This window comes from Cupressus sempervirens, chromosome 7, assembly GCF_028749045.1.
Source record: "Cupressus sempervirens isolate cs-2001-9-10 chromosome 7, ASM2874904v1, whole genome shotgun sequence".
NCBI classification, from domain to species: Eukaryota; Viridiplantae; Streptophyta; class Pinopsida; order Cupressales; family Cupressaceae; genus Cupressus; species Cupressus sempervirens.
In genome coordinates, this window is record NC_143124.1 from 861,446,690 (window position 1) to 861,590,868 (window position 144,179).

General features: G+C 36.6%; 2 protein-coding genes across 5 annotated transcripts; one reads left to right on the forward strand and one right to left on the reverse strand.

The window, feature by feature from the left end:
- Positions 1 to 6,744: 6,744 nt before the first annotated feature.
- Positions 6,745 to 111,263, forward strand: LOC149550188 (deoxyhypusine synthase-like). 4 transcript variants are annotated; one of them, XM_089793295.1, is made up of 10 exons: positions 6,776 to 6,905; positions 7,048 to 7,124; positions 7,368 to 7,844; positions 8,086 to 8,304; positions 50,914 to 51,000; positions 59,213 to 59,263; positions 74,400 to 74,419; positions 98,048 to 98,060; positions 110,270 to 110,518; positions 110,734 to 111,263. In XM_089793295.1, exons 3-10 carry the CDS (start codon positions 7,455 to 7,457, stop codon positions 110,821 to 110,823), a joined length of 1,119 nt encoding a protein of 372 aa, XP_089649421.1. In that variant the 5' UTR covers positions 6,776 to 6,905; positions 7,048 to 7,124; positions 7,368 to 7,454; the 3' UTR covers positions 110,824 to 111,263. The 4 variants fall into 4 exon arrangements, with proteins under 4 accessions (XP_089649419.1, XP_089649418.1, XP_089649421.1 ...); XM_089793292.1 differs by lacking the exons at positions 59,213 to 59,263; positions 74,400 to 74,419; positions 98,048 to 98,060 and adding an exon at positions 51,098 to 51,209 and having other exon boundaries at positions 6,747 to 6,905; positions 110,428 to 110,518; XM_089793293.1 differs by lacking the exons at positions 7,048 to 7,124; positions 59,213 to 59,263; positions 74,400 to 74,419; positions 98,048 to 98,060 and adding an exon at positions 51,098 to 51,209 and having other exon boundaries at positions 6,745 to 6,905; positions 110,428 to 110,518.
- On the reverse strand, positions 14,266 to 16,830 carry LOC149550189 (uncharacterized). Its single transcript, XM_089793682.1, has 3 exons — positions 15,691 to 16,830; positions 14,852 to 15,550; positions 14,266 to 14,737 (listed from the first exon to the last, which is right to left on the reverse strand). Exons 1-3 carry the CDS (start codon positions 16,828 to 16,830, stop codon positions 14,390 to 14,392), a joined length of 2,187 nt encoding a protein of 728 aa, XP_089649808.1. The 3' UTR covers positions 14,266 to 14,389.
- Positions 111,264 to 144,179: the final 32,916 nt, after the last annotated feature.

The following is a 144,179-nucleotide window of genomic DNA, read 5'->3' on the forward strand; positions in this document are numbered from 1 at the left end:
AAGTATATTTTATTAACAAACACACCTATTGTTGTCCTTGTCATGCGCGCACGCGCGCGCGCGCACACACACACACACACACTAGTGTAAGAGTTATAAAAATATTACATTTTTTTAGATTAGTATCAACATTTAATTTTATTAATGTCTTAAAGGAGATTACGTAACAATAAAGTAGAAACCGATTACATCATACTTGAATTATATTACACTGCCCCAAATTAGTTTATAACATTCTCCAATTTTCCCTTACTAACACCTAACTTCATACTTTTTTACATACAAATTCATAATTATTAATTGTTTACATACATTGTGAGAAATACTTAGCCATTAATTAGTTGCTTTGTTGATGTAGACCATCTTTTCAAGACCTTTGTCTGGAGAACTCTTGCAACCACCCTAGTTTGAAACTCCAAAAACCACTTTAATTTCTTGTTTTAGTAATCCTTAGAATGTCATCATCAATGTTCTATAGAAAACCAACATCCTCCTTTGGGTTCACAACCACAATTAGCCATCTCAAAATTGAAAGCCATTTGCTTATCATTCAACTTTTCCACTCAATTTCACTCAACCTTGTGACAAAATTTCCAAAACCACCATTTTTTAATTTCAAGCATCCAACCATGGTCTTTGTTGGACATGTGACCTTGCATGATACAATCCCTCCATATTTAGAATACTTTCCTCAACTACCCACTCCCATTTGAACATCATTATTTCCCACTTCATTGTTATCCACGAAACTGTAATTTTGTCCTTATATTCTGCCTTATCAACCTTCCCCCACCTACGTAAGAAGGGCACTGAGTGAAATCTATGCATGTATTCTTCATCTTAAAAACAATCACCAATGTCCAACCCCCATCCCAACACAAATCACTCCAAGATTGAATCCAACCCCTCTAACAATTCTACATCAAGAAAAGCATTAGCAATTCTTTCCACCTTTGTTGTGATTTCCCCTAGTTCTAAGCCCTAAATAATCACCATTGAAATAACACTGAGATTTACTTGCTATTTTTGCTTCTTTCTCTTGAATTGGGGTTGCAACACACCTAATATTATCATACTTAACACTTTACTCTTCATCTTCAACAACCCTTTTATTCTTTCCTTCTTCGTAGGGTCTTTGAAGGCTTTATGTTGCTTTTCTATGTCTACTAAAAATGTAGCCTCCATTAGCACCAACCTCACAACTTTTTGAGGTAGAGATCTCTACTTAGTACTCTAACCTCAATTGCTAAAAGAGAGTTTCACATAAGATGCCTCATAGCCTATATTTAATCCAACACTTTACTCATCTTTGTAGGCTTAACCTTGATTTTACATGATGTGCTAATCTCCCAAAATCCCACAATTCTCCGTTCTTTTTAATTATTACTTGATCCATACTCATTTAAAAAGTGGCAACCATTTAAAGTAATAACACTACTACCAAATGCTCTAATGGGGTGTGTTATAAATTTTCATGTTGTTGACTTGCACTATTAATTTTAAATAATAATTATCTAGTCATTGACACCCATCAATAAAAATCTGAAACCCCTTTCACATAAATAATCAATATATAAATTAAAATTTATTAAATAGCTCCACCAACTACTTGTTTTTTAAATCTAAAGAAAGCCCCCACTTGGATAACATTTCAACCTCTACATTTCCACCCCTTAGAGTGTGACTATTTTTCACATTAGAAAAGTATTTTTCATCATTGACCACTGGGATAATACCATATAGATGCCACACCTTATAAGACCCTGACTAAATTACCTCCATGATCACTTTTGAATCTCTGCCACATTATTAGTCCCATCCAATAATCTTTTTGTTGTCATGGCTATGATGTTGCCTTGAGAATATCTTGTTATTTCCCTAATGCATGATGCTCAAGGGTTCCCTCTTGAAGCATCATCAAAATTCACTTCAAGTCATCCTTCACATAGTTTGGTCCATATATTTTCCTCTTTTCTTTGCAATTGACTATGCATTTGTCTTTTCATAAGATTTTTATTCAATCCTTATGCTCAACCATACGTATTGAATTAAGCTATCTCTCCTTGTGAAAGTGGGGGATGACCATATATGCTTTGTAGTAGTGCCTGCTCACTTGTAACTTCTTTAATAAATAAGTTGGTCCTCTTGATCCTCTCCACTAACTCTATTTTATCCAAAGAGATCTACATATTCCTTTCCTTCTAGATTTCTCGAATAAAATTTGAGAGGGCCACGATCCATACTTTTGAAAGCATTGATTTACCATCCATGATTGGCCATCCCTTGAAAATTCCTAGATTATAGTTTTGTAAGGGACCTATGTAACCAAGTTAAGATAGGACTCATTCCCAACAATCTTTGGCAAAAGTATAATTTGCCAAAATATGATCAACATCCTCACATGAACTATTGCACAAGACACATTTTGTTGGTCCTACAAACCCAAACTTGTTTCTTCTTTCAGCCATTAGAATCCTCTCATAGATTACTAACCATGAAAAAGAGCCAACCTTAGGTAAGAAATCACGGTCCCAACACAACTTATATGGCCATCTAATATCCCCTTGTTTATGAGATAAAATATGGTCACTTAACTTAATTGAATAGTCTCCACTCTTCGCAACACACCACACCAAACTATCCTTTCTATCTATTATCAACACATTTCTCTCTGAAAAGATCTATTGCATTTGAACCGCTTCTTGATTAAAGAAGCCTAAGGACGTTATATCCTTTCATCTTTATTGAAGTCCCAACCATGTCTCTGTCAAGTGCAAATAATCAACTAGATTCTCAGCTCACATATTAGTGAAGAGCCTTTCTAGCTCATCAAGCTCACCCCTATCATTTAAATTGGTTTTCCATCCCCAAAGCCGCTCTAGAATTTGATGGATCTTCCATTTTTTACTTTCCAAGAGGAATGGTCAGAGATCACAACTTTGCAATCTAGAATAAAGTTCTATGTCATTGATCCTCTTGGGGGGTCTGTCGCCATGAAAGTTATGTTATTCTCATTTGTGTCCTAATTTTTGGCCTTGAGGACTTGAACCCATAGTCTATCTAGGTAAGAATAGATATTCCAAACTAACTTGGCTCCTAGGGAAAGATTCATTTTCTGCTAATTCAATGAGTCGACACCACCTTTTTTTTGGTTTACATAACTTATCCCAAGCAACTAGAGGAATCTTATAATACTCTCTCATGTAATTCCAAAAAAAAACCTGTTAAATGTATCTAATAATCTTGATTAGATTATTTAAAAAACTCACTGAGCAGATGGGGATGAAAAAGATGACCGGTTGTAGCACTAGGATTCATCTTGCATGGGTTAGCCATTTGCCTTTCCAACTATCCAAAATCTCAACACAATTAATATACAAGATCTTTCCAAAAAAATTCTCTACAAGCCTCTTCAAAAAGTGGCACTCCAAGATATTTCCTTGGTAACTTTCCCACTCTCGTGCCTAAGATGATGCATATCTATCTCTAGAGGTCCATTTGAGTGTTGAAAAAAAAGATTTATGACTTTCTCCAATTAAATTTTCACCCTTAGGCTTCTTCATAGCCATCCAAAATTTTCTTTATCAATCTATCTTCTCTGTGAATTGCCTCCCCCATGAGATAGGTATCATCAACAAATTAAAGCTGAGATATTGGATCTATCTCATCATTCACCTTAATATCTTTCCACACCCCTTTCATCCTAGCTTTTGAAACAAATTTTCCAAGTACTATTACAAAAAGAAAGGGGGAGATGAGGTCACCTTGTTGAATCCCCATAGTTGTTTCAAAAAATCCCTATAGATTTTCATTGATCAAAATAGATAGCCTTGGGGTGCATATGCAACTGCTTAGCCATCTCAACAATTCACCACTAAAGCCAACCTTTCAAGAAATGCCAATAGAAAGCACCTGTCTACACTATCATAAGCTTTCTCACATCGAATTTAATCATCGATCTACTCTTTTTAACCTTTCTGACTACATGCATAGCTTCATGAGTTACTATAATTACCCCTTCATAGATAGATCTATCTGGAGCAAACCCACTTTGCTCATAGGAGATGATTGAGTTGAGTACAAGATTCAATCTATTTGCAATCACTTTAGCAATGATTTTATAGAAAGTGTTGCATTAGGAAATTTATCTATAATCATCAAATGAAAGCCTTTCAACTTTCTTCAGGACAAGACTATAAGGATGTTGTTAAAATCTTCTAAAATGAAGTCGTCTTCCCAAGACTCATCAACAACCTCCAAAAATTCATCCCCCACTATGTCCTATGCCTTTTGAGAGAATAGGTCAGAAAGCCATTTAACTGTAGGGCTTTATCCCACTCATACTAAACATCGATTTCCTAACTTCATCCTTTAACACTAGCCTCAACAACATTTTATTTTGCTTCTTTGAAATACATTTTAGAATGACATCTAAAATATGACCAAAATTAACCTTAAGTCGAGGCTCATCTGTAAAAATAGCTGAGTAGAATCTAACTGCCTCTCTATTAATATATTCAATATCTGTCAGAACATTTCCACTCTGATCTTCAATCTTATAGATACAATTTTGCTATCTCCTAACTTTGACATAGTTATGAAAATATTTGGTGTTTCTATCTCCATCATTTAACCATGTTTCCTTGGATTTTTGTCTCTAGAAGATTTCCTCCCTTACCAATATTTTCGAGTAGGAGTCGTTCAGGCTATTTACTTTTAGGAGGTCCTCTTCTTCCTTCCCACTCCTTATTATTCCAAAGTTTAAGTTTTCTAGTTCAACTTCTAAATTAAACTTTTCCACAAAATATTCTTGAACACCTCTGTATTCCAAATTTTCAACTTCTCTTTCAAGAAATCTAGCTTTTTAAAGAAGATGAAAACTTTATTACCCTACTTGGAAGGAGCCTCAACTCACCAACCCTTAATGGAATCCAAAATGTACCAGGAGCTCTGAACCACATACCTTCAAATCTAAACGCAGCTCGAGTAGGAGTTGTATCTTCATAAATGTTGAATCTAATCGAGTAGTGATCCGAGCTAGAGAAAGGGAGAATTTTAACAACATAAAGCCATTCCTTATTGCCCCGTTCTCCTTCCAATAGGAACCTATCTAACTTCTCAACAATATTTGCAAAGCCACCTCTTTGATTGGTCAAAATAAAATCTCCATTCCCAAGTTCCACTTCCGCTAAGCCATTATAAGCAACAAAGTCTAAGAAATCTTTTTGACTTTGCCCCAACCATACTTTCCCTGCCCTCTTCTCTATTGAGGATAGAATGGCATTGAAATCACCACCTAACAAATATATCTTCTCTTGATTGATGTCCATAATGGAAAATAACTCTTCGCATAATCTCTCTTCAAGTGAAGGACTATTAGGAGTGTAGACATAAATAACATAAAAGACATCTTAAAGCTTTATCGTTGTTACCTCCATAAGCTGCCAGTGCACACCTTTTGAGACAATTCTTACCTTTGTTGTGCTACCATTCTACATAACATTGTAACCACCTGAAGTGCCTTCCGAGCCTTCAAACGCACCATCCCATCTACATAATTTTCTTTTGAGACCTTCCACATCCTTGTGTTTGGTCTTGGTTTCTTGTAGGAAAACAAATTTCACTTGATCAAAACACCTTTTGATCAAACAAATCTTGTCAGGGGCATTATAACCCCTGACATTTTGTAGTAGGAACTTCATTGTTGTTGAGAAAGGGCACACCCCTTTTCCGATCTCTATAGTTTTGTTTGGTCTGCTGCACTTCTAGCCAATTGTAACTTCATTCTTGTAGTTCGAGAACCTCTGATTTCCTTTCCTCCAACTTTTAGTTTTGAAATCAAAGAAGGTGTTTGAAAGATGGACCTATCCTCCACTATATCGTATTGGTCATAGATGCTTAAGATATTATGATCGCCAAAGAATCAAATTCCATCTCAACATAAATATTCAATATTTTAAATTCAAATTTATAACAACTAGAACACATTGAAAAGTTGAGTGAACTTATGATTAAGTTACACAAGGAAAAATGATTTAGTGTCTTGGATAGAATGTCAGCCGATATTAAATATACCTCTTCTTCACACTTTTCCCGCTATTAGAGGGAGTGGCCCTTCCGAAGAGAATCAACTTGAATGCCCACTAGAAAATTCATGTCAAAATACGCTACTTCGGGAAACTTTTGGGAACAAGAGGAAGAAAACTATAGTTTTCAGAAGTTGATAGATAATGTCAACTTTCAACAAGAGGAAGAAATATAACCACATTTTTCTAACATCGCCCTTAGAATTGGAAAAGAACAATTAGGGCCCGTTTGGTGAGTGGAATAGGAATACGTATTCTGGAATACATATTCCGAAATATGTATTATGGAATAGAACGTATTCCTGTTCTCCGTTTGGTTCAGCGAATATTTGATAGGAATTCGTGGACCCGAAAATTTATGTTTTCTAAAATAAAAAAAAATAGAATAGGAATACGTATTCCAATACCACCTATTTTGGTGGAATTGCAAAACCCCATTTTTGGGCCAAAAATGGAATACGTATTCCTTTTTTGCTTTGTATTCCAATCCCGTTTCGGTGCATCCAAACAAGGAATTCACAATTTTTGGAATACGTATTCCAGAATACGTATTCCTATTCCTCTCACCAAAGGGGCCCTTAGTTTTCAAAATATGATAGATAATGTCAACTTTCTACTCGAATCATCATATAGAATCGCCTTTTACAAAACAATTTTGTTATTATTAAATATAGTATTTCGCGTTCCGTACGGTTTTCCGGCTAAGAGTTTCGCAGCCCGTTTCTGCCCATGTTTGTGTTGACGGTCTTCTCTAGCCCTGTGCCTATCGTCCGTAACTATGTGTTGTTTTTCACGAGCCGTCTATGGAGATAAAAACAGGTGGCTTGAATTCGGATTTTACGATTTCCTAAAAAATAAATATGTTGTATTCGCAGTTTCAATTTTTAGATGAATTTTGTCTGGGTCAAGAAAGTCTTAATTATTATTTTTAATTAGATTAAATCGGTTTCATCCTTTTTAGGAAAATTTTAATATGCAACTGGGTTAAAGGACATAGTGCAATTCACATTTGAATGATTCATTTCAGCGGTTCTGCAGGTGAGCTTTGTGGAACTTAGTCATTACTGTCGTCATATCTGTATAGTATATTTCTCAATGTTCTATTTACTGTTCATAATAAAAAAACATTTATTGAATGTTTATCTGAATTTATATGCATAAATATTTGAGATCATTAGATTTTCACAATTTACAATCGTCATTGTGGCCGAAATTTTTGAAGTAAATTGTGGGAATAATTACATTCAGAAATACAATTACGTTAGTGGTGTTTTTCTCCAGCTAATTATCAATTGCCAAGCTTGTTACGAACTTTATTTTTGCCGTAGCACGAACCTTGTCAGTTAGAGCTCAACACACCAGAATAGAATGGGTTCAGAAGCAGCTAAGAGTGTCATTCAGGAAATAGAAGAATTCCCGAGCTCTGCGTATGCTTCAGCACTGAAATCATCAGAAACTTTGAATGGAAAAAACATGGAAGTGAGAGGATATGACTTCAACAAAGGCCTTAACTATGAAGAACTATTGCAATCAATGCTCACAACAGGCTTTCAGGCTTCTCATCTCGGCCAAGCAATCGACCTTGTCAATACTATGCTTGACTGGGACCTCACTCACGAACCTGTTGGTGAAGAAGAAGAAGGCAGCGGGGAAGCTTTCAGACGAAGTGTCAAATGTAAAATATTTCTGGGGTTTACTTCCAACCTCGTATCATCTGGCGTGCGGGACACAATTCGCTTCTTGGTACAGCATCGCATGGTAAGACGAAGATCCCCAAAATGCTCCTTACGTGAGAATTCCTTGGTTTTCTAATGGTAATTATGCATTGTTTATTTTCTACACGCCCTGGAAAATAAAAATTTACAGAAATAAAATGATTTCTGATTTTTTTTGTAACTGCAAAATTATATATTTATCCACTGATGTTGCCTGTCTAGAGGTTTGACCCCAGGGTCTAGTAATAGGGGTTGGATTCATGATGACAGAGGAATGTGTACAGGTCCATGTTGTGGTCACCACAGCGGGAGGAGTTGAAGAGGACCTCATCAAATGCCTAGCACCCACCTATACTGGTGATTTTTCCCTACCTGGAGCTCAGCTTAGATCAAAAGGATTAAATCGAATAGGCAATCTGTTGGTGCCAAATGATAATTATTGCAAATTCGAAGATTGGATTATCCCTATCTTTGACGAGCTTTTAAAAGAACAAAAAGAACAGGTACTTAAGGAAGCACTTTTTAAAATCTTTATTTGTACGACTATCCCAGATATTTGATTGCATTTTCATTGTACGCCATACTTAGTATGTAAAACGGTTAGAAGTTTTTTAAAGAACTAAACAGAGTGTCTGAATCACGTTAACAAAGATCGAAAGACATATTTAAGCTGAAGGCTTGATTGACAAACGTATAGATATATTGGGTGTTGTCATAAAAACCAACCATGAAATTACATTGTATGATGCAGCTATATATAAGATGGGAGCCTTTTAACACCAAAAAAAAACCACGTGACAAAATAGTAACAAGATTCTGATTTAGGTATAATGTTCTGCCTATCATCAAGCAAACCGAAATAGAACCTAGCTATCTATTATCTCATGAGGTCTAAACTAGATACGGTTCCAAGGTCCCAAGTTTATCCCGAAATTTTTCATATTTACTTTCTGAAGAGGTTTAGTCATTATGTTAGCGATTTGCTGCCTTGCAACACAATAATAAAGACTAATGCCTTCATTATTGACCAGCAGGAAGATGTAATTTGAGAGTTTAAAACTTGTATCACATCTTCTATGGGTGCAGATAAGGGATTACACTCACTAATCCTAACAGCTGCTTTGTCACACTTTCTTTGTGATACAAAAATAACATGATTAATATGGTAAAATTCTAAACCTAAACAAGAAAGTAGAAGGCCAAGATCGTTTTGGTAAAAAACGAAAGGAATACAAGACTTTTCCCCTTGTATAACAGCTACCCATCTGCGTGCCCTGCATTAGGTGATGGCAAGATCATTGATATAGACCATTGGGATTACTATGCTAGTGCAACTAATTATTAATTTATAGAAAAGGATCAAATTTTTTTTTTCTTTAGCCTAAATCTGCAAGATGCTGATCAGTTTTACAATACCAAGTTTGAGGAGCCTGCTTATGTTCATACAAGGATTTAACCAGACTTGCAAGGAAATGATTCATTTCTAAGAACCTACAATCACTGTGGCTGCTCCATATCTACCTCTTCTACTGTGTCTTCATTTACGAAGGAACTTCTAGCTTCCATTTGATATATTCTCCATCCATATTGAGTAGTAATGGAAGTAATGAGTTGGAAAGTTTACTATTACCATCTTTGTAGTGGGGCCAAAGATCTCTTTATGGTCTACTTTTTCCTACTCTTTATATCCTTTAGTGACAGGCTAAGCTTTCTTCTCGTCCAAAGAACCATCTTGTGTATATGATTGTGATGTGATGAGAGGCTCAGGTTCATGACTCAACAGCTTTGAAATATTTCAATGCTCTTTAGGCATATTTCACAAGAATGGGCTCAATGCCCTTCCCCAAATTCAATACAAGGCTTCTATCACAAAACTTTTTGGTATCCAAACATCTCCGGTACATAAGGTCTCATCAAATAATCAGTTTCTAAACAACATCCATACCATACTCCACAAACCCTCTTCACAATGACTCCTTTTAGTCCACTCAGGTAACTTCAAGGACTTCCTGTAGCAACTTCAACACACCAAAAACTTGGTTCAAAACTTCAAAATCTACAAACCACATCTTGAACATCTTTGGAATGATCAAAATGTCATGAAAAAACCACACATGGTCAGCAAAACATAGACATTGCATATAACAGATCTCAACAAACTTCCTTTATTTGCAGTGACAGGAACTCATACAGAAGATATGTGTGCATATATATTTATGTATATATACATATACATACATATGCATACATATTTTACAAGTGGCATTGGATCACTTTGAAGATATGTGTGCATATATATATATATATATAAAGGAACATATACGTATACGTATACATATACATATAATAATAACAGTTTAATCATATGTATATATGTATATATAATAGTGAAGTCAGATATATATATATATATATATATATATATATATATATGCATGCTATATATAATGTATATATAAAAGATTTTCCTCCCTTTTCTCTTTTCTTTGGGGTCCACTAAGATAGTTATACTTACTATGTGGGTAATACTATTTATTATAAGTAGACTTAGTTAATAATATCTCCTATATATTTTAATTATCAGTAACAAAGGTGTTTTCTAGCCTCAGTGGGGCCCCCATTCCTGATGCTTCAGTGAGCACCCTTTTGCCTTTTGGAGGTAGGTATAGAGGCTGATTGAACCTTACAACAAGAAAGTGAGACCTCCTAACAATTTGAATTGAGGGAGCTCCTCGTTGAAGGCACCTATGGGGAAAAGCCCCTACTCTCAACTATAGAAATGGGTGGGGTTGGCAATGAAATTGCTAGATTTGTGATCGGAACACCCATACTCAACTACAATAGGGTGTATCGCAAGGAGCATTTTCACAAAAGAAAGATTCAGCAATATGATGAATTTTGAAGCCACATCACTGGGAGCAAGACCCCATTGGCATTGCTGACCTAAGCATGAGAGGGTTGCTGACCTAAACATGGTCATAATCATATATGTCCATGTTTAGATTCATTACTATTTAGTACCTGCAGGGGAAGGGACTAAAGTGTTTCCAAGGAGAGGCCTGTTTAAATCCAGCCAATGGGTTCATCCCCAAGATAGGGTAGGGATCAACGTGCCTTTAATACCTTGAGGGCATAGTCCCAAGACAGGATAAGGTCTTAGATTTGTCAACTTCAAGGGAATCTATTGTGACTGGTATCCAAGCAACTTGGTTACATCCTAATCTTCTTCTTCTCAAACTAAGGAGGTAATGAAGGTACTATGCACATTATGGATCATAAATAGTAAGATTACATAATATGTTCAATGAATTTATAACTTTTTTTAACATTAAAGTAGTTTGTAAACTGTATACATCATCATCAAGTCGGCTTCGTAGTAATAGCATCAAAAAAGCTATTCTCGAGACAGTTCTACATATTGTAAATTCATAATCCTATGCACCTAATCACCACTATACAAAAACTTTGTCCATCAAAGGATATACATAGCAAGTTTTATACAGATATCAAAAAAGAGATAGAAAATATAATAAACTATTCATTCATTAATCCCACTGGCGAATTAGGTTGTTGCTGTATTCCACCTTGTCATAAAAGGCACCAATAGGAGGATCCGCTGCAGGGGGTATGTTTGCAGCATCTTCCCGATTCAGTTCACTGCTTTCCCGCGTTTCCTTAATTTGAGCATTCTCTTTGTTTTTGTCAGTCTTTCTTTCTTTGGTGAATTTTTTCAGGTTCTCTAGTTCCTCCTGGTTCAATATATCATAATAGGCATCAAAATGGTGTGCTGACTGGATATCTTCTTTGTACAGGATCATGGCGCCTTCATGTAGAAGTATCATGAATATGTCTTTAGGAACCTCCTAAACAACAGAAACCTGAGACATGATGTGAAAATGCGCGAGTTTATAGTTAAATTCAGTAAGATCTCTCATCCTGTTTTGAAAAACTTTATAACTCCTCCGCTTTCATAGGGACCACAACATTTCAACCGAAATACACACCAATTTTTTGAGGGCAAATGCATCAATAAAACCAGCTAAAATCTCATGCTATGACAATCCAGGTTTACTATTGCACAAAACTGGGTCTCCAAAGAAAAGAGATTAAATTTTAGTGGCAGCTTTGCATTCAAAGAAAAGATGCTCAAAAGTTTCAAGACAATTACAAACTGAACGTTAAAATGTTTCAATGCCAACAGAGGAGAGAACATACCCAACAAGAAGTTTTTTCAACAGTAACATGCATCTGAAACAATCTTTTTAAGGTTCAAGAGTGGAGTGCCAAAACCATTAAAAAAGAAAGTGCCAACTAGAGTGCAACCAACAGAGGCTTCAACATTCATTTATCCATCTGAATATAGAAGAGTCATCTTTTAACATGTTATAGATTTGCTTAGTTGATGCATCAGACAATATAGTGCCATCGGACCATTTCAACTGCAAAAGAAATTGATTACTGTCATAAATTTTACTAGGAAAGAAGTTATCAGTAGCTTTAACAATTTAAGTATGTCTTTTTTTGTGAAATAGGTACACAAACTTTCCACTGATCTCTTCCGAAGTGCCCATTCGGTTATTAATCAAAATGTCTCCAACAAGTGAAATGCCCTTAGTATTCTCGCAGAACAACTTTGAGTCAATGTTAGCGGTTTATGATTAAGGTAGATTCCCCACAAATGGATCCATCACTAACAGCATATGTTGGAGGTCCCCTAACAACATTTGTGGAAGAAAGCAACTGTCTCACCTGTAACTGCACTCCCCATAAAGACACAAACACATTAGACCCAAAAATATTCCCATCAAATTCTCCAAAAATGATATCACAAAGAGGAACATTCGTCCATTGTTTGCATTTTTAGTGGTAGATCTACAGATATTATTTGTAACAAGGATTTTCCAAGGTTCATTGTCATGCAGAGCTTTGATAATCCATTTTGAAGCCAAGGCAATCCCATGGGCTTTTAGGTCCCTATGAGCCAGCCCCCCCCATTTTCCTTGGTTTGCAACACTAATCCCATTTGACATGATGTCTCTTATTATTGCCCATACCATCCAACCAAAGGAAGTCTCTCAAAATTTTATCCAGTTTTTTGGTTTGATATTTGGCAAAGAGCCAAGATGAAGCATTATAGATAGTGTGGAATGGCAACACCTTTTGAACAACTTGAACTCTCTCTGCCAAGGATAACATATGGGTTTGCCATTTGATGTACTTCCTTTCAATCTTTGAATAAACCCATTGCTACATTTCTTTAATTGAGGGAATGATTGCATATGGAATTCCTCGGTACCTAATAATGCTGTTTGGACCAACCCATCACAATATCCATAAGAATTTTGTCTTTGTCATGCTAAAGTGCGAAGTGTGAATTTAGAATTGCGAAGTGCGAACTCCAGGAGACAACGAATTACTTCTAAGGCAGCGACATACTTTTCCAGTTTTTTCCATTTTCGAATAGCATTAAGTTCTCTATTTGTCCTCTACACGTATCAGAATCAGACCCTAATTCCCTGGTTCAGATCATAGTTAACGATATTTGTTAACAATCGATTAACAATATTTGGAGAAAAAGCCTTTGATATTATCTGAATATCAAAATAGGCAGCAAACATCGCTAGGTTGCTCGCAAGAAGGAATGCCAAAGTGCAGAGAAAATCTTTTCTTCTCTGTTCCAAAAAACACGAAAGATATTTACAAAATAGATAGATCGAAAATTGTCAGGACGATCATATAATATTTTTATTATTCAGATTCAAAGCAGAAGTTTTTTCGAAGCAAATTCTGTTCAAATTGCTTATGTAAAAGTCTTTGAAGAACTGAACAATAATCAATTCATGTGGATCTTGCGAGCTCCTCTTCAAGAAAGGGACCATGCTCAATATAGGTGCGAAATTCAAATTAAGGCAGATCTCAAGCAAAATCAAGTTAAGGTAGATTTAAGAAGAAGTCAAAGGCTTATCAAAATACTGAGGACTTTTGCAAGCGTCCAACTGAGCGAATTCAAAAACATCAGATGCCAAAGAATCTGCAAAAACCTTCAAATCAAGCCAGAAAAAATTGGTGCGATCCGGGATATTAAGAGCATTAAGGAAACAGATTCAGAAATAAATAAGCAGCGATCCTATCAGTTAACAAAGAGAGCAATTGTATTCATTGAACCATAATAAGAGTTACTGAAAATCTAAGTAGCCGAATCGGGAACGGGAACGGGTACGGGTACGTGGGTACAAAACGTTGGTACGGCAGAATTCTTTTTAGGTGTTGGGTACGGGTACCGGTACGTCCACATATATATACAAAAAATCTATATATATATATAGATAAAATATATGTATGTGTGCTGCTAGAAAACATACCAATATCAAAAACAAATTAAATTTAGAATTTAAATACCAACACATATGCTAGCAGCTAAACAAAACCATTATAAATTTCAGACTTTGAAACATAAGTACTAATTAGCATAAGTAATTAATCTGAAATTCAGTTTTCGATATCAAAAAAGATCGAGCTAGTGTCATGAAATATAGTTATTGTTTGCAATAGAAATAATACTAGAAATCAGTATCACTGATCAGCTCACTAATCAGAACCATATGGGTCATCATCAATAGAAAGATTGTCATTAACATTGACATTAGATGATTGAATCCCACTGGTATTTGCACTAAAAATATGCTGGCTACTTAAATCCTCCATTGGTAAAGCTGGTGCACCAATAGGAAGATCAAAGTCAGTAGACTCCGGTTCTACATCCCATAATTTTGCTGCCCCTTCCTTGTACTCATCAGATTTGTGAGTAAGAAGGCGCAAGTTTGAATGCACATAGACTAAATCCTCAGCTTTGCTTGATGCCAACCGATTGCGCTTCACTGAATGGATGAAGGAGTATGTACTCCAATTTCGTTCAGCTGAAGATGAACTAGCAACCTAATGAAGCAAAGGAAGATCTCATTGGAGTCTCTAAAATTTAAGTAAATCAAATGAGTTTGTTAATTTCAAAATGACAACCAGATTTAGAGTTTATAGTATATACAAACTTACCTGTGATAGAACTTTGATTGCTAGAATTTGGAGGTTTGGCGATTTGTGGCCATTGAGGTACCACCAAGAGTGAGCATCCTTCCTATACTTGTCACAAATAGCAGCAAGAGTATGACCAGTGGATGATACAAAATCAGCAAATTCACTTGTAACTGCATCCTCCATTTCAATATCAGGGAAGAGTTTAGAAATAGCTTTCCTAGCCCCTTCACCTACTTCTGCATCACGATATGGTGGCACCCTTGTTGGCAAAGCAAGAATCTCTTCACTATAATATTTGGGACTCAATGAGAAGGCAAGAAGATGGAGTGGGGTGGTCATTTTGTTCCATCGCTCAACACATATTAATTGCACCTCCTTGAAGAAGGTTTCTTCAGGGTCTTGCTCTTTTGCATTTATGACAGATCTCATATTCTCAATCATTGAGTCTATTCCATCATAAACCTCCCCCAAGCATGGCTTATCCATGTCAGTAAAGCGTATCATACCTAGGATGGGCTCTGTGAAACTAAGAAGGTATTCTGCACGACTCCACCAAGTTTCATCCAAAATCCTTCTCCTAATATCAATTGCCCTCTCATTATTGGATTGCCTCCATGTGTTCCATTGGTGGCTGATCACCATACTAGAAAGTGCCTCTTGAACCTTCACAAGCCGTCTCAAGACAATTGTATTTGATGCAAATCTAGTCTCAGCAACCTATTTGAAAATTTAAAAAACAAGTAATTAAAAATAAAGAATATGTACATATATAGTTTTGCTGAAATAAATAAGATAATAAGTTATAAACTTATAACTAACGTAAAACATAAAATTGTAGTATTTGAATTTTGGATTACCTTCAATAGCTCCAGGCGCGAGAATGATCTAAAAATGGCTTGGGAGAAGTGGTGGTTCGTTATGAACATTTGGATATCTTGAGCTTCATCATAAACTTGTTTGATCCAAGCTATTTTAGTACCCAACTTCTGTAGCATGAGGTTGAGTGAATGCACGGCACAAGGTGTCCAAAATATATGTGGGAATTGTTTCTCAACTAACATACCAGCTGCTCTACAGTTCTTTGCATTGTCTGTTACAACTTGGACAACATTTTGAGAGCCTACTTCATTAATGCATTCTATGAGAATGTTCGCAATGAATTGTGCATCCTTTACTTCACCCTCACAATCAACAGCTTTTAGAAACATTGCCCCTTTAGGGGACATTGCAATCACATTAATTAAGGGTCTGTTTTTTGCATCCTTCCACCCATCAGAAATAATGGACACCCCTGTTTCTTTCCATGAGGCTTTAATAGGAGCCAATGAAGTTTTTATATGCTTGACCTCCTTTGTCAATAAAGTGGTACGAACCTTCTCATAACCTGGGCTTGTGTACCCCTTTGGAGCTTCATTTATTTTTCTTATCATGTCTTGCCAATAGGGTGATCTGACAACATTGAATGATAAACCGTTTGCATAGAGGCACCTAGCAATCGCTTCATCAGCAATATCTCTATAATCATTACTAAATGCCATCTCCAATGGTCCTCTTGCTCTCTTCAGATTACTTGTCTCATCTTCATTTCTCGTCATAAATGGATGGCTTTCTACAACAATATCAGGAGCAGCACTAGGTGTATAGCTTTGAGATGATGAAGCACGTGACTTCCGTGAGCCCCTTCCTTTGGTCTTCAACAATGGATGCCCATACCTACTTTCAATTCTTGCATCCGCTTCCTCTTGTTCCTTAATATATGCTGCTATTTTAGAAACCGGTATGGGTACCTTATTTTTTCCTGGACAAGCTTTGATTCCCTTTCCAGGAATCGCACACAAATGCCCTTTCACTCGGCTGTATGAACTTGTATACTGCACATCACATCCGGGACATATCCAAATACATGTCCCTCCACCAGGAACATGTTCTAATATGTTCACATGCCTCCATAATGGTGAAGTTGGGTCGACAGTAAATGCAGGAGTAGTGTCTGCCATGTTAAATTTGAATAACTGCTAGCACCCTGCAATTCATACAAGAATAACTTTTAAAACAGATAATTTAATTTCAATAGTAAAATAATAAAATTTGAAATAAATAATATTTAATATACTTATTTAGCATTTAGTATTTACTAATAGTAATAGTCTAATAATATATATATATATATATATATATATATATATATATATATATATATATATGTTTATAAAAATATGATTATTTTAGTGTTTATAAACTTGTATATGATATACTATAAACTCTATCATATTTATAAACTCACTAAATGATATACTCTAAACTATATATAGTATATCCTTTTTAAATAAACTATATGATATACTATAAACTCAAGTTTATAAATTATAAACCTTATCATATTTCTAATGATAAATATATAATTTAATAAACATGTATTTTTGAACCCGAAAATGAAATAATAATTTTGAAACTATGGTAGTAAAAATTAAAACTATCCTTGAAAACGAATGAAACTGTGGCAGTAAAAATTTTAAAAAATCCATGGTCGAAAATGGAGTCGGAAAAACCAGATGAAGGTCGCCGACTTGCCTGGATAATGGTCGCGTCACGTTGTTGAAGGTCGCAGTCTGCAAACACAGGTCGTGGTTGAAGATCGCAGACACAGGTCGAGTTAGAGGTCGCATTAATGGAGGTCGTCCGCGCAAATGCAAGAGAGTTGCAAACCCTAGACTCGGCAAACACAAACGCACATAGGAGAAAATAAAATGCGGCCGCGCGAAGTGAAAATAACCCAAAAAAAAGTCGCGCCGCGTTATGTTTACGAAGATATTTTAGGGTTTTACGTGCGGTCAAAGTCAAGGAGTCGACTTGGAGTCGACGTGGAATCACCACGTCAGCACAGAATCGCTTTGAAACGAAACGAAATGAAAATCCGATTCCTGTTCGTGCCCACAGTCGATTCCCCTCGGTTTCTAATTCCGAATCGACTCGTACCCGGAAACGATGGGCTGGGGGGAGCGATTCGGCTACTTAGCTGAAAATAAATCACCCTCAATCCAGAAAAGGAAAATGGTGCAGCAATCTGAAAGTGCGAATTCGGTGCAAAATCCTCTGGATACTTTAATAAAACGAAATATGCTAAACTACTCACCTTATCAAACAAATTCAAAGTTCTCCAAGCAATTGATGATGCCGACGAGAACATTAAAACTAACAGACTTCTTCAACCGTGCACTTGTAAAACTGCCCTAGCACAAAAGGAAGTGGGAGAAAATGCAGTAAAGAAGCAAATCGATTTCTTCACAAAAATCAAATATTCAAAGCAAGACTAGTGCAAGAATCCGAAAGATAATTCTCCAAGACCTCCAATCGGGCAAAATAAAAGACCAGAATCACGTCACAAAAACAAGAAATTCAATGAGAATCTCCTAATTATCAACAATATGCACAATGAAGAACGCTGGTTCGAGTGCGAGGATCAGAGCATTTTTGCATTCTGGAATAGGCCTCAAATGAAGGATCCTAAACTCAAAAAATGGTTGGAAAGCTTCTAGGGGCAATAGGTAAGTATATCCTCCATGTCTAATCATCTGGCTTATCTGTATTGAAACAATAACGATATCAAAGACAAATTTCTTTCAGGTCCTCTTTGCTTTTTATAAAGGGTTTAGCATTAATTTTATAAAATGGTCCCCTAACTTTGATGAGGATTCTGTCAAAAACCTTAACCTACCAACTTGGGTGGTAATTAAATCCATACCAATAGAACTACTAAAATTCCAAATTCTTAAACATATAGGATCTGCAATCGGAGAACTCTGTGGCATTGATGCTAATTATAAAAAAGCAAATGATGTTAATATTTTAGTTTATATTAAACCAGATACTCATGATTATAAACCCATAAAAATAATTGCTAACATAACCATATATAACATTCAAATAATGAAGAAGATCGAATAAGCGACTATGTAGCAGGAACCTCCGTAGGGTTTTACTAAGATTTGGAACAGAAGCAGGAGAAGATTGTAGGAAGCGAGATATGATCCAAATTCTTGCACAACGATTCTGGGCTTTCTGAATCCCAAGTTGTAGCGATTGCTCGGAGAGGGGAACAATTGTTCAAGGCTAAAACCATCGACAGAGCACAACAGACATTCCAACTCTTCAAGGATTCCGGTTTCACCGAAGATCAGAATTTATCTCCCACTCAGTTTTGCAATGGACTGTTTCCCCTGCTTTGATCGTGCAAAAAGGATGTGAACTCCGCCGCGGGTAAGAGTGAGGGCATGGGAGAGGAGGATAACTTTGCGTTGTCCACTATGTCCACTATTGTCCACTATTATTGTGTCTGCTTTCAAGAAAAGTTTTGCTCTGAAACATGGTGAGAATTACAGAAGTAGCGAATCAATCAGTATTTCCCGGAGTCATAAATTATTCCTTTTACGGACAATACCGACATCAACAATCAGTGGCAAATAAATTTTGGCCTAATAAGGGTTTGGCTTTTTCCCAGTCAACATATAAGCAACAAGGAGATAGGCTGAAGGGAAAATAGTCAATCCCCTGTATTCTGATCAACAACAAATTTGAAGCTTTAAACAATGATCATTCAAAGTTGAACACATTTAGTAACTAGTTAAAGAGCATGAAGCCAGGGATAGGAAGATGATAAAGCTAAATAAAGATCCATGCGAAAATAGCAATGGGTGGCAAGTTGTAATTTCAAACAGAAATCGAAGAAGAAACACATCGCAACCAAAAAAAAGGCCAATGATGGAGGAAAATAAAAATCATCAGAAATAGTCTACCCAAATTATCAAACCTGTAGAGGAAGAAAAGCAAATGGCAAAATTGGTTACTTTTCCAGCAAAAGCGGACAAAAATTGTAAGCAAATGATACATAAACCTGCCAAAATTTTTGAAGCTAACTGTATTCCGATAGGGCAGAAAAAACAACAAGCAAACTCAGAAAAAGTACTTAGGGTTTCTGAGAAAAATCAGAAAATCTATATACCACCACATAAAAGGGAGAAAGGTATTTTAGATAATGCAAAGCTGCCAACACCTAAAAGTAGTATGACAACTCCGCCACCAGACAAGGTAAAGGAAACTAATTGCTATAATTGTTCTGATATATTAATCATTAGTGACAAGTTCATAGAAGAATAGTGGAAGGAATGTTCAGAGCTAGGAGTATATGTTCACTGGAGTGGACTAGACAAGCATTTATCAAAATTGACAAAGAAATTAGAGAAGATCTGCAAACAACAGGTAAGTATTAGTACTTCCTCAAAACAATCAATTTATCTTCATTGCAAAAATAAAGAAATTAGAAATAAAATACTTTCTATATCAAAATGCTATTATAAAGGTCATGTAGTTAAATTTCAAACTTGGATACCTAATTGGAATGATGAAAAAGAGCATATGATACCAACATGGTATGAATGTAGTAATCTTCCAGTAGAAATTAAACATTTATATACATTATTCAGAATAGGTAAATCAATTGGTAAACTTATAGGTATGGACTCAGAGTATGACAAAACCAGTAATGTTAAATTTCTAATAGATGAGGAACCAAATCAAAAAATGATTAGGAGAATAAAGATTATAACAAATAGATCCATTTATGAGATTGAATTTAAGAAATATGAAGGGGAAATTAAAGGCATTATTAAAAGAAATCGAGAAATTGATCATAATATTTCAACTATAGAGGAATCCTTCAAAAATATTAGAATAAAGAAGAGGGAATAGAAGATTAAGGCAATTAATAAGGACAAAAATAAGAAGATAGAAAAATTAGATGAAAGGAAAAACTTTGAGCAGAGTACACAAATAGAAAATACACCTATAGTAAAAAAGAGTAAAGAACAAAGTCAACTGGAATGTTCAGAAGTACCAGAATAGAGAACCGAAGGTATACACAAGGAAATGACAACAGTAACAGTGTTGAAAGAATGCAATATTTGTCACAAGGAGAATGATAATTTGAAAGATATAGAAAGAAGCATTAAAGAATGGTATAAAATGACACATGAGATTAAATTATTATAGGCGGACATTGAAGATCAGGCTATGTTAGGAGAACAATTTCATCATGAACATGAGGTAAGACAACAACTTATAGATCAAAGAAAAGAGAAGGAGAATCTGAATTATAATACTAAGACAAAAATAGGGATCAATATGGACAATAGGATGGTAAACAGATCAGATATAAACTATTTTGAGGAAGACACTAGTTAGATGCATTGGGATGGTGAAGATATGACGATTAATAAGGATATGAACCAGCAAGCAGACTTGGCAAAGGTAAACACAGAAGAAGAAAATTTAAAGCCAATAGAGTATACAAAAGATCAGGAAGAAGAATATATAATTCCAGCAGCAGATTGTAATGAACCCCGAATAGATGCATTTGTATCTAAGATTATTCTTGTTATTCCTTGAAATAAATAATAAGTAAATGATAATTGAAATAAATATATATTGAAAAAATAACTATTCAATATTCTTGTTATAATAATTAAATTGGAAAAATAACGATTCAATGCTCATCATAATAATATAATTCAAATTATTTCACCAAATAAAATATATAATATGCATTAAACAAGACCAATGTACCTCAAACCGGCGCAGAGAAAAGTTATGTTTGGTGAGTCACGTCCCTTGACTAGGAACGGTGACTGTATATATGTAGGAGTCTCGGTCAAAAGAGAGGAACATGGTGGACAGAGTAAAAGGAAGGGCAGATAACAGTCCAACAACCCATCAATGAAAGCAGACCAGCATCGGGTTGGTTAAAACTCACCACAAACCTAAGACGAGATCCAAACAGGAGTGTTTGATATTGCAGGTCAGGACACAGATCAGACCATCGCAGGTGAGGCTTAGGCATCAGAATTATAATTTATACAATATATATATATATATATATATAAAATCTAAAGTTAATAATCACATGAAAGAAGGAATTCATGTACTAATTCATGATGTTACTGAAAGGAAATTTAATATATTTAAACGAAATGAATAATTAGATTAATTCTATTTGAATTCCACAAAGAGAACAAGTATTCGTTATTTACAGGTACTAGAGTTCCATAAGAGAATGAGTAAAATATTCATTAAGAGATGGATCTCGTTATTTACAAGTATTAGAGTTCCATAAGAGAATGAGTAATATACTCATTAAGAGATGGATCTCGTTATTTACATGTACTAGAGTTCCATAAGAGAATGAGTGATATACTCATTAAGAGATGAATCTCTTTATTTACAGGATGAGGCTATTTGGAGATTGTCATGATCTCCTTAGTCTCCGGATATATATCCCAAAATGAATAGATAAGGATGCCATATATGAATTCAATATTCGTTAAGAGATGGATTCCTATCTAAGGGCAAACCTAGGGACAAATTTCCCCACTAACTTAGAATAAATTTTTATATCACTAATATTTGATGAATTGTTGTACTAATACTGGTTTTGTAGGATATTTGACAGGAGAATAATTAGGGACATTACACAGATTCAGAACAATGGAGTAATATAACAATTAGAAAAAATTCAAAATAGAGAAGTTATAAATTTTGGCAAACACCAATAGATGGGAAAGATTTCTTTGGAAGTAAATTTACAGAGGTGAAGGATAAAACAGAGGAATATAGTATCCCTCCAGAAGTTGAAGCTTTCTTAAAGGAGTTTGAAATGTATAATTAGGAAGATTCTATCACAGAGATTGAACTTATTGAAATGTCACAGAATTGGGAGGAATTTGGGGTACTAAAAGAGACCCCAAAAACATCGGAAAAGAAAAATTTAGAAAAGGATACAAATACAGATGTAGAAGAAAATGAAATAACAGAACATATATTAGAAGTGAGAGCAATGTTTCTGGATTAGATTGTGTGAGGTTTTTTTAGCATCAACGTTTCGGATCATACTACATGATCCATCATCAGGATGAGAGAACATCAGAATATGAAATGTGTTGTGTATTAGAAGATTTAATAAATGAGGAAGAAGATAAAGAAGGAACTACAAAAGAAAACAATAACCATATAAGTATAGATAATTTGGGTATTTCAATCAACCAAGAAGGATTTAGAACTCCAAAATGTGGTAAATCAAAATTAAAAAGAGGAAGAAAATCACTTAAGGAATTAAGAGAAGTAGATGGTCAAGCCAAGGAGCAAAAAAAGATATTTGAGTTTTTTAACTTTGGGAAGGGGAAGTGCCTTCTCGAAGAGCAATGAGGATCATAACATGGAATACTAGGGACCTAAATGCTCTTAGTTAACAAAGAGTGTTAAAACGTAACCTAACACTCTTTGAATCAGATATAATTATGATACAAGAAACTAAGCTTAACAAAGAAGAAGGGGAAAAACTAAAAAAAAGACTAGGTAGATGGAATGCAGAAATGAAGGAATCAGATGGAGCATTAGGTGGAATGGGAATAATTTGGAATACCAGGACAGCAAACATTAAAATTATAACATCAAATAGCAATTGGATGGGGAGTATGGTTTCAAGTAATAAGCATAATCTACAATTCATTCTAATTATACAAACTTCAGACAAACGGAAAGTTTGGGATGATATATCTGCCATTATGGAGTTATATCCTGAGACAAACATGATCATAGGTGGTGACTTCAATGTCATACTTGACCTCAAAGAAAAACTTGGAGGTTCTCAAATTTTAACAAGAAAGATAGTAGAATTCAGAGAATGGGTCAGAGTTAATAAATTGATAGAAATACCAACTAGCAACGGAGTATTCACATGGAATAATAAAAGAAAAGATTTCAGTTATATTGCAGAAAAATTGGATAGATTCTTTTTCAAAGAGAACTAGCAGAATTGGATTTCTCAATCACAGCCTCCATTCAGCCTATTGCAGGATTAGATCATTATCCTGTCAAAATTGAGTTAACAGAACCTATAAAACCTAATAGGAATCCTTTCAAATGTGAAAAGATGTGGTTCTTAGATAAAACATTCATGGAGAATATTAAACAATGGTGGGATGAAGGCAAGTTTAAAGGATCAAAGATGTATTGTTTTGTATCAAAATATAAAATGCTCAAAGAAAACATACAGAAATTGAATAAATCACATTTCAATAATATATTCCAAGTCAAACTGAATAATGAAGATCTTAAAAAATTTAAATAATGAAATCATTAAAAATGGTATGGACAATGAAAAATTCATTGAAGAAAAAGAATATTAATTATACAAGAAGACATTTTAGCAAAATAAGAAGTCTTTTGGAGACAAAAGTCAAGGGAAAAATGGTTAGCAGAAGGAGACAGAAACACAAAATTCTTTCACAACAGAGCTCTTAAAACTATTACTCAAATTAAAGATAATAATGGTAGTACTATTGATAATCCAACAGAAATTTCCCAAACTTTCGTCACATACTATGAGAATCTATTAAACAATTATGATTCATCCAATTTAATCAAACAAAAAATATTGCGTAATAATATACCTAAAGTTATCATAGAATTTGACAACATGGAGCTCAACAAACCTTATACAAAAGAAGAAATCAAATTAGCCCTTTTAAAGCTTAGCCCTGATAAAACTCCAGGGCCTGATGGTTTCCAAGCTTTTTTCTTCCAAAAATGCTGAAAAATTTTAGGGGAAGAATTATGGAAAGCAATAGAGGCAGCTAGAAATGGGGGATCAATCTTAACTGAAATTAATCATACCTTTTTAGCATTAATACCAAAAAAAGCTGCAATAGAGTCACCCTCAGGTTTTTGCCCCATAGCATTATGTAATACAATATATAAAATTTATTCTAAAGCAATAGCAAATAGGATTAAAACTTTGCTTCCAAAAATTATCTTAGAAGAACAAACTGGGTTTGTACTTGGTAGATCAATACTCGATGAAATATCCATCATTCAGGAAACTATACATTCAATAGTTAAAAACAAAGAAGCTTGTATGTTTGTGAAGTTAGATATAAAAAAAGCATATGACGCAGTAGATTGGAGGTTTTTATGTAAATTCCTATAAAAGTTTGGATTTTCCAAACAATGGATAAATATAATTTTTAACTGTATATCTACTCCAAAAATCTCACTACTTATTAATGGTACTCCTGAAGGTTTCTTCAAGATTTCAAAGGGTATCCGACAAGGAGACCCTATGTCACCTTTTCTTTTTATAATTATGACAGAAGCATTTGGTAGAGCTATTCAAAACGCACAAGGTGTAGGATTAATTAAAGGAATTACTGTCATTGAGAATGTTCCAAACATTACCCATCAGCAGTTTGCCGATGATACCATTCTTCAAGGAAGTAGTATGAAGGAAGAAATCAAAGCTTTTAAACAAATTATATTGGATTATTCAGTAGCATTGGAACAAAAGGTTAATGAAGAAAATTTTGGAAAATTTCTTTTTAAACACACCAAGGAACATGGAGGAATATATATGCAATTATATGAGATACAAAAAGAGTAACTTTCCATGCAAATATTTAGGGATATTCTTAGAAAAAGGAGTTAGGAGTAAAAAAGGTTGGGACAATATCTTAGAAAGAGTAGAAAAACAAAGAGAATCATGGAAAAGAAAATGGTTAACTAAAGCTGGGAGAGTAACAAAAGTTAAATTTGTTCTGTCATCTATTCCTACTTATCCTCTATCTTACCTTCCGCTACCGAATAATGTTAATAAAAAATTGGAAGGAAAACTTAGAAATTTGTTCTGGAGTGGAACAGAAGAGAAAAAGAAATAAGCACTAATAAAATGGGATAAGATATGTTGTTCTAAGAATAAAGGAGGATTGGGCATAAAAAATTTCAGTTGGCAAAATGAGGCATTAGGAGAAAAGGTAGTATGGTGTTTATACAAGGAAAAGATAAAAAATGGGCAAAAATACTATAATAAATATCTTAATCCATTAGATCCTTCCTCTCTCTTTGGAATTAGAAATCTACCAAGTGGTTCAGAAAACTGGAATTTTATGATGAAGTGTAGGCCTCTGGTTAGCAAATATCTTACTTGGGATTTAGGTAGAGGTGATGAGGCATTATTCTGTGATGATTCATGGGATGGTCAACCCCTGATTATTAATTCCGGAATAACTAGAAACAACATCAATGTCATTATTAGTATTTGGGTACCCAAGGTTTCAGATGCCAAAACACTTATCAGGATTGATGAGACTGAGACTTGGGTATGGAAATCTTTGGATAATATTAATATTCCAAGTATAGATAAAACTACTCTTGAAAATATCCTTAAGGGTAGATCTGTGAATCACAATAATCGAGCAGATAAACTCATCTGGGGAGCATCTAATGATTGAGTGTACAAAGTTAAGCTAGGATATGATCTTATAATTAACTCACAAAGATGGGATAATATTGATATACCCTTGGATCTATGCTAGGATTCAACATGCCTATCTATGGCTGGTATCTTTCTTTGGATGGCAATTTAGAATCGGATTCTTATAGCTAATAGATTCTCTAAAATGGGATTTGAAGAACCATCCAGATGCAGTCTATGCAAAAATGAATCTGAAAATATGGAGCATATTTTGTTTAAGTGCCCCTTCGTACAAGATTGTTGGTATTGAGTTAAGAATAAATTGAATTGGACATCCTCTATACCTCAGGATATCGAGGGATTTCTTAGGGTTGGCCAGTTAAGAATAGGATTAGCATCTATGAGAAATTATGGAATATTACACTTGCAATCACTATGTGGGAAATATGGAAGGAAATAAATAGACGAATATTTCAAAATTTGGAACTTAGTAAGATAACTTTCTTCAATAAAATCGAGGTAGCCATCACAGAAGTAATGAATTGCCATCTTAGGAACACACCCAAGGCGGAAGGTACATTCTTAGCATGGGATGAGAATATGAGGAAAAATGGCTACATTTGATTAATCCTCCCTTAGTTTATCTTAAAAAGGATACTATAGTCAGGAAATAATGTAAATGGGTTGCACCTCCGATAAGATAGAAGAAATTAAACTTTGATGAAGCTTCTAGAGGGAATCATGGGAAAGCAGGATTGGGCTATATAGTTAGATCATAAAACGGAGATTGGATATTAAAACGAGCTAAACCATTAGGTAATGTAACTAATAATATAGCTGAATTGGAAGCATTAAAATTAAGCATAAAAAAGAATATTAAAAAGGTAATTATTGAAGGTGATTCACAAATTATCCTAAATGTAATTAGACAGTGACAAACACCGAATTGGATATTAAATGCTAAACTAGAAAGTGTACTTAATCTTATAGACCAATTTGAGGAGATATTTATCGTGAAGGGAATTTAGAAGCTAATAAATTGGCAAATAGAGGAGTGGAGGGAGAAGACTATATATTTAGCAAAATGGAATTAAGTAGAATACTAAGATTAGAGCTTTAAGCAGAGCAAGGTGTTTTTCCCTGTTACTGATTATTTTACAATCTTAGTTAGGAAATAGGAATGAATTGAAGTTGGCTACTGATTTAAACGTCTCCTCTTAAACTCATTAGTATACGATAAGAATAAGTAGAATCAATGAACATCTAAAATTATTGAATTTAGTTAATATAATCTTGATTGATCTATTCATTTGAACTAGATAAAGACCCTGAAAATCTAATCCACTATAAATTGTAAACTGAATAGGTAATGGGATGAGATTCTAGATAAAGATTCACATAAAGCATATTATAAAACTCTTTTGATTAAGTCCATTGGTACAATCTAGGATTCTTATTGAATGAAGAGTCTCTCAATATGTTGATTGGTCTTTTTACTCCTCCCATTTTTTATGATCACATTGATTTGGTACTAATCCCATATAGAGGATAGCTGTATTATGTCATGCAGATGGTTGGTGGATCAATTCTTCATGGCAGGATCCTTGCTGAATTTTGTTCAGCACCTTGCCTCTCTTTAGATTTATGTCCCCTTTTCAAAGGAAGTCTATTTATTATTAATTGCTTCATCAAATTTTATATAAACATGTATGAACTTGTATATAAACTGGGGCCTTTTAAGTTGTATAATATAGGACTTCGGTCTCAGGCAAGACTGGAGGTTTTCTTGCTCCATTCTTTTCTACTAGTGCCCGTTTGAATGGGGAATCCTGTAAATTCATTTTTAATTTATTCAATATAACACATGGCTTCAGCCGTTTTTCGATAAAAAAAAAGAAAAATTAAAAAAAAAAAAAATTCAAATAATGAAATTTGGAGGTCATATACAAGACATAGTGCTAACAGAAAGGAATGGTGACAATGCAAGATCCAAATATATAGACAAAACAACAAATATTAAATTATATTTCCCAAATCCTCCCAATAGTAATTAGGACAAGATAACACAAATCCAAGGAAGTATGCAATTTCAACCTTTTGATAATCCTACAATATCAAATCAGAACAACATAGGCAAGACAAGATCAAGGTTGGCAAGTGAAATATGTTTCCTAGAAGAAATGCTCGAAGAAGGAGAAATACAAGAGAACTGTGATAACATTCTCAACCCTAATAATCTAAAGACCAAATCCCAAGAGGGAGATCAAACATATCTCAAAAATGTCATAGCAACAACAAAGGAAAATTAATGGATTTGAGAAAGATGGAATCATTGGCTTGGAAGACAATATCAATAAACTTCAAAAGTGTGACCAATGCAGAAGTCAACAATTGTTTATTGAAAACATTAAAGGAAATCTTAACCTTTATAAAAACATGACTAAGGATTTAATTCTCATTCAAAATGAACTAATAGATCAAATAGTTCTATGGGAGGAAGCACACAAAGAGTGTCTATTATTTCAAACCCATCCAACATCCATGGAGTACGAGCCCATTCAATGGAGATTGTCTAATAGTGAGCATTTTTAATCCAGAGACAGAGTTATAGATCAAAGGAAAGAAATAACTGATAAAATGGCTTCTCCTAAGCTTCAGGGTATTAGGGAAAAAAATTCCAATACAACAGATCATATTACAGATATAGTGGAAAACAATACAGTCATACTCCAAGTTAAACACAACTCCGACATGGTTTCAATATCTCTTTTGGATGAAGTTGACTTAGATAAAGAAGACTTCTTGGAGGACCTTGATTTTGAATTAGAAGATGAAAAAATTAAAGAAGCGATAAAGGAGATGTTGATATGAGATTGTAATGTTTTAATCATTGTTTTGTCACTGATGTCAAACCTGCTACTTGCTGGTAAGACAATTGCTTAATTGGTTGGAGTACTATCATGTGTTTGATTGATGAGGAGGTTTTGATCAAATAAGATAACAAGAACACCTAGAGGAAAGGTTGAGCTATGGTATGAAAAAGGAGTACAAAGATTAGTTAAGACAGTGATGATATAGTGTGTTGATTATCTACTTAACACTGCAAAGGTTGGATACGTTGATTAAGTCTAGAAGAACAAGTAAGAAGAATTGAGTTTGTCAAGCTTGACAAAGTGGACAGTAGGTGCTGAGTAAAGTTTAGTTGATGCCAAGCACTAGTAAACTTTAGTATTTGCCGAGTTAATCAGTGGAAGACGAGTGAAAGAACAGTAGAAGTCGAGTAACAACATCTTGATGCTGAGTGCCAGTATTCATATTAAATCGTAGATTTGATGAATTTGAGTCGACTATTTTGTTTTCTTGAATTGTGTGAAGCGTGTGGAAGATAACTATGATGCGCTGGTGACAAAATTCAAGGTAAACTGTTTTGAGGTGAATTCAAAGAGGATTGAGGGAGAAGTTTCTAGAGGAATCAAATGAAAAAATGGGTAGATACATTGTATCCTACCTTATCCTACCTAACCTTAAAATGGACGATTGAGGTTGAACGACAAAAGATCTTAAATCTCTATTTATAAAGAGAGCTGGTCAGAAGCAAAGGTTGTCATGTGTGAGAACCTAAGGAAGACAATGAGTCTAGGGTATTGCTTCATTCAATGGCCAAACATAAGAGACTGCCATTGACAAGCAAAGCAAGAAGGCTTAATAGTATGAATGCTTGAAGGGTGAACAAGCTATCAGAGCTGAAGTGTGTGAAAGCCAAGCAAAATGGAGGACTGAAACAAATATCTGTAATCTGCAAATTAGTTGTAATTTGTTATTAGATCAAGCCTTACTGTTACTTTCTAATCATCGTAGTAGTCTAGGGTAAATCCTTTGGATTAAGGTTGACCTAACAGTCATTTCTAAATCCTTTAACCAGGTGATATTCCAAGTGAATGATCTAAAGTCCTCTAACAAGGCTCACTCTTAATAGGGTAATTGAAATCCTCTAACTAGGTCACATTTAACAGTGTGTATTGTAACCTTTAACAGGGTTGGCCTTTCACAGGGCATCACTTTAGAAGAGTGAGAATTAGTAGCATGTTACTGGTGGTTTTTCCCAAATTGAGTTTCCATGTAAAATCCATGTGTCAAATGTGTATTGAATCTATTATGTTTCATGTTTACATTTCTTTAAAGTTGTTTTGACCTAGGACAATAGCCTACAAAGTTTAAGCATTGTATGATCTAATAGATGCATGCATATTAAGTAATTATCAATATGGGTTTATTAAGCTGTGAATATTTTTATTTGTTCATTTGTACCTTGGATAATTGATTCACCCCCCCTCTCAGTTATTCTAGAGAATTCCAACAATTGGTATCAGAGCCATCTGCTTTAGAGGACTAGTCCGAAGGTACTAGAAGCAAAAGATCAAGATATCAAAAAGAGAGGTACCCAAGCTTAACAAGGACAACTTCCTTGCATGGCAAAGTTTGATGAAGCTACACCTAGGAGGGCTTGGAGATCATGCACAATCTACCATCATCATTGAACATGTCAATCCTGCTAGAGCCCTAAGTGCTGAAGATCTAAAAGAGAAGAAAGAACACAATTAGGCAATGTTGGAGATTGTCTCCATCCAAAATTATTCCGAGTTCGATGATATCGAGGGTTGTGACAGTGCAAAGATGTGAGATGCTCTTCACACCATTTATAGACGAAACACAAATGTTTTGAGAGCCAAATCTGAAAGTCTTAAGTTTGATGATATGAGAATGGAAGAAGGTGAAAATGTTGCTCAATATTGCTCTAGATTAAAAGATGTTAATGCTATAAGAGGAGCTACTAGTATTATTGATGATGATACTGTAGTGAGTAAAGCACTGAGAACACTGCTGCCCATCTATGCTATTAGAGTTTCTGCCATACAAGAACTGAGATGTATACTAGGTTCTAATTTGACTCTTGAAGGTTTGGTAGATAGGCTTACTACCTTTGAGCCCTCTAATTTTGATAATTTCAAACCTGACAATGTTGAATCTACTTTCAAAGCTAAGCTGTCATTAAAAGAACCTAAAGAGAAGAAGAAAAAGGTCAAATATGTTTCTAGTGATAGTGACACAAATGAGGAGGATGTAGAACAACTTGAAGCATTGCTAGCAAGGAGATTTCACAGAGGCAAAGGCAAATTCAAAGGTAAGTTACCTATCATGTGTTTTAATTGCAATGAGGTTGGTCATATTGCTGCTAGATGTCCAAAGAAGAAGAATAATAGAAGTGGTGACAGATATAGAGGTAGAAGAGATGATGACAATAAAGATAACAAAGACAAAGGCAAGAAGTCTTGCTACATTGCAGAAGAGGAAACCAAAGATGGATCTGATGATCATGATGATGAAGTGGTGTATGTTGCAATGAAGGATGAATCTGATGAGGATGAGGCAACTGCACTGGTGTCTCGAAGCATTGTATGATCTAATGATGCATGCATATTAAGTTTTTATGGATATGGGTTCACTAAGCTATGAAAAGTTTTAATTGTACATCTGTACCTTGGATAACTGATTCACCGCCATTCTCAGTTATTCTAAAGAATTCCAATAGGAGAAAAGTTGGTTAATTGAAAGAATCATAGAAATGGATAAGGAGGAAGTTGAAAATAAGGATACATAGCTTAGTAGATCCCAAGGAAAATAGTGAATCAATATCAAATGAAAATGCAATCTTATACACACCTTTAGGAACAGGGTTAGATAAACATTTGTATATAACAACAATAAAAGATTATAATAAAGTAAAACATAAGGAAACATAATCGTTTTCTCCACCCTGAGAAAAATTAGAGGCAAGAGAAGGAGAATACAAATATATTCCTATTGAGGTAGATACTTTTTTGAGGGAGTTTGAATTGATAAATCAAGAAGAGAAAACAAGCAATTGGAGTTTGGATAATCTAGGTAAGATCAAAGAAGGAAAATTCAAAATTTGGAGGAGTTCAGGATCCAAGAATTAGAAGAATTTCAGCAAGACAGTCTTAATAAATGAAGGAAATAATCAAATTTAAGAAATAACAAAGATATGAATGAGGATGATAGAGGACTCAACAATAAAACCATGAAAAACCTTGAAAAAGAATGTAATGCCCATCCGTACTTTGCTTTATATTATATATATTGAACTCTTTTAGGCCTATTTCATACATGTGTTAGTTTAAGAGATATATGGTATGATGTTATTTCATGACTTCAAAATATCATTTATGATTACATAGTTGATTATATTTCACGTGTTATCTAATGATTATGATTACTTACGTGTTAATGTTGCTTTAATGATTCTTAGTTAGTAAATGTGATTGCTTTCATAACGATGTTAGGTGATGTCTTTAATGATGATTGTTTTACATTCATAGTAATGCATTGTTATATCTGAGCATTTGATGAGTTGACTCATGATTCATGATAGTACTTGTTGTGACCGCTAGTCACCATCGCCCAAGCCTGGGGCCCCCTTTTGTCTCTTGGTCTTGTCCTTTTGGCTTTAGTTCTTGGTAGTATTGGGCTAAATCTTCTACAGTTCGCTCTTTCAAATGAGAATTGGTAAAATTGGCCAGATGTGAAAAGTGTTGTCCATGTGGCTCTGAGAATGGAAATTATTTGCTTGTTTGAGAATTGAATGTCTTGACTTACTATTTTTAGAAATTCTATTATTAGTAAGTCTATTTTTAGTAAATTTCATTGCCTCTCAGATTGGCCTTATTTTGACTTTGGGACAACTTACTATTTTTAGAAAGTCTATTTTTAGTAAGTCTATTTTTAGTAAATTTCATTGCCTCTCAGATTGGCCTTATTTTGACTTTGGGACAACTTACTATTTTTAGAAAGTCTATTTTTAGTGAGTCTATTTTTAGTAAATTTCACTACCTCTCAGATTGGCCTTATTTTGACTTTGGGACAACTTACTATTTTTAGAATGTCTATTTATGGCAGTTCTATTTTTGCAACAAGTGAGCTATGGCTGATAAAGAGCCAAAAGGGTACATGTGTCTATATCCAAAAGAATGAGCAAGCATGACAATCAATCAAGAAAAAAATGCTCAAGTTTGGAATCACCCATGAAATATCCAAAAGTAGAAAGGCATGAAGATAATAGAAAAAATGGTTGTCGTGGAATTCTTCCATCATGGACAAAATCCATGATCTCTCAAAAAATCCAGCCTTGGAGAAAAATGGTTGTTGTGGAATTCTTCCATCATGGACAAAATCCCTGATCACTCAAAATTTCCAGCCTTGGAGAAAAATGGTTGTCGTGGAATTCTTCCATCATGGACAAAATCCACGATCTCTCAAAAAATCCAGCCTTGGAGAAAAATGGTTGTTGCAGAATTCTTCCATCATGGACAAAATCCATGATCTCTCAAAAAATCCAGCCTTGGAGAAAAATGGTGGTTGTGGAATTCTTCTATCATGGACAAAATCCATGATCACTCAAAATTTCCAGCCTTGGAGAAAAATGGTTGTTGTGGAATTCTTCCATCATGGACAAAATCCATGACCACTCAAAATTTCCACGAGCAAGAGAATTAGAAATCATGGAAGCAAATATGGCTAAGTGTTGGAAGTTTCTCCTTCATGGAAGAAAAATTGGCTAAGTGTTGGAAACTTTCTCCTTCATGGAAGAAAAAATGGCTAAGTGTTGGAAACTTTCTCCTTCATGGAAGGAAAACTGGCTAAGTGTTGAAGATTTCTCCTTCATGGAAGAAAAAATGCTAGTGTTGGAAGTTTCTCCTTCATGGAAGAAAAATTGGCTAAGTGTTGGAAACTTTCTCCTTCATGGAAGAAAAAATGGCTAAGTGTTGGAAACTTTCTCCTTCATGGGAGAAAAACTGGCTAAGTGTTGGCAATTCCTCTTTGATGGAAGAAAAAATGCTAGTGTTGGAAGTTTCTCCTTCATGGAAGAAAAATTGGCTAAGTGTTGAAGATTTCTCCTTCATGGAAGAATAAATGGCTAAGTGTTGGAAACTTTCTCCTTCATGGAAAAATGAAAAATGATTAAGTGCTAGAAATTTCTCCTCTAGATCTTGAATTTCACCCTCTTCAAGTGTGTACCCAAGACTAGAAAAATGATTGATGATGATTAAAAAAAAGGGGAATTCTTCAAAATGTAAGAAAAGGCATAATAGTGAATTGAAAGCATTTGAAGAAAAAGGAGGAGAAAGCTCTAGTTCTAGAAATTCAAGAAAGACGCTCAAATCCAAAATTCTAGTACCAAGATCAAAGTACTAAGTGATCCGGTCCCAAACATTCAAGGTTCAAAGATCAAAGTTCAAATCCAAAAATCCAAGAACATGGCTAAGGAAATGTTTGAAAGCTTTACCAGGGAATCCAGTCGATGGAAAAAGATTGTTGATAACATCAAGCAAGGAATATAAAATGCAATTGCATCCTTGTTATCACAAAGATTAAGGAAAGAGGAAATGACAACTGATAATCTGAAAGTCAAGTTAGAGGAATTCTTTCAACTAAATGTATATGGAAGAGATGATTTTGAGAACTTCTCCATCTTCTCAAATACAATGCACACTACTAAGGACTTACTACTAGATTGGGATGAAAGCTTGGGAAAAGCAGAAAGAGCAATTGCAGTTCTAGAATTCAAGCAAGAATCTGCACCAAGCATCAGTATAGAGGAGTTGGAAATAGTATTAGATCGATTTCGATCTTTCAGGCAAAGAAATCAAGGGTAGATGCATTAAATGCAGAGTGGGTGTGAATAGGGATCATTTATTACACCCCACTCTTTCTTAAATTAGCATGCATGATGGGCATTTATTACCCACTACAGTAGTGGATTCCTTATGGCATTAATGTAGATTCTTTTCCATTGCCCTAACCCTAATTAGTGCTGATGTGGCATGATCTCGGCCATCGGTTATTGTGATCATCCGGGCCACCCGTTGTAATCGAGGACCTATATAAAGGCCTCATTTTCTCATTTGTAAGGGGAGATTTTTATGAGATTGTTGCTATGAGTTACTGAGATAATAAAGTTTTCATTGGAGTTTGGTGAATACTTGACGTGTCTTAGTGCTTGCTTGTTCTCCTAAAATTTCTTCAAGTAGATTAAGTTTAGCATAGTCAATGTGTGGTGATTACAATGGAGAATATGATGGTGTATTGATGAATTCTTTTGGTTCATACTTTTGACGTTTTAGTGATTCTAATTCGTTGTGTAAAGTTAGCCTGAACCTCTTTCATGCATATGCTCAACTTCTATTATTTGTATACATTGTTCTTTATGATGGTGTATGCGGTGATATGAAAATCTTTGGCATAACCCTTGAAGATTGCACTGGTTCATGCTTAGTTGTATTATAACTTGGCGAAGCTGAATTCAGTAAATTGAGGAATTTGTCCACTAGAATACTATTTGTTGTTATCACTACCCTTAGGATTAGAATAGAATTCCTGAACCCCATCCTATTTAATTTTTGCATATTCTGTGAAAAATCAAAAAAAAAAAAAAAGCGCTTCATTGCAAAACCTTAAGATAGCTCCCACATCCAGTATGGCTTGAAATGAATATGAATAAACACGTAAGGCCCCTTGTGATCATCAGCAAATCACATCAACCACCGATCTTATCCACAGTCAAGACCTGGCATTAAAGGAACCTTGAAGTCATTGTATGATCTTCTAGCAATCTTAGCATACACAAGACTTTATTCAAGAGAGGATAAGATATTTCAGTATTTTGTTCTACTGTTTGGTGAGTCATAAAACACACATCAACAGTACTTACCCCATACTTCCATGTGTATGGTGTGCACGTCTATTTTACTTTTCTATCTGATATGTCTGATATGGTTAAGGGAGGGAGTCGTAGTCACCTGCTAGTCGGATCTACAAGATATACCACTCCCTATCATTGCCTGTCTAGTTTAGCTATATATATGCATATGTATATTCTCGTCTTTTATGTAGGTTGCAGGTACTGGGCATCGACTTCCTTGAATTGCCAGAATGAGTGTGCCCTATCACAATAACTTGATGGTAAAAATGAGAAGATAATAATTAGGTCCAATCCCAACCATAGCCTAAACACTTGTCCCACAAGGAGGCCCTGTCTTGATTCTCTACCCCATTTTAAATCCGCGAGTTTATCTTTGCGTGTGTTGTTTGAGTTTGGGTTTTGAATGGTTTTGCTTATGTGGATTGGATTATGTTATTTATTTGGTAAAAGGTTTAATTATGATATTTAGATGAATCACATAATATTAGAATTATTAAATATTATTTAAATTTAAGGAAGAATTATAATATCAGGATATTTAATTAATTGGGAAATTAATTAATTAAATATTTGGTTTTTATTTAAAAGACTTGATTTAAAAAGTCTAAATGTGAAAATTGAAGAAATGATAAATTAAAATATTAAAGACTAAATGATTTATTATGAATATTTAGTCAATGATAATAAAATTAGAGTTGCACATAATTAGTGGGCTTTAATTATTATTAATGATAAACTAATTATATGCAATTAATTGTACACTAATTATTAAAATAAAAATAAGATTTTTTATTGGGGAATAAAATTTTTAATTTAAAATGAAGAATATTTATTTATTTTATTATAAAAAGATAAATCTAAATTGTGAAAAGAAAGTAAATAAATAAAGAATATTTATTTATTTAATATTAAAAGAAAGGAAAAAAAGGAAAGAAAATATGTATTTCTTTTCTTTAAAAAAAGTAAAGTGATTTTATTTATTTTTAAAGATCTATGAAAACAAAGAAAAACTTTTAATTTATTTTAGTTGAGTTACCTTCTTTTGTAAGTTTACTCATTTTAGAAATTTTAGTTTTATTAGTTTTATTTATTTATTTTACTTTATTAAGAGGTCATTTTGGGAGAGAAGATTTTTGGAGAATAGTAAGATAATTTAGAACAGAGATTTTAGAAGACAAGTTATAGGTTATGCATTCAGATTTTGAAGTAAAAGATTTTTTTTTAAAGCTTGGGAGTGAAGTCTACAATTGAGCTTTCTTCTTCTTCTTCTTCTTAACAAATCAACTTGGTGTTTGAAGGTAGGGGTTTTCAAATCTCTTTGCAATTTCTGTTGGAAATATTGTATTCTCTGTGTTTTCTTGATTATGAATAAATTTGTTTGCAGTTACTTATGTCAGTTTGAGGGTTTGAAACATGTGATTTTTCTATAACTTTTATTTAAAATATTTTATCAAAAATGTAAAGATACTTTTAAACACCCATTTGGATTTTATTTAACATATATAAAAATTATATATAATTGTTTAGTACGGACATCGTCAAATATTGATTGTCATGCTAGACCCAGGCCTATTTGAGCTTGATTTTTCAATTAGAGACACGTGATCAATCGCTTATAACTTTTCAAAAATATATAGTTAGAAAAACATTGTCTTTGTGATTGTAAATAAATCTATTATGAATACTTTTCTTGGTTTTCATGAAGATCCAACAGTTCAAACAAAGTTATGGTCTTTTTTTTTTCTAAAGTGGGAACCTTCAAATCTGAATAGTGCTGCTAAGAAGATTTACATTTACACCATTCAAATGACCTTCATTCCATATGAGATCATAACATTCAAATTACCAACTGATTTACATAGAGAAAATGCATAAAAGCTCATTGTTATGAATTTTGAAAATGTTTTATCTTTATTGTTAAATATTATTGATTTAAAAAATAATAATAATTAGTTCTAAACTTATGGATCATTAACATATTGAATTTATCTACACTTAAATATTCTTTATATAATCAAACAAAACGTTTGAAAATATTCTAATCCAAATCATTCGATGGAACCTTGTTTATTTGATGTGTGTTTATTTGAGGGTTTGTGGTATTTGTTTTCTGATGGGTTTTGAAAATTTTAATGTGATGGCTTTTATGTGAACTATTTAGCTAGCCAAACTAGGATGTGCACCAGAGGTGTCTTTTAAGATTTCTTTTATGATGGTTATTTGACTAGATGTCAAGATGCACTTTAAGATTCAAAATCGAGGCTTATGTTTATGAGATTTAATTGGTGAGCATATATGATGACTTGGGTTTTGAGAACCAAATTAGTTTTGGGTTGCCTGTTAAGGAACAAAGTTCTATCATTATGAGTGTTGTGGTATGGGATACAATTGTGGTTTATGTGCTTAGGGGAGGTTGTCTAGGTACATGTTTTTGGGAGTGGCTTGCAATAGGGGTCTGAGACCCAAAGTGGTCAGTACCAAGGTAACCTATTGTAAGTTGTGTAATAAGTGATAACATAATAATTAAAATATTTTGCCTAACCCTTTTTCTTGAGATTCATTAAAAAAATAAGCTAGAGATGTGCCTCGCCCATGCCTTGAGTGCTTGTACAAGCTAACGATGGGAATGGGATGATGCCTAGTGAGAGGTATGACTGGTTTTCCTCATATTTATGAGAGGGTATTCTGGTTCCGCATGTGTCATGTTGAAGGTTCGGGGTCTAGAGTGACTAGTCCTGGGTAACTCAAGTAGTTTGACCATGTGATGACACTCTCTAGTATGTAGCCTACGTCTCCTCTGTAGATTTTGTATTTGCCTCTGGTGGTGCAGTTATTGATGTTATATTTATTGTTGGATGTATTTAATGTTTTTTAGTTTCGTTGATGGTAATTGGTGATTCATGGTGATTGTACTTTTGACATGTGTCTTTTGACTTGAGGTGGATATCTTTTGTGGATTTTATCTCGTGATTTTGGTACTCGATATATACTTGGTATGCGGTGTTGGTATTGGATGAGTGTTCTTTCAACTTTGGTTATATTTTTTTCTTGAGTAGTTTGTGTTACCCTTGAGGTAGATTTGGCTATAAGGATTCCTTTGTTAGCATGAATGCTGATGATACTACATTGGGGGAGTATCCTAAGCATTGGAGAGTATCGATATGTTGCATTCATGATTGTGTTTGTCATTGATGTCAACATAGTATTTTTTTCTGTAAAGACTGACAAAGCAGCAAACAAAGATCTTGATGGTACGGACAATGGTTTGATTGTCTGGTCATGGGCAATTATGGACATGTACAACACAATGTTTTGATGACGTGGTTAAGTGCATAGAGTCTAAGTCAAAGATGTACGAAAGTTGTACCTGATTTATAGAGAGTAGTTTAGGGACAAAGTAATGGGAAAACAGTTCCTAATGTTTGTTGTCTATCTTACATCTTAGATGTAATGAAGTGATGCGCAGTCAGACAGTGATAGAGGACAGTCAGATGATGACGTTAGCACGTGTGCAGGCCTTAGTATCGCACATGTGAAGTTTTGCATAAACTGTGAGCCGATAGTGCTATTGTAATTGTAATTTAATTAATTATCTTATTTTAATTAATTGGGAAAGCATCAAGGCCGACTCAAGGAATTATTATGAAGATGTGGTATAAAGGAAATATGTTTTCCTTGATTGTAAGAAGGTATGATGTGTATTGAGATCATTGTTGAACTGCGAATTGTGAAAAGGAGTAGAGTGCTTACTGAATGTGTGTAAGCGATCCAAGGGATTATTGGATGTGCAGTTCGAGATTTGGTTACAAGATTTGAAGGAGCAGAAGTCCGGTTGACAGGACAGAGACAGAGGAAGTACATTTCAACTCTTTTATTCTGCAAGGAATAATACAAAGATCATTTGGACAGTGGGTTCATTGGTCTTGCCCTTGAAGTTGTTTGGGCAGTGGGTCCAGTTGTCTTCCACAACTCCTAACAGGGTTGACATAGCTCCTAACAGGGTTTGAATCTCCTAACAGGGATTCAAAGTCTCCTAACAGGGACTCATATGTACTGAATGTTGTAATAGACTCCTAATAGGGTCTATCCTCTAATAAAGAATATTTATATTAGTACATCATCTTGTGGGTACCATTCCCACTGGGGTTTTCCCTCTGATCAAGGGTTTCCCTAGTTAACATATATGGTGTTATTGTGTATGAGTATCTTGTTGTGGTTTCAATTTACATTACTTATATAGTTAAGATTGTTAATTGTGATATTAGTTGGATAACTAATTCACCCCCCCTCTCAGTTATATCAGTGGACTATATATTCTAACATCCTTTACTAGGAATGTTTTTATGGTTTGATTAGTTGTATGTGGATCGTTCATTATCTTTCCTGTACGGTGGGAGTGGAAGCCTAACTAGGTAACCACGTTGTTGGGAGGTAGTGACTTCTTACCATTTGGGTCCCCTTCAGATTTACAGATGTTGGAAGGTCGATGATGCAGTTGTACTTTTATCATTCTTATCCCTATCTTGGAGACTTCTATTCAGTTGATGTATTTATATGTTAACATGTATCTTGTATTTTGATGTACTTCTATCTATTCTCACATACCTTGCGACACGTGCAGTAGATGCTATCCATTAGATACATTTCATTGTGTATTCATGCATTTTCCTGTGAGATTAATATGTTATATTTTTATGATTATGGACATTATACTTAAGACTTAAACAATTAATAAAAAAATCTTAAACATGACTTAACATGAAGGAACCCTTGGGGAATGAAATCTATATTGTAATTGCATGTGTAAATGTTGTGTTTGTGTATATTGCTTCCGCATTGTTACTTTGATGTTGTATAAACTTTAGAAAAAAAATAGTTTAGTAAACTTTATAACATATTAGGTTTATTTCTTTTGGGTTCCCGAGTGGGGTGTTACAAAGAACATTTAGATAATGAGGAAGAGGAATCTATTTGTGCAAGTATAAAGAATGCTAGTAAAAATCTAGACAGCCTAGGTATTGTTGCAAACTTGCAAGGCTTAGCTCATCCATTATGTGGAAACATAGCAAAAAAAGAGAAAGGAAATCCCTAGCTGAACTTAGAGCAGCTACGTAATTGGCTAGAAACCAGATAAAGATTAACATGCTTATAAATACAGGGAAGGGGAGCTTTTCCCACTGTGCCATGAAGCTAACATCTTGGAATGTTAGGGGCCTAAATGTCCCTAACAAAAAATGCTTACTCAAGCATAATTTAACAGTATTCAAATCAGACATAGTTTTTATAGAAGAAATGAAACTTAGCAAAGAAGGAGAAAAATTTAGTAGAAAATTGAGATCTTGGAAAATGGAATTGGTTGTTTCCACTGGGGCCTCAGGAGGGATTGGTATTATATGAGATCCAAGAAGGGTAGAATTCACCCGTCTTGTATCCACAAGTAATTGGACCAAGGGGAGGGGGGGTTAAAAGCGAAACTCAGTTCGTACTTATTAATGTGTATGGGCAACACCAACAATAAATAAGAAAGAAACATGAAATGAGATTAGTAATTTTTTTAGAGTTAAATCCTCTAGAAAAGAAATTTCTTGGGGGAGATTTTAATGCAATTCTAGATTCAGGAGAAAAAGCAAGGGGGTTCTACAACCATTACTCGGGTTATGCTAGACTTTAAAGCATGGTTTGCCAAAGATAATGTTATTGATATTTCGACTTATAATGCGATCTTCACATTGAATAATAGACAAGTTGGCTTTTGTAATATAGTAGAAAGATTGGATAGATTTATGTTTAGAGGAAATTTAATAGCATTTAATCATCCTTTTTATTTTGTCATCCTCCCTAATGCATGATCTGATCATTATCCGGTGAAGCTAGAGATAGGTGAACCACAAAAACCATCAAGCAATCCATTAAGTGTGAAAAATGTGGTTTCTTGACAAATATTTTCTCAATAATATATATCAATGGTGGCATGAAGAGAAATTTGAAGGTTCAAGGATGTTTTGTTTTATAAAAAAATTAAAATCATTAAAAGGAAAAATAAAAAAATAAAACAAAGATCATTTTAATAATATATTTAAAGATAAATTAGAGACCAAAGAAGAATTGAAAAACTTAAATGAAGAAATAATCAAAGCAGAATTGGATAATGATAAATATACCAATGAAAAGAACTTTTAGTTAGATAGGAAAATATTTTAGCAAAAGAAGAAATATTTTGGAAACAAAAATCAAGAGAAACATGGTTGTTAGAAGGTGTTAGAAACACAATATTTTTTTTATAACAACACTATCAATAGAAGAAATATCAACAAAATAGTAAAAATTAAGGACAATGTAGCAAGAGAAATTGAGAACCTAAAAGAGATAGAGGAAATCTTTGTTAATTATTATACAAAAATATTAAATAATTTCGAATCATCAAATTTAAATGCTAGAATAAGATATTAGGATCTATTCCTAAAATAATAATTGCAAAAGATAATAAAAACTTAAATAAGAAATTTACTAAAGAAGAAATTAAAGAGGCCCTCTTCCAACTTAACCCTGATAAATCCTCGAGCCTTGATGGGTTTCAGGTTTTCTTCTTTCAAAATTGTTGGGATATATTGGGAAGCGACCTATGGGAGGCTATTGAGGCAGCTAGAACTCTGAATCCCTACTAACTAAAATTAATGATACATTCTTAGCCTTAATCCCAAGGAAAAATGATCACATGGAACCAGGAGATTTTAGGCCTGTAGCTTTATGTAACTTTATATAATTCCTCTCAAAAGCACTAGCCAATAGACTTAAAAGAGTTTTACGAAAGCTAATTTCAAAAGAATAGATAGGTTTTGTTCCCAATAGGTCAATTCTTGATGGTATTATCATTATCCAAAAGCTAATTCATTCTGCACATATTAATAGGGAACCTTGCATGGTAATGAAGCTAGATATGTAGAAAGCCTATGATAAAGTGGATTGGAGATTCTTATGTAAAATATTCAAAGCTTTTGGATTTTTCACGTCAATGGATCAATTTAATATTTAATTGCATTTCGACTCCAAAAGCTTCCCTTCTCATAAATGGTACCTTTGAAGGCTTTTTCATTGTATCTAGAGGTATCAGACAAGGGGATCCTATATCACTTTTTTTATTCATCATTATTGTAGAAGCTTTTGGTAGAGCCATAACAAAGGCTCAAACTGAAAGGAAAATAAGAGGAATCATAGTAACTGAGGAGGTTCTCAAAATAACACATCAACAATTCGCGAATGATATGGTTCTACCTGGAGAAAACACTTTGGAAGAAGCTCAAAATATCAAGCAAATAATAAATAATTATATGGAAGCATTAGGACAAAAAGTAAATGCTAACAAATCAGAGATTTTCTTTATTAATACCAAAGAGGAAGTAGAGAGAGATATTTGTAGATTAATGGAATATAGAAAATGAACCTTTCCATGCAAATATCTTGGTATCCAACTTGAAAACGGCACTAGAGAAAGTAAAGCGTTGGATACGATTTTCGAAAAAAGTAGATTAAAAAATGGAAAGTTGGAAAAGAAAATGGTTAACAAAAAAAGGTAGGATGACTATGATTAGATCAGTTCTTTCGACAATCCCTACATATCATATGTCATGTCTTCCTTTACTGAAAGGTTTAAAAAGGAAATTAGACTCAAAACTTAAAAACTTATTCTAGCAAGGCACTAAAGATAAAGAAAAAACAAGCTTTGATAAAATGGGAAAAAAATTGTAGACCTAAAGAATTTGGAGGGCTAGGAATAAAAAATTAGAGTTGGCAAAATGAAGCTCTAGCAGCAAAACTTATCTGGAAAATGTTCAAAGAATATAATAATAAATGGGCCAAAATTTTATATCATAAATTTTTAAACGATAATAATCCTTTATCTTTATTTAGAACTAAAAATCCTCCAAAAGGTTCTAGAATTTGGAACCTCATGTTGAATTGTGACATGGGATATTGGTTTAATATCATGGAAGTTTAATATCATAACGATAATATGCAAGATGCGTTATTTTGGGAAGATTCATGGGATGGACTCCCTTCTCCAGATAGTGCAAATCTTCCAGTCAACATCAAAAATACTCTTTTTGCCCTGTGAGGTACGAATGTAAGTGGCTATAAAATTAAAATCATCAATAATCAATATGGAGGATGGCAATGGATATCTACAAATGAAACTCCTCTTTCATCTCAAGAAAAGCTCATTTTTAAACAATTCTTAAATAGTAGATAGGTAAATCAAAAAGAGAGGAGAGATATGTTAACATGGGGAGCTTCGAAGGATGGAAATTATGAAGTCAAACTAGGATATGAAAAGATAGTTAATTCTCAACAATGGGATAAGATTGACATCCCTCTTAATTTATGTTGGGATGCGACATGTCTTCCGAAAGCAGGCATCTTCTTTGGGCTGCTCTTCAAAAGAGAATTCTAATCGTATATAGGTTTACCAAAATGGGTTTTGAGGGGCCATCAAGATGCCCACTATGAGAAAAAGAATCTGAAACATCTGAACACTTGTTTTATGACTGTCCATGTTAAGAATTGTTGGTATTGGTTATATATGAAATTAAATTGGCAAACCTCATTCCCTGATAACCTATTAATTTTTTAAACAAGTTGGCCGAAACATGGTTGTTCTAAGGTTTATAGTAATTTATGGAAAACATCTCCTTCCATTCTCCTATGGGAATTATGGAAAGAAAGGAATACAAAAATTTTCTGTAATGAATTGATGGATCTGACATCCTTTTTTAATAAACCAAAGGCTTGTATTATTGAGGTAGCTAATAATAATCTTAGTAACTCATATAAGGAGGAAGGCTCCTTTTCAGATTGGGATGCAAAGATGCGTAAAAATTGGTTTAAACTAATTAATCCACCAATGATATACTCAAAATCCAACAAGATCTCTAGGATAGATTGTAAATGGGAATTTTCTTCTGTAGGATGGTCAAACTTAAATTTTGATGGGTCCTCTAGAGGTAATCCAGGACCAACAGTCTTATAATGTATTATTTGTTCAGATAACTGTTCATGCCTAACTAAATGTGCCAAACCTTTAGGAGCAATGTCTAACAACTTAGCTGAATTAGAGGCCTCGATAGAAGGCTTAACTCTAAGTAGAGAGGTAGGTATTAATAAATTAGTTATCAAAAGAGACTCTCAAATTATCCTAAATGCATTAAGAAAAAGAGACCCCAAACTGTATCCTTCATTTTAAACTTGAATATGCCCTAGCCATCGTTGATCAATTCGAAGAAACATTCATGAAACATATTTATAGGAAAGGTAATAGAGAAGCAGATAATCTAGCTAACAAAGGAGTAGATGGAGAAGAGATTCTAATAAGACAAGCTAATATGATAAGTATAAGATAAACACTTGTTCTTGAAGCGAAATTACTTTAGAACTTTTTCTGTCAAAATAAACATGTTAAATATAGCGGATATCATGGAAGTTTAATATTAATAAGTGACATATTTTTGGTTATTCAAAACTTTTTCTTATATACTATTTGATTTTAAAATTAAAGTTAATAGGGGATAAGTTTCATTTTTAGTTATGAAGCATACTTCTTTTTGTTCTAACAATTTGATTGTAGCCAAGTTTAATTTTCTGGTTATATTCACAAGGAAGTATCAAGAGAAAAGTCATTAATTTGAAAATAAAAAACATGTGCTAAAATTGGTTAAATTACTTTGAGATATTTATATAAGGGCTGCACCAAGGATGCCTATCCATCTCTAATCTTTGGTGTTCAATTGAGATGGTTTTTAAAATCTAAACAGAACTTTGGGCCTCATGGCCTTTTACCTATCAAAAAGGAAAAAAAATGCTGTTAGGACCAACCCACCCCCTTCTCCTAAGTGAGAGCCAAGGAGGGGTAACTTCAAACCAACCAAAAACAGTAGTGTTTTGAGGGGCCACTTTTGCACCTAAAGTCAAACAGAAAAAATTCAATTTGTCCATGACATTACCAAAATTCACATTAGAAAGCTCTAAGAATAAAGCAGTGTCATTTCCAAACTGAGCATTTATCAGTTCCTCTTTATTAGGTAAGGAAATACCTTTAACATGAGGACCAAACTTTGTAGCTCTTAAAATGAATAAAAGAGCATCTGCATCAATAACAAACAGTGTTGGAGCAATGGGGCAACCTTGTCTAATAGACCTTTTAAGAAGTAGGGAGGAAAACAAAAGACTTGAAGCATGCCTATAAAAAATGGCCATTCGACTCTATCATAGGCCTTCTCAAAGTCCAGTAGAATCATAGCCGTGTTCTATTCATCAATTTTAGACCAGGTCATAGCTTCCCAACTAGTAATCAAATTTTCCAATATCTATCTACCTTTGATAAAGTTTGAGTCACAAAAATGACCTTATTTAAGATCTTTGCATTTCTTCAAGCCACTAGTTTAGCAATAAGAGTAATAAGCCTCTAGTTTTTTACCAACATCTTATCACCACTTTTTGGGAGTAATTTTACTATACCTCTGTTAATATTCTCACCCAGTGATCCCCTAGCAAAAGCATCTTCGTATAGTGCCAAAAGTTCCAGTCTAACCCTTTAACAATTTTGCTAATTTCTTTTAAATCAATATTTTGCTCCAACAACTCGGTATCTTCCTCAGAGGCTTTCTTGGGAATCAAATTTAAACATCTTTCTAATGCTTTTTGATTCTTAATCTCATGTTTTGATGTGAACAAGTCTTTATAGAGGTTATAGAATGCTGACATGATCTCCTTGTCATCTCTGGTCAGGCCCCTGTCTATTTCAATTTCCCCAACGAGTTCCATTTTTTGCTTGGTTTTGATGAGATTGAAAAAGTATTTGGTTTCTTTTTTCCCCTCTTTGAGTCAATTCATCCTAGCTCTAACTTTTTGTCCCCAAATCTCATAAATTTTAATCCTTCTTAGATCCATCTTAGTACATACCAATTCCTCTTCCAGCAGTTTATTATTCCTCTTTTCGTGAAGAAGTTTGTCAATGTCATTGAGCCTTTCCTGAAAGTATATTTCATCACTCGTCCTGTCTTTAGCTCTCTTTATACCAATAATTTGAAACATCTTTCTCCACACCTCTGTATTTTGATCCCATTGATCTCTAGGTGAGCACATCCAAAGTTGCAAAATTTAGACAGGCAAGTAGCCATTTTGATGGCCTCCATAGAGTCTTCATCTTGAAGAAGTTAATATTGAGTTTAAACAAATTATTTTTCCTATGTCTATTGTTGAAAGAGTGTTGTTCATCCATGCAAATATATGTGGAAATGGGTGAATGATAAAAAATACTAGCCAGGAGGACCTTAAAAGGGTAGCATCCATGAGATTGATAGAAACAAAAGTTAGTGGCATTAACATACCCTTTGTCCAATCTGCAATAGACCCTTTGTGTGCTAGATTGGTTGTTATGCCATGTGAACCAAATTCCATCTTGATCATTCTTTTTTTCTCCATTGGGTCAACAAGTTTGAACCTTCTTTTGAAATTGGCCTAGAAAAAATATTCATTTCCTTTCCGAGAGTGACTCATTCCTCCACATTTATCATCCTTATTTTCAATCATATTAAAGTCTCCCATAACAATTCACTGTGCATTAGGAATATTATTAGACAACCACTCCCAGAAACAAGTTCTGTCTCTATAATCATTAGCAGCATATGTATTGCAGACTCCACCTTTTTGTCCTTAAATTTGAATAAAATCCACTAAGCCCTTTGACATGGAGAGACCCCCTTGCCCTCAATCTTATTGGTCTATTGGGGACTAATAAGGAAGTAGTTCCTCTTTTCCCCTTATCATGATTAGTATACAGACAAGTAGCTTTATACCACAAATTTTAATGTGTTACAAGCATGATATCCCACAAATTTACTTGCAGGCATATAATGTCTTTCTTCAATAAACTATAATACCATTTCTTGACAACATATTTCCTATCTGGCATTTCAAGACCACACACATCCCAGCTATGTATATTCATCATCATGGATGATTTTATTTGGGGGTTTCTAGTTCTTATAAAGCCTGCTAAAACATTCAGGCATTGTTGAGTGGAACTGTTTGTTTCCACCTACAGAGTTAGAGATCGATTGTGTTTCTATGAGCTTTCTTTTTTTCTTAGAATTTTTATCTAGAACCTCTGTAAATTGTTCTCCTTCTTCAATCGACATCTCTCCTGACTCCTAACTGGAAGTTATATGTTTGTCATCTTTATCCTTCGTGAAGGAAGTACTGGGTTTATGAGGGAGAGTGCTCTATTCCAAGAGTGATTGTTTGAGACTTCTATTTCTATCTGCCTTCTGCTTTATATTTTCAAGCACAATCTGTTGTGCATTTTTCCTAGTGGGCACATCTATCATGATGTTCTCACTGGGGGGAGATGATTGGGCTGATTTACAACCAATGATGCATTATTACTGATCTTTTTACTTCCATTAGTATGGATAATATCAAAATCTTCTTCAAATGAGGGGTTAGCCAAAGACATGAAATTTTCCCCTAGCTTATCGCACTCAGGGATATCACTTCTTTCCAACACTTTACTCTCATTCTAGGGTTCACATTAATCTCATCCCCATTTGCATGATCAGTTTTATCTGGACACTTCTCTTTATTTACCTCACTACTCAACTTGGGGTTGTCCCTACTGCTTTTTTTTTCAGACACATCGAAGGTATTTTGAATGTTCTTTAGAGACGGGCAATCCCACCTGGCGTGGCCATTAAGCTTGCAACAAAAGTGAGCTCCCAAATTCCCTAGAAGGGTAGTTTCCCATGAATAGAAGTCACCATTAACTATCAATGAAATGACTTTTGGAAAGTCAGTTGCAGGTTGTAGGGCCAATTATAACCCTGTCATTAAGATGCGGAAGATTTAATTTTGATTCTTCAACTTGAAGGACCAACCCCAAAGGCTTCAAAATATGAGGGATAAAAGGCCAGAATTTAGGTTGAACACCCCTTAATTCTATCCAATGGGGAGAGGTTTGAGCCACAACTAGCTCAAGATTCCCATTGGGTGACCAAGGAAAAGCCCTAAACAAAGCTTGTCCAACATTCATCAACTTTTCTTAAGAATTCTCTTTCAAAACACAATGAAGAACCCCTTTTGGATCATTCTACTAATTTACACGAGTGTCAAGTTTTTTCCCCAGACATTATTAAACCAATCATCTTAAGAACTTCCTTGCAAGTAAGAAATTAATGTCCATACAAAAGAAGAAAATTGCAACATTCCTCAATCGAGATTGTTCAGATTTGATTGCCCTTACCATGTCCTTATTTGGAGACAATGATAACACTTTCAATCTAGAAAGAGGGACCATATCCATTTCTCCTCCCCTCGGAGCCTCCGTCCCCCATTCTATGTCCATTGGTTCTGGCATCCATTTGTCCGTCTGCTCCCATGGGCAGAATTCTGAGGAATTCGCCTTCAAAACTTGCCGTTTCTGGACACTTTATGACCGATTGTTCTGCCAAAATTGACTTGTAGGACGGTTTAACTGTTTCTGCCCTTGGTTGCAATTTATCCTCATCATTAAGTTCTGCATTAATGACCCTCTCACTTCCATCATTACCAAGTACATTTCTATCTGCTTCCATACAAAAAATCAAGCCTGAAGACCTTCTGCAGACCAGACCCTATATGGCACCTATTTTTTGAAAAGAAAGCACACACGCAGATAGGGAGAAAAGATGCATACAACAAATACACAAATAAAGCGTAAACAAACGCAAGGGAATGTCCACCTGCAGATCCTCTGTCCAACCTCCTCAGACTCGTGAGTTATAACTTTACTTACTTTAAATAATGGAATAACATAGATTTGATTCAACGCATCTTTGTCCATTCAGTCTAGGCCACAAGTATATTAAATAAACCTCTTCTGATTATAACAGGCCTAAGTGTAGTAGAGGACAATACAATATGATCTAATGAACCCTATTACAACCAATGGGCTTGTTCCCCTTGTGGCAGTTTAGACAGCACTCAAGTTTTGTTTTTCACGAAAACTTCAAATTCTCAGTTCATATTAAATGCTCAGCTTCCCTTGGCCTTGTTGTATGTGGTAGGATTAAGTTCTTATGAAACAAAAGAAGTGAGAGCTAGCTTTCCTACTTTACAAGCTTTACAGTTCAACCTTCTATCACCTATGGTGATTTATCCAAGTGATTATCTTACACAATGCTGTAATACTACTTTGGTCTGTACTGCTAGGTGAAGTCTGATTATTAAACTGTGCTTCATCAGATTCCCCTCAAACTGTACCCTCGTATGTTCATTGTCCTGTGCTTTGTTTTCATTCCACACTAGGAGCTGTACTAGAAGTATTTGTAGCAGTTCATTGACAATCTTTGTCTCCCTTGTGCCAGGATGGGTATATAGCTGTATGTCTCAATGTGGCAGGGGTGGCTCATATCAATTACGTATCATTGTGACTCAATTCTTGCAAAATTTATCAGGCCAAAATGCCGTACACAATGCACGAATCTGAAATCAAGATTATGGTACATGCTGTGTTGACATCATAACCATAATACCATACAATCAGAACCTACTAAATAAACTACATTTTATAACTAATCTGATATATATGATATATGTTTTAGCTTTCAATAGAATATGGATCTAATTAGGAGGAATTTTCATCTCTTCCCCAACCACTTTCTTCTCTCTACACTTCGACATTTTAAAGATTTTCCCAAGTAACTTAGTTGCATAGTCTTGATCTTGACGCTAAGGCACTATTTAAGTCAAATTAGTTTTCTTTTGTTGTATTCTTTTTGAGATCATCTTATGTGATTTCCATTCGATATTTAAGAATCTGTGTATATTGCACAAAGGCCACCTTCATAATCTGTGCTTGCTGATGTTTTACTTTTTCCTTGTTTATGATTAGTTGATGTCTAGCTTCTGGGTTTTGTAACAAGTGCGAAACAAGACAACTAAACACTAATGCAAATGTGTTATATTTTATGGTCGTAGGGTGTGATTTGGACACCATCAAAGGTTATTGCTCGTCTGGGTAAAGAAATAAACAATCCAAATTCATATTGTTATTGGGCATACAAGGTATTAGGGAAATTTTCTTTTTGCAATTACATAATTTGATTATTATCAACAGCATTAATATTTATTGTACATTGGATGGTATAACCTTTGCTATCAGCTAGAGCTTTGGGCCAAATTGCTAGTTACATGTGGCAGAGAATTGAGAGCCAGTTCTGGGGTTCCGTTTAAATCTCTACATTCCAGTATTCTAGTTTTGATAACCAAAACGGGTATGGATATTACGGTTGATTTGCAGAAATGTGCTGTAAGTTATATGGTAATATTTTCTTAGTTTTGTGTGGTGTTGTTGATGTTTAAAATGGCTCTAGTCTGCTGGATTAATTGTTAGGCACAAACTCTCTACCTACAGGGACCTTAACAAACCTTTGATAGAGAGTCGAATACTTATACTGTAGTCAAGTGTCGACGTTATTTTGTTTGTCAGTATTGACTCTTGGAAGCTTGATCAAATACTCGTGTAGTTAGCAAGGTTCAATTGTAAAGCTTCTTTATTTTCTTTAATGGTCTCAGCTTCATCCTGTATTAATGTAAAAGCTACTCCTTTTGAGTTTATCTAGCTGTGTTAAGCCTGGCATCTGCTCAAAATAGTTCCGTCTGCTCTAAGTGAATTTGATAGCCATACTCAAATTTAAAGGTAATCTAGGAGTACCGCATACTTACAAAGTACCATAGTCAAAAAATTCCATTAACAGATCAAAATAATTTGTTATAATACAATGAGGGAGAAAATCTTTCTAGAGGTCTACTTAGCCTGGTTGACTGTCTAACATTCACTAGGATAAGTAGGACATATTTTTCCACACGAAGTCAAATTATGATATTGCTATCAGGATTTAATTGTGTAATTAAACTGATATATTTCTGGATTCGATTGTGTAAAGATTTTTTTTATAAAAATTTAATTGTGTAGTTTTTGAGTCAAACTCATTGACTCATGTTTCATGAGTAGTGATGCACATTAATCCATCTCTCATGAGATTAAATGGAACACTTAGCACTTACTGGATCTAGGTGATGCTCACAGAGGTGAAGCACTGAGACTTCTCGGGAGGTCACCCATCCTAGTGCTACAGCTTGAGTGCGCTTAACTATTGTTGTGACCAAGAGTCACCATCGCCCATGCCTGGGACCCCCTCGTTTTTTTTTGAACTAAGTCACCATCTGTAGATTTACTTGTTTGGCAGAGCGCAAGTCTTGACTCACAGAAAGTGAACGCATCAAACATCACAACAACTTTGGATTTCTTAGGCATGCAAATAAACAGGGGAGAAACCTTGCATCCACCAAAGAAAAATGTATGTGGAATCCAATATAAGTGGAGGGCATCCTAAAGAGGCAGAGTCTCTCATTATATGCAAAAGATGCTAAGGGTAGAAGGCAAACGGTACAAAATCACATTAAAACAGAGGAGCCGACAAGAGTATTCTGTGGGAAATAGTGAATAACACTTATCACTGGACATTGCAGGAAGGACGAAGCCCTTCAATTACTAATGGCCCCTTGCTTCTTGCAAAGACAGTGGGAGGCCATAATGTTATATAGGCAATATTTGTGCAAACTATTTCGCACGAGACAAGCCAAGCCAAAAGATGGGGCATGAGGAAGAAGACACCAAGTAAAAGGGTTTCAAAAGCACCTGTTCAAACACTTTGAAAGCAGTGCTGGATCCTTTGAAGCAAAAATGATCCTCCGCAACAAAGATGACACCAATCACGCCGATCTTTTGGAACACAACCAAGCCTTCGCTCTTATCTTTGCAAGATGTTTTCACCACATATTCTTCTGTCTGCCGTGACAGTCGACAATTATCAGATATGGAAGCCGTGATAAGCCTGTTGTGAACAAGCGTGGATTCCCTTGTTTGACGGAGTGCAAGTCAACCATCCACGGGGAATGGTCAAATCCTCGACTGCATTAAAATTGCGCTTTCCACACTCCATGGAGCGGGATTTCACGATAGTGTGGAAATATTTTGTGAAGGACAAAATCCTTCATTCAGCAAAAACCCCGCTTCTTGCAAATTCCGGAGCGCACATTTGGGTTGCCCATGGAATGTCTCCCGTGGAAAATTAATCCATAGTTGTATTAAAACTGCATTGAGTGCGCTTTTCACATAATGGAGGATTCTTACTAACATATGAGTTTGGAAAATCCTGCTCTCCAAACATTATGGAAGAAAATTTCAATTTTTTTTGGAATCCTTGACGAACAGGTGAGAAAAGTTTTGAAGAAATCATTAAAATTTGGAAACCTTGGAATAATTCTAAAATTCAAAAATAAAATAAAATAATAATAATAAAAAATACCCAAGTTTCCAAAAATTCGAAAAATTGAAAAATGTGTAGAATCGTTAAAACATGGAAAGTGTGAAAATCCAAGACGTCCCAAAAAATTCCAAATGGAAGAAAAGAAGTTTAAAATCCAAAATCTCGCGAAAATTCAAAATTCTTGAGGATGAAAATCCAAAATCTCGCGAAAAATCCCAAATTTGAAGAGAAAATTGATTAAAAAAAAGAAGCAAAAGAATGAAAAATTTTGCATGAATGAAAAGTTGGATTCAGGAAAAAAGCAAAAAATGATTTTCTTTCAAGGAGATTTTTTGGATTTACGTGGAAAATTAAATATTAGTTTTATTGATAATAATCCAAAAAATAAATATTGGAGAAAAGTTGGAAAGAAATTTGATTTTTTCATTAAAACATGGAAATTAATTACATATTGATTTTAATTGATATTTAATTAATAAAAATTTTAAAAAAATCAAAATGGGATAAAGGAATACTTAATTTCATCTTCAAGCTAAAAGCATCAATAATGGCAACTTTTTGAAACAAACAGTAAAAAGCGACAAGTGGCACAAAAGATGGAAACCTTGATGGCTAAGTAAAGTAACTACCTAATATTAGCCTATAGCTTTAAAGACATCTTTTTTGAGGGATGATTTATATAAGAAACCCTCTCATTCATTCCCTCTCACACAGGAATTTGAAGAGCAAATTGAGAATAGGAGTGAAATTCAAAGAGTTCGAAAAGAAGATTTTTGGGGAAATTTCAGAAATCATTGAGGAGTTTTCTAGAAATTTGCGACAGAGGATTTTGAATCTTATCAGAAAGGAACCTTTTTTTAGTGAGTTGTGGAAATTGCAGGTTTCTCGTGGAAATATTGATAAGTGAATCTTGAGAGGAGTATGGAAATTTTGGCAAAAATCCAAAATCTTTGTCTTATGGACAAGTTGTATCTGTTTTTTATACTTTCTTTGCATAGTCTTATGTGTGGACATTTTTTTTGCAGGAAAGGAGAATGGCAGAACCTAGGGGAACATGAGAAATGTGCGGACAATTGATAAAGAATGAAAGGAGAGGATTCTATCTTGAATCCAAAATTGTGTCAAAGTGGGCAGAAATTGGAGATACAAGCCTCAATGGCCTCAATTTGAAAGATTTTAACCGGAGAATGCTTGGATACAATGACCAGCACCCAACACACCTAGCCACAAGAATTGTGAGAAGTGGAATTGTTGCTGTGGTTGGTTTCCCTCCTTTTCAGCATCCAGAGTTAATTGTGGAATGTACCAAACACTACAGTCCTAGGGATAGAACCATCAGGGATTCTGAACGAAATATCTTGGCAGATTTTTCTCTAGCATCCATTTTTGAAACGTTTGGAATTCCTTCTCACCCAAGGATGGTCACGAAAACACAAGAGCAAGCATTGAGAATCTACACCTCTAGAGTCCATTTCTGTGATGAAATAATCAACAAAAGATGGTTGAAAAAGAATAGATCGCATCATTCCAAGATTCCTAAGGAAATAGTGTGGTTCGACTTGCAAAGGGAATATAGTGACATGATCATGATGTTGAGTCGTATATTTGGCATGCCTCATTCTTATAGATTTGAATCTTGGATGTGGTATTTTGCAGTGTTACCTCGGCGCGGGGGTGCGGCGGTACAGGGGGATGTCGGGAGGAGTTTTGGGTGTGGGAAAAAAATAGCCTCAATTTGGGGACGGCGGGGGGATGGCGGGGGTGCGGCAGAGGGGGGGTTCGGGGAGGAGGAGAGGGAGTGGGGGGAGGGGGTTGCATAGTATATATATAATATTATTAATATATATGATTGAAAATGCTAATTATGAAATGATGCTTCAATATATTATATAACAATGTAACATTAACATACCAAATATAGTTGACTACAATGAATAGAGAAAATTAAAATGCGATTCACAAACCATAAGTTCAAACTTGAAACTTGAAATTTCATAACCATAACTATTACTAATGACCATTTGACAAATTAACTTAGTTCAAGATGCAAGATTCAAAATTCATTGTTCAAATATGATTTTATGAATATCATATATCATAAAGATGCTCATGATGACAATGAGCCAAATAGCATGAAACAGTGAAATAATAATAATGTATCATAGCCATATCAAAGTGAGTATAATCAACAAAATGACAAAATGCCAATAATGAGAATGGAATCATCTTGAGTGCTCTCTAATCATCCCCTATGCCGAAGTCCTCATCACTAGAACTACTAGACTCCTCGTTTGTAAGATCTTGATCCTCTAAAGGAACACCAACTAGCCCTATATTGGCTTTTGCATTGGCATCCTCATCAATCTGAGCTGGATCCTCTGGCTCCACATCCTATCGTGTTGCAGGGCTCTCCTTGTACTTGTGTCTCTTGCGATCTTTGAGCTGCAAGTAACCATGTATAACAACCAGCTTCTCTGCTCTCTTAGAGGTAAGTCTGTTCCTCTTAACAGAGTGAATGAAGCTATAGGTGGACCAATTCCTCTCTGTAGCTGAGGAGCTAGACACTTGAGATAACAAAGTTGAAAGTTACAACTTACAAGTTACAAACAAATGTTCATACAATTTGTAACAAATGATAAATGGTAAATCCATGATTAATAATTATTGAATCAATGAATCATAAATTAAAATCAGCAAGTTAAAACTCTTCAAGTTAAGATTATAAAGGGCTGGAATTAGTTATTAGTATTACAAACCTGAGAAAGCAGTTAGATGGTTAGTGAGGTGATCTTTAACTTCTGCGACCCATGACATTTCCACCACAAAATGGGATTCTTTTGTGCTATGGTTTTGAGATCCACCTTTGCAATATCCGAGTATCCTACAAGTTACAAGTTTTAAAGTTTACAACATAATATTAAAATTATAAATAACTTAAATAAAATTATAAGTAAAGTAACAATTAATTATTAAAAGAACTTATAACTATAAAGAGTTTAGAGCACTAAATCAAGATTTAAGGATTACTTGAAAGACTAGCAAAGTCGGACCACTCGGTGCAAATCTCACTAGTAGTCTCAGTATCATACATTTTGGCAATGCATCGAAAGAACCCATTCTTCACCTCATCATCCTGAAGTGGTGTGACTCTACCAGGCTTAGGTATGTACCACTTCGGGTTCAATGCATAGGAAGCCATGTGCAAAGGAGTGTTCAACATATCCCACTTGCGGTGAATGATAGGCTCAATGTGCTCCGTATAGAATGCTAGAGTGGGGTCTCTCTCATGCATAGTAGCCCTCATTTGCCCAAGCATGGAATCAATGCACTCATAAACCACTCCAAGGCTAGGTGAATCTGCATCTCCATATTTGATCATCTGAAACACTGGAGTAATGATGGAGACTATGTATTTTGCATCACTCCAAAACTGATCACTCTTCACTGTCTCCTTTACCCTCTTCCCCTGCTCTGTTCTGGACTCAGGCTATTGATTCCATTCTTGTGTCATAACCATGAGTTGCAATGGCTCTTGCAACTCAATCATTCTCTCCAAGAGAATATAATATGATGCATACCTGGTCTCAACTGGTTTCAGGAATTGCTTCTTTGCGAAGCTCCTGAAAAGTGCATGTGATCTATGGTGATTGCAGATAAACATCTGCACCTCTCCCCCATTATTAACCACCTTTCTAATCCACTCTATTTTTCCCATGTCTTTGAGTGCATTGTTCATGGTATGCACACAACATGGAGTCCACCAAATATGCCTATAAGCTGCCTCAACAAGCCTCCCTGCAGCTTTGCACACATGTGCTGCATCTGTCACAACTTGGACCACATTTTTTGGTCCAACCTCCTCAATGGCTTCCCTAAGCACATGAAACTGAAAATCAGCATCTTTACGATGCCCTGAACAATCAACTGCCTTCAAAAAGTATGGGCCCTCTGTGCATGTAACCATAATGTTGATGAGTGGATGATGACTAATGTTCGTCCACCCATCCATGATAATGCTGCAACTTGACTCCATCCAACATGCTTTCATTTGCTCCATTAAGATCCCAACCTTGTCACAGGCTCTATTCAACACTGTAGTCCTCAGCTTGTGGTCACCTGGTGGCACATATGATGGCTCTCCCTCATTCATTGCCATGGTCATCATCCTCACAAAATAGGGAGATTGAGCCACATGTGTAGAGATGCCATTGGCAAAGAAGAAATCATCAACAACATCATCTAACCGGTCCCTTGCATCCATGTTAAATAAATGAGCAATGGGGTTACTATCACGACGACTTGTAGTTGCTTTTCGTTTCCCCCTACTGCTGTCCCCTGCTGAACTGTGTGTAGGTGAGGAGAATGATGGTGTAGGTGACATAGTCCGTGCTCTCTGATACAAGATACAAGTACATGTATCTCGCTGCCCCTGTAACTGCTGTATATTCTGTACCTGTTGCCTAGCAGACAAAAATCTAGGCACTGGAACATCACTATCATCAGGAATGCCCCATAGTTTATTCACTTTAATTCTGTATTTGACATTCTTAGGATTTGACAAGAATATGCATGGGTTCACACCATAGCCACTCCAAAAAAGGTGTGAATTAACTCTTGTAATGCTGCCAAACCATTCTACTCCACATATATTGCACTTCCATTTGTGTGTGCCACCCCCTGAAGGTGTAGGGCGTGTAATTTTTGTAGCAAACTGTTTAAGAGGGGACTTTGGGTCATAAGGACCCCTAGCATACTTCCTCAAAATCTCTGAAGGGCAATCAGTAGAAGGCACCCCTGGTGCAACATAAGGAGGCTCTTCCTCAGGCTCAAATTGACCACCTACATCAGCCCCATGATCACTTCCTTCAAGCTTAGGTTCAGGCTCATAATCAGATGCACTTGGCTTATTAATTTCCATGTCTTTTGCACTTTGGCTGGATCTAGAAGCCATTTATAAAACTGCATTTCACAAAATGAAAATAAAATTATAAAAATGATCATGATACATTTCAGCCCAAGCAAAAATAATTTAAAACTTAAAACTTAACTATTTAATTTTAGCATTTACTATTTAAAAATTTAAAGTATTAAAAAATGAAGCTAAATATTAAAAGTAAATACTAAATAAAAAATGGCAATATGGCATATGCTGAAACATTTTACTAAGTTACTTTCAAGTTCCAAGTTTCATTCTTGAATCTTGTCGATAGTTGATAGTTCTTAGTTCTATGATTTTTTATTTTATTATCTATATTAATTTTTAATTTTTTTCATTGTTCTTAAAATAAAAATATGGCAATATGGCATATGCTGAAACGTATTTTACTAAATACGTTTCAGCATATGCCATATTGCCATATTTTTATTTTAAGAACAATGAAAAAAATTAAAAATTAATATAGATAATAAAATAAAAAATCATAGAACTAAGAACTATCAACTATCGACAAGATTCAAGAATGAAACTTGAAAGTAACTTAGTAAAACTAAATAGTAAATACTAAATTTAAAAATTATAAATTGACTTTTAAAACCAAAAAAACTAAGTAAAATAAAAAAACCCTACCTTGAAGCCTTGAACTTGAGGAGACACTTGCCAAATCAAACCTTCTTGCTCCTCTTGCTCCTCTTGATCTTGCTATCCCTTGCAAAACCACCCACTAATCTCTCACAAGCTCTTCCAAACACTCTTTCTCACTTAGCTCCTTGCTGCTCCAAAATGGTGAAATGAAAATGAGATCTATTGGTCTTATTAAGCCTTCAAATAGACCACATGGGACCCACACCAAATTAGGGTTAGCATACTTAAAAATCAAAAACAAAAAAAATGCAAAAATACGTTTTTTTAAAACTTTTTTGGGCTTATTCTCGGAGCACCCCGCGAGCACCTAGGAAGCACCTCGCGAGCACCCGAGAAGCACTCGCGCACCCGAGAAGCACCCGAGCACCACATCCCACTAGGGTGCTCGATTGGTGCGGTGGCGGAAATGCTGCTGGCAGGGGTACTCGGGTGTGTGACGCACCTGCACCGGGTGCGTCGGGGTTTTGACTCGGGTGGCGCACCCAAGTTACACTGGTATTTTGTTGAGTAGTTGATGGAGGAGGGTGACAGAATAGATTGGGCTTGGCTCATAAGTGATAATCTGAATGAACAGTTGATGAATCTAGAGCATACAAGGAAATTTTACATGAGCTCGTATGTCGTCTACATGCTAGCACGAAGAATGAATTATGATGGACTATAATGCAAAGGACCGATTGGAAGCGGAACCCAACACCTCAAAGTCCATGAATGCTACCCGCAGTTGCATTTATATTCAAAGGATGATTACATGAGAGTTAATGATATATTTTCCATGCGCATAGTAAGAACACTACAAAAGAGGCTACATATGAGATTGTCAGTGGGTGCGATGAAGTTGGTCGAAGAATATGGCGCCTGGTTCATTCAGTTTCCCACCTTTTCATACATCCGAGTTCAAGGATTCTCCATGGAGCCATACAAACTTCCCAGGTACCCAACGGACAAGATGGTCTTGTTAGAGCTTACTCGACAACTTACAGCCTACGACAAGATTCAGAAAGGGAAGAAGTTGGGATTACAGTTCCCAATTTCCATAGGAGAAAGGAAAACTGAGGTATGCCCATGTCTAAAGGCTGCAGAGAGATCATCAGATGAGCTCCACTTCTTCCGTCTTCCGCTTTATCCGAAGAGGAATGATTTTGATCCTTACAACAAGATCTCATCAGTAGGAGGATCAAAGTACCAACAAAAGGTTCACCTTGAAGACTTTTGGGCAAATGCGGCAGATGAGAATGAGATTAGAAAGAAGATGCATTCAAGATTACTGTTGAACATTATTAGAACATGCAACATATTCAGGGTTCCTAATCAAATGAAGGAGGACCCAAACGTGATGCAAAAGGGATTCAATCCAGAAATGATAGCTCAACCATATGATTGGAAGAGGAAAGAAGTTACAGATCTAGAAGCTCTTTCAAAGCTAGTCTTGGATTTTACAAAGTGGTGGATTGAGCGTAAGCTTGAAAAATTAGTTGCACCAACTAATGGATTCACATATAGGTTGCTTGGTCATAGACCACTTAGGGATGAAAGATCACGACAAATATCTGAGGGGATTGTTGAGGAAAGAGGAACTCCATCTGAGGATGTATAACCAAGAAAGGGAAGGAGGTACCTTGAGAAAAGCATCCTAGGATTGAGAAAGTCATCCAAGAACCTCAAAATAAGAAGCAGAAACATGGGAATGCTCCCTCTTCTCTGAGTCGCACTCCAAGTGTTCAAGAGATAGAAACATTTGAAAGGCAGGATACAGGGACAAGTACAAGGAGATTTGAGCAAGAAGAAAATTTGGATAGGCCAATTCATGATAGACTAAGTATAAATGCCTATGAAAAGTCCATGCAATAAAGAGGAAGGGATCAGGATATCGCTACAGAGGAAAGTCTTGCTACAATCTTAGAGCGAGAAATGATTAACGATGGAGATAATCCACTCGATGGAAGAAGATTGTTGACAACATTAAGCAAGGAATATCAAACGCAGTTGCATCCTTGTTATCGCAGAGATTGGTGGAAGAAGAAATGACAACTGATAATCTGAAAGTCAAGTTAGAGGAATTCTTTCAACTAAATGTCTATGAAAGAGATGATTTTGAGAACTTCTCCGTCTTTTTGAATACAATGCACACTACTAAGGACTTACTACCAGATTGGGATGAAAGCTTGGGAAAAGCGGAAAGAGCAATTGCAGTTCTAGAATTCAAGCAAGAATCTGCACCAAGCATAAGTACAGAGGAGTTGGAAATAGTGTTAGATCAATTTCGCTCCTTCAGGCAGGGAAATCAAGGATAGATGCATTTAATGCATAGTGGGCATTCTTAAGGCTCATTTATTACACCCCACTCCTTCCTAAATGAGCATGCATAGCGGGCATTTATTACCCACTACAGTAGTGGATTCCTTGTTGCATTAATGTAGATTCCTTTACTTTTCCCTAACCCTAATTAGGGTTGATGTGGCACGATCTTGGCCATTGGTTATTGTGATCATCCGGGCCACCTGTTGTAATTGAGGACCTATATAAGGGCCTCATTTCTCATTTGTAAAGGGAGATTTTTATGAGATTTTTGCTATGAGCTACTGAGATAATAAAGTTTTCATTGGAGCTTGGTGAATACTTGATGTGTCTTAGTGCTTGCTTGTTCTCTTAAATTTCTTCAATTAGATTAAGTTTAGCCTAGTTAATGTGTGGCGATTACAATGAAGAATATGATGGTGTATTGATGAATTCCTTTGGTTCATACTTTTGATGTTTTAGTGATTCTAACTCATTGTGTAAAGTTAGCTTGAACCCGTTTCATGCATAAGCTTAACTTCTATCATTCATATACATTGTTCTTTATGATGGCGTATGCGGTGATATGAAAATCTTAGGCATAACCCTTGAAGATTGCACTAGTTCACGCGTAGTTGTAGTATAACTTGGCGAAGTAGAATTCGATAAAGTGAGGAATTTGTCCACTAGAGTACTATCTTTTGTTATCACTACCCTTAGGATTAGAGTAGAATTCCTGAACCCTATCTTATTGAATTTTTGCATATTTTGTGAAAACTCAAAAAAGTATTTCATTGCAAAACCTTAAGATATCTCCCACATCCAGTATGGCTTGAAATGAATCTGAATAAACATGTAAGGCCCCTTGTGATCATCAACAAATCACATCAACCACCGATCTTAGCCATAGTCAAGACTTGACATTAAAGGAACCTTGAAGTCATTGTATGATCTTCTAGCAATTTCAGCATACACGAGACTTTATTCAAGAGAGAATAAGATATTTCGGTATTTTGTTCTACTGTTTGGTGGGTCATAAAACACACATTAACAACTACGGAGTTTCCTCTATGGTTAAACCTACTCTGCTTGCAATCCCATTTGCAAAACCTTCACCAAGTGTTGTGCCTTATGAACCATTCATTAGAAAGCCCCTTAAACCCATCAATTGATAGGCAGGACATATTTTTTGATAACTAGTCAAATTATGATATTGCTATCAAGATTTAACTGTATAGTTTTTGAGTCAAATTCATTCACTCATGTTTCATGAGTAGTGATTCACATGAATCCATCTCTCATGAGAATAAATGGAACACTTAGCACTCAATGGATCTAGGTGATGCTCACAGAGGTGAAGCACCGGGATTTTCTGGGAGGTCACCCATCCCAGTACTATAGCTTGAGCGTGCTTAACTATGGAGTTTCCTCCATGGTTAAACCCACTCTGCTTGCAACCCCCTTTGCAAAATCTTCACCAATTGTTGCAAGCAGAGTGGCTTTAAACTTTACAGTAGGATGTGGGATGAACATTTGCAACACTTGATGTTGTATTGAGTATCATTGAAAAGCAACCATTGTTTGCGAAACCTTCTAAGTGTGAATTTAGAATGTTTGAAATTCTTTATCTAGGAATGTGAAAGGAATTAAAGGGGTAAAGGTACACCTAGAGAAAATACTAGCAAATATGGATTGGGTGCGTCCTACGACATAACTGTTTTGAGAGGATTCTTGGGTTTATATTGCTATTAGAGAAGGTTTATTTGAGGTTTCTCCTAGTTAGCCTCCCCCTTAATTGATCTTACTAAGAAGGGGGTATTTCATGGTCTACAGAGGCACATGTTATATTTGACAAAGTTAAAGAAATTATGAGCACATATCTAGTATTGGCACTTCCAAATTTCACAAAGCCATTTATTGTTGAGTGTGACACTTTAGGGCAGGGAATTGGAGTAGTTTTAATACAAGATGGGCATCCTATTGTGTTTGAAAGTAGGAAGCTCAGAGATCCAAAGAAGTTAACCCCATTTATGACAAAGAAATGTTGGCTATCATGCGTGCACTAAGCAAGTTCAGACAATACTTGGCAGGTGCAAAACTTACTGTCAGGACTAATAATAATAGTATAAAGTAATTTTTGGAACAAAGTAATCTCAATGAACGACATAAAAAATGGGTCGGCAAGATTGAGGCCTATGGCTTTGATGTGAAATTCATCAAAGGGAAAAAGGATTTGGTAGCTGATGAAGTTTCTAGGAAACCCACTATTGGTTCGCTCATAGAGATTTCAGCTGATTGGAAATCTCATTTGCTGGCCGAATATACTATAAGCTTTTTTGCTTGTTATTTAGTGGATGGTCAAGGGTAGGCTGATCGATTTTGTAATTGAAGACATAATATATTACAAAAATAGAATTTACTTGGTAACTAAATCTAAGTTGAAGTGTAACATTATGAGGGCACTGCATGAGACCTCTCTAGCTGGACATAAATATAGGTTTCTCCAAGACATACCATCAGATAAGAGAGATTTTCCTAGAAGGGGCTTAGCAATGATGTGTTGCAATATGTTTGTGAATGTTTGATTTGCCAATAGGACAAGTCAGAACACACTTTCCCAACAGATCTTTTGCAACCTTTACCAATACCATAATAGAAGTGGGAAGAAATATCCATGGATTTCAGCGCAAGACTCCCATGTGTTCAATACAAAGATTGTATCTTTGTGGTAGTGGACAAGTTGATCAAATATTTCCATTTCTTTGCCATTGCTACATATTTCTCTGCATCATAGGTTGCTGATTTAGTTTTTCGAGAAGTGTTCAAGTTGCATGACCTACCTAAGACTGCTGTCTGCGATCGGGACAATAGGCTTATCAATATGTTTTGGCAGGGACAAAATTGACACCAAGTGCCAATTACCATCTCTAGACAAATGGGCAAATGTAAATTGTGAACAAATGGGTGGAAGGTTACCTCATAAGCTATGTTTCAGGACAACAATGGGCTTGGGTTAGATGGCTGCATTTAGGGGAGTATTGCTACAACACTACTAATATATGATGATTGACATGTCTCCATGTAAGGCCTTGTATGGATACAAAACATTATCCTTCATAGACTAGCATTTGATGACATCAAGGTTCCTTGAGCAAAGGAGACACTTCAAGGCTATCAAGACATTCTTAAGACATTGAAAGATAACATCAAGCAGACTCAAAATCAACAAAAAACATATGCAGACATGCATAGAGTAGAGAGAACATTTCATGTTCAAGACTTGGTTTTCTTAAGTCTACAACTGTACATGCAGTCTTCATTAAAGACTAGTGGTGTGGAAAAATTGAAGTCCTTATAAGATTGGTGAGGTTGTGGTGCAGAAGCACCTAGTCAAAGCTCCTTGTTTTGATTTATAGTTTTGATTTTGGCATGCATTGACTCTAGCCAAGTCAGGAGTGTGAGTTTGGACCTTTCAAGGTCATGTTTGAGTTTGTTCCTAGGTGGAGTTGGCTCGGTTCAATCCGTTCTAGGCGGTTTTGGTTTGCTTGTCTTAGGAATTTATGGGTCTAGGACCATAAAAGCATGAGGAAGGTATTGTTTTTTAACCTATCTTGTCCTCCATGATGTTTTTACATCCCATTGCATGGATTGAAGATCCTACATATCATTTGGAGCAAGAAATGAGAAAGATGTCAAGTATTGACAAAGTGGTCAAAAACCTGTGGACTGATGCTCTAAAGGCTAGATCATGCCTAGATATCATAAATGGACCATATTGGACCATATTGGAAGGCTCCAAGTGATAGGTGTTCAGAAATTGCAAAAATGCAAAAGGTGTCAGCAACTTTGAAAAATTACTTGACAACATTTGAGCAAGAAATGAACATGTTGTGAATTTGAGGTTGATAGTTGCAATAACTGTCTGAAACCTCTTGGTACACTTATAAAACCACGAAATACACTCATTACAGAGGTTGGAAGTTGTAAGAAAGAAGTCTTGATATTGAAATCCACGAATTCTGCCCCAGTTTTTGACAGTTTTTTACATGTTTTACATTGCATGATCTCAGTAATGGACTGAAGTTGGAGTTTTTGCTTTGGATTACTAAAGTTCATTCTTGTACAGTTCTTTTTGTTTCAGATTACTAGGTTGTAGAAGTTCATTTGGTTAACTTTTGAAAATCTTTTGCAAACAGACTGTGTGCTGTTCCAGTCTTGGCAGTTTTTGCAAAAATGGCTCCTCCATGAGTTCCCACCGTGAATTCGTCACGGCCTTAAGGGGAATGGAAGTGGAGCTTGTGTACATTATGTATGTAGTTTTTGGGGCCCTGGAGAATTGGTTAAGCATTTTAAATGTGATGCCCTAGGCAAGTCATAGACATTTCGTTAGGCAATCACAGCGTTGGCAAGAAGCTTTTGGAGGTTTGAATTTGATAGATACTTCAAACCAGGAGTTGCAGAATGGAGAGGGGTGAGTGATGTTACTATATGCAAGAGGACAAAGTTTCAAAACAAGTTTTGTTAAGGGAATGATTAGACTCAGTCAACACTGTCATTCATATTATGAAATCCTGGATTATAGGCATAAAAATTGTTTTCAGGTGTACGGATGGCTTGGAGACTTGAGACCCACAAAATCCTTTAGGTTTTCCAAAAGGGTACTCAAATCCATAGTTTGTTTGGAGTAATTTAGAGTTATGGTCCAAAAACCCAAGTAGGAGGGCTAATTCTGTTAGGCCTGTTTTTGACAGTTTTGGTGTAGGTGAAAAGAACTTGAAGGAAACTTGCAGGATTTGTGTCCAGAAGCCTAGGAGAAGTCTAACATCTCATGTATGAGCCCCTCACTCCATGTACTTGGGGAAAAGAACAAGATGGATCAAGAATTGAAGTTGGCAAATTGATTTGTAGAGGCATTTTGGTGAAGGAAGAAGCAACAATCTTTGGTGTAACTAGGTAGCAAGTAATTAGTGTTTACCGTACTGGGTAAAGAAATCAATGTGTACAAACAATAGATGAGAACAAAAGAACTTCTTCCTTTATTCACATATGCCAGAATATTACATTATGCTTGATAAGATGATTTACAATGACCCAAGAGGGTGTATAAATACTTTCCGAAGAACCTTCCTGAAGGGGCTCGTCGGCTACATGACAATTACCTAAGGGCCCGTCTACATAACAAGAACCTTCCTGAAGGGACCTGTCGGCTACACAACAAGAACCTATGACATCATCCCCCCCAAAAGAAAAAGTCATCTCCGGACGACAATTACAAAATATCTAAGACAATTAACCAACAAAATACATTAACTGACTAACTACAACAAGATAAATCTGCTTCTGCCACATCACTTTCACGTTTGTCTCGTGCTTGCACCAAACTGGTGTCCAAACCACGTTGCATCTGCAACCTCTGCTAACACAATACTGTCTCCTTAGCTGACCTTGATAGCCACCCATGTCGCTTTGTCTGTTTCTAACTCCTGGGTACCCTCAGCCAAGTGTCGTTGTACTACCTCCAACTGGATGATTAGCTCCTCCTGAGCTCTCTATGCATCCACCAAGACAACCTCACGTCCAACACCTACTCCAAGTGCCTCTGGTACACAAACACTCCATGCCTGCAGCAGCTCTAGGTCTCATCAACTGGTCATACTTCCCACGACTGATAATCTGCAACGATTGGGGGTCTAGGGGGCAACGCCCCTCGCCGCCAAGACCAAATCAACACTTCGAAATCCACAGAAAACTGCATGGAACACACTATTTCTGGCAACTGCTTATGTCTACCCTTCCCTTTGGCATCATGCGTTACTCATTCCGAACTGTTTCAATCTTTCGTCATTTTTTTTTTTCTCCTCTCTTCTGACTGCTTCCTCTTGCCCTCTCTTCAAACGGAAACTATCTGTAAAACCTCCAACTAATTCTGGACGCCAAGCTAAGTCAGTACGTAGAAATAACCTTCAATTTCATACAACATCCGTATGGCGGCAACCAGCAATTGTGCCCTCCAATTCCATACGGTTGCAAACAAGCAAATCCTTCCAATGCGTACGTTTTTAGAGAGCTGAATCTTCAATTCCGTAGGGTGGTGATTATGCATTTGGTTCCTTAAATCCGTGTGCCATCCAACTGGAAGCTAAAACAATACAGAATCCACCCAGTGTTATTGCTGAAATCTGTACGCCACAATAGAAGAAAAGTCCGTACGTCAATCTCCAAAAATACTAAGCTTTGTCTTAGAAACCTACGCCAAGTCTAGAAATCAAATCCGCACGCCCAACAATTGAACAGATTGAAAAATAATCTATTATTGTTTCAAACATGTGAGTTAATCTTGAAAAATCATACTCCAAGCTTCTGGGAAGGGAAACTGTATGGCAAGATGTAATGTGGAAAATCCGTACGCCAAGTGGAATCATATAAATCCGTACGGTGAACTAGACAATTCATACATACTTATGGAATCCGTACAGCATCACAATCTGAAGACTTCAAAATCTGTACACCAAATGTATAAGAGAAATCCGTATGGCAGTCTCCAAAATCCCAAAATTCGTACGGTGCAAAATCAAAGCCTTCAAAAATCCGTACAATGAAGGGGAGGTAAGACTTCTATACTGTGCATAACAAGTGCATCATAGTCACTGTATGGTGAATGAAGCTTAAAAAGCCGTACGGTGCCAGATAGAAGAAACTTAAGGCCGTACGAGGAAACAGACAATATCCTCTCAAATCCATACACTGAATATCATTCATGCAGGAATCTGTACAATACCATCAGAGAAAGTTGCAAAAAAGCCGTACGACTTAAAGCAATTCATTCCCAAAATCCGTACGCTATGAGAGAACATCACTAACTGGAAGCGTTGCTTGAAATCCGTATGCTGCATTTGTCCTTAGTGCTTTGCAAAGTAAAAGTCGAACGGTGTCTTGCAAGTAACTTTGAAAGCCGTACGGTGAAGCTTTTAAAAACCCTATAGTGACTTTTCCACTCCTCTTTTTTTTTTTGATTGTCCTTACTGATCTTACATATGTACAATATTTACATATATACACTACTTGTAGTTCTTTTCTCAGTTGTTCGTCCACAAAGGTGCATTATTTCTTTCATAGTAGACATTCAACTTCGACGTATGCACTACGTCGGCCACTTCCTTTCTGTCTAGCGTCCATAGTTTTATTGCTCCATTATCACCCACTTCTTGAATCTGGTACGACCCGACCCATTTCACTTGAAACTTGCCTGGTTTGATTTCATTCTATCCGTCATACTTCAACACCAATTGTCCCGATTGGAACTTGTTCAGTTTCAGGGGTTTATCATGCCACGCTGTGTCTGTTCCGTGTCACCTCCATGGCCCATTGTGCCTGCAATTGTCGAAGTTTATTTAAGTTAGACGATCTCTCCCTTCAGTTTTCCATATTGCTCAGTTTGTTCCCGAAGCTCAGTACCATAAACTCCGTCGGCTGCCCCTTCTTGCCATCAATAACACCTCCACTCCGTACTGCTGCAACTTTTATTAAACCCTTCCTCTTTGTTTCCTGTGTAGACCGTATGATGTGTCTTCCGTGCTGCTGGCACCTTTCTATTATATTTGTGGTTCGATGTAACATTTTCTTTTTGCGTAGTCGTACGGTGAAATCTTCCTTTTTCTGAGTTCGTACTGTATGTTCTTCCCCTCAGCTTCAGCCATAATTGCCTTTCCTTCTTCCGCTTCTCTGTATTCATTTTCCTCTTCTTTCTCACCTTTGTCCACCCTTAACATATTATAGTTCGGAAAGAGTTCGTAGTCCTCTATTTGCCAGTGGTAAAGACCGTTGACAGAATCCAAATCGTCATCCATTGATCCTCCTTCCAACCGTAGGACTCCCTCCTGATTTGGTTCCATACACTGCCTCCCTTCATCCTCTTCTTCTTCGGAATCTGATGACAGAGCTTCTTCCTTGACCATTTGAGTGTGTAGATCAATGATGTATTTCCTGCCTTTGCTTTCAATTGATAAAGTATTTTTCTTCCAATCGTGTTTAACCTTGGCTTGTATCAGCCACCCCCGGCCCAAAATGACATCATATCCTCTCCGCTTCATTGGGATCATGACGAATTCCAACAGGAATGGCTGTGTTCCAATCATCACTGGTTGTGCTATTAGGACTCCCAATGGCTTGATTCCATGTTGATCAGCCGTTAGCAGCTGGAATGTAGGTCGCCATAATGTCGGCTGTCCCAAACTTTTCCAGGTGTCTTCGGGTAACACATTGACTTCGGACCCTTCGTCCACAATCGTTTCTGTCAATACAGTCTCGAGAATTCCCATTTTGACGACTGCCGGATGGCGTCCGGATGAGAGGACTAATAGCATAAGATCTTCTGCACTTGCGCCACTTTCCTTCTCCTTTTTGTCCACTGTACTTGCTCTACTTTCTTGCTCCCTTCCATGTTCTCTTGGTAGTTTAGTAGCGGGAACGATGTTTGTGAGTGCCGATCAGAGCTAAGGCATGGTGAGCAACATATCATTTATCTTGATTGGTACCTCGGTTTGTAATATTTGCCATACAATGTTTTGTTTTACGCAGTTCCGTGCAGAGGTACCAGTCATGTCCTTCAGTGGGCCTTCTCTGCCTGCGTTGCTTTCTGAATCTTTGCCCATGCTTTCTCTAGTCTCTTCTTTTCTTCTGCCAGGTTGGGGTACACTTTCGCTTGCTTCCGTATGATTGCCAGAACTTCTTCCTCGTCCATCCCGACAATAATCAAGTTTACTTCGAACTTCGGGCACTTAGCATTGTCATGATCGCTAGGTCCACACCATCAGCATAGCAACTTCGGTGTGTTCGCCGTTGTGCACTCTTGGGCAAAGTGACCCCACAGATTGCATGCGCGGCATTGAACTATCAGCCGACTATTCGCATCATACTGAATTCGACTCCTCCCGCCATTATTGTTGTTGCCGTTGTTGTTGTTGTTGTTTTGCCTGTGCCAGTTATTTTTGTATCCACCCGATGTGGCACCTTCCGTACCGGTGTTCTCACTCCCTCCTGACGCGGACGCCTCTTGCGTGAGGAACACTTGCTGGGGTGCTCTTTTATTCAGGTTGAAAGGGCATTCCTTTATCGAATGTCCCAAAATTTGGCAAATCTCACAAAATTGATCTTTCGGGCAGGATCTCTTCGTATGGCCTTCTTTCTTGCACTCTGTGCACCATAGCTCATTGCCCTTAGTCTCCTTGTGCATGTTCTTGAACTCCATCATCCGAATCATGTCCTTTTGAAGAACGCGGACCTTCTTGTTGCTGCCTTCATCATCGCTGCTATCTTCTCCTGAAAGTTCCTCATCATCTAAATCAGACGAGCTACTCTTGTTCTTTTTCTTTGTCTTTTGCTCACTTTCGAGGTTCATTGCCCAATTGTACGCTTCAGTGTATGTCGATGGTGGCACGATCTTCATGTTCTTTCGCAGCTTTGGATGAAGGCCTTCAATGAATCATCTCTTTTGTAGCCCATCAGCCGACTTATTCTCCATCTTATTGATCAGGTCCTTCAACTTCTTGGTGAAGACTCGGATTGTTTCATTCTTCCCTTGCTTAGTATTGAATATCTCCGCTACAATCTCATTATCGTCGCGCAATATTTGAAATTCTGCGATAAACTCCTTAATATTATCCCAACTATTTAACTTTTGTGGATTTGTATTAGTAAACCAATCAATCGCAACACCCCGTAGGGTGGCCGAAAACTGTCGAACCCATTCGTTTGTATCTGTTGTGCCATTCGCCCCCCAGATCATTTCACATGTTTTATAAAGTCGAATCGGATCAGCGGTTCCTTCACCATCAAATTTAGACAACTTTTCTTTTGGTCCTGCCATTATTACTGGATGTTGTGGGTTTTGTTGTGTACCTGCGCTATTTTGCACTCTCGCGTTGTTTTGCACACCCGCGCTGTTCACACTCGCATTGTTTCCAACACCCGTGTTGTTTGCAACACTTGCGCTGTTTCCAACTGTCGTGCTATTTGGTGAAGAAGGGTTTTCGTCAACTGAAGTTGTTTGTTTCGGAAGTATATCTCCGACGAAGAGTTCACTCCACGCTCGTGCTCCCTCGGCACTTCGAGCTGTGCGAGTCGATCCCCTTCTGTTGGGATTCTCTTCCCTCGGCGTATGTAGGTTTAGAAACTCCTCACTTGCTTCTTCCACCAAATCGAGCCGCTGTCGAGTCTCTTCCAACAATTTTTCAGTGCTTTTGTGTCCATCGGTAACTTGCTGAAATCTCCGTCTATGTTCAGCCTGTTGTGCCAAAATTAAATTTTCCTGCGTGGCGCATATTTTGTCCTTTTCCTTCAACTTATTCTTATTCTTGTTCAATTGATTCGACATTTAGTCTTCATCCGTTTGTCTGCGTCCTAGGTCCATCGGGCAACGGCGTCAAATGTTTACCGCATAGATTAATTGATTGATGCACACAGACAATAGATGGAAATGGCAAAACTTCTTCCTTTATTCGCATATGCCAAAACATTACATTATGCTTGATGATATCCTTAAAATGCTTCCCGAAGGGGGTATATATACTCATCGAAGGGCCTTTCAGAAGGTTCCCAAAGGAACCCGTCGGGCACAAGTCGGCTACATAATAAATAATACATACTATCCTACCCGTCGGCTCATTTACAATTATTTACCGACTACATCATCCCCCCCAAAATTCAAAGTCAGATGGGTCGGGCCATACTAGATCCGGGAATTAGGGGACAATGGAGCAATAAAATTGTGGACTCTGGATGGACAGGAAGTGCCTCAGGTAGTGAACGACTCGAAACTGAGGATATACCATGGCTGGAAGACTCCCTCGTCGCAGAATGAAGTCCGAACGACTTCTTCGTCGTTGCAGAATGGCGACGTTCGGATGGAAAACTAAGTCTGCTGCATATTCTGCATTTTTAGAAAAAATAAATGAGGTGGAAAAGTTACCGTATGGCCTTTTTAGACTGATGCACCATACAGTTTACCGTACAATGTACGGATATTGGAAGGTATTATTTGTGACTTACAAGTCACCGTATGGATTTTGGGAGTTCTCTTCAGCGTATGGATTTTTGGGAGTTCTCTTCAGCATATAGATTTTGGGGAGTTCTTTTCACTGTACGGATTTTGCAGGTAGGGATGTCTTTGTTGTACGGATTTTGAAGTTATTTGGAAGATGCAGCCTGGCACCATACGAAAAATTGTGGTCTCTTGAAGGACACCGTATGGATGTGAAGGACAGATTCATATAGTTGGTCGTACGGATTTTGGAGAAGACATATTGAATCGCAATTTGGCGTACGGATTTCTTCTCTAGCACTTGGCGTACGGCTTCCATTCCCAGCACTTGATGTACGGCTTGGGGTACGAATTTTCCATTCTGGTGTATGAACTTTGCATATTTTGGCATAAAGTTTTTACAGGGCACTACTCAGGGGTCTGCTGTACGGATTTGGGCTGGAAGCTATTTATGTTTCTAATGTACGGATTGTGAGATTTTAGTTATGTGTTTGGAAATGTACGGATTTTGAAGGATTAGGAGGGATATTGCTGCAGTACGAGTTTTACATAAGGCAGGGATATTGAAGAATCTGAAGGCGTCAAGGCTTTTGGGGATATTGGAGACTGAAATCTGTAGGGAATAGGAGTCATTTCAGCCGTACGGATTCAGTTATTGGTTAGGAAAACACCACTGTACTGCATTTTCAATGTCTTATTTCTTCTTGTTGATACCGTACGGGTTCTGGAAAGCTTTCAGAAGGATTGAAATTGTATGGTCCCTGTACGGATGATTCTGAAGGGCAATTCTACATCAGCACTGTACGGAATTGGAGAATATTATTATTGGACGCAAGCGTACGGATCCGTACGCTTGCAAGAAGGAAAGTATAACAACTGACCTAACAGTACATGGAGTCTGTAGGCAAAAGGAAGTGGAAAAAGCAACTGGAAGAAGCGGCAGTTGAGAAGGGCACGAGCATGTCTAGTGTAGGAAATCAGAATGAAGGCACTAGTAGCAGCAAGCAGAAGTGTAAACCCCTGACACCTGCAATAGCTGAAATTATGCCACAAACTATACAATTCGAGGGGTTGAGTGGAATGGATTGCAAAAGATGGTGGCAAGAAACCCCTGATACACATCCAGTAAAAGCCAGCATCAGAAGAGCACAGGTGGAATGGGCTATTCGGATGCCTGTTTTTTGCATTCAAGATTATGAAGGATTCTTGTGCGCCATGATTGAGACCTATGGCAGAGCTTCTTGGAGGAGCACATTTGAGTATTTGGACAAGGACTTGGTGGTCTCATTCAAGGCATTTGATTTCACATGAGTCTTTGGCATTCTAGGGCTGTAGGGCAAAAAGGTTCAACCGAAGAAAATTTCTAAAGAGGTAAAGCTATTTTTGATTAGACTGGTATGTGGAGATATGATGGAAGCAGAGCAGGTGGCATTGGTTGAGACATCGAAAGGAAGGGGTTTAAAGAAAAAAAACATTCAGGAAGGACCATGGCGATGCCTGATGGACTTGGTCAAGAGCAGGCTTACAGGATCATCTAGGGCATTCGATATCTCATTTCTGCAGGTGTCTATGATGAATTGAATAATGAACGGAAAGGTGTACGATTGGGCGTCTGTGTTGGCCGAGCGTATGCATGAGTTCCTGACTCTCTAGCATAAGACCACCTATATGCCACACTACGCGATTGGTCTCTTCCTCGATGCGGCAGCATGGATGATCCCAGCGGACGAGTTAGAGGCAAAACCTAGACCACTTATTCCCGGAGAACCTCCTATCATGTGGTGGAAGCACTTGGATACAGCCACTGGGCAGAAGGGTTCTACAGGGCAGAAGAGACCTCGGATGGACACGGGAGGTGATACGGACAACAGCCGACAGGAGACATCGTCGGAGGAGAACAGCGTAGGGGACGAAGAAGGGGAAGAAAATGATGATGAGGAGGTTCAGGTTGTCATAGCTACCCCCTTGCTATTTTTGCGCAGTACAGTTCCTGTTACTCCCTGTTTGGTGCCAGTAGGTCTACACATGGCTCACATTCTAGGGTTTGGACAGATAAGGCAGCCAGTACTAATGACCGGTGCACCCGAGCAGGCAGTTACAGTAGCAGCACCATGGCAACACGGTGTAAGGCCTTCTCCTGTCCGACTGGGAGTTGGGTTTATTGTAGGGTTTACATGGGCGACAGCACCCGTCAGCCGAGAGACTTTGCCAGCTCCTGCTGAAGCACTTCCGGTAGCAGCACTCGTGGCACCTACCGTAGCGCAGCCAGCAGTGGAAGTGGAAGTTGCCGTGGCTCAGCCAGCAGGAGTTGAGGCACCTACAGTAGAGAGCATGCCAGATAGAGGAGAGATGACCTTGGAGGTACTCGACCTTCTAGTACCGGAGATAACAGAGACATAGAGTACGTCGAGCATACACTTGGATGTCATGGGATCTGATGCAGTGGTGACGGTGGATGCAACACAGTTGGCATCACCTGAGTGGGATAGGGAGGTCAGTACTTTTTTGAGCACGCAGTTCCACCGTGCTCCAGCTCCCCGGCTGGCCTATTTGTAGACTCCTATGTGAGATGATAATTTCGAGGTAGACACTCAGCCTCAGGTAGCAGGGCCAGTTTCAGACGTTGGACCATCGCACAGTACTGATGAGCGTATGGCAGATGCCGTGGTGATGGCTATGGGTATGTAGGAACATCCATTAGAGCGCGGAACAGGAATGAAGGAGGCATTTCTTGCCGACTTCACCACTTTAGCATCCCGGGCTTGTCAGGTGTTGGATTCAACGGAGGCTCAGGCATTGGATTTGATTGTGAAGGAGCTGGAGGGAGTCATTTCGTTTATGTGACTAGGATGCCCAGCTGCCTTCACGGTTTGTTTTGAGGAGCAGGGATGGCCAGATGTAGAGACTGATGAGATGCGTCAGGACTGGGCCACCACGACAGATTTTGGTGTGGATAGTCAAGTTGCACAAGGAGGCGTACTACGTTCTTTGGAGGGGTCAGGCGAATCAGGTAGCAGCTGAGAGAGCTCCGGAGGAGTCAACTGTCGGGTTGGCTTCAGAGAGGGCAGCTTGGGAATCTGAGAGGGCGGTCTATCAATCCGAGAGGGAAGCCCTATTAGTCAGACAAAGGCAATTGGCAGAAGAGAAGGAGCAGTTGGTAGTAGAGAAGGTGTAGGCGGTAGCAGAAAAGGAGAAAGAAATGGGAGAAGTTGGAGCGATGATGCAGTCCGTGCTAGAGCTTCAGATGGAAGCGGAAGCAGAGTTGAAGATTCGGAAGGAACAGGTCTACAAGCTTCGGGCTAAGCTGAGTGACCTGAGAGCACAAACATGTCCCCCTGCATAGTATCTTGGTCATTAGTTGCACAATTTTGCTGTATTGTCATCCGGAGATGACTGTTCTTTTTGGGGGGATGATGTAGTCAGTAAATAATTGTAAATGAGTTGACGGGTAGGATAGTATGTATTATTTATTATGTAGCCAACTTGTGCCCGACGGGTTCCTTCGGGAACCTTCCAAAAGGCCCTTCGGTGAGTATATATACCCCCTTTGGGAAGCATTGTAAGGATATCATCAAGCATAATGTAATGTTTTGGCATATGCGAATAAAGGACGAAGTTCTGCCATTTCCATCTATTGTCTATGTGCATCAATCAATTAATCTATGCGGTAAACAATTAGAGGATAGGATAGAGATCCTCCAAAGATTAGTTTATTAAAGTGAACCCTAATAGGCTAAGAGAAAGCCTGAGCAAGTCATTGAGAAGATAAGGACTAAGCACGCAAACTACTTTCTTTTACATTAGGTTGCATATGAATGGAATTTCTTGAGGGAAGTAGGATCCATAACGTTTTCCATGTTTCTTGTCTAAAGAAAGTGTGGGGTCAGCATACAAGTGCATCTCTCGAGCTACCATGTTTGGATGAAGAAGGGAAGTTGGTATTAGTGCTTGAGGGTTTCGCTGATTGGAGAGAATGGAAGTCGAGGAATAAGATGGTCCAAGAGTATCTGATAAAATGGAAGGAGTTGCCTATTGAGGATGCTACTTGGAAGGATGAAGAAATCTCGCAACATCCTAATTTGCAATTGCTTGTGGACCAGCAATCACAGGAAGGGAGGACTCTAAGGTCCTGCCTTGTTCAGCCACCATTATTTAATTAAATAAATAATGCTAGCTTAGTACTTTTCCCTTAGGCAAAGCATTTGTTAAATAAAGGGGATTAAGGTTAATTTATTTCCTATTTTTCGGTCATGAAGGGAACCCAACTTAAGTAGCAATGTCGAGTCATGGGCCATGGGTTTGTTTTTCTTTTGTTGTCGCCAAGATCAGAGTTGAGTTGTTTTATGATAAGGCTGATCTATCACGAAGGTCAGGATAGGGTGAGGTGGAATGGAGAATTAGAAAGTTTCCTTTGCTGTTGGCCAAAATTATAAAAAAAAAAATTGAGCTGGTCTTAGTTGCTGAAAGAGTTATATTGGATCGCAGGAAAGGCAGAAGGACATGTTTTGATATCATTTATGTTTTGTTCAGCAAATCAGTTCCGCGCTAGTTTAGGAAGTCAAACCCTGAAGCTTATGCTTTGCACATTTCTCCAAAGCTCTCAGCTATTTACTACTCATCTCAGTTGCAGCTACTAGTAGTTTCCTCAGGTGCATACACCAACAATCTCTATTTCTTGATTTGGTAACCTGCAAATACAGAGACAGCAGACTGGGTCCCTTTTCCAGGGTACAACAACAGGCAGCTTTGAGTTGTTTCCTAATCAGGGAAAAAATGCTTTAGGATACACAGTAACATCAGATAAGACTTTCTAGATGATGTGATAACCTAGATTGACGAGCAAATTATGTTAGAAATATCCAGGTATATGGTTAAACCCTGCATGTGTTTTCTTTAGCAACCAACGTATATCTCTGTAGTTAGAAGCTAATCAGGGTTTGCAAAGTTCCTGCATTTTCTTCCATACAAATGAAATTAATGTTTAAATTTCTATTTCAAATGTGTGTTTTCCTATAACCCTTAATTAGATAAAGGTCAAACTTGAAATTTAGCAATCCTAAGAAGAAAGGATATTTCACAAATCTTACATTCAAAATCCTGTTGTGCCTAAGTACCATTTTTGGACCTGCACAATGTTGGTAGGCTTAAAATTTGACCTGTATTCATGGCTCAGGAAAAACTTGTTAAAATATGCAAGCTTAAAAATATGTATACATCTTTAAAACAACACAGTTACTTTTCCATGTTCACACACACAGAGGGGTTTCATTATATAAAATGGACACACGCGCACGCGCACACACACACACACAGAGGGGTTTCATTATATAAAATGGACACACGCGCACGCACACACACGCGCACAGTGTAATCTAAAAAAAGTGTCACACACACACACACACACACAGGGGTTTCATTATATAAAATGGACACACGCGCACGCACACACACGCACACGCACACACGCACACGCACCCACACACACCCACACACACACACACACACACACACACACACACACACACACACACACACACACACAGAGGGGTTTCATTATATAAAATGGACACGCGCACGCACACACACACACACACACACAGAGGGGTTTCATTATATAAAATGGACACACGCGCACACACACACACGCGCACAGTGTAATCTAAAAAAAGTGTCACACACACACACACACACACACAGGGGTTTCATTATATAAAATGGACACACGCGCACACACACACACGCGCACAGTGTGATCTAAAAAAAGTCACACACACACACACAAACACACACACACACACAAACACACACACACACACACACAGAGGGGTTTCATTATATAAAATGGACACGTGCACGCACACACACGCGCACAGTGTAATCTAAAAAAAGTGTTACTGTTGTGGAACTGTTGTTTGAGGTAGGAATGCAAGTGAAATTAGAATAAGATTTAATTAGACTTAAATTCCATACTTCCAATTCGTAAATTCCATATCTTCTCCTAACTTAGATTTTTTAAAAATCTTTTAGGAGGTAGATGCCAATATAATGAGAAAAATATTGTGAAGAAATTTATCAAGCCAAGATAAAGTCTGTCTTTAAAAGATAAGAGATGTGTCTAAGGGATGGTTTAATTATGATCAAGGCATAAAGTCCGCTCAAAAATTCATGGAAGTTCCTGTCTAAATGAAGTTTCCAAATGGATTGTTTTGGGAATTCCTCAATTATCATTGAAAGTTCGCCATGGTGAAAGAAAATTCCAAAAGGGAGAAAATTTAGTGAAGGAAATTCCTTGATCTATAGTGAACTCCACCCAAGCAGAAGGAAAATTCTTTAAAATTCCATGGAAATGTGCGGAGAATTCTGAAGTTGTGGAAATTCCTGATTGCAAACAAGGAAGGTTGTTGGAAATCCACAAGCACAAGCAAAGTCCACTCTCTCATGATGAAGAATGTAGACCAAGAGATGAAATTCACTCTTTGGAGTTGGAAAAAAGTTTGAAAATTGTGGAGTCCAAAGCCATTTGAGGTTGAAGTCATCAACTATCCAAAATTTTTTTTTCAAGTGGGAAAGAGAAAAAGGTCAAGTTTCAAAGGAAAAATGTTAAGGTTTTTGAATAGAAAAGAAGAGGTATAAGTTTTTAGAGAGAGAAGGTGTGAATTTTGGAGAGGATTTTAGAGGGTGAAATTAATAAGGAAGCAATGATGAAAATTGCCCAAGTATGGGAAATTCTTCTAAATCAAACTTGAAGGTGCATTTCCAAGGACGAGAGTTCATCATTTCCAAAATTTAGAAGGCCATTTCCAAATTAATAGAAAGGTTGGTGAAGTCATTTTAATGAATTATTGCCATTTTTTTCAATGTTGTTTTGAAGGTCTGATACAAAGTGAACAATTAAGGACAGACAAAGATGAACTAGATGCCACAACAACACATGATTTCCAAAGATCAAGATCAAAAGTGTAACATCCCGCTTTTCCAGCCTTAACTAACAACTATCATATCATTGAACACAGTTACTTTTCCATGTTCATGAGCATGAGAAGGTAGTTATAACAACTATTTTACATGTTCATATGAAAGAGATTAACTGTTATAATCAGTTTAACTGACATATCTTGACTAACAATTGAAGGAGTATTCAATCAGCAAATATGATGAATATAATTGCCATTGTAACTAACTGTTACTTAATGGAAAGAGATATCTTTTTCTACTAAGTTCAACTGATTAATACTGAAGAAAATATTTGTAACTGTCACATGATAACTTCATATTTAACTGAACTTGAATAACATAAAAATAAAATATTCATTAAAAGTAGATAACTTTTAATGTCACAGAGCATCCAGGTATTAGACTGTCATTCCACAACCAACTTGACAACAAGAATCATACCCTTAGACCACCATGAGTTGACTCAACTTGTTAGGTTATTTAATATTTTGTTTATTAGTTACTGATTCCTTTCTCTTAACATGCAAGGATATCTCGAGGTTCAATGATTATCAATACACAACCTTCATCTCGACCTTGTTGGTCTTCCTTGATGAATTTCTGGGGTGACTATATAAGCATGTTATAATTACAACCAATTACATTCTGCCCGAGTTGGGCCAATGGCTTTACAAACGATAAATGATACTTGTAATTTATTCTTGACTTTTCATATGAGTGTTGTCACTTATCTTAGAGTATATCTAGTAGATACCTCTGTATAAGCTTGCATTGTTGGATCTTACTCCAAGTTAAGTAATAATTTTGAAAAAATGATTTTAATACAGATTGCCACAGTTTTCTTGATTTGGAGCATATTTACAAATCTTATACAAATGGAAAAAAATTAAAAAATATCATTTCAGATCAAGGCTCTATCAAAGCTAACATTGCCTTCTTAATTCTAAGGTAATATCTACGAGCCTCTTGTATGAATTTTAAAGAGCATAAATAAGCAGAAGTATTTCATGACACTATAGTAATGTCGCTTCTTTAAAGGCTCAGTCAGTCTTTAAGCAATGCTGGTGAGAACAAGACCAAGGCTGCAAATGTAGAGCAGAGAATTATTGGAAATTGTCCCTAGTGCATCTCACATAACTTTCGTGCTTGTGTCTTGCAACAAAAAGTTTGACACCATATGACAAATATGTGTAATAGAATTTTTGGTGGAATGGTTACACTGCGGTGACGTCCGATTCAATATTTAAAGTGAATAATTATTCAAGGCAAATGGAAATAGCAGCTGTGTGTGACTGTGAGAGAGTATGAAGGATTTGCAGGCAAATTGAGATGGTGTAAAACAATACGAAAATGCAATTTAGGTAGTATGAAGTTTTAATAACTCTGTCGTGATGTTTGAATGCTACTCAATATGAACCATCGTACAAAATAAAATCTTGGCCTTACTCGACTTCATGCTTGGTAGCAAAAAAGTATGAAGGTGGCAAGGAGTTACAACCAAAAAGCTGTCGGGAAACTTAGGTGGCATTATTATTAAAATGGCCACCGAACAATATAAAGACCTGATGAAGAATATAGAAATATGGCCGCTCATGATAAAATAATAAAATCGTTGGCAAGGTTGGAAAATAATAACTTTATACTAAATGTCTTAATATAATAATATCATACTATACCTACCTATACTTGTGTACCCATGTATATATTTATGCGTGATATTCCAACAACGTATCTAATGTATATGTCATATATTAAGTGGGGTATATGTGTTTCTCATTCAAATTTACACATACATAAATATATGTGTATATACATATGCAAGCATATGTAGATACTGTGGTATTGTTATATTAAGACATGACAAATATCACATGAAGTTTTGAGATCAATCCAATATATAAAGGTAACACATTAGTTGTTACTTTAGTTAATGCTTAGTATTTTCTTTTATTATAATAGTGATATACACATATTGACCTGGTCAGGTCATGGTCGTCCAAAGTATATTGTTGCTTGCCCAGCCATTTACCCTTAGCCATGGTGGTTTAAGACTCTTACCTATTTGCCCAATGATAGGTGGTGCCTTTGTGCCCAATTCCTTTTTTGGCAATGCTTCCCCCCCCTTCACCACGTTCATGCAAGTGAAAATTTATCATGTTAACAACATATTGCTCATCATTTTACGAAGTCGAAATTATCATTGTTTTACCGTACTGGGTAAAGAAATCAATGCACAGACAATAGATATGAATAGCAAAACTTATTATTATTCGCATAAGCCAAGACATTACATTATGCTTGATAAGATCTGATGATTACAATGCTTCCTGAAGGGGGTATAAATACTTTACCGTACTGGGTAAAGAAATCAACGCACAGACAATAGATATGAATAGCAGAACTTCTTATTATTATTCGCATAAGCTAAGACATTACATTATGCTTGATAAGATCTAATGATTACAATGCTTCCCGAAGGGGGTATAAATACTTTCCAAAGAACCTTCCCAAAGGGGTCCGTCGGCTACATAACAAGAACCTTTCTGAAAGGGTCCATCGGCTACATAACAAGAACCTTCCCGAAGGGACCTATCGGCTACCCAATATTTACCTATGACATCATCCCCCCCAAAAGAAAAAATCATCTCCGGACGACAATTACAAAAAAAAATACATTAACTGACTAACTTCAACAAGATAAATCTGCTTCTGTCACATCACTTTCACATTCGTTCCGTGCCTGAACCAAACTGGTCTCCAACCCACATGGCATCTGGAGCCACTGTCTCCTAAGTCAAGCTGACCTTGATAGCTACCCGTGCTGCTTTCTGTGTTTCCAACTCCTGAGTGCCCTAAGCCAAGTGTCGTTGCAATGCCTTCAACTGGATGATTTACTCCTCCCGAGCTCTCCATGCATCCACCAAGACAGCTTCACGTCCAACACCTACTCCAAGTGCCTCTAGTGCACAAAGGCTTCATGCCTGCAACAGCTCCAGGTCTCATCAACAGGTTAGACTTCCCACGATTAATATCCGCAACGATTGGGGGTCTAGGGGGCAACGCCCCCAGCGGGGTCGAGGGGTAGCGCCCCCGCGGGGTCCTGGGGCAGCGCCCTGGGCGCGCTCCCTGTCGCGATACAAGGCGGGGTTGAGGGGCGCGCCGCCAAGACCAACTTAGCACTTCGAAACTGACACAAAATTGCATGGAACACACTATTTTTGTCATTTTCTTCCGATTCCACACTCTTTCTGGCAACTTCTTGTCTACCCTTCCCTTTGGCATCATGCGTTACTCATTCAGAACTGTTTCAATCTGTCGTCTTTTTTTTAAAATTTATTTATTTATAAGATGCCTGCAAACCCTTAGTCAAAATCAATCTCTACCAGTGCATGCCCGTACAGCAGCCTTTGCAATCTTGAACAAACAAATTCCTTCTGCTGTACTTCCTGAGCATATGGTCTTAACCTTTTCTTACTAGTGTATGGTGTTTGACTGTTCCACTAATTTCCCTGAAGAAGCCGTATGGTGAAGGCATGTACAGTTGAGCCCTTCAATTGCCTCATGTTTGTATGCTAGTTCCATACGCAATATCCTATAACGTCCTTCAAAATTCGTACGCTAAATCACCATAGTATGCAAAGTCCGTACGACAACCTCAGAAGCATACAAATCCGTATGGCAATTTAAGTTCATGGAATCCGTATGACATCAAGTATACAATTAAAACTTTAAAATCCGTACACCCAACCTTGTTTGAGAAATCCGTACGCTTGTGGAATCCGTACGCAAGTTCTTAATTCATCACAAATCCGTACGCCAATCTGGGAGTTCAATCCGTACGTTGACTCTTGCAAAATCTGTACTGTGGAGGTTAGGATTGATGCCGTTTCAAGTCCGTACACTGTTTATGGAATCTGTAGGTTGCTCAATCATCCAAAGATTTGTACGCGATTCATTACACTTGGACTTATAAGCCTTTTTAAAAAAAAAAAACCGTACAATGAAATTCCTATAAAAATCCATATGGTGGCATCCATTAAAAAGCCGTACGGTACCTGCCCAGGATTGTACGGTGCTTTCTTACTTTTTTTTTGGTTCAATTTTTTTTTTTTTTTTTAATAATATAAAATATATAGTAGACTTAATTTTCCACCCGAACTTCGCCATCCTGCAATGACGAAGGGGTCGTTCGAACCTCATTTTGCAACGAGGGAGTCTTCCGGCCATGGTAAATCTTTATCTTCGAGCCGTTCACTGCCCGAGGCACTTCTTGTCCATCCAAAGTCCATAATTTTATTGCTCCATTGTCCCCTACCTCGCGGCTCTGATATGGCCCAACCCATCTGACTTTGAATTTTCCTGGTTTACATTCATTCCTTCTGTCATATTTCAACACCCACTGACCTGGTTGGAACCTATTCAGTTTCAGGTGTTTATCGTGCCACCCCTTACGCCTGTTCTGTGTTACCTCTGTGGCCCCTTGTGCTTGCAATTGTCGCTCATCAAGTTTATTTAAAGTACACGATCTCTCCATCCGGTTTTCCATATCGCCCAGTTTGTTCCCAAAGCTCGGTACCATGGACTCCGTTAGTTGCCCCTTCTTGCCATCAATAACACCTCCACTTCGTACTGCTGCAACTTTTATTAAACTCCTCCTCTTTGAACCCTTCCTCTTTGTATCATGTGCAGACCGTATGATGTGTCTTCCTTGTTGTCGGCACCTTTCTGCTATATCTGTGGTTTGACCTAACATTTCCTTTCTCCGCAGTTGTATGATGGAATCTTTCCTCCTTTTGGATTCATACTGTATGTTCTTCCCTTCAGCTTCAGTTGTAACCGCCTTTCCTTCTTCGGCTTCTCTATGTTGCTTCAGACATTCATTTCCTTCTTCTTTCTTATCTTCATCGACCCTTAACATATTACAGCTCGAAAAGAGTTCGTAGTCCTCTATTTGCCAGTGGTAAAGACCGTTCACTGAATCCAGATCATCGTCTATCAATCCTTCTTCCAACCGCAGGACTCCCTCCTGATCTAGTTCCATATTCTGCCTCCTTTCATCCTCTTCTTCTTCGGAATTTGACGATAGAGCTTCTTCCTCGACCATTTGAGTGTGTAGATCGATGACATACTTCTGCCCTTTGCTTTCAAGTGATAAAGTATTTTTCTTCCAATCATGCTTTGCCTTGGCTTGTATCAGCCACCCCCAACCCAGAATGGCATCATATCCTCTCTGCTTCAGTGGGATCATGACGAAATCCAACAAGAATGGCTGTGTTCCAATCGTTACTGGTTGTGCTATCAGGACTCCCAATGGCTTGATTGTATGTTGATCGGTCGTTAGCAGCTGGAATGTAGGTGGCCATAATGTTGGCTGTCCCAAGCTTTTCCAGGTGTCTTCGGGCAACACATTGACACTGGACCCTCCGTCCACAATCATTTTCGTTAAAATAGTCCCGAAAATTCCCATTTCGACGACTGTCGGATGGCATCCGAATGAGAGGGCTAACAGCATCGGATCTTCTACACTTGCGCCACTTTCCTTCTCCTTTTTGTCCACTGTACTTGCTCCACTTTCCTGCTCCCTTCCATGTTCTCCTGGTAGTTTAGCAGTGGGAACGATGTTTGTGAGTGCCGATCGGAGATGAGGCATAGTGAGCAACAGATCATTTATCCTGACGGGTACCCCGGCTTGCAATATTTGTCATACAATGTTTTGTTCTGCGCAGTTCCGAACGGAGGTACCCGGCGTGTCCTTCAGGTGTGCCATTTCTACCTGTGTTGCTCTCTGGATCTCTGCGTGGGCTTCCTCCACTCTCTTCTTTTCCTCTGTCGGATCAGGGTAGAGCTTCGCCTATTTCCAAGTGATTGCTAGAACTTCTTCCTCGTCCATCTTGACAGTAATCAAGTTTACTTCGGACTTCGGGCACTTAGCATCATCATGATCGCTAGGTCCACACCATCGGCATAGCAACTTCGGTGTGTTCGTCGTTGTGCACTCTCGGGCAAAGTGACCCCACAGATTGCATCCGCGACATCGAACTATTGGCCGACCATTCGCATCATACTAAATTCAACTCCTTCCGCCATTATTGTTGTTGTTTTGCCCTCTGCTATTATTCCTGTACCCACCCGAAGTGGCACCATCAATGTTTGCATTTCCGTTCGCTCCTGACGTGGAAGCTGCTTGTGTAAGAAGCACCTGCGATATCCTCTGGTTTTCATGTTAAAGGGGCATTCCTTTGTTGAATGGCCCATGATCTGACAAATGTCGCAGAATTGGTTCTTTGGACAGGATCCTTTAGTATGACTGTCGGTTTTACACTCTATGCACCACAGCTCATTGCTCTTTGTCTCCTTCTGCATATTTTTAAACTCCATCATGCGGATCATGTCCTTCTGTAGGGTGCGAACCTTCTTGCTACTGCTTTCATCGTCGCTGCTATCTTCTCCGGAAGGCTCATCATCATCTGAATCAGATGAGCTAGTCTTCTTCTTCTTCTTTGTCTTCTGCTCACTTTCGAGGTTCAATTCTCTGTTATAAGCTTCCGTGTATGACGACGGTGGCACAATTTTCATTTTCTTCCGCAAGTTTGGGCGTAGACCTTCCACGAACCACCTTTTCTAAAGTCCATCCGCCAACTTATTTTCCATTTTGTTTATCAAATCTTTTAATTTCCTGGCATAGATGTGGATAGTTTCGTTCTTCCCTTGCTTAGTATTGAAGATCTCTGCTATAATTTCCTTATTGTCACACAATAGTTGAAATTCGGCCAAAAACTCCTTTTTAATGTTACTCCAACTGTCCAGTTTCTGTGGATCTGTACTAGTAAACTTGTCAATTGCCATGCCTTGTAGGGTGGCCGGAAATTGTCTCATCCAGTCGTCTTCATCAGTTATCCCATTTGCCCTCCAGATCGTTTCACATGTTTTGCAATGTCGAATGGGATCGGTGGTACCATCGCCATCGAACTTCGGCAGTTTCTCTTTTGGTCTTGCCATCATTACTAGATGTTGTGGGTTTTGTTGTGTACCTGCGTTGTTTTGCACTCCCGCGTTGTTTTGTGAAGAAGGGTTTTCGTCAATTGAAGCTGTCTGTTTCGGAAGTATATCTCGGACGAAGAGTTCACTTGACGCTCGTACTCCCTCGGCACTCTGAACTGCGCGAGTCGATTCCCTTCCGTCTGGATTCTCTTCCCTTGGCGTACACAAGTTTCTAAATTCCTTCCTTACTTCATCCACCAAATCGAGCCGCTGTCGAGTCTCTTCCAACAATTTTTCAGCGCTTCTGTGGCTGTCGGTAACTTGCTGAAATCTTTGTCTGCGTTCAGCCTGTTGTGCCAAAATTAAAGTTTCCTGCACTGCGCGTAATTCATCCTTTTCCTTCAACTTATTCTTATTCTTGTTCAACTGATTCGACATTTAATCTTCATTTGCCTGTCATCGTACCAGGTCCATCGGGCAACGGCGCCAAATGTTTTACCATACTGGGTAAAGAAATCAACGCACAGACAATAGATATGAATAGCAGAACTTCTTATTATTATTCGCATAAGCCAAGACATTACATTATGCTTGATAAGATCTGATGATTACAATGCTTTCCGAAGGGGGTATAAATACTTTTCGAGGAACGTTCCCGAAGGGGTCCGTCGGCTACATTACAAGAACCTTCCCGAAAGGGTCCGTCGGCTACATAACAAGAACCTTCCCGAAGGGACCCGTCGGCTACCCAATATTTACCTACGACAATCATAGCATATGATCATATTAGCTATCCATTTCTAATTCATATAACGTCATAACGATTGGCCAATATTCCATTTTCCCATGAAATAATAACGAATAATCAATACTTCATTTTCACATGAAACCATAGCAAATAACTAATTTAACCAATCACTCAACTTTGCATGAAGCCTCAATGACTATAAAGGAACATTTAAAATTGAGGCAAAAATTGGGATGTAACAAAAAGAAGGAATTCCAATTATAATTCTATAAGGAAAGATGAGAAACTTGTCTTAAGGCATGGTGAAATCCACAAGGTAGCACCAAGTCCACTCAAGGAAAATTCTAGAAGAAAGGCAAGAGATCACCATGAGAAGTGATAATTAAAGGCAAGGAAAAAGTTATCCAAGTGCAGAAATTTTGCAAATATGGGAGACGTATTGTTCAATTGAAATTCTTGATTTCCATTTCCCGAAGTTTTCCCAATTGAAGATGTTAACTCAAGGAGAGATTTCCAGGAAGATTTCAGTCTCACAATTTTGCACATTTTGCATAGAGTGATTTGTTCAGCTGACTTAGTCTATTATCTTTCCACTGTTTGTGGTGATGTTGTTGGAGAAGCTTTCAAGATTACTTTGATACAATGCCAACCAAGTCGCTGAATTAGAATCAGTTCTCAATGCTACAATTTCATTTGTTGTTGATGGAGGTGTATTTGCCTCTTACTTAAAATGCTAATACTATCTTACGGTATCCTCATGTTTGTCATAACCTGTATCTATAATGCCCAAGAGTAGTTTAAATAGCTTGCAAGCACACCTTTGTCATTGTTATTATTGGTATTTATACATGCTTTTCAATCATAGAAAGATGAGAGCTAGTTTAAACTAGTTGGCACAGGAAAAAATAAAACAAAATGATAATCCTAGCAAAAATCCTCAAACTTCGTAATGGCAGCACCAACTAAAAAAATGTAATTTTTTCATTCTTTTTATTTAACCATATATATAAAATGAGATAAAAAGTTTTATAATTTGCAAAGAATAATATGTTATAAAAGTAACTGCAATTTAAGTTGGCACTATAATTATTAGTCAATTTTTTTTTGTAAAGCTAAATTTCGTAAAATTTATCTCAAGAAGCTGATTATTTTTAGCATTATTTATAAACAATTGATAAGTAAGATAGTGCAATTATTGTACCTTGTTTAGAAATAATTAGTCCCTGCCTTATCTATAAGACAGGGAACTAATGTTCCCACTTGTGGCCCATAATTAATTTTTGTAATCAAAATCACCATATTGCTTAAGTTCAAAAATGTTGATTTTTAACTTAATTTTTAGACATTAATTCCTTATTTTTGATTGACAGATCTGCATTTTTCCAAGGGTAAAATTGGTTTATTGATAAAAAATTTACCAGAAATTAAATTCTACAAAATCCCACTTGCAATCACTGTCATGCTCATCATCATCCTCTGTGCCTGCAAAACTTAACGTGAATTTCTTTACTGTTAAATGAAAGGGCATTATGGTTATGCCTGCTGCATATAGCTTTGTTCAGTATGTTCATTTTGATGGATGAATTTGAAGATTGATTACAATTAGAAGCTGCCCTATTTAGATATGCACTTATTCTTGCATACACTGATAGACACATATTTGATCTCCTCATCAATAGGTCCTGCTGCTCTAATGGCACCAGGCAGAGGAGAAGTGCCTTTCATCTCCAACGCCGTGCAATCCATTGTATATAGTGGAGGATTCTTGCTCAACAAACCCTGTTGCCGCCATCGCATTCTGTAGGCGACATCGCTAAAGCTTTAGAATTGTCCTCCGTTTCCATTTTCTGCACCAAATTTGAGCTCCCTGCCACTAAAAAGCCCAAAAATCTCAGCTTGCCAAAGCAAAAGAGAGTCTTCTCCCAATAAATTTCAAAGGAAGCACAACAAACCAACAAGCACCGAAGCCCTGATTAATTCATAGACATGCCTTATCACATCAACCCTTGTTCCACCGACTTCATTGAGCATTGAAATTCTAGCATTAATGGCGCAAAACTACATACATGATCTATGAAATGCACAAAGCAGTAGGCTTTTGCACTTGTTCTGTAAAAGGTTTGCTCAATGTTACAGCCTAAATGTCAAGCCATCGACTTCACCTACTTGGATGGTGTTCGCCCCAAATTTTTCTTGGACCGTGTGCACACCCCCTTAGGTACCTTATGACATGGAAAATTCCATCGACCGTCCATCATGTGACTTGGGGAAGTTATTAGCCGTCCATCAAGACCCACTACAACTATCCACACATCTCCATATGACAGCTAAGATGTATTATTATTTGAATTCCCCTCGCAACAAAAAATCAGTTTCTACTCAAAGAGCATGGACATATTACTGAATTTCTTAATATGGAAAAAATACAATCGGTTTGGTACATGTCCCTTTTGTTCATACTATACAAAATATGCTTCATGTTTCCAGCATATGTCTTGTATATAGTATTTGTTTTATGTTCTCAAGCCTCCATTCCAACTTCAATTTAGTTTATGCTTCTCAAATTCATCAGTGCTCTCATTTCTCCAAAAGGTAGGGACTCCAACTCACCAAGAGCTCTTGTTATTTATGTTATATGAAAAATTCTTGATATATTTTTCCGATTATTTAGACAGAAAATAGTAGTTACATGCAAATATAACCAATAACACAAAGGAATAAAGCACAAATGGAACAGAAGACACAGATTTAATGTGGTTCACCTGATCTTGGGCTGTGTCCACCAAATAGAGAGTCCAATATTATTATCCAGTAACTTCTACCTGTTATAATCTTCAATCTCAATACCACTGCAAGAAGCTATATATTCTCTTTAGAAAATCCTAACTCTAAGCCAATATTACATGACTTATGTCGGCTTAAAAAGTTAACCCTAAACATACTTGATGAATCAACCTTGGGAAATGCTTACCAAGTCAACTCGAAAATGCTTGAAGAGTTAACCCAAAAATACTATAAATTATTGTTGTTTGACTTTCTTCTAAATATTTTTTAAGTTAAGTTATAGTCCATTATTAATTCTATGAGTATTAGTTTAATGAAGCACTAAAATAAATTTCTATTCAGGCCTTCCATGCCCCAAATTTATGCAACAAAATAGGTTTCTGGCTGTCAGGGACTTGAAGAAGCAATTGTTTTGATGATCCTTTTATAGAAAATTGTTTTGAAGCTCACGGATCAAACCCAAAGCCCTTTGTTTTGAATTTCTGTGTAGATCTATTTAATGAAATACACTTCATGTATTAATAATTGAACCATCTTAAAAGTTTAAGAATGGATAGTTTCAAGATTGGTTGTCTTGTTTAATATGATCATTCCAATGTCACAAAACTGGTTAGACAGTTGATAATCTTTGTCCTTTCCCACGACTGACAATTCTCCCTTATCTAGAATCTCTGCCCATGTTTTGTTGTGATCAACAATTCAAAAGGATTTAATTAATTCTTTAGCTTTAGATAGCTTCCATGTAAAATCTATTCTGAGCACTTTTTGTATTCATTTTATCTCATTCCTTTGGATGATATCTCACTGCGGCACTCTTGTCAAGTACTTGAGGAGATTTCCCTATGATGTACATTTCACATTTGTGTTCAAGAGAGCATTTTCAACAAAATCATATGGTAAAATTCCTTTGTATAACACATGCTTTATTGGATGCCCAAGCCGTGTTCTCTTTGTATTCTCCTGCTGATTTCATCATCTTTGCGACCATGACACAAAAACTCCCTTCGTAGTAAACATTTTCACCATTGGAGAAAATAGAATACAACATGCTACTTAACAGCGAAAATCTCTTTTCAGATTATTCTATTAATCTATCACCAGTAGTCTCCACGGGTAATGGTCCATGTTTATCATGGTGAAATGGTTAACATCTCAGGATACCATATGCTGATTTTTAGAAACCAAGTGAAATCGTTCACTTTTCACCATCCTGATATATAATTAATTTTTCTTTACTCTGGGGATGTTTGGGAGACATCATGGGCTTTGGATACCCTGCAGCTTTGATTTGACAACATGATTTCTTCAACTTTGATAGATTTGACGTATCCATTTATCCATGGCTGCAACTTATATTTGGTTCTATTAGTATACATGTATCAACAAATCATGTCTACGAGATCTCCATTATTTTAAGGCGTTCTATGAAATGATTGCATTCTCTATGATTCCACATTCTACATGCATATCTCCAAGGGCATTGGCCACAAACATTTCTGACTGAAGTCCCCCTTTGTTACTTCTTCGTGGATATCAATTCTCTCTTTTGAAGCTGCCAATTCTCCGCATGCAAAAAGAACAGTGGAAAAGTTTCGGGCATCTGGCTTGACACCTGCACTTTGCATTTTCTTATAAAGCTTCAAGTTTTCTGTCCCATTCCCAGTCTGCACATATGCTGCAATCATAGTGTTCCATGACACAACATCTCATCAAGGCAATTCATCGAACAGTCCCAGTGTGTTTAGTTTGCATACAACTCAAAACTCTAAACTGAGGCATTATTCCAAACAATTCAATTGCCTTCACTGGAGATTTTTTCATTTCTTCGATGCATCATGTTCAAGCCTTCAAGCACGACCTGTTAAAATAAAAATGCCCTTCGATGAAGTGACAACTCTTTGAAGCATTCTTTCAAATGGCCCATCATGCATTGTCAGTGATTTCATGTCTTACATATTGGCCAATGACATTGCCACTGTTGGATGTTTTCGTCATTGATGTCAACTGGATGGTTATCAAGATTGTGAATTCAGTTGACCATCTTGACCAGCTTAACCAACTTAACTACCTTGACCAGCTTGACCAGCTTCAGTTGCCTATGTGCTTACTTGTCTAGTGTTGTTTGTTAAAATGACATGTGGCTCATTGGTTTCTTTTAAGAATCGACTGTCCTTGTTGTTCTACTTGGTGTACGATTGCCTTGCTATCTCAATGACGACTGGACACTTGTCAATGTCCCTTTTTTCTCTATCAACGCCATCTCTGCATTTGATGTATGACATCAACCAGTCTGCATAGTGAACTGTGGCAGTTACCTAGAAAGAAAAATATATGCGCTTAGGCACATGGGCATTATCTATTGTGTAACGGTTCTACATCATTTATAAAGGTATTAGTCTTTGGAAGCAACTTAGAAATGGTGACAGTTTTGGTTGCTAGTGAACACTGCCCAACTTCCACACCACGCAGTTTGTACAAGTCCACATGGTCATTAGATTGTTGTTTTTTAGTGCATATGACACCACGTAACCTCTCTTGTAATGACAGTTGAGTTTTTAATAAAAACGGGGGTTGTAGAAGTATTTGTGAGCATCTTTGAAATTCCAGTCGTTGTGACAGTTCGTGCACCAATGCCAGATGTTTGGCGGTTCTTAATAAACAATGGTGGACGATAACGTAAAGAGACTCTGTTTTGGCAGCTCTCAGTGATTAAAGAACATTTTCTAAATACAAAGTAACCAGCTTGTATCAAATTCGATGCTTTTGAAGCTACACTCATAACGTGTTTGTTTCACAAAGGATGAGATAATCATGTTTCTTTTGCAGTTATGACTGCTTCGTTGACTTACGATATGTTTCTCTTTGGAAATCTTCAGAAGAATGGTAATAATGTTCAAAGTGAGTAATGTCAGAGATGTTACTAGTTCTGGGTGGTATTTCAACAGTTGTGGTGATTATGTGTGTCTTTGAACTTGGGATGTTGGTAGTGCATTTAAAAAAAAAAGTTAGGCATTTAAAATATCATTGGTAATCATGCTTAAAAATGCAATACAAAAAACAGATGTAATTCGAGCTAGTTCAGGAAGTGCTGCATCAATGTAGAGGAGCGTTTTTGAGAAATAGCAAATTGTGCGATTAAGGTGTGAGACTGGTCAAATTTTCGACCACAACCATATGGTGTATCAGTCGGTGCTGTTTCGAAAAATATGTCATGTGAATGTTTAACCAAAGCTGCGAAGTTTTTCCTAATGAAATGGCAAGCTAGAAATGCATGAGCACCAAGCAGAGTGGTGTGTGCGCTTGTATAAAAGTTTTCGGAAAACAAGGTGTTAAAGCCCGACCTGTGAGATATCAAAATGTTCTCGTTCTGATGTTAGTGTGAGAGATTTTTGTACTGGTAGCGTATGAATATTATTATTATTTTGTGAAAACGGGCAAGGTGATTGTAAAAAGTTTTGAGGAGTAAAGATTAAAGGTGAAGTGTCTATATGCCTGGAATGAATATAATCAGGCAAGAGATACAAGGCTGTATACAGGAATATTCCACCTGGGCGTGAGTAGTGTCTCAGAAGTTGCTGGAGGAGTATTGTGGGTCTGCTAACTGAGTGTTGATAAGACATTGTTAGGCATTGTTCAGGAGTTATTTTTGAATGATTGGAAGCGAGCATCTCTTCTAAATCCAGAAAAATTGTAGCACAGTCCTTGTTCCATGAGTCTTTACAGGTTCAGGTAAAGAAATCAAGCTGAAACTGGTTGCTGCCATTATATTTAAATTTGGTGTATTGTGAACATATGTGGGTGAGGTAGTAGCCTTTTTATGATCAGGTTGTAGCCTGAATTGTATTAGTGCTGGAAAGAGTTGAAGCTCTTATGACTGTAAGAGGGCTGTAGCCCAGCTTGTTGGAGATTAGTGATACTGTGGTTTTTACCCAAAAGGATTTCCACGCGATAAACTTGAGTTCTTTTTGTCTTTGTTTGTTTTTAGTTGTTTTGTTTTAAAGGCTTAAAATACTGATTCACCACTTCCCCCTCTCAGTATTTTTGTGGTTTCAAGTGGTATCAGAGCTAGGTTCTCTCTTCACAAGCTTAAAAACCTGAGAGTAGGTCTTTCCTGTGCGACCATGGGTGCCTTAGAAGGTCTTGCCACAAATCGTGCTCCACTTTTTGATGGGACTAACTATGCCTTTTGGAATGTTCGTATGAAAACTGTTGTGAGGTTTTCACACATCGCCCCAAAATCTTGGGGACCCCCTTTTTAATCGCCTTTAGGGCCAGTGGAGAAGGTTAGATGTATATTTCGCCCGGTTTCAACTTGATTTTCCAGAGCTATCAGTTCTATCCTTAGGCCGAATAAGTTCAAAATTGATTTCAACTTGGCAGGATAAGATTGTGAATTTTGTACTTAGACGATTTCTTTTGAAAATTTGGATTTAATTGTAAATTTGAATGATTTTCAAATAAGGAAATTTTTCGTTAGACTTAGGTTCTTGGAAAATCTTATTTTTTTTGGTGAAATAGAATTTAATTTTGTAAGATGAAGTTAAATTGCAAAATCGATTTTTACTCTAGAGGCAATTTTATTTTTTGTCATAAAATTTTAATTATTTAGCAAAATCGATTTAGAGGAAAATTGCAAAAATTGGCTTTAATAGATTAAATTTGCCTTGAAAGCTTTTGGTATTTAATGAAATTGGTAAATTAATATTAAGAAATGGCTTTTGGTTAGCCAAAATTCAACTTCAAGGATGTATTAATTAGCAAACCCCCTCATTAAATAGAAATTTTTAGCATCCCCAAGGCACCATTTAATTTCGTTTTGCAATTTGTGGTTAATTAGTAAATTAAAAGTGCAGTTTTCATTTTAGAAAATTAAAATTTTGGCAAAGTATTTAAAGTGGGCCACTAACTTAGCTTTAATTTTGGTTTTTTTTCCTCTATAGGACCAAGTCGGCCAGCCTGGGAGGAAGGTGAAAGCTGCTATAAAGGGAGTCCCCTCCCATTTCATTTTCATCAATTCATTTGCTCCTCATGCTTGGGCGAATTTGAAGCAAGGGCAGATTTCCAGACTAGGGCGAAATTGGTGGAAGGCAGTTTTTTGGCGATTTTTGGGCAATTTCTCCATTGCCATTGTTGGGCGATTTGTCTAAGGGCCAGATTTTTTGCGTTTTTGGGGATTTTTGCTCCACTTTGTGGGCTGCGATTTGTGCCCTAGGTGGCAGATTTTACAGATTTTGCTCCTTCTTTGCTTGGGCGAATTTTGTGGAAGGGCAGATTTTTTTTCATGCTTAGCCGAATTTTGTGGGAGCCGAATTTTGTGAGGGCCGAAATTTGTGGAAGACAAAATTCTGATTTTCTAGAGGGGCTGCAATTTTTTATATCAGATTTGGGCAATTTTGTTGGGAGAAGAGATACATATGAAAGTTTGATTTTTACATAGAAGGCAAGTGTTGGATAAGCTTAGAGGCTTTGTTTTTCTAATTTGCAAAGGGATTTGTAATTCTTTGATGTCATATCCCGGGTTCCGAAAAGTTGCTGTAAGATTATTAGTTAAGGTGAAAGTCATCATCTAGAGTTGCAAGGAGTGCTTAAGCTGACATCCATTCTTTCGCTCTTTTCTAAGAATTGCACTACTTGGTTCTTCTTGCCTTTTGGTCCACCACTCTACCATCCCGTAATAGGGCGACGAGCATGGAGGATGATAGTGCAAGTAAGAATCCCAAGCGGGCAAACGCTAAGAAAGACAAAGAGGATATGACGCCCAAAACTTCCTTCTTCTCGAAAATGAAGAAAATAACCGATACTAATATCGCTACAGTGGACATGATACGGATGAGGGACAGACTAAAGGAAGGACAATCCCCCTTGGCAAAGAGGATATACAAGAGCGGAATTGTACATGCAGCAACTTTTCCTCCTACTTTGCCTTGTCCGGAATTGATTATGGAGTGTGCATCCAGATTTGATCTAGACAGTAAATCCATCATTTTTGGCGAAGGGAAGAGAGTGTTGGCCAACATTGGCGAACAAGCAATTGAAGAGACATTTAATATTCCTCAGAGCAAGGGCATGACAGTTGTAATGGTGGATCAGGCGGCCAAATCATTTCAAGGTAACCAAGAGGCCTACTTCTCACATCTAAAGCGGAATTGGATACACGAAGGAAGGAAAGGAGTTAACAAATCAACAAGGCTTACAGTGGCAGATTTCAAGCCGGAATATGGCGATCTCATTGTTCTTCTCAGCCGGATCATGGGCCTAGCTCAAGCTATGCAATTCGAAAACTGGATGTACTTCTTCATTGATGAAATTGAAAAGGGAAAAGGAAAATTTGATTGGGCTAGGATCATAAGTGAAAATTTAGAGTTGCAACTTAGAACAGTTCAAAACCAAAGACAATTCTACATGGGATCCTATCTGTTTTACTTAATTGCTAGATTGTATGAGAGTCCGGGACTTAGGGCCTTAGGAGAGATTGGTAATGGGCCGGGGCAATATTTGGTGCATGAATGCTATCCGCAGCTTCATTTGCACAATAACAAGGATTACAAGATGTTTTGCGATGCATTCGCCATGAAGACAGTAAGGGTATTACAAGGGGCGCCTGCTAAGAGACTTTCATCGGAAGTAGAAGCAAGGATTAAGAAGTTTGGGAGTTGGTTCATCCAATTCCCGCAATTCACATACATTAGAGTGGCAGGAAGTACAGTTTGTCCCAAGAGGCTTCCAAGATACCCGCCCGACAAGGTAGTTTTGATGGAATTGGCTAGGCAGCTTGAGCACTATGATAGAGTAATGAGGAATGAGGGGAAAACAGGCGTTTCCTTCTCAATTATAATTGGCAATGATAGTTGCCCAAATCGGGCCACCTTTGAGGCTGCGGAAAAGGAATTGGAGTGGTATCATCTAGGATGGTACAGAGCAAGGCAAGGATTCGACCCTGTTGGTCTTATCAAGGCATCTCATGGAAGCGAATTTAAGCATGTTCCCACTATAGAGGACTTTTGGGCCAATGCAAAGGATGATTTTCACGTGAGAAAGCTAGCCTTCTCGAGATTGTCGGTGAACATGATGAGAGATATCAGATGGAGAGGCCTTGATATTCCCGATCAATTGGAGGATGATCGTAGTGTGTTGAGAGAAGACTATGAGACAGTAGTTGGAACAGAGTTGAATCCAGTGGATTGGGACGATCATCAGGATCCTTCCTTGGAGGCAGTCACAAGGACAGTAGATTTGCATACCGAGTCGTGGTATAATGCCAAGTTGAGAAAGCTACAAAGACAAAAGGTTCTCCTTACTTATGAGATGATGAAACCGAAGGAAGGTCTAGTAAAATCAATCGGACAGAAGGGTGAAGGAAGTGGCCGGCAATCGGAGACAGTTAGAAATAGCAAGAAGAGGGCTTTGGAGGTAGAGAAAAGCCAAGAATGTTCGGAACCTCCAGCCAAGAGACAGTGGGCAGCGCCGTCAAGGGAGAGTATAACTAAGGCTAGAAGCCAAGAGGTCAATTCGAGTGATAAAGGGGCCGCAGTGGAGGTGAGCTCTGATTCGGAATCAAGTGGCTACAGTGAAAGTACGGAGTACTCCCCTCTCTCGGAGAACCAGCAAGGAAATATGGCAGAAACTAGTAGAGAAGAAGATGGGCCGATTGATATTGAAGAGATAAGTCAGGCGTCTAAGGCCGTTGGTGATGCTTTGTTGGTCGAACCGAATCCGGATTTGGGGAGATGCACTGCACCACTATGGTTAAGGCAAATGCTTATGCCGAGAGGCGAGGTGGTAATGGCTCACGCAGTTGATGATATCCAAGGACTAATAGAAAAGGATGATAGCGAGAACCAAAAACAAATGGCAAATACGGTGGCAAGGGTAATCAGAAGCGACAGTGATGGTCACCGAAGGGTTCAGATTGCTATACCAACAGTCAATAAGGCAGCGGATGAGATTGCAGCCCAGGAGTACGAAATAGTAGAACATAATTTGGGAAGAAATACAGATGATATGGAATGTGAGGAGGTTCAGGAAGGCATAGCATCAATCAGAGAAAGATTGAGGAAGGCAAACGAAAAGATAGTAAAGTTGGAGGCCGAAAACAAATATTGGAGAGATTGCCAGCCAATCCAACAGCTGCATCAGGCAGCCCTTCCTCAAGACAGCGGGAGCAATTCAGAAGAGGTATCAGCTCAGTTACATGAAGTAAGGGGTTGGATCTATGATACAATCCAAGATGGGCGAAATTTCTTGCCCTCCTTCATCTCAACATTCCAGTCATTGGTGACTGTTAGAAACAAATTCAGATTATTTGAAGAGGAATGGAAGAATTTTCTTCCCATCAAGGATTTGGTTATTCCTAGGCTGCAGGCGTTCATTAGGCTACCGGAGGCATATTTGGAAAGAGCCCGGTTGGTTGATGAGAGAGGATTGAGCATAGTTGAATCTTGGTATGTCGCATTGACTACCAGATTCAGAACACTTGAAGAAATTCATGATGAGATTGCACAACACGGCCCAAGCGTCGACACTTCCATTTCGACCATGATGGGCGACGTTGGGGTAGCGCTTGATTTTGAGGGTATTAGAGAGGAGGATGTCAGTGAGACAGGATTTGGATTGAGATTGGATGAGTTAGGAAAGGCTGCCGTCAAAAGGAAACATCTGAACACCCTTTCCTCACTCAATGCTTTTATTGGGTTTGCAAAGGAATATGAGAAGGATCACGAAAGGATACTACAAGCAGCAAACAACGTGGCCAAGTCAGCAGAACTCCGAGCGAAGCACACACCTTGTCCTCCTATGGAAGAAGTTAACGAAAGGCTAGCTAAGTTCATTGCCTTAGCTAAAAGAACAAAAGAAAAAGGAAGAATTATATTAGAAGATCATCTTATGTAAGCCCAAGTGGCAACTTTCTCTTTCTTCTAGAATAGGACAAGTGTTTGTTTCTAATTGGCCACCATTTTGGTGCCTTCTCATTGGTTGCCACTTTTGCACTTTTTTCATTGGTCCATTGATGAGGTGGCATCTTCTCATTGGCCGATGGGGTGGCAACCCTAATTAGGGTTTTTGGATCCAATCTGGATCGTCGATCTTGTTTTGATCTCTACCGTCCATTGTATTTTGGACCTCTATATAAGGCCATTGGCTCTCATTTGTAAAAGGAGGGGGGTTGGAGAAATTGTTGTGAAAATAATACCAAAGTGCTCTCTTTTTCATTGCATGTTGACTAAGAACATTGGGTGTTATTGCATGTTTTCTACTTCCACATAGTTAAATTTTCTTTTCAAGTTGAAGCAATTTCATTTCAAGTTGTTAGAGTAAGAGTAAAATAAAATGGATAGTTGCATGGTAGCTTTGGTAGATGTTTGATAGGGGTCAACACTAGGCCACTAGCATCCTAGCGGCTGGTTGGGAGGCTTTGTGTGGTGATCTAGTTTACTTTCCTTTGAAGCGTTGCATCTATGGAGGTAGGGCCGCTGGTTAGCCTTCATTAGATTCGATCCCCGTCCATCTGCTAACCTTCCATTCTTAGGAGTAGGAGTAGTTGAGCAGCCAAATTTCATGCTTAGAAGAGGTTAGTTAGAGAAGTAAACCAAAACATCGGCATTCTCACCTTCCATCGCCATTCACCCTACATTGCCATCATCGCGCCATCAACATCATCTAGCATTCACACCGAACCACCATCTCCATTTTCTCACCAAGATCCAAATTTTTCTCAAACAAGAAAACGTAAGGCCGCCTACGTGATTACCAGCAAATCACATTGATAAAACTGAGCGAGTATCCAACGGTGTAAGGAACATTGGAGTTATACTCATGTCCCATGAGAGATAACTTTTCAAGAGAGGAATTGTGTATTTGATATTCTGTATCAAGCATCCAATTACTAATATGTTATGTAGTGACACAAAACTCGCATCAACAAAAACCTACATTATGTCATTAGGATTTGATGTGTAAATGAGTGTAGTAAATGGATATACTGTCCCAGCTTAACCCCCTACTAGTGCTGATGCAAAAAGGGATTTTGAAAATAATGCCAAAGCCATGAATGCACTGCTGTGTGGATTTTCTGAATCTGAATTTGTCAAAGTTATGCATTGTGACTTAGCCAAAGAAGTGTGGGAGAAGCTATTCAATGCTTATCATGGTGATGATAAAGTTTGGAAGGCAAAAGTTCAAACTCATAGAACCATTTTTGAAGGCATTTGCATGAAGGAGGATGAAAGTGTTGCAGCCAATTTCTTAAGAATTGATGAGGTAGTGAATGCTTTAAAGGGTCTTGGTGATACTATTGATGAAAAGACCATTGTTCTAAAGATTCTATGCACTCTTCCCATGAAGTTCAATGTCAAGGTTTCAGCTGTTGAAGAAATGTCAGATTTGGACACTCTTACGGTGGACAAATTGAATGGTATCCTAACTGCGTATGAGATGAGGACTAATCTTGATGGGACTTTCAATAGTGAGATGGCATTCAAGGCTTCTAACGTTAGTAAGGACAAGGAGAAATGGCAAAGTAAAAGCTTGGATCAAGGCTCAAATGAGGAAATTGCAGACCTTGTTAGAGAGCTGAAAAAGGGACTAAGCAAGAGCAAAGGCAAGATCACTTTGAAGTGTTTCAACTGTGGGAAGCAAGGCCACTTTACATTAAAGTGTTCTATGTTAGAGAAGATGACAGCCAAGATGAAAGGAACACAAAGGCTAGGAAGACAAGAAGATTTTCCAAACGGCATTGAAAGGCTGATAAATCAAAAAGGGTGTTATATTCTAAAAGATGGCAACAATAATACTTCCAGCAGTGAGGAGGATCCTCAAAATGATGAGATTTTATTTATGGCAGTAGATGACTTAAACTTGTAAGAGCATGGAAAATGTGGAGTTCCCAAGTTTGATGGATCAAACTTCGCTACTTGGAGTTTTAAAAAGATGATTTATATCAAGGCTCTTGGACTTGATGTTTGGGAATGCGTTTCAAGTTTCAACTGAAGATGCCCCTCTCATTAATCCTCCAAATTCTGAAAATGGAATGGCAGCAAATGCAAAGGCAATGAGTGTCATCTTAAGTTGTCTTGCTGATTCTCAATGTGACAAGTATCTACATTTCAAAAAAACTAAAGAAAATTGGGAGCAACTTCATGCTACATATGGCAAAGATCTACAAAAGGAATGGCTCGTATAGCTATGGAGGATGCTCAATATGAGAACCAAGACTTTTTTGAAAATGTGGACTTGGATGATGGTGAAGTGGACTTAGAGCTTGAACTAGTTGTAGCTTTGACTGAAATTAAAAAGCTCAAGAAGAAAAATCAGAATCTTATAGATTTGCTACAAGGGGAAAGTGAAGAGGAGCTGACGATTGCCATGGCTCTGAGTGAGGCTCAAAAATAATTGGCTAATTCCAAAATCTTGAATGAGGAGGCGAAGATAATCCCTGAGAACCTTGAAAATCAGATTCAGCTAAAGGAAGAAAACATCACAAAGAGGTTGAAAATGTTTTGTTTAGAAACATTGGTAAATCTGCTATGTTGTCTAGTATGGAGTTCTCTAACAACAAAAACAACTTATCCTTGGATGACATTCTTGCTTCTCAAAACCCAATTCGTGACAAGAAAGAAACTAGTTGGGAAGGAGGTCAAAGTTCCTTGTCTAAAGGAAATGAACAATTGGGTTCAAATGGTGAGCGACCTACTATCACTCAACAAAATCAGTCCTTTAAGGTAAACAAATCCTTCTTCTGTGTTTATTGTTTTTCTTGTAATTATTGTGGACATAAAGATATAGATTGCAAGGCTGCTTCTAGAAGAAAGTCTTATTAGTTTGAAAGAAATGTCTTTATCTCGTTTCAAAGATTTAATCTAATCTGTTACAGTTGTAACAATTTTGGTCATACTTCAAGGTTTTGCAAGAATCATGGTTCAGGATCACTCATTAAGGCTGAAACTAAAAGAATCCCAAAGGTTACTAAGGTATGGAAGAAGAAGAACCAAGAAGCTTCCCTCAAGGCTCTAGTTGTGTTAGTGCCCTTCTAGATAAAAATGAGAAGGATATTTGGTACATTGATAGTGGCTGCTCTAGATACATGACAGGTGACTTAAGTAAGTTTCATTCCATTGAAGAGATGAAAAGTGGTAAGGTAAGATTTGCTGGTAATTCTTCCGCCAAAGTTGCTGGTATAGGTACCTTTTTATTGAATAATGGTCAAACTATTATTGAGAATGTGTTCTATGTTAAAGGGCTGAAACATAATTTGCCAAGTGTGAGTCAGATATGTGATCAAGGACATGATCTTCTATTTAGTTCAAATTCTTGCATCATTAAGAAAGGGAATGATTTCATAGCGAATGCAACTAGAGTAGCTAACAATCTTTATATTCTTGAGGACTGTAATGTTGAAACTTGTTGTTTAAGTCAATTAGTTGATACTTGGCATTGACACAAGCATCTTGGACATGTTGATGCGTGTTTTATGACCCACTAGACAGTAGAACAAAATACTGAAATATCTTATCCTCTCTTGAATAAAGTCTTGTGTATGCTAAGATTGCTAGAAGATCATACGATGACTTCAAGGTTCCTTCAATGTTAGATCCTGACTAGGATAAGCTTGGTGGTTGATGTGATTTGCCGATGATCACAAGGTGGCTTACGTATGTTTACTCTCATTCATTTCAAGCCATATTGGACGTGGGAGCTATCTAAAGTTTTTGCAATGAAGTACTTTTTATGGATTTTCACGAAATATGTATAATTAAAATGGGATAGTGTGTAGGAATTCTGTTCTACTCCTAAGGCAAGTGCTGACAATAGATGGTACTCCGGTGGATAATTCCTTAATTTATCAAGCTCCGCTTTGTTATATCCCAAATTTTGACCTAATTTAAATTTATCTATAGCCATTGAATTGAATGGATTTTCTTTCATAATCATGTGAAAAGAGTGGTTAAATATATCCGTTGTATTCAGTGTGTTAACTGTTTAATGATGATGGTCGTTATTCATTGTTTGTCATGTGATGATTAGTAGTTGCTTGATTTCGGAATTATGGTTAATAATTAAATTCCTTATCTACATTAAATGTTAATATGGATTTATCATGGAACTTGTTATTATTGTGGAAAATGTTGCACGGGTGATTGCAGGAAAAGATGAAGGGGAGAAGCATTGCTAAATGGAATCAACGGAATGGGATAATAGCTTAAGTCCAATTATCGGGTTGATAGGTATGACCTTTAATTATCTTGGTAAGGACCTAGCGACTTGAACATCAAGATACAATCGATGGACCCACATGAGCTATTAAATAAACATTTAAAACATTAATTATTTTAAATAAAAATAATGCGTACCTCAAATGGTTTTTGATTGACTTTTCCACTATATCATTATAACGTATATTTATGTACTTGCACATAGATATGGGAATAAAGGTGACACCATAATATTATTTTTATAAAATAATTAATATGATGCCACCTCATAAATACATACGTGCAAGTAGATAAATATATTGTAATTACCCTTGATTTATAACCTTCAAATTCTTGCTAGTAACCGATAAAGAGACCATGAGCATCATTATCCCACCCGATATCTCTGCATTATTCCACCTGATAACTATCTACATTTTTCCTTGCAACGATTTTGCCATTTCATTAGTATTTTGCTGAAGACGTGATTGGTAATCACACTGAGAGCTGCGCCTGAAGTTAATTCCATGAAGGAATTGAATATTAGCGTCTAGCCAAGGCTCCAAAACTTTTGAACTTACCAGTTTATGTGGTTGACTTACCATATCCAATCAATTTATAATATATTCTTTTTATCAGATATCACTACATTGTATTTATAACAGTAAGCTACAGATTCTTGAAATGCCGTACATCATCCTTGTTTAATATCATCAGATAGTTCCTCCTTAAGTCGGAACTTCTCATGATAGGTCAATACCAATTATTCATGATATGATTTCACATCTTTATTTTACTACTGAATGTCATGGTATTTATTTGCAAAGATTATCTTTCTCAGGTCACAAATATGTGATATGATGAAAACATGTAATGTTCTTATATCAAGTTGAGGATCAACAGATAGAGCCGATTGCTCTAAGTTTCGAACACCTGGGACTCATCAGTTGTATAGCCATGGAGAAGGTGAAGAGGTGAGATGGAAATCTGCAATAACATGGAAATAAAAGTCAGACACTACATAACAATTCTAAATTATTTTAAATCATTTAATAGCTCATGCATGTTCATACTTATTGTTCCCTTGTTGTCAAGTCGAGTGGTGGTGATCGGGTCGAACCCATTCGAAAACCTTGGCCAAGGTCGTTAAAGGCACGTTTGCCATCTATGATCACTTGATGTTAGTAGTGCCAGTTATTTAGACATGTCCGTCCATAATTGTGCAGACATTCTAAACACCGAAATGCTTAGATGGCTGGACTAAAATATCCCAAGCCTAATCCTAAGGTAGGGAGGGCTTTTCTATTCAATAGATTGTGTGGGAATGAATATGGTCCGAGGTTGGGAGGTTAAGCCTAAGTCAATGCGGTCTGAGGTTGGGAGGTTAAGCCCAAGTCAATGCTTCTCCTCTTACTAAAAGCCGAGGCTTGCACAACCAATTAAAGACTCACCAGTTACTTCTCGTATGTTCCTCTTTCTATTTCATGTTATGCATTTACTTTACTTGTATGCAAGGAAAGATAGAAAATCATTATTTCAGTTATTTCAATTGATCATTGTTACAGTTATTTTAGTTGATCATTGTTACAATTATTTTAGTTGATTGTTATTACAGTTATTTTAGTTAATCATTATTACGGTTATTTCAGTTGAACGTTATTATAGTTATTTCAGTTTGGTTTTGTTTTCTCAGTTAATTGTTAGTAGTTAAAATCAGTTAATGTCTCATGAAAAGGAATTCAAGATATTTTGTTTCAATAATTAGTTGATGAAAACCCTTTCTCGATCACCTTTATTTTGTTATGAAAATGCGTTTGTTACACACTTCACCAAGTTATACTAAAACTATGCATGAACTAGTGCAATCTTCTAGAGTTATGCCAAAGATTTTCAAACCACCACATACACCATTATAAAGAACAATGTCTATGATTGATAGAAGTTAAACATATTCATGAAAGGGGTTTAGGCTAACTTTGCACAATGAGTTAGAATAATTAAAACATCATAAGTATGAACCAAAGTAATTCATCAATACACCATCATCTTCTCCAATGCAATCACAACACTTTACCTAAACTAATCTTAATCTAAATGAGGGACTTTAAGAGAACAAGCAAGCACCAGGACACATCAAGTATACGCCAAGCTTCAATGAAAACTCTATTATCTCAGTAGCTCATAGCAAAAATCTTAGAAAATTCTCCCTTTACAAATGAGAAGTGAGGCCTTTATATAGGTCCTTGATTACAATGGGTGGCCTGGATGATCACAATATCTAATGGCCCAGATTGTACCACATCAACCCTAATTAGGGTTAGGGAAAAGAAAAGTAATATACATTAATGCAAGATGGAATCCACTACTATAGTGGGTAATAAATGCCCACTATGTTTGCTCGCTCTGGAAGAGAGTAAGGTGTAATAATTGTCCACTATTCATGTCTAATAGTCGATAAATGCTTAATCTTCCTTGAATAGATTATTCTGTATTTCATTCTTTGAATGTAGAGAAGTTTGACTCGAAGAACTTAGACTCCTTAGTAAAGATAATTGGGTGCGACGAAAATGTGATGGATGCCATGTAAGCTTGATTCCTTTCCAACTGCATCATTTTGCAAGTAAGATCCAACTTTGATTGACTTTTCTGAAAATTTCTCCTTGAACATTCCCATCTTCCATGTACTTGCTTGGAAATTTATCTCCTTGAAATGGATTGGAATCCCTTATTGATGGTTATGTCACTTTAGAATTTTGTCATATTGAACTTCCGTTGCCATGTTTTTGGATTTTTGGGTTTGAACTTTGGTCTTTGAACGCTTGGGACTGGATCACTCAGTTTTTGGATGCCTTTGATGCCAGGAATAGAATTTGGGACTTGAAAGTCTTTCTTGAATTTCTAGAACTGGAGCTTTCTCCTACAAAATAGATATAAGTAATATAAGAACCATGTGAAAAAATTCAAAATGAAACATATAGACTAGTTGCATATTCTCTCTCTCTAGATAGATATTTAGCCAAATTTTTGTACTTAGCCAAATTTTATCTATTCCTTGCAATTTATTCCATGAAGTAGAAATTTTCCAACACTTAGCCATTTTCATCTTTCCATGAAGGAGAAATTTCTAACACTTAGCCATTTTTCTTCCATGAAGGAGAAATTTCCAATACTTAGCCATTTCTATCTTCCATGAAGGAGAAATTTCCAACACTTATATCCAACACTAAGTTGTTTTTTCTTCCATGGAGGAGAAATTTTCCAACACTTAGTCATTTTTTCTTCCATGAAGGAGAAATTAGTCATTTTTTCTTCCATTAAGGAGAAATTTCCAACACTTAGCCATTTTTTCCAAGAATTCTAGTTTTCTTGCTGGTCGAAATCTCGAGTGGTCATGGATTTTGTTGATGATGGAAGAACTCCGCAACAACCATTTTTCTCCAAGGCGGGATTTTTTGAGTGTTCATGGATTTTGTCGATGATGGAAGAATTCCGCAACAAAATCCATGACCACTCAAAAAATTCCGCCTTGGAGAAAAATGGTTGTTGCTATTAACAGAGGTATATTTTCCTCTGAGGAATCACTAGAAATGCTTATGGTATCTCGTGGTATTCTTTTGTTCGCCATAACTTGTGTTTTTAATGCAAAAGTGCAATTTGAATATGTTGATGTTTGATAGCTTCAGTTGGATAAATCTATATATAAATATATGAGATATAATTTATATAGATATGTGTGTGTGTGTGATTAAATTTCTTATATTAATTATTTGATTAACGAATAGACATGTTCCATGAAGGGACATGTCTATTCATGGCCTATGCTCAATATAAATAAGAGGATGCTGTATTTGAAAAACACATACCAGACATTATGGTAGTGCTATAACATCTGCAATGGTCTTAAGAAAGACATGGTATCAGAGCCTATTGTAGATGTATGAAAGCCAGAAAGGATTAATAAGATTATTCATAAAGGGATTATTTTGGATATAAAAGATTCTACTAATAGCTATCCTGGCAGAAATAAACACTCATGAAGAGCAGAGGTAACATACTTCCAACAGAAGGAAGAGGTTAACAAGAACAATAAAGAAAAAGTATTGGATTGGGAATGGCAAGAGAAAATGTAGACACCGGAAAGGCATCTTGATTATATCTTTATGGAATATTGAGTAACATTCCTCAATCAAACATTCATTCATGAAATGGGGCCTGGTAGATTGAAATCATGTTTGAAACACAAGAGCCACACAAGATTAATATCATAATCAGTTGCCATTGCAGACACATCAGTCAATGTAACTTTCAAACTCTACGACCGCTAGTGGCCTCATTTGTGAGACATGAGTTGAATGAGCTTACTTTGATACACAACAGACATATGCGACCACAATTTTTTGCGTCACCTTGCAATATATTTTCCTCTCGTTGTAGGGAAAATGTGTGCGAAAGATGAATGTGGAGAGCTTGATCGCCATGGCAACCATCAACATGGGCCTGGCCATCCTTTTCTTGACCTTATTTTCCATACTTCTCCATCAAGTTTTGAAGAATAAAACACCCACGCAAATTGTAGATGAGAGCTTCTCTCTAGGCAGGCTAATCCCTTCTATGACTTGGATTAGTTGTGCATTTAGAACTACAAAGGAAGAAATTATATCTTCTTCGAGCTTGGACAGTTTGTTGCTTCTAAGGTTCTTTGTGTTTAGGATGCACTCTGAAATCTAAAGGATGAGTTTGATAGCTAACATAAGTTATCACAAAACAAAGGGAGTGGATAGTAAACATATATCCTACGCGGATACATATCGAACAAAGTAATATATATGAAAGATGACATGTGGTCAAACAAGAGTATTGAACGAAAGCTACTCATTTTATTGACAGTGTGATATTGGAGGTAAGTATATGTTTGTTCCTTTCATTATTGAATCTTTAGAATTCTATTTAAGGGACGTGTCATCATTAATAATTATTTCTTAGTTATATTTTATGAGATAGTATAATGGAAAATATATGGTGACTGTATTTGTATGTAAAGTAAAATATATTTTCTAAAGAACTTGTTATGAATATAAATGAAATTGATTACCTTCATTTTTATATGTGATATCAATAAAGGAAATAATTATTGAAAATATAGATCATAATATATATATATAGAAAATGAAAGATATGCTTATATGTTCAAAGCATGTACATTTATCTATATTATATTGGGATGATCTTATATTATTATGTAGAATTATTATACTTGAGTATTATCTCTTATCCATATTTCTATATGAGCTATGTGCCTTGATTTTTTTCCTCCGAGAATGTTATTGCAAAATGAGGGAGATTGAGATTCAGAGGGAGCCTATTGTTTCATTAGAGGCAACCTTGAAAGTGAGGGAGTAGATAGAGGATATGATTCAATCAAACCTTCGGCGATCTTCGATCATATTGATTCAAAGAGAGTAAACCATGTTGAGATGGATTCTCTAGTGATCAATAAATCATAACAGTCAAGAGGACTGTGATTCATGAATATACCTTGTGACTATGTGATTTTAATGGCCTACTCCCCGTGTACCTCATGAGGAAGGGACGACTTCCAAATGATCGTCACTTGTATTTGTAAAAGTTATTGTAAGGTGACGATCTTTCAGTAACTTGTATCATGAGATCGAACAATTTGAGTATATGGTGGATGTAATGCAAATTGATGTTTTAGAGGGTCATTACACAAAGTACTCGGTGAACTTCATGCTAAATGATGTTCTGGAAGGTCATTATTCACAGTACTTGGTGAACATCTTAAATCTCAACATTTTGAAAGGCCATTACTCAAAGAGTATTTGGTGAATATTTTTTGACAATATTCTGGGAAACCAATATTCTTGATATTAGATGTGATATCAAAACCTTTTGAGCACTTTGTGAATATCGAATATTGATATTCTGGGAGACCAATACTCATGATATCAGATGTGATATCAAACCTTATTTGAGGACTTGGTGAATATCATGTGTTGATATTCTGGAAGACCAATACTCATGATATCAAATGTGATATCAAAATATTAGATATTTTCTGATCAATGATATTTGTAAAATTTGCCATTCCTAATATTACCAATGGTGTAATATTTGTCTTTAGTTTATCCTCCCTAGCTAAGAGGAAGTGTTGATGTTTGATAGCTTCAATCGGATAAATCTATATATATAAATATATATGAGATATATATATATATATATGTGTGTGTGTGTGTGTGTGTGTGTGTGTGCGCGTGCGCGTGTTTGTGTGTGTGTGTGTGTGATTATATTTGTTATAACAATTATTTGATTAACGAAATGTCTATTCATGGCCTACGCTCAATATAAATAAGAGGATGCTGCATTTGAAAAACACATACCAGACATTATGGCAGTGCTATTACATCTGTAGCGGTCCTAAGAAAAACAACACAATAGCCTGTGAACAACTTTACCATAGTCATTAGCTGGCAGTCATACAAGCATTTCAGCGGCGCAATGCCGAGAGCTAGTTTAAAGTGGGTGGTAATGAGAAAAATTTGGAAAATCCATAATCCTATCTCAAATTTTATGCATTTGATAATAGTAGCAACTGTAAAACATATTTTGGTTTGTAATTTTCCTACTAGTTTTATTTTATACTAAATGCAAAATGAAATATAAAGTCATAGTAAACATAAATGAATTGACAATCTGAATGACAATTAATGTAGACGTGGTTTATAGATTAATTTGCAGATTCAACGTCAAATGTAGTAGAGATAAATTTAGGGTTTTAGCAGTGTTTAAGCTTGAAATATAAAGTCGTAGTGAACATAGATAAACTGATAATCTGAACAACAATTAACATAGACATTTTATAGATTAATTCACAGAGTCAACACCAAATGTAGCAGAGATAAATTTAGTCTTAGCAGAGTTTAAGCTTTTTAATAATTGACATCGTCTAATGTTCTTAAATCTTTTGAAACAATATCTGCATGGAATATTATAACCTTAGAATTGATAATCACTCTTGGAAGTTGCAAATTATGGGTAGTTATTCAGTAACTTGCCCCAACAGGCTATAAAAATTGCTACATTTTTGGTCAAGCAGGTATTTAATTTATTTGAATAATTTTCTGTAGTGAATAAGGCCGCTTTTTTAATAAATGAAGTTTATCCAGTGTTTTGGAGGTTCTTTAACAGTGATATCCTACCTATTATAAATCCTTCAATAGATCCTTTTGAACATTGGGATTCAGAGGATCGGAGAGAGATTCTGAATTTGTGTGTTTATGGATTTCTCTCTGTATAATTTTATTTTTTTGACTATATTTTGAAATTTGGACGTGCCAGTGTCATCTTTTAGTTATTTGTAATTCTAGAGGAATATTGCTTTCAAATTTTCAGAACGCTAAATGTTATTGATACTATGATGTTTCTATTTCCAAGGAAACTATTTCAGACATAAGAGGTATAAATGGTGAAGCTGTTCATGCCAACCCCCGTAAGACAGGCATGATAGTTCTAGGAGGGGGCATGCCAAAACACCATATTTGTAATGCTAATATGATGCGGAATGGTGCTGATTATGCTGTTTTTATTAACAGTGCCCAAGAATTTGATGGAAGTGATTCTGGTGCACGGCCAGATGAAGCTGTTTCATGGGGTAAAATTAGAGGCTCTGCTACTCCTGTCAAGGTAAATGATTTTGATACTTAGTTCAATGGGACAATTTAAGTCTATATGTAGAATATAATGCAAAATGTCCTCTTCCATTCCTCTTATAGCTCCTAAGTGGTGTAATGGTTGTTTCACACTAGTTTCAAGGTTTTCCCAATTCTAGAAGTATGGTGGCAGTCGCTTTAATGGTACAGATAGTTTCAAATTGTTAATGTTTTTATGCCATGAAACAGGTTCATTGTGATGCGACTATTGCATTTCCCTTGCTAGTATCACAAACATTTGCAAAAAGGATTAATGTTGAATACAAAAGCACTCATTGACACCATAAAATACATTCTGTAATCTTTTTAATATAAGATGTGCCATTTAGAATCTGGAGGTCACTTCCATTTTATATATGCAGTTCGCAGAAAATTCTTCATGGAATGATATATGTACCTTCAAGCTATGGCTAAATTCCTTATTAGCAGCAGGTCAGTAAGTTATGTCATCACGGTCCATGTTGGTATTTGGTATTTCATTTTTTTTCTGATCTGAATTTGGTAGTGGCATTACTTTTCTAAATGCCATTTTGAAATTATATAGTCCCTCGTCAAAACACAACATTGTATAATGCAAATTATGTGAAATGTCAGATTCAGTGTGTGTGCTTTAACACAGCATGGGACCATATGGTTGATCTGTATAACAAAGAGGAAACAAACAGTATATACCTCATATAATATGATATATACATTATCAAAAGATTTTTACAATGCAATCAATCACTTCTGCCATGTTACTAGTACTTGTCGTTAGGCAAATACTATTGCAATGAAGTTTGATTTATAGTGCATAGTTATTAATCCAATTTATGTACACCAATTAGAAACAAGTATTTTAAATATTTTTAAATTTATTGTCCTTTAATCGTGTCTACTTGTGGATTTTTTGGATTTATTAGTTTATAAACCTATCTCTGCACATTGATTGGATAATTTGTTTGAGGTCTTAGACTCTTATACACACTTTTTTTGAGAAGTGAGCCCAAGACCGTTTCTCGTTGGAGTGTCTTCCTTAATGGCTCTATTTGTAACTGTCCACTCCTCTTACCACTATGCTGTCCCCTCATTCTGCGCTTTAGTTTCTCTGTTTACGCTATTTTAGATTTAATTCATGCCAGTAGTAAGCAAAATGTAAGGGTTATTCCTTCCTTTGCTTTTGTACATATAATTCTGTAAAATGTTATTTTTCTATGATCCATAGGCATTTGGTAGTTGGGTATAACCTAATTCTGAGTAGACAATGAATTTTTGTTTCTATTTTGCTAATGTAAAAAACCCTAGTGCTAATAACAGTCGATAATGCTGATGAACAATTTTACCCAAAACCACATTCAATAAAACCTTTTAATGGGTTGCCCAGATTTCTAATTTTTTTGCAGATCCACGTATCTTGATTACATCTTCTGAATGAAGGGTCTAAATGAATATACACATTGTTGAAACCAGTGTTTTTTTCTATCATTTTTTGAACAGAAACTGTGTGATTGCGTGAACAGAGATTAGTAATTACACATGGTAGAAATGATTACACACATTGTTGAAGCCAGTGCTCATAATTTTCTTACATTTATACGTCTCATCATTTATATATATCCTTTGCCCATCTTTGTTTATGCAAACTGTTGTCCCAGTAGTCGGATGTATTTTTCTTTTTTCTGGATACCCTTGTTTGTGGACCTCAGTCCATTTGAGGTTAAACTTCTGTAGGTTCTCTATGTTCCTGTGTTTCATACCATTATAGCTCCTACCAATACCAAAGGGACTGTCTGGATCTTCAGATTTACAAACCACCTCTGTAAGTCTTAATTTCATCAATCAGAACACAGCTGGACTTGCATATAAGCTAATACAAGTCATGACCACAAAATACCACAGTTTTTCTTGTTACGGATGCTCCACTGATAGCCTGTAACTGGAAACCGCCCAAAAAAATAAATCTATAAGTCTTCTAACAACCCAGTTCCTTTACCTTACACAGCACATGTACCCTGTCCTCAAACCCATGCATGCACATCTTATAACATCCCAAACTTCTTGACCAGCTTTACATCTTTTGCACATATATCCTGGCTCAAGCATGCTACACCATGAACTGCATTTCTTGGATTATCATATATAACCACTGTGCTATGCCCTATCTTTCCACTATAGTCTCACTTTCAGCTGACTGATACTATTTTTGTATTAATGCATTTGAAGTTGCTTTGTTTTATATATTATATTTTGACATTCTTGCTTATTTTCTCTCTTTCACACAGAGAGATCTATAGTACAGAGATTGTCTCTGTATAGCATAGCAGTTAGGAAGTTCTACCCTTGTCTATATTGTGTAAGGCCTGTGACATCTATTTACCTAATTTTTTATACTGTTAGGCTGTACATTTCTTTCCTGCACCCATCTGAAATTCTCCTTCAGTTACTTATATTTCAGCATTTCTTAATTCTCCAAGTTCCAAATTAAACTTCAAAAGGTTGAAATGTAAGTAAACTTCTGATTTGCCAAGTCAATTCCAATCTGAATAAATGCTTCTATGGTACAACCATGGACTATAGATTTACGGATTACGAGTAAGATATTCAGTACATTTGATTGTGTGAAGAGTTTGGAGCAATTTGACAGCAAATTCAAGTGCGAAGTGAAGCGTTTGAAGTGCAAAGTTGCAGAAGCCCTAATATGCGATATAAAGATATTTTACAAAGTTTTTGTTGAAAATTTCAGTATCAACAGTTAGCAGTATGGCAAGCCAGTCAGTCTATGATATAACTGAGAGACCTAGGTAAAAATTCAAGAAACACCTATTTGTTTCTTGCATTGATCATCTGTTAGGAGCATTTTCTCAAATCCTGCCAAATGTACTTCACGCAGAAGATGTTAGAAGCTACATTCATTGTAAATTTGAGACTGTTGGAGGTGAAGATAATCACAAGGATTTAGGAGTTATGTGTAATGGAGACCTAACCCTAAAATTTGAGTACGCATTCTTGAATGAACTGCACCGGATTAAGTATATGTTTTACATAGAATTTGATAATCATGAGTGGAGTAGAATTATTCTGAGCAGAGTTCATAAAGAAATGTTTTGGGTAGGTGATGTGCCTATTATAATTGACAATGACCTAATTCATAAGGTCACAGGTTTAAGCAATGAAGGCTGTAATCCAGTGAATGACAAGAATGTAAGAAATGCTGTTGAGACAAACTTGAAGACTAAGTTTGATGGAAGGAACATGAGAGTTGACTTGATCTAGGACAATGGAGTTAGAGTGTTGAGCAAGATTGTAGGATATAAACTAAATCACAATTCTGGAGTGAACTCAGTGCCAATAGGATTTTTACATGCGGCTTATGTAATGGCAGTAGAGAAGAAGAAAGTAAACATGTGTGAAATTATCAAAGTGCAGTTGTTGGATAACATTGTGAAGCTGAAGAAATCTAAGAATGCAGTTTTTAGATTCAAATCCTTACTGACACATCTATTTTTCTATGCAACCAAGGAGTTTCCTAGTATGACAAATTGGGACAGTAATGAGTGTTAATTTGTTAAATGAAGATGGTTACACAATGCTATAGGGCCAGACTAGAGAATGTCAGAGATAGAGACTTTGACAGGATGATGAAAAGCTTCCAATCAGAAATGAAGGAAAGATATAGAATCCCTCCCTCTATGGTGGAGAAATATAAAGATTAAATATGTTTTATGGTAGAGACTGATACTACTTATATGGAAGCAGTGGAACCTAGAGTAATGTTTATTGAACCCATGGGATATGAAATGAGTGAAGAACTCATTGAAGTTTACACAAAGATTATATTGCAGTTTGAAAGGGACATTGAATGTCCAAGATGGGGTACTTATGAAGAGAAGATAAGGGAAGTTCATTCTGAACTTCACAGTAAAGAAATAAAAAAGAATGTGGAAAAGAAGATTGAATCCATTCTTAAGGAGTTAGACATGACAAGAGAAGAATTCAATGAAATCAAAGGCATAGCAATGGAGATGAAGGCCAGTGGGCAAACTGAGGTGTTGGTAGCCACCCTTGTTGCCATTGCAACACCATTTGTGGATGTGAGATTAGTAGGGCCTACTTCACAAATACCTACTGCACCTTATGCAATAGTTGTGCAAGTACAACCAATCAGGTACAACTTGGTCAACAAAAGAGGAAATTTGATGATGTTGTGGTGACAACAACATTTGTGCAGAGGAAATCTGAGAGATTGGTGAAACTGAAGCAAGAACCAACACCATCTCCCAAGAAAAGGGTCAAGTAGACCACTAGTGGACCCAAAAAGAAAAGGAATACATTGCAAATCAGTGATTCTGAGGAGTTCGATGAAGAGATTGAAGAAAAGACAGTTGAACAGGTAGTTGGAGAAGGAAGGACACCAACTGGTAAGAAATCCTGGAAGCCCAAAGTTGAAAATCTAAATATGCAGATTACAAATAATGATAGTTTTGTTCAGTTGAATAAATATTATAGCTTGTACAGTAATATGGATAGGAGACAGTCAGAAAATGGTATTGTAAGGAACATGATTTTGAGGAATAAAAGGTTTGACAATATTCAAAATAAGATATTGAAATATCTATACAATAGACTAATAAATAGAAAGAGAAGAGTAATAGAAGAAGACACAAAGCTAATAGAGAATGTGATTCAAAAATTGTGTGAAGCCAGCGCCAATGAGAATGTAGAACGAATTTTGAAAGGCAATGAGCTTTTGCTGAGGAATAAGAGAAGAGTAATTCTTCTTATGGGAGGCAACTATGAAGAGGTAAAGAAGGAAACTAAAGAAGCCATATTGAAGTATATGACTTTCATGCCTAAAGTCACCAAGGAGAGTGCACAGCCTGAAACAAGTAGTCCTATATATGTTAAGGTCAATACTCCTAGTGATGATGAAGAATAGGTTGAGGTATCTCAACAAGCTTACTCACTTCCTCACATAGTTATTGGTATTGAATCCATGCAAATGGATAGTACATACATAACTTTAGATGCTAAGGAGAATCCTTTTGCAAAATATGGAACCAACATTGTTGGCAATATTATTGTTTATTCTAGCTTAGATGAAGAAGATGATGAAGAAGTAAAGAAAAATGTTGAGAAGAAAAGGTTAGAGGAAGAGTAAAGAAAGAGAGAAGCACAGAAAAAAGAAAAAAGAAGAAAAGAGCAAGAAATAAAAGAATAGAAGATGAGAAGACAAGACAAGATAAGATAAGATAAATTTATTAATGTCCAACAAGAGACCAACGAGGGTCTAAGGGACTGGAAACAGTACAAAGGGAAAACGCCAACAGAGGAAGCACCAAATGGTGTCCATAGAAAGAATGTGAAAGTAGAACAAACAAAAGAGCCAAGAAAAAGGAATAACAACTAAGAACTCCTCACATGCGAGAAGTAGTCCAGAAGGAAAAGATGGACATTAGGGCAATCAGGTACTTTGGAATGTCGCCATTGAGGTCTACTAGAGGGACATTACCAAGTGTAATCTCTGTGGGGTCTCACAAATTTGGTGTGAACTGAGATAGTGTAGAGAGGCCGCTTCTATCCTCAGGCGAGAATTGTAGGACTAAAGGAAGAGGTGATGAGCTGCGTAGGGGTCAATGTCGAGCAAGGCTGAAGCTGTATAGTGTGCTCACGAAGTTGCATGATCTCTTGAAGATAGAGTGCAAGACAATGCTGATCAATATATCTGAAAAATGAGGGAAGAGACCAACACTCTCTGAACAAACAGTAGAATCTCCCTCGGATCTCATAGTAAATGGGACAACAAAAAATAAAGTGAGACTCGTTTTTGACCTCCCCAAGGTGAAAAAGTCGATAGATCCTGTCCTCCCTACCGATCTGGTCATCACTCTGAATACATAGTCAGTGAGAACCCACCCTAAAAGATCCTAAGGAGATGCAGAGAGAGTGAGTCCAATGACAAGTGATGTACCAGGGATGCAAGATGATCCTGTCCTGGATATCAAGTGCGTGCTTAACATAGAAGGCCATGCACGGATAGAGCACACTTACGGGATTCCTCCAGGTCGTGATAACATATTGTCTGTAGATGTCAAGTCTAACATGCTCATTCAACTCCCGTTGAGATGGAAGAAGATGGGTTGGAGCATCTAGAGAAAAATGGAAGGGGGGAAGATGATCCAAACTAATACCAATCGAGCCCAAGCAAGCAGAGACTTGGGTGTACCAACAACGAGACCTGTGACCAGAGTCTGAACCTGCAACCTCCATAGAGGAACAATAAGCCAAGTAGGAATACCTGTAATGATCGCTAGAGGAATCAACAAAGCTCTAGAGCCATGAAGGAGCCAAGCTAAATCAAAGATGGTCCCCAATCTGAAAGGGTGAGCACCAAACTCAACTAGAAGATGCTATGTGGTGTGAACCGGTAACATCTGATAATGCGCTGAAGGAAAAGAGTTTGGACTCTCTCAACAAAGGCCTAGTCAGACTCCAAGAGGGAGGGGCCCCAAATAGTAGAGCCATAGAGGACAGTCAGCTTGACTAGGGAGTTAAGAAGAGACATCTTAGTTGTGGTATCCTAGAAGTGGTGTCGAAAGCATTGTCGCTCAAGAATAGCAAGGGATCCGAGCCCCTTGTTGATTATAGGTTGCATGGCTGGTCTCAGGCTAAATTGAGGTCCAAAAGCCTTAATCCCCAAGTATGTATATGAAGATGCAATCTTGATCTTGGTACCCTATAAGTAAAAAAGTAAAAGTAAGAGGGAAGTAGAAGAAGAAGATAGAAAGAAAGAAGAAGAGAATATGGAGGAAGAAAAGAAAAGAATAGAACAAGAAAAAGAAGAAGAGAAAAGGAAAGAAGTAGAAAAGGAGAAAGAAAGATTAGAAGAAGAGAAAAAGAAAGCTAAGGAAGAAAGAATGAGAGAAGAAGAGGAGAAGAAGAGACAAGAGGATGAAAAAAAGAGTACGGAACTGAAAGTAGTCTCACTCATTCCAATAGTAGCAACACTTTATTGCCTACAGTATCTGATGAGGACGATGACCAGAAAGGATTAACAAGCTCTTTGAGAAAGCTACTTGAGAAGAATAAGTCTGTGAAGACTTTGGAGAGAACATTTGAAGAAGTTTTGGATAGAATGCAAAAGACAGTATAATCCATTGTTACAGAACTTGATATTTAGAAAAAGGCAAAAGAATTGGTAAGATCTTTTGATGCGAAATTCAGCACCTTGTGTTAAATTGCTTCAGTACAAACACATACAAAGCATGATGCATCATTGTTTGACACAATATGCAAAAATGTCAAGAATGACTTTCAAGCATTGCATGTGTGCATTAAAGAGTTGAGGAAGAACATAGATAAAGGTAAGAAGTTGTATGGACAATGCACAATGTCATACAATTACCTATCAGAATTTGATAATTTGATCAAAGGTCAAATGAGCGAGCTTCAAACACTCACTATTAGATTGCAACAACCAGAGGCAAATATTGAAGATATTGGAACAGAAATGGAGAAAATTCACAACTATCAAAGGCATTGAATCTGATAAGGAGAAGGTAATCATGATATTCTCTATCCTTAAGAGAATATTTGTCACCTAAAGTTAGTATTTTACAGAGGCAATTGGAGGAGTGTCTGGCAACACAAGCATCTTATGACAAATTTGCCTATATTGACTTGAGTGCAATTGAAGTGGCATCCTATGCACTTTCAACACTCATTTGATACAATCAAGGAAAATTGGAAGAAGGATTTTGATAAGCTATAAGATAGTTTTGCAGATTGTATATCCAAAATGTCAAGTTAATCTGTAGAAGGTAACACAGTTCTGTCTTGTATATAGACACCTTTGTCATTGATGGCAAAGGGGGAGTAGTATGTAAATAAAATTGTATAGAAGATGCATATACATATAAGGGGGAGCTTAGCTATGTATCTAGGAAATCATTGTAAAAAGGAGTGATAAGGAATGTAATGATCCATCAATACATGAATACATTTTTTATGTTTTGAAGGCCAATTTTTGAGTAGTACTTTTTGTATTTTTTTGTATGACATCATTTTGAGACTTAGCCAATTTTCTCAAATGTTGCCATCAATGCCAAAGAGGGGGATTGTGGGCAATATGGCTAGGTAGATGTATGAGTGTTATTAATGACAACATATCTGTTTTGGTATTTCATGATGAATCAGAGTTAGAAAATTGTCTAAGTGTTAGACAATTTGCACTAGTACAAAGACAAATACAGAAGTACAGATGATAGACTTCAAGTTAGCTCATGTGTAGTGGAGGATTGATAGTTGACAATGTCATGATGATGTATGTTAGTGCACAGATCTTTACGAATAGTACAACATAAGTTATAGAAGAATTAATGGTATAGGTAAGTAACAGAGTTGAGGCTTTTAACAGGGCATAGTCCTATAACAAGGACTCGAAACACTATATGTATTTGACAGACTTCTAATAGAGTCAATATCCTTAACAAGTTTTTTTTGTTTAGTGGATCATTTTGTGTGTATCATCCCTACCGGGGTTTTCCCTTGGCCAGGGTTTCCCTAGTTAACAAATAATGGTGTTATGAGTTTTCTCTGTGTATGGTTATATTTACTGTTCACTATTGTTGGTTTACTTTCATATGCAAGTTATAAAGTAATTAACAATATTTAGTTGTGAGAAAAAGTTTGTAGAATCATGATTCACCCCCCTCTCATTATTATCTTTTTCTAACAAAATGAATTTTCAACATTGTACTTGTTTTAAAACATGATAAGTCCATTTGAATTTGCACAGATTTTTGAGATTTAAACAAGGCTTCCCTAAGGATGACTTTCCACTTTCAAACATTGACATGATAGTGGATATGACTGTGGTTATGAAATGTATTCCTTAATGGATGGATTCTTGGGATATAATCAGATACAAATTGCTCTTGAGGACCAATAGAAGGCAACTTTTACTTATGCTTGAGGTACTTTTTATTGGAACGTCATGTCTTTTCATCTTAAGTATGTAGGTGCTACCTACAAAAGAGCTATGATGACAATATTTCATGATGTGATGCACAAAAATATGGAAGACCATATTGATGACACCCTAGCTAAGTCCAAACAAAGAAGTACTCATTTAGATGACCTAAGCTTGATATTGGACCACATGGAATAGTTTCAACTTAGGCTTAATCCCCAAAAATGTGGTTTTAGTGTCACTTATGGAAAATTGCTAGGTTACATCATATTAGCTAAGGGCATACAAGTTGATTCTAAAACTGCTTCGGCTTCCATTCCTGCTTCGGCTTCTATTGTGGCTTCTGCTCTTGCGTCCGCGTCTACCATGGTTTTTGCTCCTGCTTCGACCGATCACTTTTGCCAGGCTTCTCTTGCCCTTTCTCAGGGAGTCTTTGAGGGAGGGTTTTGAACTTTGCCCACAACGGGGGATGACCGCTCTATTGCTTTTTGGGCTAGGGCTTCTCCTCATCCTGGTGTGGATATTCGTTCCCTAGGAGCTTTGGGTGGTTCAACCATTTCCTATGTTGATGTGGCTGCCTATGAGGTTGGTCTTGGTTGGTCAGGCTATGCGTCCAGGGCCTCGTGCTACTATGTTTGTTGTAGTAACCCTATACTGATCAATCTAGAGTCTGATCTTGTCGATGCGATTTCTACTTATGTGAAGGACTTCTCCTCTACTGTTGCCATTTTTCATTTTATGAGTTTTTGGCCCTCTCTGTCGTATCTACATGCGTGGATTTCCAAATTTTGGGAGCTTATAGTTTTAGATATTGTCCAGATTTTCCTTGTGGCAAGGGGCTTTTTCATTGTGAAATTTACTTCTAAGGAGGGTCAAAATGCTATCATTAGGCATGGTTTCTCTTGGGAGGAGAGGTTCCCTTTGATGACCAAACTATGGTATGTGGATTTTGATACGTCAATTGAATCCTTTAACAAGATTTCTCTATGGGTAAGGTTGCCTAATCTTCCCCTTCACTTATGGCTAGATTCAGTCCTGGAGGTCATGGGGGATGCCCTAGGGGATTTTTTGCTGGTTGACTCTATGTCTTCGAATGTGTTTCAGACAATGTATGCTTGCATTCTTGTGGAGATAGACGTCTCTAAGGGGCTTCTTGAAATGATTAAATTGGCCTATCCCAATGGCTCTTGGATTCAACTTCTTGATAATTAGGGCATTCCATTTAGATGTCGAAAATTCCATAAGATTGGCCACCACCTCGCAATGCGATGTTCCTCTAAAAAGGCTAGATCGAAAAAGTCACCTTCTTGGTGGAAGGGGTTTTTTGATAATCACTACACTATTTAGAAAACTCTCTTTGTTGGGGTTGGGTTGGTTGATTCTTTGGAGGTAGATTCTGTTGCTACTCCGCATGATTTAAATGTTTCCCCTACAGTGGTGGCCAATACTGTGTTCCCTCCTTCGAGTGCTACTATTTCTTATTCGGCTGATGCTCCTCATGTGGTTCTAGCTACGGGGGGAGCTGTTGCCCCTCTTTCGTGTGGTGGTGATACTTCTTCCTTGACTGAGAGGGATTTGGGGGATGCTTGTGGTTTGGATGACTTTTCTTGGCAGAAGGTTGTTGGGATGGTGGAGGATGGATATACAAAAGTAAAAGGAAAAAAAGTCAAGCCCACGTTTCCATCATTTGATGTCTTTACGTTCTCAATAGACAGGATCTAAAAGTATACCTTGAGGCTTCGATTTTTTTCTAGTTGCTCGGGTCTTTTTTGATGCTGTCCCTTTTTGTTTTGGTTATTCGAGTCTCTTTGACTTGTTGTTTTGTAGTTTGACATGGTTTGGGATTAAATGTCTTCTTTTGTAACCATGGGGTTTCAGGATCCCATTTAAAACTTGTTTAGGTGGTAGTAGTGCACTGTGTTATGGATGAGGCCACCTTGGTCACCTTGTTTTGTCAGGCGACCTGTTTCATCTAAGGTTTGTTGTTTTTAAGTTTGGGCTTCATTGAAAATTATAAGATTTGTAAAGGGTTTCAGGCACCCTTCAAAACCTATTTTTCTTAATCTAAAACATAAGTCAATTAAGGGTTCTTCAAGGACGCTGACAATCCATAAGGAGGTTCATTTCTTAGCATGCTGATAGGTCTCAACCATTCAATACAAATCTTCATAAAGGGTCTACATGTGTGGAATGAGTGTGAAAAGAGCCTTACTCAAATTAAAGAATATTTGGCTAAACCACCTATTCTCATGCCTCCTATTCCTAGAAAGCTCTTGATACTATACATTTTAGCTACATCTACTTCTGTAGGGGCATTTCTAGCACAACATGATGATAATGGAAAGGAGTGAGCCACATACTATATAAGCCAAACATTAGTTGCTTATGAGATCAACTACAATAACATTGAGAAAGCTTGTCTTGCCATAGTATTTGCATCACAAAAGCTTCGTCACTACATGCTTGTGCATACTATATAATTAGTTGCTAAAATTGATCCTCTTAAGTATTTTCTAAGTAAAGCTACACTTATAGCTAGAATTTCTAAATGGATGATGATTCTATCCGAATTTGACATTCAGTATGTCAAATGTAAAGAGATTAAAAGGAAAGCCATTGCTGACCAACTGACTGATTTTCCATTCGAAGATAATGACCCTATGTAGATAGACTTTCCAAATTCATCATCTTGTCTGTCATAGAGAGAACTTGGAAAATGTTCTTTGATGGATCCCACACTCAAAATGGCATTGGTGCTGGTATCTTTTCATTACACCTCATAGCTACACAATTCCTTAGTCATACAAGCTACTATTTCTTTGTACCAACAATGTAGCAGAATATGAGGCTCTTATTAATGGTATTGAACTAACTATTGAATGGAGGATAATAGATCTACATATTTATGGAGATTCTCAACTTTTTATAAACCAAGTTTGATGAATATCAAATCAAAGATGACAAGTTGGTACCATACAAGAAACTAATTGATGTTGTAAGGAACTACTTTACTTTTGTCACATTTCAACAAATTCCTAGGATTGAAAATAAGGCTGTAGATGCTATGGCTACCTTGGCATCTATTCTACAGTTGTAAGAACATGAATCATGCTTTAAATTCTTGGTGGAAGAGCTACACTATCTTGCCTATGATTCCCTTGATAATTGAGTCATTTGCATCGTTGTTGGTCATGACTCCTCTCGATATGCTACCATTTACTCCTATCTCCATGATCAAATTGTCCCTGATACTCTCACTCGAAATGAAAAACACCAACTCATCCGCAATGCCTCCCATTATACCCTTGTCTCTAGTGACTTGTATAGGAAGATTTTAGACAGAATGCTCCTTAGGTGCTTAGAGATGGATGGGTCTGAACAAGCATTAGTTGAATTCCACAACGTTATTTGTGGGTCACACTCTAATGGCCTTCCGCTTTCTTGAAAGCTACTTAGGGATGGTTATTATTGGCCTACTTTGCAAGTTGATTTTGGGCTTTATGCTAAGTCCTGTAAGAAATGTTAGCTACATGTTAATTCGATTCATGCTCTTGGATGTGAAATGATTCCTTCTATCACACATTGGCCTTTGATCTAGTTGGAAAGATACACCTTAGTTCTTCAAGTGGGCATAAGTTTATTATTACTGCTACTGAATACTTCACAAAGTGGGTGGGAGATGTGCCTCTTTCTATTGCTACTAGAAAGCATGTAGCTTTGTTCATTCTTAATCACATCATTTGTTGCTACAACATTCACTCTTCTATAGTCATTGATAACAGGGGGGAATTCAAGAACAAGGACCTTAGACAATCTTGCAAGAAATTCAAGGTAAAACAACATTGGTCCTCTATCTATTATCCCCAATGGAATGGTCAAGCTGAGGCTTAAAACAAAATATTGTTGAAAATTTTGCATAAAACCGTACACAAGTCTTGGAGAGATTGACATCTACAGATCAATCCTACATTATGGGCCTATAGGACTAGCATATGAACACATATTGTGGCCACATGTTTTTCTTTAGTCTATGGTTCTAAATTTGTTCTTCCATTGGAAGTTGATATTCCTTGTTTACAAGTCTCTTTGAAAGGGCTTATTACTAACAAAGATTATAGAGCTATGAGAATGGATGAGCTTGAACTCTTAGATGAGCGTCATAAAGATGCTTATGATTATATGAGATCTTATCAAAAGAGGATTTCTACTAGCTATAACAAGAAGGTTCATCCTAGGGAGTTTCAAGTTGGCAATCTTGTCCTTAGGGAGAATCCTAAAAATTGACAAAATATAGAACAAAAGGGAAAGTTCAAACCTAATTGGTTGGGTCTCTACATTGTCACTACTGCATTTGGATTCGTTGCTTATCAACTCTCTACACCTGAGGGAGAACATCGCCCTGAACCATCAACATACTTCACTTGAAGAATTTCTATGCTTAAGTGCTCGATGCTAAGCTTTTGTACATATCTTATGATCCTAAAAAAATAAAAAAATCATATATGATGCTAAGAGAATCCTAAAAAGCATAAAAATGTTTTGAAAAAATGACAATCTTAGTGAAAACCTAGCAATAGGGGCTTTGATGTGTCACCAAATAAAATCAAATATCGCAAAAATACAAAAAGTCATAAAAAGTCTTGGAAAAAAAACCTGGCAAGTGATGAGAAGCTAGAAATAAATGCTACTTGAGACCCTTGCACGTATGCCTATCTGTATCTCGCTGTGCGCTCATGAGCCATCCATCTCACATTACTTTACCTAGCTTGGAATAGACTCTTGTCTTGGTCTAGGGGGCACAAATTATTTAATCTTATTAGGCTCTCCTTGTTGCATTGGTGTTGCTTTGGCAGCTCATTGAACAATGATTTTCAACACTTCCCCTTGACATCGAGTGTTTCTTAACACTTATCAGATATTTTTCTATAGTCTACGATGTTGCGATACTTCTCGTTGGCAAATTAGAGTCATAAAGATATAGTCACGTGACTTTCACACACACGCACACACTGAAACACTAAAACTAGCTAAGGCTTTTTGACTTGTTCTTCTTTGTGTTAGAAAGTAAAGTCCATCAAGATAATTGATGGTGCGGGGGGGGGGGGGGGGGGGGGGCTGTGAATCAGTTATCTGATCCATATAACTTTTATCAACCTTATTAAAACTTAAACATGTAATTAATATAACCAACAACCATAAGAAGATACACATACACAATAACAACATATATGTTAACTAGGGAAACCCTTGATTAGAGGGAAAACCGCGATGGGGATGGTACCCCAAAAATGATGTACTAATATATAAGTTCCATGTAGGAGGATGGAATCCATTAGGAGCCAATGAAATACTTTCAGTATATATCAGTCCCTGTTAAGAGACTTTGAATCTCTATGAGGAGATTCCAACCCTGTTAGGAGTTGTAGAAGGTGGAAGGATCCACTGTCCAAATAGCTTCAAAGACCACCAAACTCACTATCCAATTGACCTCTATATTATTGCTTACAGAATAATAGAAAATATAATTGATCTCAGCAACTCAGATTCTAGCTCTTTCCTCTTACCAAACACTTCCTCAGATCTCAATACTAGATCTCTAACTTCACACTGCAATAATATCTTTGATCACTGACACACATTACACTTTGCATCCACGAATAAGTCTTTTCTTTTGCACACAATTCACACTTTCAAACAAGGAAAATATCTTTCCTTTATACCAAGTCCTTAAAACAATTCATTAAGTTGGCCTTGAGGCTTCCCCAATTAAAAATTACAATATAGGACCTCATTATTACATGTTTCATTACATCTTTTTATAATTACAATAAATTGTTGACTTACAGTTTTTGATATAGGAAAATAGGTTTTGAAGGGTGCCTGAAACCCTGTACAAGTCTAAAGATTTTCAATAAGCACAAATGCAAAAATACAACAGACAAAAGAGGAACCGGTCACCCCCCAAATAAAGGGTAACCATGGTGACAGAAAAGCCTATCACTAGCCACAACCAAACACCTAGCTAGAAGGCTAAAAATTGAACTGAGAGATCAGCCTCCAAAAAACCAGTCACTACAAGGGAGCTCACGATTTGCCCTTTGATTTAGAGCCTTCCTTCCATGATCAGAGGTTTATTTCTAAAGGAGGAGCATAGGGCTTAGCTTTCTTTCTTTTTACCATAGTCCAACCATCCCCCACCTTTGTTGCCTCAGCAATTCAATCCCTAGAAGAAACTGAACAGTGGAACCAAGGGGAATAAAAAATAACAACATTCTCCCTAGGAGAGCCCGTAGAGGGCTAGCCCCCAGTAGGACCAGGAGGAGGATCCAATACAGGGGCAAGGGCAGGAGAGGGGACCTGACCAGAAGTCTGGACTTCCTCCACTACCACTGGTACCGAATGATCATCTGCAGGGGGATCATCCACAGGGGGAGAGTCATCCTCAAGTTCCAGGGGCGCATTCATGGACTTAATCATCGTATAGTGCTCAGAAGAGGACCCTGACCACCAAGAAGGTGGTCGCCTTGATTTGGTCTTCACAGCAGCACAACGGGCAACAATGTGACCTGTCATATGACATTCTACAACGAAAAGGAATATCTTCATAATCCAACATTTGGGTCTAAGAGCCCCTTAAGGATTCCAAACAAATATTCTCTAGAAGGCCCTTTGAAATATCCATCTCTACAAGAATTCGTGCACACATTGAATGGAGAATATCCTAAGTGTCTGTGTCCACATATAAAAAATCACCGATAGCACCCTTAATAGCTTCGTAAACAGAATCTAGCCAGAGATGCATCGAGAGATTAAGAAGTCGAACCCAGATAGGAACCTTGTTAAAGGATTCTGTAAGTGGATCAAAATTCATATGCCACGGTTTGCCCATAATTGGATATCCATCCTGCCATGAAAAATTGTTATTACACAAAATAGTCTTCCTATCTTTAGCACTTTCAAACTTTACAATGAAAAATCCTTTACCATTCAGAAAGATGTGGACATCATGGACTAAAATTGGTTCCCAATGCTTGGAGATCCAAGCATGGAGATCAACAAGAGAAGGACAAAAACCTTGAAAGTGAAAAATAACAGCAAGAGAAGAGAGCTCTTCTGCCGTACTAAAAATATCATCAACTGTTTCTGGGTCTAGCAAAACCCTTATAAGGTTTGATACACTTACGGGGGAAACTTCACAGGGACAAGAAGGCCCCAAAAAAAGGCCGGCATGAGAGAACACGAGCAACACTATGAAGACCCACTTCAAAGGCAACCACGTCAGCATAAGAGGCAACCCTACCCCTTGAAGGTGTAGGAGAAGCCAACAACCCAACAACACCTGGAAGAGTCGCTGAAAGAGCGTCAACAAGAGGCGGGCAAACCTTACCATCACCCGAGGCCGACACAGCAGGCGAGAACGTACCAAAAAGAGGGCGAGGATGAAGCAGTACAACATGTTTTTGAAATTCTGGTGTTGGACTCCTAGATGCATGAACAGGGATGGAAAAGGCGACAGGAGGCATTACACTTCTGTCTCAATGTTCTCCCTTGTAAGATTGCAATGTTAAATCCTAGCGTCAATTAACTGTCGACTCATAGTTATTACAAATTTTCACATGCAATTCTAGACTCAACGCACTCACTGAAGTCATCATTAGGATATCTTCTATCTCTGTATAGCTCTGCTCAACCAAATTTTATCCCTTGTAGAAGATATAACTCGATTACCATAAATCACTTCTTAGGAATTTTGTCTGCAAAACATCTTCTATAAATCTTGAATAATTGTCACCAGTCTTCAACATTCTGTACACACACTTAACCTCATGATGATGACATACTTAGGAACATGTCCTCAACTATACAACAACCCATTTTGAAACCACGAACCACATGACCTCGATCTCTGTTTGCTACTTTGCTAGTATTTGCATAACAATACTATGTTGACATCAATGACAAACATTGCCATGAATGCAACATACAATCATGTTATCAATCTCCCAAATGCTCCAACAATGCTTAAGACACTCCCCCATAGGAATATTATCAACATTCATGCTAAAAATCTCCCCCTCTGGCATTGATGGAAACATAGATGAAAAACATCTAAGTTCCATGAATACCAAACACAACTCTACTATTGTTCCTCTCATCTCTTCAAATCCTCTGTATCAATCAAATCTTAAACTCTCAGGAACAACTCTTCATTAGTACTGCTACTCCATCATTTATATACTTCCCATTGTCATCAATTCCTCTCTCCCATAACTTAATGTTGTCATCTTCCCAATACATCTCTGCCCCAATAAACCAAAGATGCCCATCTCCTCCATTATATTGGAAGATATTTTGCTCATCTCCCCCATTTTCATGTGTTAATCTCCCCCATTATATTAGAGGATATTTCTAATGTACTCATCTGCCTCGTTTACATCAATAACAAAGGCATCATTATGTCAATCAACTACTCAATGTCTTCAACCAACTCAAGTGTTTATAGACATTGTTTTATATTAGCTACCAAGAGTCCTTCATGATTCTGATTAGACACAGATACCTCCCTGATAAAGAAAGCATCAACATTCATTCTAGATAAACAATAGTTCTTTGTACCATTGCACTGATGCATACATAACCCCAAGCATACCACACAAATACTCAAATGTATCCTTAGGAAAAGACTTTACAAAAATATTTGCAATATGCTCCTTTGTATTAACATACTCCAATTTGATCTCTTTCTTTGCAAATTTTTCTCTCAACACATGATACTTAATATATATATGCTTAATATTAGAATGTAAAACAAAATTCTTAGACATACTCACCATACTTGTGTTATCACAAAGCATAATAATAGGTTCTGAAAACTCAATCCCAATATCCTTCAACATTTGTTTCATCCACATGATCTGATTGCAATTTTTTGTTGCTGCTACATACTCTACTTTTGTTTTACTCTGTGAAATACAATCTTGTTTCTTACTTAGCTAAGAAACCAATCTTTCTTCAAGAAAACAATGCTCCACCATTCTTTCTGTCATCGATACCAGCTGCCCAATCCACACCAATATATGCACATAGAGTAAAGTCATTTGATTTGTCATACCACAACCCAAAATTAGGTGTACCCTTCAAATATATGAAAATTCTCTTTACTATTACATAATGTGCTTTCTTAGGACTAGTTTGAAATCTTGTAACAATGCCTACTGCATTATCTATATCTGGTCTTGTATGAGTCAAATATTGCAAATCTCTAATCATGGATTTGTACTTCTTCTGCTCAACTGAAGGTGTCTCATCTTTTCTAAATAACTTATGACCAATTTTCATAGGTGTACCAACATGCTTACAACTTTCTAAACAAAATCTCTTCAATAATTCTTTCAAGTACTTATTTTGAAAAATGAAAATACCTTCCCTGTTATGCACAATCTGCAAACCCAAGAAATATTTCATCTCGCTAATCATGCTCATTTCAAATCCCTTTTTCATTTCATTAGAAAATTTGTCACTTACATCATCATCACCTCCAAAGATTATGTCATCCACAAATATCACAATAGTCAACAAACCATTCTCAATTTCTTTTAGATACAGGTTACTATCTGCAGTACCTTTAGCAAATCCCAATTTTGCCAAATACTTATCCAACCTTGCGTACCAGGTTCTAGGTGCTTGCTTCAATCCATAAAATGGTTTCTTCAATTTACATACCATGTCTCCTTCTTTTATCAAAGGAAACCCTTCAGACTGCTCGATGTAAACTTCTTCTTCAAGTTCTCTGTTCAGAAATGGTGACTTCACATCCATTTGATATACTTCAAACTTGTTTTTTCTTCATAAGCCAAGAACATTCTTACTGCTTCAATTTTGGCAAAATGAGTAAATGTCTCTTCATAGTCTATACCTTCTTGCTGTGAATATCCTTTGCATACCAATCTATCTTTGTTTCTCACAGCTTCACCTTGTTCATTCATCTTTTTTTATGAAAACCCACTTAGTTCCTATAACATTCTTGTCCTTAGGTCTAGGAATCAATTACCATATTTCACTCTTTACAATATGATCTAGTTCTTCCTTTTTTACTTAAATCCAATGATCATCATTGCAAGCTTAATCAACACCTTTAGGCTCAACTTGAGAAATCAAATATAACTCTTCATGTACTCTATTTATTGTCATAACTCCTCTATTTTTACTTCCACTAATTTGATCAAGAGGGTGATTCTTTGTCAAATTCTTGTTTGGTCTTACTTTTTCTCTAGGTTAAGATCTTGATTTCTCTCTTTGTTCCACAATCTAGATCTCATTTTATAAAACCATTGTTAGTTTCATAAATTATTTCACTATTCTCTTGGTTAGCCTAAGGATTAGTTTCATCATCATAATTTTAATCAAGTACTCTTTTTCGAGCTCCAAAGTTTTCATCCACTTTAACATTTGCGCTCCCAACAATAGTCTTAATCCTTTGATTAAAACATCTACAATCTTTTCTTTTCAATGAATAACCGAGGAACATGCCTTCATTGCTTCTTGAATCAAACTTACCAATGTCATCATCTCTCTTAATGTAACATTTCCTTCCACAAATTCTGAAATATTTCACTAATGGTGCATGTCTAAACCATAATTCATAAGGAGTCTTGTTTGTACCTTTTCCGATCTACACTCTATTCATTGTATACACTATTGTATTTACTGCTTCTCTCCAAAATGTCTTTGATACATCATATTCAAACATCTTAGCTCTCGTTGCTTCTATTACTAACTTGTTTCTTCTCTTAGTTATACCATTCCGCGGATGGAAGCTGTCTCTTAATACCATTTACTTTACAAAATGTGTTGAACTCATTTGAAGGAAATTTTCCACCTCTATCAAATTTAAGAGACCTAATCTTTAATCCAAATTCATTCTCAACTTTATTTTTTAATAACTTAAACTTCTCAAATGCTTCAGACTTTTCTTTAAGGAGTGCTACCCACATCATCCTAGTAAAGTCATCAACAAGAATCATGAAATACCTTTCACTATAGAATCCTCTTGTCTTTGTAGGACCACCCAGATCTGTGTGAAAAATATCCAACTTTTCTATTGTAGAAAACTTGTTGTTGGGAAAATAACTTTTCTTTTGTTTAGCCATGATACATTCTTTGCACACAATGTTAGTAGGCTTCCCAATTTTTTGTAAATTTCTTATCAAAATTTATGTAAGAAAACATTCTATTCCATAACTAAATATTACCAACCTTAGCAACTAAACATATCATCTCAATAGGATTTAACTAAACAACATTACCTCTGGGTCTTGTACCAATACCAATCATCTTACATGTATACTTATCTTTGTTAATACATGTCTTTTCTGTGAATTGTAATTGATATCCCTTGTCAACCTACTATCAAACACTTAGAAGATTATGTTTCAATCCTTTAACAAAGTAAACATTTTTAGTGTTAGTTTTACCATCAACAGTGATAGACCTTATTCCCTTAATATGGCAAGCTGCATTGTTTGGGCAACTTTAACAATTCCTCCATCACAATTGTTGAACTCAACAAATTTATTCATATCTCCAGTCATGATTTGAACAGCCACTGTCTATAATCCAATTAGATTTCTTCTCAACCTGTGACACTAGGGCTTTCTCTTCTCTAATTTTTTTTTCAAGATTTTCTTCTTTTATAAAAACAAATCCTAACTCATCATTGCTTGAATCATAACTCTTTCTTCTAATTCGTCACCATCATTTGCACACAAAATTTTTCTAGGTCTTCTAGATTAAAAATTTCTTTTGTAGTTCTTTATTCTTTTAGGAAATTTAGAATCATAATGACCAAATTCATTACAAGTCCAACATTTAAAGATTTTCTTACCATCTGGTTCTCTTTTCACAAGAATGGAAATCCCTTCTTCAATCTTTCTTTCTTCTTTTGATTTTGATCTACTGCTGCTATCATAATACCTACTAGTGCTCACATTCCTAGATAGCGTATGTCAAACACTCAATGCACTAAAGACATTCTCCACTTTAGAAAATCTCCACTGTGTCTCAAACTTATCTCTGCTACTTCCAATCTTTCAAGAAGAGTCTCTCTAGAGAACTTTTCTGTACAAGGTATTACTTGCTCAATCATCAACACTATCTACTTGAATGGTGGCATCAAAGTTTTCAATATTTTCCATATAATCTTATCTTCTTCTTTAATTCCTTCACAAGCCTTGATTCATACAACAATTTCTAATATTATGTCAAGATAACTTCTTATAGATTCATTTTCCATCATTTTAGCTTCTTGAAATAGACATATCCAAGTTTGCAATCTAATGCTCTTTGCATGTTTATCACCTTCAAATGTAGACTCCAAAGTTTTCCAAATTTACCCGAGTGTACTCATTTTTAAGAAGAGCTGACAAAAGTGCTTGTCTAGCACAAATGTTCCACATGAACAAATCTCTTTCAGCTTCAATACACTCTTCAATGATCTCTTCTTCAACTATGGCCTTTCCACTCTTTGTGATCAACCAATATCCCAAACCCATGTATAGAAAATGTGTCCTTCTCTTCTCTTTCCAGGTGTCATAGTTCACTCCATCAAACTTATGAATTTCTTTTATGAAATGACTCATCATTGATCTCCTTAAGCTATTAAGATTTTCCTTCAAGGACCTATTGCTCTAATACCAGTTGTTAGAAAGTAAAGTCCACCAAGATAACTGAGGGGGGGAGGGATTCAATTATCTGATCAATACAACTTTTTTCAACTTTATTAAAATTTAAACATATAATTATTATTAACCAACAACAATAAGAATATATACTTACACAATAAAACTAGATATGCTAACTAGGGAAACCCTTGATCAAAGGGAAAACCCCGATAGGGATGGTACCCAAAAAATGATGTACTAATATATAAGTGTTGATAATAATTATTCAATTGTATATTGTCATTGATGTCACACAATTGTTATATTGTAACCGAGCACTGCCAGTTGTAACTATGCTCAGGAGACTCCAGTATCAGCCAAGCATAAATTAAAAAAATGAAGACAAGTTCAATGATCAGTTGTAATTGAGGTAGGTTGGAAATTGAAGGATTCATGTGTAAATCGAGTTAGGTCAGTCTCCAAAGGAGTTCAATGTAAACCGAGTTAGGTCGATTATTAAGGAATTAATTGGTAACCGAGTGACCTAGTTTTAGTGCAAGTCGACCTGCATCAAAATAACCTTCTTTTTTTGTTTGGTTTATGCAAGTTGACTTAGTGGATGCTAATTGGTTATTTGTAAGGGTATTCAAGCTGATTTGAAATTGTATTTCATATATATGAAAGGTCAAGTTGTGGGTTGAAATATAGAAGTTGTGGAAGAAGATAAGATGTGAATTAAGAAGGATATCCGATTAAGGGAAGAACATCCAAGGAGCTTCAAAGAATATTTTGATCACGAAGGATCCAGAGGATAAACTAGAACAATGATATAAATTTGCAAATCAATGGCTTCATCAATCATGTCAATCATTGTTACTCTCTAACAATTGTAGTAGTGAAGAAATCTCTTAATAGATTTGACTTAACAATAATTTCATAGATCCTTTGAGAAGGTGGCATTTCATGATTGAAGTGTCATAAGACCTCTAACAAAGCCACTCCTAACAGGGTGATTTAAATTCTTTAATAGGGTCACACCTAACAGTGTGTTTTGTAACCTTTAACAAGGTTGGTTCCTAACATGGCTCACTTCAAAAGAGTGAAAAGTTGTAACTAGTTGTATGGATGGTTTTCCTAAATTGGGTTTCCACATTAAATCTTGGTGTCTCATGTGTTCATGTTATCTCTTTATTGCTTTATATTTTTGCAACTAAGTTACTAAAGGTTAATACACATTAATATCTCAAGATTGCTTTGCTAATTGAGTTACAATGGATTTCTTGTTCTAATTGAGATGTGAGTTATAAGGGAGCTTGTATTGACATCCAAGGGATTTGGAATTATTTTAGTGGTAACTTATTCATCCATCCCCTTTGAGTTACTCTCACATTTCCAACAATAGGTTTCTTGTAAGAGGACAGACTCTATTAGGAGCCAATGAAAAATATTCAGTACATATCAATCCCGGTGAGGAGACTTTGAATCCTTATGAGTAGATTCCAATCATGTTAGGAGTTTTGCCAATCATATTAGGAGTTGTAGAAGACAGAAGGACCCACTATCCAAATAACTTTAGGGGAAAGACTACTGAGCTCACTGTTTAACTAGCCTCTACATTATTCCTTTCAGAATAATATAAAATATAACTGATCTTAGCAACTTAGATTATTTCTCTGTCCTCTTACCAAACACTTCCTCAGATCTCAATACAAGATCTCTAACTTCGCATCACAATAATCCATTTGATCACTTAAAAACATTATACTTCACATCCACAAATAATTCTTTTCTTTCACATACAATTTGTACTTTCAAACAAGGAAAATATTTTTCCAGCTTTATACCAAGTCCTTAAAAAAATTCATTGAGTTGGTCTTGAGGTTTTCCCAATTATAAATTACAATATAGGACTTCATTATTACACGTTACATTACATCTTTTTACAATTACAATAAACTGTTGACTCACAGTTATTACAATTTTTCACACATGTACTTCTAGACTTAGTACACTCACTGACATCATCATTAGGATGTCATCTATTTCTGTATAATTGTGCTCAAATAGATTCTATCCCTGTTAGAAGATATAACCTAATTGCCAAAAGCCGCTTCTTAGGAACTCTGTCTGCAAATTGTCTTATGTAAATCTTGAATAAATGTCACCAGTCTTCAACTTTCCATACACAAACTTAACCTAATGATCAAGAAATACTTAGGAACATGTCCTCAACTGCGCAACAACCCATCTTGAAGCCATGAATCACATGACCTTGATCTTTGTCTGCTATTCTGCCAATATTTACAAAAAAAAAACTTTATTGACATCAATGAAAAACACTGCCATGAACGCAACATAAAATCATTTTATCAATCTCCCAAATGCTCCAACAATGATCAGGATACTCCCCCATAGGAATACCATCAAAATTCATACTAACAGTTTGTGTGCTATTGATGATTTCATTACTGAGTGTTCCCTCCCTAATAGTCTCTCGAGGATGTCATGAAGTAGAGGACTGGGGGGATGGGGCATGGTGTCTTCTATTTTTTTCCCATGGGTATGCTCTGATGATCTTAGGTGTCTTAAACACTTTCTTGTACCATTTGACACTTAGGATCTTCATCATACTCTCTATATCTATTTTCTACGAGTGCATGCTTATGGCCATCTTGACATTTTATGTCTTGACGTGAGCATAATATTGCTACACTAAACCTAGTGAATTTAACTGCACCACCATCTTGACCTTTGCATCTTTGATGCATAGGTTGGGTTCCCACTACCTATCAGATCATATTCATATCTGCATAGTTTATGCTAGTGATGATTATATGATCTCTCGATGCCCCTAGTAAGGCTCGATGATAAAAACTAGGACTAACTTATATAACCCTTGCAATTACACCTTTGCATAATATTTTTCATTTTAGGGTTCATTCTTAACTTATCTTTGCATATACATGTTGAGAGAGTTCTCTTTATCTTTTCTGGACATATCATCTAACTGTGTTCATTCCTCCCTTGCTCCTCGATCAAACTGTCTGCTTCTCTTTTTTTGTCTTATCAACTTAATGCTTCTTTTCCTGTCATCAGAAGGGGTTGATCTCATGATCATGCCTAATTTGTCCAAGTGCTAAAGTTTCAAATCACAAGTCTATATCATCAAATATGAGCTAAAGAATATGAGAGAGATATATCCATACTTCTATGGGCATGAGCATAAACATAAACATTAGCATACATATCACATGGAAACATAACACAAGTGCTAAAATATAATGATGCATCCATCATATGAGCATGAAATAGACAAGTACACAATGCTATAGTCAAACCCAAAATCTCATTTATAAATGGTGAAATATCCACTATACATCCAATAAGAGTACAAAATCTGGACAAATGTCTCTAAAAACCATCACAAAGACATCAACTTGATGTAGGAGCATCCAGAGGTATAAGGGCAATCCCGTGTCAACCAAAAAAAATATACTTAGACTTAGTTTCTATTTCATGTGTTTTCATTTTTGGATACCCATTTGGGTCAAATAAAGGTTCTAACTCTCACAGTTCCACTATCAGTGTTCGTGTAAATCCTGAAAAAATAGGAGTATGTAATTGAGCCATCATTTTGGTGAACTAGGAGGTGTAAATTGGCTAGATGAATGTAATTGTAATTTAGAGCATTCCAAAAAAAGAATTAGGTCAAAAGGCCCCATGGTTTGAGAGTTATTGCAGTTTTTTGGGTTGTGGAGACCTCCTAAGAATGCTTTAAAGTCACGTTAGGGGCATTAAATGACCTCGAAAAGGGCCAAAAAATGAGGGACGAGAAAAGCTTGTCCATAGGGCTATAGAGCGCTTCGAGAGCTTTCAAAAAATGTAAACGGTTTGTTAATCAGAGGTACGGTTCAAAAGTTATGCCTCTCGAAAGTTCGGTTACCATTTCTGGATTCTTCTAGATTTACGTCGACTTCTAACGCAGATTCTGGAACCTTCTATTTGGTCGGTGGATGCCTACTAGCACTTTCTAGAATGTACTCCTAGTCCTTAACTCTCCGGGGTCTATTTAAAGAGATTTCTGGCATTGTAAAAGGTAGTTCGGAGTGGAGTTTGAGAGGAGGTACTGAAAGGAGAAATTATCTCCACATTTATGCTATTCTAAGCCCTTAGGGCATGGTTTGAAGTTTATTTTCTCTGTACTGAATGTACTAGCTTATTTTTCAATTAATACAATTTCCCTTTTTTGTTGTGTCCATTCTGTTCTTGGGTTGTGTCCCCATCACAACCCTATGCTAGACCTAAACCCTAGGATTGACTCCCTCCCTCATGTGTAGGATGTGGCTATGGAAAGGGTTCCTAAGTCCTATCTGGTGGTTGTACCGCTCCCTTTGACCTCCCTACTCTCTCTAAATAGAGAGGCACCCACCATCCTACTGGCACTACTGTTATATACATGCCTTTGTAGTATGCTACCCAGGTTGCTTGTCTCTCTACATCTTGCCTAGCCTCTGCTAAATCCTCCAATAAGCCACATTCTCAATGTTTTGCCTTTGCCCATGCATCCATCAACTACTATTCCCTCATAGCTATGGTGGTCCTAAGATACTGGACCTCATCCTCCAAAGCCCTAATATGTTGATCTTATAGATCTTCCTCTCTACTTGTGACAAGCTCCTCCTACCTCTGCCCTCCATCCATCTCCTTCTTTATCCAAGGCCATCTAATCAGTCTCTCCTCCTCCTCTACCTATTTTCTACTCTGCAATCTCGTCTGAAACTAGAATAACTCCTAGGACTACTACCTCTCTCTCTCTCTCTCTCTCTCTCTCTCTCTCTCTCTCTCTCTCCTCCATCTACATCATCTCTTCCCCAATCATCATCCTTTGGAAAGGCATCTAGAATAGTAAATATAGGAAATAGTCATCTGCTCATCTCTCGGGTGTAGTCACCTGAGACCCCTGCATCTGTTTGCACCAGGAGATAATCCCATGCTACCCTCTATAACCATTGTGTCTCCTAATGACATGCTATGTAGTCCAACATGGATTTACAACCCATGTCTTCCTCCTTGCACTCATTTATAGGTGGTGATCTTTGTTGGGACCCTTTGTCTCCTACCAAACTATTTCCACACGTGATTGATCACAAATCACTCTAGTATCTCCACATGCCTTCCTAACAGAGGCTCACTACAAAACATATACCCAAGCTCATCTGGTTCCTCCTACGATCACTTACAAAAAATGCCTATAATAGGTCACATCTCCACTATTAGACTAAGATATGAATCCAAAATACCTGCATATATAGGGAAAACACCTCTCTCTTGGTTGCACACTAGGACATACCACTATGATGTGGTCCCAGGCTTACACTTGTGGTAAAGTCACTCTACATGATTATGTCCTCCTCTCCCTATACATGATATCATGAAGCTCATTATACATGTCAGCTAGTATGGTGGAACCCCACACCCTCCATCTTGGTCTCCCTATTAGGTCCATCAGTAGTCAACCCCATCTACATGGGAAGACCTACTGGCTCCTATATGTGATCAAAGCCTATGTGATGAGGGAACACATAATGCATGCCAATGGATACTGGTCTCCATAATCCACTATTAGTCTCTCCCATCCTATGTGCCTATCTAAGATAGTCACATCTATGAATATCCCCTGTACTGCAACTTTCCTTATGCTAGAGTCTGGTTGTAATAAACGTGTGACACATAAACTCATATCAAAAGAGGCGACATAAAATATGAATAATGACCATACTCAACTCTACTTAGTGGATCTCCATGACATGGCACCCATAGGATGTGATACACATACTCCAGTGTGATCGTGGCCTCTTCAGTGGGAAAAGATGTTATGCCCACTTTGCCACCTGTCTGCCAATGGTGTCAACAATCCATGGTCTTCTCGGATATGGGACAACTGTAGAAAGCCACTAAACACCATGGATCTAAGTGTGGCCCTCTCAACATCATCTCACTGAGGTATACGTCTCAATCCAATCACCTTAGGTTCCCTAATGATGAGGGCTGGGAACACCTCCTACATAATCAAAATGTACAAACATGTTGGCACCTATCAGATGAGACTCAGAATGAAACTAAGAAAATCATAACTTAGCTATTCAAGTAGGACACTAACCCACAAACTTGATGTACAAAGCACAAATGACATAACATTCATCAAGTGGTTGAACAAGGATCATGTGATAATTTATTTCATACACATCAAACGTGTCCCTAAGGTAGTATGAAAGAAATAACACACACTATGTGATGTGAAATAATATGAATTGAAATGCATGCAGTATTTGAATATGAAATTGTGATATCTCTGTTATGATGTTTTGAATGCTTCTCCTTAGTAACAATCACACAAATAAAGTCCTTGTTGTACTCAGTTTCATGCTCGGTACTAGAATGAAAGTGAAAGGTGACAAGTAATTATAAACAAAGAGCTATCAGAAACATATGTGGCAATATTATAATATTTAAAATGGTCAATGAAAAAGATAAAAGGGCTCGATGAAAGAATATAATAATATGATAGCTCATGATATAATAATAAAACCATTTGCAAGGTTGAAAATAATAATAACAACAATAATAATAGCTTTATAAGATGTTGACATAAGGATGAAAATAATAATTTTACTTTTTTATATTTTATAATAATGATACCCCTACTATATCTACATATATTATAATTGTTCTTAGATTGTTTCTTTCTCAAGTGAGTTATTTTAGTAAAGATGTTGACCTAGTTAGCTCGTGGTGATTATTTGGTATACCCTTGCTTTCTTATCATGAAAATTATGATAGAATATAATCATCCTAGCTAACCAATTCCAAATTTCATAACGATTAACCACTATTCCATTTTCCCATGAAATCATAGCAAATGACCAACACTTCATTTTCACATGAAATCGTAAAGATTAACTAATTTAACCAATCACTCAACTTTGCATGATGCCTCAACGACTATAAGGTAACATTTAAAATTTTGAGCCAAAAATTGGAATGTGAGATCCCCATCCCCTTGTGTTACATTGTCCTTGATGAACTTTGAAATTTTAAACTCTAAAAACATATTCAAAATACTATATATATATATATATATATATATATATATATATATATATATATATAGAATCATGAAGTCATCTCATTCTAATCACAATTTGAGCTATGATCAAATCAAATCCTATCATTCCCTTATCCCAATGCTTTCATAAAAATGTATATATATATATAGAATCATCAAGTCATCTCATTCTAATCACAATTTGAGCTATGATCAAATCAAATCCTATCATTCCCTTATCCCAATGCTTTCATAAAAATGCTTACAGAATACAATAAGATAAAAAAACAAAAAAAACACACACACATACTTCTATTTAATTTACCATACATATGATCCCTTCACCATACCATATCATCACTTTGAGTCAATAATCTTTTAGGATATTCCATTTCATATTCCTATCACACTCATGTAGACACTTAAAATATTTTTAGTTCATTTCTCATACCAATATCTTGTGTAATAGAATTTTCGATGTTCAATATTCAAGAATAAGATAATCATTCAAAAACTCACAATTCCTTAACTATCATGCTCTAGATTATAACTTGATTACAAGTAACTAAATCACTCATACATAGCATTTAGTATGTGGTACTCATTAAATGAGTAGAGAATCCTTGTAGGTTCAGAAGTTACCTAAAAGGGGTTAGTGGACCCCTCTTTCCATTTATGTGACTCGGGCCTTCATGCCCATCTTATCAAAATAATATTTGATTAGAAATTTTTAAATCAGTTCATGATATAAATATATTTCATCTCTAAGACAATATGAATCTTATAACTCTTTCATCTTGATATGGTTAAGAATTCACATTTCATCAGTGTATTACAAGAGTGCTCAATGTAAACATAAGCATCGTAGTACATCATTATAATTCATATGAATTTGATATAACATGTGTATTATGTAATCTAGAACTATGCATCCAAACTATAACCATATTATACTATGAAAGATAATAATACACCCAATCAAGACCATCGAGGTTGTAGTAAATATAGTACCATACTATATGTATCCAAGTCTCCTATGCCATTTGACTACACGTTCACATGCAAAGCTTGAGATGGGAGTGTGGCCCAAACACTTCTATGATCTATCCACAAAATATTTCAAGATTGGCTTGACCTTGAGTCCGATCTATCCACAAAAATTACATTTCTTTGGGATAATACCTATAGAAATCTAGACAATAAGCTTGTTGTCTCCTCTTGCTTATCCAAATTCAAGTTCATAATAATATGCTTTAAACGTGTTTCATTCAATGTCTCATATCATAAAAAGGTTCATATAGCATCAACTCATATCATATATCTTGTTCATTATTATTTATTTCATATATTACATTGCCAGTCTATGAACCTATGTGTATACTAATTTAGTATGATAAGTTTATAACAACTAGGACATAATTCAAATGTTTAGATGCAAGTGACAAAAATATTTATAATTTCTTTTCAATCTACTCCCTTAACATTCAATCAAGTTCCGTATTGAAAAATATTACCTTTTAAGCTAAAATTTTCTTAACTTAACTCATCTTTAGATCATAAATTGATCATAACTATTTAAAACAAGTTAGTCATATGTGCCATTGAACATAGGGTTCTTTTCAGGTAGGTAGATCATCTAGGCATGCTCACCAATCGCTTGTAAAGATTAGGGAACCCACTTTTCCCATTTATGTGAGCTAGGTTGTCATGCCCAAAATTCAAGGCAAAAACACACAAACATTTTTTTAATGGTTTATAACTGAGTTGAACACACACTAACATTGAAAGAGTTGTGGAAATTTTAACAACTAAAAGAATGTTTACGAGATTCAAGATTGCATGACTAGGTTACAATGTGTTTAGGTTATAGGTTTCTAGTTAACATTTACAATCTAGGTGATTGTCCGATGATGAGGTTAATGCATGTTGAAAGAATCTCGATTTCATTTCCTAGGTTTAATCATAACATAAAAATTCAATTTAACATTTCACTGTAATGCACAAGTTGTTTGTGAAGACATAATTTAATAAGTTTGATAAGCTAGAATGTTATTGCTACAGGAGTATATGATAATTGGGTTTAATGTATTCATTATTTAAATTTGAATGGTAGTTTAGCTATTACATTAAACATGAAATACACCTATGATGTAATTAGTTTAAATTATAAGGACATTAGTTTAAGGGTTATGAGAAATAATGTATAAGAGCATTCAATAGATTTAATATAAAGCCATGAATTAATTATACAAAATATAATTTCTACTAAATAATGAAAAAATCTAAATAATAAGAATAACTCAATTCAAATATGTTTTATATTAAATAGCTGCATTAAAACTAAGTATAAAGTATTATTCATACACAAACTATACTAACAACACCTAGATAGTTTAATCCAAAAGTTAACCATAAACTAATTAATATAATTAAATACAATCAACTAATTAACATAACTACTTATAAAAATTATTTTCCTCTAACTAAATATAACTCATTTACTAATTAATTCTTCACTATAGTTAATAAAAAAATGATTTTAAATTCAAACTAACTCAATCTACTTAGAAACTCACTAAACTTATTATCTATTTAAATTCACTTTCTACTAATAAAATCTGCATACTAAGTAAATTACCCTACTAACCATGCACTTACCATTTAATAAATATATTACTAATTAATAAAAAGTATATTACTAACTAATTAAAATTAGTTACCATCTAACTAACCTACCCTATTCTATCCATATACTACTCCCTATCTCTCCATACACTACTCCCTATCTCCCCTAGTTTCCAAAGGCTCTGTCTATGGTGCAACATAAATGCACCTTTACTAAATGAAAATTTAGAACATTTCCACTATTTAACATTGACTATGGGTGCATATAAGTTGCGTTGTAGCCACTACCATTTCCAAGACCCATGCACCAAGTGGGAACAACAATTAATGCTAACCTGGGCACCCAAGTACAAGTACAAGTTGCAAGAAATAGGATTTTATAGCACTCAAGTGGAGAACGAAGCGGTTGGGAAGGATAAGGGAGTTTTTAAGGTGGGTTCACACCCAACCAATGGGTGTCCTCCCAAGGTTTGCTTTAATTTTTTAAAAAAATCATGAACCTACTAACATGTGGTTGCATGAAACAAGGTGAGGTTGGGTCACAACTTCCCCTACTTGATATTATAAAATTATTTTATTTTATATTTTGAAATAGGAATTAATGTGGGATATTTTAAAAAGAATTTTTATTATCCTTTACTCTTTGAATACTTATTTAATATTTTCAAGTGTAGGTGGATGTGGTTTTAACATTATAATAATGATTGTGTATTTAAATTTGTATGGGAGGAATTAATTTTTCCTAGCATATGAATTCGAGTGACCTATAGGTCTAGTTGTGGTCTCACAACGCACGCCCCATTTCTCCTAGAAATGGGGACCCCTAGTAAATTTTTGTCTCCTAGACCCCTAGTCTGGGGCCTGGGTCATTTTTGGACTCTACCAGGAGTCTGGGTCAAGCCTTAGTCTCTGATTAGGGAAGTCTAGAGTGTTAGAACTGGAGAGAAAATGAAATTTTTGTGTCTTTAGTGTAAAATGTGCACTAGTGCACATGCACACCCCATCATGGTGCGCAGATGCGCTTAGTGTGCAAGTGCAAATTCATCTCCCTCCATAGATGTGCACATGCCCACTTCTGCACCTCTAGAGGGTGTGCACATGCGCACTTGCTCATCTTTGGAGGGTGTGCACATGCGTGCACACCCTAGGCCTGAGGTCTATATAAACCCTAGACCCCCAACACTTTCATTATTCTCTCCACTCTAGTTTTTGTCATACCTCCACACCTCTTCACTTGTGCTACCTCCTACACTTGCATACATAAATGAAAACTAAGGTTAGACACAAAAAAGTGCGCACATGTACACCTCCTCAAGTTGCGCATGTGCACACCTTCTTTCAACTTTAAAAGAAAAACTAACAACCTAAAAAGAACAACACCTAAGTCATTAAAAGGTGCACACATGCACACCTTTTAACCTAAAACTAAGTGAAGAAACCTAAGGAAAAGGTGCGTATGTACGCACCTCCTCAAGGTGCACACATGCACACCGTTCTTGTGCTTTCCAAGCACTTTAGTGTATCTTAGGGTGCACACATGCACACCCCATCAAGGTGTACATGTGCACACCCTTTGTGCATAAGACAACAAATTGAGTCAAATTTCCCCTTTAAGAGCACTTTCCACTATGCACAATTGTGCACATGCACATGTGCACACCTTACCAAGGTGTGCATGTATGCAACTACACCTAAATGGTCAATTAGGGACCATCTAGCACACCTAGCACACTTGTAAGGGTGTGCCAAGTACGACAATATACATATCAGGGCTTATAGGGGGAATTGACTCAATTTTGACTATTTTGGGTTGTTTTAGGGTACTTTTTCATCTATTTAGGATCAGTTAGGATTTGTTTTAGGTCTGAATTTAGCTTTCCAGAGTAATATTTCTTCTCATGTGTAGATAAAATGACATTTTCATCATCCTCAATGGTAGAAAAGATTGCTCCCAATCTTGTTGTTTTAAAATACCAAAGTGCACTGAGAAAATCCTACTTTCAAGATGGACATGCTAAAATAAGAGACATCGAGCTTGGCCATATTGATTGGAATGCATTCCTTACTATCTATAACAAGCCAAAAGAATGATCTACAATGGTGTTAGTGCTTATTGGATTAGGATTAGTCAATGCAACATCACATCCCACATCTGTACAATCTTCAAAACTCATAATGGCTCTTGCAGAAAACTACATTACAGAAGAAAATGTCATCAAGAGTGTCACAGGAGAAATAGTCCTGGACGTTCGACCTTGAAATATTGAGAAGGTGTTCCACCTTCCTAGACCTGATTAAT

What these genes read in the sequence shown, in the direction of transcription:
- LOC149550188 (XM_089793295.1), top strand. Translation starts at nt 7,455, where the DNA reads ATGGGTTCAGAAGCAGCTAAGAGTGTCATTCAGGAAATAGAAGAATTC. An exon ending in TAAAAGAACAAAAAGAACAG is followed by an intron (nt 8,305 to 50,913) that starts GTACTTAAGGAA and finishes TTATGGTCGTAG; the next exon opens with GGTGTGATTTGGACACCATC. An exon ending in ATTGTTATTGGGCATACAAG is followed by an intron (nt 51,001 to 59,212) that starts GTATTAGGGAAA and finishes GAAGCACCCGAG; the next exon opens with CACCACATCCCACTAGGGTG.
- LOC149550189 (XM_089793682.1), bottom strand. Translation starts at nt 16,830, where the DNA reads ATGGCAGACACTACTCCTGCATTTACTGTCGACCCAACTTCACCATTA. An exon ending in CGCGCCTGGAGCTATTGAAG is followed by an intron (nt 15,551 to 15,690) that starts GTAATCCAAAAT and finishes ATTTTCAAATAG; the next exon opens with GTTGCTGAGACTAGATTTGC. An exon ending in CAATCAAAGTTCTATCACAG is followed by an intron (nt 14,738 to 14,851) that starts GTAAGTTTGTAT and finishes TTGCTTCATTAG; the next exon opens with GTTGCTAGTTCATCTTCAGC.